The sequence below is a fragment of the Capricornis sumatraensis genome, chromosome 16 (assembly GCF_032405125.1).
Source record: "Capricornis sumatraensis isolate serow.1 chromosome 16, serow.2, whole genome shotgun sequence".
Taxonomy (NCBI): domain Eukaryota; kingdom Metazoa; phylum Chordata; class Mammalia; order Artiodactyla; family Bovidae; genus Capricornis; species Capricornis sumatraensis.
This window is the reverse complement of record NC_091084.1, coordinates 41534872-41679050: the sequence shown is the minus strand read 5'-3', so window position 1 is coordinate 41679050 and position 144179 is coordinate 41534872. Positions and strand designations below refer to the sequence as shown.

The 144179-nt window shown below is 43.8% G+C and overlaps 1 protein-coding gene across 1 annotated transcript; it reads left to right on the top strand.

Annotated features, from left to right (window-relative positions):
- Nucleotides 1-49481: 49481 nt before the first annotated feature.
- Nucleotides 49482-51014, top strand: RASSF10 (Ras association domain family member 10). The gene has a single exon (XM_068988145.1). It carries the CDS (start codon nt 49482-49484, stop codon nt 51012-51014), a length of 1533 nt encoding a protein of 510 aa, XP_068844246.1.
- The last annotated feature ends 93165 nt before the right edge of the window (nt 51015-144179 follow it).

Genomic DNA, 144179 nt, shown 5'->3' with positions numbered 1-144179 from the left:
TCTGCTGTACTGCAAAGTGACTCAGTTTACACATATGACATTCTTCTTTAAATATTCTTTTCTATTATAGTTTATCCTAGGAGACTGGATATAGTTCTCTGTGCTGTACAGTAGGACCTTTTTGTTTATCCATTCTAAATGAAAGAGTTTGCATCTACCAGTCTCAAATTTCCAGTCCACCCCTCTCCCTAACCTCCCCATTGCAAACACAAGTTTGATCTCAATGTCTGTGAGCTTATTTGTAGATAGGTCCATTTGTGCCATATTTTAGATTCCACATATGAGTGATATCATTTGGTATTTGTCTTTGTCTGACTTCGCTTAGTATGATAATCTCTAGTTATATCCATGTTGCTGCAAATGCCATTCTTTTGCTCTTTTTATGGCTGAGCAGTATTCCATTGTGTGTGTGTGGGCGGGGGACGGGGCGGGGGGCATGTGTGTGTATGTCCCACATCTGTATCCATTCATCTGTTGATGGACATTTACGTTGTTTCCATGTCTTGGCTGTTGTGAATAGTGCTGCTGTGAACATAGGGGGCATATATTTGTTTGCATTATAGTTTTGTCTGGGTATATGCCCAGGAGTGGGCTTGCTGGATTATACGGTAATTCTATTTTTAGTTTTCTGAGGAAACTCCATACTGTTTTCCATAGTAGCTGCACCAACTTAAATTTCCACCAACAGCGTAGGCGGGTTCCCTTTTCCTGGAACTCATCTCTTTACTGAAGTGTCTTATCAAATGCAGCCAATGGCAAGTTTTATTGGAGCATAACTATGCTTCATTCATTTACATATTGTCTATGGTGGTGGTTTTCGTGCCACAACGGTAGACTTGAGTAGTTGCAAAAGAAACTGTATGGTCCGTAAAATGGAAAAGAGTATTATCTAGCTCTTTACAGAAAAGTTTGTGGACTCCTGCCTTTGACTTACAAATTCACTCAGCTCACAGTCTGCTTTCCAAGTTATTGCCGGCCCAGCTTTACTCAACTTTTTGCCACTGCATATCATGAATTGCCATCCCTCTGGCTTGACTGCGAATGCCACACACCTTAAATGTCTTTATTATAGTGATATTCCATTCCAGGTGCTGGTCAGAATAATTGACAACAACTGATTGAAATCTCAGTGGTTTAACCTGGCAAAAGTTTGTCTCTTGCTCACATAAAGTGTGAAGTTGTTGGGCAGCCATCCTCTGCCTTGTAGGGTACCACCTGGAAGGCATGGCCTCCAAAGCCGCTCAGCAGTTTGAGAGGTGGAAGAAGAATTCCATTCTCAATTGTCTTTCCTTCCATTGATCTGACTAGTTACAAAACCCCAATCTCAACATAAGGGAGATTGGGATATTTAGAGGACCATTTGAATGTTTGATGATTCTAAACATCTTTGTAAGTTTGATCCTTCATGTCCAAGCAAGATTGGATCTATACTCATCCCTATGAAAGCCTCATGGAGAATCCCATGGAGTGGGAAGTCACAGCCTATTCCAGAGAACCTGAAGTCTTTCTTCATATCTAGCTAAAGCAAGGCAATTCTTTTATCTTGAGATTGCCTGATGCATAGGAAGATATGACTCAGTAGAAGGAAAGGAGTGTGTATGAAGGAAAGTGGAAGGTGGAGGAAAGACTTCTGAGAAAGAAAAGGATACTTGAAGTCAAAAAGACGGGGCAACCAAAATGACAGACAGTCTTCAGAAGCCTGTGAACTGCAGGGCTTTTCAAATGGTGCAATGTGAACAGGTACCATTTAAACCCAAGCTATCATTATGACTACAAAGCTGTTTACTTATTTTAATATTACTATTTAATATAGTGAATCAAACATTTTATGACTTGAAGTCACTTCAAAAATAAACTTTAGTTTCCTCAAGCTATTGAAGGAGGGTCTAGAGTTCATTTCTGCTTAATAGATCAAGGTAGCCAATTGCATTTTCTATCCAAAGGAAATGTTTAGAGAGTGCTGGGGGAGGGCTGGGTCCTTGCCTGAAGATAGGAAGGTGGGCAGTGTGCCCAACTCTTCCTGAATCTGTTCATGACCCCAAGAAGTCAAAGAACCTCCTTAAAACCTCAGTTTCTCCTCTGAAACAATCATCGCTTGCCTCCTTGGGCAAGTTGGATGATTAATAATGACACAGTGTTAGCAAAGTTACTTTGAGGTCTTTGGATGAAAGGCAGCCTATAAACTCTGCTAAAGATTTACTGTCTTATTAAAGAAATGGCAGCATATAGTACTGCACCAATAAATGTTGACAAAGGTAAACGTTCTCCATTCATCCTGACAAGGACAGGCTATTCAGCTATTGAAAGTATGAGGAGAGAGGGTGTGGTCCAAAGTTACAAAATTTTATATTAATATACCCAGAAAGATATTTTGGTTTTGTTAATTTTTTGGAGGGAACTCTGTATCTGCATTATCACCTAGAGTATTAACTAATAGAATCAGCCACCTAGACTCACAGGAGGAATCTTTACCACTGAGCCATCTGGGAAGCCTATTGTAGAACAACTGAGAATAAACAAAACAAGTATACAGCATAGCTTTGTTCCTTGGCTTGGGTATGAAAGGAATAACAAGGATTGGTACCCCAAAGCTTGAAATTCTGGTAGAATATGAAAATGCTATGAGAGAAATATGGAGCATTGTATGAGGATTGTCTTTGCTGAGCATCCCCGGAAATTAGACAAGAAGGCCAATGTTGGTCACGTCGGGAGGCTATAGGGAGATTTCAGAGCCGCTACTAATTCCTTATATCCAGGTTTCTCATCAACTCAGCCAATCTACAGTCAAGGCTTGAACACACCTATGACCACTTTACCTGAGATTTGTAGGTGATTTCTTTGGTTATGTGGAAAGAGCTAAGGAATATGAATCCAAGAGGCTGTTGGCTCTGCCACTAACTGTAAACTTGAGGAAACTATTGGGTTGGCCAAAGCGTTCGTTCAGGTTTTTCCGTAGCACCTTATGAGAAACCTGAACAAACGTTTTGGCCATTCCAACACTTTCTGGCTCTCAGATGCCTTATCTGTACAATGAAGGCATTGAACTAATAATGAAACTACTGCTCACGGAACGCATACTAAGTAAAGTAGGAGAGAGGAGAGTTCCCCTGACAATCCAGCACATCTCTCCTGAGTAGGAGAGATGTCTATCTATCCTTTCCGTTTCCTTTTCATTGCTCCCGCCTTAACCCAAGCTCACTAGTTTCTCCCCTTTGCTTCATTCTCTGCCTGCCAATCTCGTATGTAACTTTCATTTACATATTCTCAAATCACTGTCCTGGCTACATCTTTCCAGCTAAAAAAAAGCCTTCAAACGCTCTTTATTACCTACTCAAGATAGTCTTCATCCATTGGTGGTCAAGTTCCTCCATACTTGCCTCAGATTTCTCCCATTTTATCTCCCAGCCATACTTCTATATAACCATGTCCCGTCTACTCATGGAGGTCCCAGCAGGCATGTGCTTTCTCACTGTCGTGCCCCTTAAGCTCCCACCTTCGTCAGGAATGGGCTTCTCTCCTTCTCCACAGAGGCAGTATCATCAAGGCCCAAGTCAAGTCTCTCCTCCCAGTTCACTATGCCCCTAAAGTTCACTAAAGCCATAGCCCCTGGTTTATTCACCAGCAACACTCATGTCCTTGTTGCCTAGTAATATCTCTTGCACTGTAGGTTTTTATCATTTTATTTTTCTACTTTTGTACTGTATTGAGCCTTTTGCTGGTTATGTCTTCTCGCTGGCTCTGTGATAACCCTCAGCATGGCAGAGTGGGAGAGCACAGATTTTGGAGTCAGACAGACATGAGTGTTATGCCAGTCCTCTTATTGACTAGAGATGTGATTTTGAGCAAGCTACTTCATCTGGAGCCAGAGCTTCCTCATGTGTAAAATGGGGATCATAATGATCTCACAAGATTGTTATGAGACTTGAATAAGACAACATATGTGAGATTGCCTGAACGTCAATGGTTCACAGTATTTCTCCCTCTTTGCGTCCTACATGGAGACTTACAATAGCACATTTTGAAAAATCTATTGATTGGTTTTTGAAACATGTCTGTTGTGAATTATGAACCATTAGAGGACAGTCATAGGATCAATATAGACACCTATTTCTGCAGTACACTTTTGCAAAAAGAAGAGATAAAGGAAGGAAATGCTCAGGGTCCAGAAATGGGGTGGAAGCTGAAAAACAGTTTCAAATAATATCTGATGCCCTGGCTGTCCTTGGAGGCAGAGTTGTCCAGCTTGAGTTTTACTGCCCATTTGGGGACGAGAACAAGGCCTTAAACTGGGACCCTTGCATAAAGCAAATAACTTTTAAAGGCATCTTCTGGAAAAGTCTGCTCACCAGTAAAAGGCTCTGGGTGAGAAAAAAAAGTTCCCTTTGGAGAAGCCAACTATAAGTTTGGCTAAAACTAAAAGGTTTTACCCACAGGGGTTGTTCAAATTTCACAAGCTCAAATTTACACTACCTGAGGGGCAGAGGAGTCCCTCACACGAAAGACGTCCTGTGCTGGTAACAAGGCTGGCAGAAGCAAATGCAAAAACTGCCTTGTAGACAGAGTTACAACCCACACTACACAGAAATCCCACTGTTAGCACCCTCAAATATTAGCCTACAATTCAAGATTATAAAACGTACAAGGAAACAATCTCACGAGAAACCATAGAAATAAGCAAACAGCAAGTGAAGTTGTCAGTCGTGTCCGACTCTTTGCGACCCCATGGATTGTAGCCCACCAGCCTCCTCCCTCCATGGGATTCTCCAGGCAAGAGTACTGGAGTGGGTTGCCCTTTCCTTCTCCAGGGGATCTTCCTGATGCAGGGATCGAACCCGGGTCTCCTGCATTCCAGGCAGACACTTTAACCTCTGAGCCACCAGCCCAAAGCAACAGCCAAAGCAGCAGAATTAAGCCCAGGTGAGCGATATTTACTCTCATGGTTAGACAAAGGCCTGTCTTCAAGGAGCATACCATCGCCTGGGAAGAATTCATGAATGGTGTAAGGCAATGCAGAAATATCTCAGTTTTAAAATGGTTTGGGGACATCCCCCCGGGGCCAGGAAGTTTCCACATGCTGCAGAGTAACTAAACGTGTGCGTCACAACTACTGAGCCCCCGTGCTGCAACTGCTGAAGCCTGTGCCCCTAGAGCCCCTGCTTTGCAACAAGAGAAGCCGCCACAACCAGAAGCCCCCAAGGAAGAGTAGCTCACACTTGCCACAACTAGAGAAAGCCTGCACACAGCAACGAAGACCCAGTACAACCAAAATGTTAAAGAAAAATTTAAAAATAAATAATTTAAACGGCTTATATTCCATACGGTAATTTGAATATTATATTCACCTATCAGAACATCGTTTCCTTAGAAAACATTGTTTTACTCAATAGATCACAAAAGTTTCTGGAGTCTACAGGTCAGAAACTCCTGACAATGGCATGATTTCTAGCTCAAATTTGTGCTCAATAAACACTGGTTAAATGAATGTATAAGTGAATGGATAAAGCAGCTCGGTCTGACCCAAGTTCCAGGCTCTGCGGAGCCTGGGGTGGTTTCTTTGTTTATTTCTGCTCTTTCCTGTGAGATTGTTTCCTCGTGTGTTTCAGAATCTTTTGGAGAAGAAGGAGAAAAAAAATTTATTTTCTTTCAGAGGTACAAGCCCAGCTATCTGGAAACTTTGTAAGTACAGCAGTCCAGACACTCTTCCTCCTCCCTCTCTAACTTCTGGAGCTTTCCTCACCATCCTAAACACAGGGCTGCATGGATTCATCAAGGCCATGCTACTCCCAAATGCCCTCCTGCCCTTCAGCCCCATCTTTTCAGTGCCAGGGATCTTAGCTCCCTATCCTTGCGAAAGCACCCACACTGGGCACAGGGGAAGATAAGAACTGCCATTAACCACCCCTCCCCATCCTTCAAATAACAGGAGGAGGCTCTGAAGTGTGGGAACAGAGTTCTGCAGGTGATGGACAGGGGATCACTCTCCTTGGAGTCCCTGATGAGAGACCGCTCAGCCCGCCCATAGACCTCAGACACTGGAGCTGCTCAAAGAGCCCTGAAGGGAGCCTCCTGCTACCCCTCCTTTGGAGGATGGTTTTTGTAGAGAGGCTACCTCGCATTTAGCGCTTTCCTGAAATTCCTTATCCTCTTAGGAGCCTCAGTCCTGGGGGAGCAAAAGCCTCAATTAAACTAGGAGCTTTCTATACTGGGCCCACAGGTCTCAACACCCTGGAAGAAAAAGTCTTAAGCTTGAAAACTCAGTGAGGAGAGCTTAAACATTCCTCTGTGCAGAAAAGAGGGGGGGAAAATCCCATTTTTTTTTTCTTAAAGTTTTTTCTTTTAGATTTTTTGTATGTGTTGATTCCAGGTCTTGTTTGGTATCTTAATAAAAGAACCGAAAAATCAGTGTCCCTTGTCCCAGGACCACTTCTCCCTCTCTCCTTCCGTCTGTCTGTCTGTCTCTCTCTCTTTCATACACACACCCTCTGCTGAACCCACAGAGCTTTTTTTTTTTTTGCCAATTCTGCTTTATGTATTGTCCACAGCCACATTTCTGTCCATTTCTGCTCTCACGGTCTCCCACCAGGGCTAGCCCAGTAAGGCTCGTGTTCAGCTCTGTGGTCTCACATCAATATTTTTTTTAACTTGGAGGAGAAATGTGGGCTGAGCATCAGGTTTCAAGTGTTTCTACTTTTTCTTAAATGTAGCATCATGAAAGGGGTTTGTGGTATGTGATAAAGAAATTTTTCTATTTGAGAGTAGCCAAAATTCAAGAACTATGGAAGATGCATAAACTGTTGGATATGATTTGATTTTAAAAAATCCTTTGCATTCATGATTGTTGACCTACAGTGATAAATGGATGCTGTCAGAAACCATTCCAATTCAAACTTACATGGGCATATACAGAAAACCCCATATTGATTATATAGATGTATGCTGGAATGATAGGGGCTTCCCTGGTGGCTCAGATGGTAAAGAATCCACTTGCAATGCACTTCGATCCCTGGATCGAGAAGATCCCCTGGAGAAGGGAATGGCTACCCACTCCAGTACCCTTGCATGGAGAATCCCATGGACAGAGGAGCCTGGCAGGCTCCTCTTTTTAACCCCATGGAGGGTTACAAAGAGTCGGACATGAAACGAGCACATTTGCTTGCCATACCGTACCCATATTCTCTTTATTATGTCTTCAAATCTTTTGCTGTTTTAAAAATTGGGCCTTTTGTTTTCCTTCAGTTCAGTTCAGTTCAGTTGTGTGGGGCCCTAAATGGGAAAGCTTGAAAAAAGAAGGGCTAGCTTTGCGGTTTAGAGCTAAGATGGCACCTGGCGGAATAGATGAGGGCGAGGCATAAGTCGTTTGTTAAAACTTTTGATTGGCTCGCTTGATTTCCGTGCACGCGGACAGCGGGTGATCACCATAGACTCTTGTTACAATGAAGCGCACGACGACTTGACCTTTAACGTGATTGGTGCAACTATGGTATATTAAGATTTGACCTTTAACGTGATTGGTGCAACTATGGCATATTACAATTTGACCTTTAACGTGATTGGTCCAACCCTCGCAAAAACCCCCTTGCTTGCCTATATAAACCAAGAGTTTGTGGCAATAACGTGGAACTGCTTAGACGGAACCCCTGTCTCGTCTGATTGTCTTTCGCTCGCCGAGGGGGGATGGGTTGGTGGACAGCAGGCTCACCTCTCCTCAGGACCCCTCGGCTTTGCTGAGGGAAGTTCCGCTGCCTCTCTCTTTCTGTGGAGCACCCCCCACAAGTTGCTTAGATGTTCCTACTCTGCAGTCCCATGGACTGCAGCGTGCCAGGCTTCTCTGTCCATCACCAACTCCTGGAGCTTTATCAAACTCCTGTCCATCGAATCAATGATGCCATTGAACTATCTCATCCTCTGTCATCCCCTTCTCGTCCTGCCCTCAATCTTTCCCAGCATCAGGGTCTTTTCAAATGAGTCAGTTCTTAGCATCAGGTGGCCAAAGTATTGGAGCTTCAACCTCAGCATCAGTCCTGCCAATAAATATTCAGTATTTTCCTTACTTTATTTAAAAAAATCTCTCCTCCTCACTGCCTTGGTCCATTATTTTTACGGGAGTTCCTTATTACCTACAGGATAGAATGCAAGCATCTTACAATGTATATAAACAACAGCTTCATAATCTACCCCTGACAGGCTACCCACCACTTCTTTCTGTTCCTAAACATATTCTTTTCATAACTAAACCATAGTATTTAAAAGTTCTCAAGTGCTGCTTTGTACTGTCTGATTTTTGCATGTGCTATGTTTTTTGCCCTGCTTTCCAAGTGAGATTTTACTCATTTATCAAGGCTCAGATGAGAAATGTTGGAAATTTGAGAACGACACTAGGATTCCTTTCTTGCATTGCTACTGTACTATTATATGGCTTATATATTTCTGCAAAACAAATCACCTGAAAACATTGTGGCTTAAAACATTTATTAGCTCACAGTTTCTGTGGGTCAGAATTTGGGAGTGGTTTTGCTGGATAGTTTTGACTTACACTATCTCATGAGGTTACAAGCAGAATGTCAGTAGGGACTGCAGTCATCTGAAGGCTTGAATGGGCTGAAAAACCCAGCCCACTAGATTCAAGCCCACTCATGTGGCTTAGCAGGAGGCCTTAGATCCTTGCTGGCTATTGGCTGGAAGCCTCAGTTCCTCACCAACCGGGCCTTTTTCTCACCACATGGCAGCAACCTCCCCAGAGAAAATGATCCAAGAGACAGAATCGGAAACCACAATGTCTTTCATAACCTAGATTTGGAGGTGCCATAGCACCACTTCTGCTGTATCCTCCTGGTCACACCAACAGTGGGGAAGTGGCCCACACAGGGTATGAATACCAACACGCCAAGATCAATGCAGGGCCATCTTGGAAGTTGGCTGCCACAAGAAGTAACTAAGGGCATAAATTCAAATTCATAAGACTCAGGTTCAAATCTTGTCTCTACCATGTTAACTGTGTTACCATACATAAGTTACTTAACCTCTCTGAGTCCTGATTTCCAATTCTGCAAAATACGTACGATAGTATTAACTTTATGAGATTGATGTTGGACGCTCAAAAATGATTTACAAGTACCTGGCTTGCAATAAGCATTTAATAAATGTTAATTGTTTTTAAAGTGATCTCAGTTCACAGCCTCCTCAAGCCAATGGCCCCAAGGGTGCTCCCACACAGCCCTCTCATGCTCCTGCCTGGCTTCCTCACCTGATACTCACTCACAAAGACAGGTATAGATTTCTCTGTCCATCCCCTTCCTCCACTGTTTTGCTTTGAACAGTCTCAGTCTTCTCTAACAATATTAAGCTGTTATTCCCCCCATATCCCAAAGATGTGAGTGAGATAACGTGTGCATCCTTAGGTTAAAACTTCAAGTTTGGGGACCTCCCTGGTGGTGGTCCAGTGGTTAAGAATCTGGTTCCAACGCAGGGCATGTGGGTCTGATCCCTGGTTGGTGAATTAATATTCCACATGCTGCAGGGCAGCTAAGCACATGAGCCACAACTACTGAACCCATGAGCCTTAGATCCCACATTCCGTGGAGCCCGTGCAGCAAAATGAAGATCCTGCATACTGCAACTAAGATCTGACACAGCCAAAAATTAACTAATTAATTAAAAAACAAGCAAACTTCTAGTTTGGCTGGTTTGTTAACTCTATCCTTTGTGTGGCCACCTGCTCCAGACCTCTGAGACTCTTCTTCATTAGAATCGTTTCCATGTCACTTTTATTCATTTATCAGCCTTGAGTGATTGCTCATTGCCAGGCCCAGGCTTGGTGCCCAGATTCCAAAATAAAGAAGACAGGGAGAACCTGGCCTTTAGAACCTCAGCATTATTTCATGTCATCATTATTCTACTTTCTTTGGATAAACTTTCTCCCTCTTCCTTCCTTGTAGTTTTATTATTAATAACTGCCAATTTTTAAGCACTATCTTTGTGCCAGACTTTACATTCATGTCACCCTCTGCCAATCTGCTACGAAACAAAGAAGCAATGAGCGTGAGAATTGGGATCCTCAACCTTTCAGTTTCCCACCTAGGACTTCAAGGTTACAAGAGATTCCTTCCAGATTTCTTCTGCCTGAATTATTCTTTGTGTATTGATGACTGCCTCCCTACCCCACCCCTCCTCACTGCAAGCCCACTCTGGGCTGAGGGAGCCTAACCCCTATGAGAAGCATCACGGCAGCCCTTTTGCTTTCTGCTCCCCAACTTTTCCTCTTTTTGACCGCCCTGGATCTTCACTGCTGTGTGGACTTTCTAGGTGTGGTGAGTGGGGACTACTCTCTAGTTGCGGTGCGGAGCTACTCATTGTGGTGCCTTCGCTTGTGGTGGAACAAGGGTTCTAGTGCGAGCCAGCTCAGTAGTTGCAACGCATGGGCTGAGTTGCATGTGCTGTCTTCCCAGACCAAGGATCAAACCCATGCCCCCTGTATTGGCAGGCAGATTATTAACCCCTGGACCACCAGGGAAGTCTCTGGTTCCCTTTGGATTCAAAGGAAGACATGGGCAGTTCAGACAAAGGGAGACATTGGCTAGAGATCAAAGGGCAGCAGGAGGTGAGCCTGGAGCACTTCTTTGCAGATTCCTCTCTGCTTCAGTGCCACGCCTCTGGCGATAGCTGTGTCCCTCTGTGGCCGCAGCTTCTTCTGGCTGGATGAGAGGGACGTGCCTCCTCCAAATCTCTAGCTGTCACTGGGCTCAGAGGTACAAATTCTGCCCCATTCCCTTTCAGGTCCAGGGGTGGTAATGCCTTGAAGCTGTTGCACAGTTTGGCTGATACTAAATCATTTTGATTCCATGAACTGATGAAATACATTATGCACCATCATCGGTCCCCCACAACATTTCTTCTCATCAAGGAACACATTTTACCACAAAAGAAGTGAGGCAAGAGGTCCTTGTCTATGGGATCTGTCTATACCATTCCTACTTCGTAAGAAGCAGCAGGACAGGTAGATGGTAGAGTGGAATAGCCTACTGCAGACCTATCTGTGGCACCAAGAAGGAGATAACATCATGAAAGTTTTTGAGTTTTTTTTTAACAGGATGCAGGATATACTTTGAATCAATAACCAATACATATTTCTGTTTTCACACATAGGTAAACTATCAGGTCCAGGCATCAAGGGTTGGAAGCACTTACTCAAAGAACTTTGTTCGGATGTTTTGGGGGCTCTGAGTACCCAAGTGGGAAGAATGATTCCACAAGAGGACACAGCAGGTTCCATTGAAGTGAACCATCATGAGTTCATTGGGTCGCAAAACTAAAAGGCAAAAAGAGAGTTATTCTCGATGTTGAAATTAAAAGATGCTTGCTTCTTGGAAGAAAAGTTAAGACCAACCTAGATAGCATATTAAAAAGCAGAGACATTACTTTGCCAACAAAGGTCCATCTAGTCAAAGCTGTGGTTTTTCCAGTAGTCACGTATGGATGTGAGAGTTGGACTATAAAGAAAGCTGAATGCCGAAGAATTGATCCTTTTGAACTGTGGTGTTGGAGAACACTCTTGAGAGTCCCTTGGACAGCAAGGAGATCCAATCAATCCATCCTAAAGGAAATCAATCCTGAATGTTCACTGGAAGGACTGATGCTGAAGCTGAAACTCCAATACTTTGACCACCTGATGCAAAGAACTGACTCATTTAAAAAGACCCTGATGCTGTGAATGATTGAAGGCAGGAGGAGAAGGGGAAGACAGAGGATGAGAAGGTTGGATGGCATCACCAACTCAATGGACATGAGTTTGAGTAGGCTCCGGGAGTTGGTGATGGGCAGGGAAACCTGGTGTGCTGCAGTCCATGGGGTCACAAAGAGTCAGACACAACTGAGCAACTGAACTAACTGACTCTGTGTTGGGGAGGCAGGTTCTGATTACCAAGGAGAAGCTGGATGCCTGCCTCACAATGTGGACACAGAGGACCATGTCTGGAACCTAGGGGATGCTTGGGGCACCTCTTAGTACTTCCATGTCCAATAGTAATACTTAATGCAAAGATGGGCAGAACCACTGAAGATTCAGACCCTGTAGAAGTGAAAGCTGAAGTCATTATAGCAGGTAAAGAAAACACACATGCTGGTGTGCTGGCTGAGAGCGAAGGAAGGAAGCATAGAATGAGTAACAGGGGAAGGAAGTTGTAAATTTCAACCCTGCCCGGTGATCAGCTACAGAAACAAGTACTGTCACCACTCTGCATGTTTTTTTTTTTTCTTTACATGTTTGCAAAGGTTTACTTTTTAAAAATTGAAGTACACATTTACATTGTAGTGTTAATTTATGCCTTACAGCAAAGTGATTACAGTTATACACATGTATGTATTCTTTTTAATATGCTTTTCCATTATGGTTTATCACAGGATGTTGAATATAGTTCCCTGTGCTACGCATTAGGACCTTGCTGTTTATCCGTTCTATATAAATTGGTTTTGCATCTGCTAACCCCAACCTCCCAATACGTCCCCTTCAGCAACCACAAATATATTTTCTATGTCTCTGAGTCTGTTCCTTCTGCATAGATAGGTTCATTTGTGCCAAATTTTAGATTCCACATATAAGTGACTTTGTTTGAACACATTTATACTTAATTAATGGTCTTCCCAGGTGGCTCAGTGGGTAAGGAATCTGCCTGCAATGCAGGAAACTCAGGAGACATGGGTTCGATCCCCAAGTCAGGAAGATCCTCTAGAGAAGGGCATGGTAACCCAGTCTAGTATTCTTACATGGAGAGTCTCATGGACAGAGGAGCCTGGTGAGCTACAGTCTATAGGGTCACAAAGAATCAGACATGACTGAACATGCATATACTTAATAAACACTTATGTCTTCTCTTCCTTTCTTTCCCTTATGATTTATATAAGTACTAGTGATGGTGGCAAACTTTAAAATTAATCTTTGGTTACAAAACATTTAGTTAGGACTGCTACTCACATCAACCAGAGACAGGTACTGTGAGTGTTATACAGAAATAAAATGAAAAAGTGAAGTCGCTCAGTCGTGTCTGACTCTTTGCGACCCCATGGACTGTAACCCACCAGGCTCCTCAGTCCATGGAATTTCCCAGGCAAAAGTACTGCAGTAGGTTGCCATTTCCTTCTGCAGGGGATCTTCCTGATTCAGGGATCGAACCCGGGTCTCCTGCATTGCAAGCAGACGCTTTCTGCCTTCTGACCCACCAGTGAAGATCCTGAAATGGACACATTTAATTTTGAGATTTTGTGCCTCTCTTCTCTAGGAGAAGTAAGGGAGCTTCATTTGTACAAAGGATAGTTGCATTTTGTTAGGCAAAAACATTGAACTCTGTTGTTGCATAGCAGTTTAAGTATGTGTAGAAGAGTGTGCATGAATGATGAGCTGCCAATGGTAGGCTGTGCTCGTTGTTCAGCTCTGGTTTCTCTGCTCCAAACCCATCCTCCTAGGCTCAGCATTTCCATCCTGGGGCTAGGACCCTGTCATTTCCTTACTCCCTTGCCAGTGGCTCACTGTTAGGTTCAGTCAACAAGGGGCACTGAGTGGAGCTGGGAGGCAGTAAGGGGAAGAAAGGTCTCACATCTCCCAGTGTTGGCTTCCTGCTCCTGCGCTGAGCAACAGTTTGTCACCCAGCGGTGGCCCTTGTTTTCAGGTTTCAGGTTTTTGTTCACACTCCCACCATCAGCCTCATTGTGCCCTCTCACCTAACTAGCACCTGCTAAGACACCTCTTCTCTCAGGGAATTAGCTCTGTGGTGTCCATGCTCTCAGCTCTGGAGCTCTTAGGGCCAGAAGACCAGGGCTAGCAGGTAGGTAGCATCTACCTCACAGATCTGAGTCCAGTTCTATGGAGTTTTTCCTAATGAATAATCCCTATCTCCTCCTTGTGTTTACCTAGCTCTAAGAAACGCTGGACTGGAAGAAACACAAGCTGGAATCAAGATTGCCAGGAGAAATATCAATCACCTCAGATATGCAGATGACACCACCCTTATGGCAGAAAGTGAAGAGGAACTCAAAAGCCTCTTGATGAAAGTGAAAGAGGAGAGTGAAAAAGTTGGCTTAAAGCTCAACATTCAGAAAACAAAGATCATGGCATCCCGTCCCATCACTTCACGGGAAATAGATGGGGAAAGAGTGGAACCAGTGGAAACAGTGTCAGACTTTATTTTGCTGGGCTCCAAAATCACTGCAGATGGTGATTGTAGCCATGAAATTAAAAGACGCTTACTCCTTGGAAGAAAAGCTATGACCAACCTAGATAGCATATTCAAAAGCAGAGATATTACTTTGCCGACTAAGGTCCGTCTAGTCAAGGCTGTGGTTTTTCCAGTAGTCATGTATGGATGTGAGAGTTGGACTGTGAAGAAGGCTGAACGCCAAAGAATTGATGCTTTTGAACTGTGGTGTTGGAGAAGACTCTTGAGAGTCCCTTGGACTGCAAGGAGATCCAACCAGTCCATTCTGAAGGAGATCAGCCCTGGGATTTCTTTGGAAGGAATGATGCTAAAGCTGAAACTCCAGTACTTTGGCCACCTCATGTGAAGAGTTGACTCATTGGAAAAGACTCTGATGCTGGGAGAGATTGGGGGCAGGAGGAGAAGGGGACGACCGAGGATGAGATGGCTGGATGGCATCACTGACTCGATGGCCGTGAGTCTGAGTGAACTCCGGGAGTTGGTGATGGACAGGGAGGCCTGGCGTGCTGCGATTCATGGGGTCACAAAGAGTCGGACATGACTGAGCAACTGAACTGAACTGAAGCACAGCATTCTTACCGACCCTGTCTCAAGCTGGTCCCCAGCAAGGGATCTTCTGCCCTCTGTTGCTAGCACAAGTAGAACCAGACCAACTTCAGTTCAGAAACAAAGGAAGCTGTTTTTTGATCCAAAAAAATGGAGGAGGCTGGGGTCCCCAACCTCCGAGCCATGGACCTGTACCTCCTGCCAGATTTGTGGTGGCATTAGATTAGAAATAAAACGCACGATAAATATAATGAACCTGAATCTTCCTGAAACCACCCTCTCCCCTTCTCAATCTGTGGAAAATTTGTCTTCCACCCGTGTCTGTGCCAAAAAGGTTGGGGTCTATTGCTGTAGAGTACCCATTCATCCAGGCAGGCCATGAGTGGGGCTGCTTTATAGGGTTCAAGTCAGCGGGGAGGAGGAGGAAGAAAGTGGAGCTCAAGGAGGCAGCCGCAGCTGTGCTGCTCAGGCTCCAGATTGCCCACAGGCTCCGTGTCCGTGTCTCTGCGCACGCCCCCACCCCCCGCCCCCCACCGCCGTCTTGAACTGAGCGTGGAGTGCAGCGCTTCTGCACTCGGTCCCAAGCTGAGATGTCTGCACAGGCCACATCTGAAATTTGCCCAGTGCAAGGCCACTGCACGCAGCTCCCTACAAGCAGGTGAAGCCAGATGAAGCACAAAGGAGAAAAGGTTCGACTTTATTTTATTACCAATATTCTATTTTAATTTCCCAGGAATTGCTAATGGACTTTGCCCCAACAAATCCCTCCTCGGTTTTTTGACCCGCTCCTCACTCTTGAGGGGCACTCGGGGTGCAGGTCCGTCTTCTGTAACTGCTTAGCTGGTTTGGGGTGTTGACATAACCCTGAGGGGAGGAGCAGAGCTTCTCCCGCTGCCTTTGCATGTACTTGGTTGTCACAGGACTGTGTCCTGACTGTTCGAATCCCTGAGCGACCACCGTTTGGAGTTTTAGACACTCTAGCTTCTTGGAGATGGAGGATTCCGGACAGTTTAGGATGCATGGCCCAGATGTGAGCAGGAGAATAATGGTCATGCATTCCATTTTTCCTACAAGTGAAGGTATTTTGGTCTTTGTCTGTAGGAATAATTGTGCCCTGATGTCAAGGTTCACTGCCATAGCTAAATATCCCTGGCCACACTTTTCATGGTTTTTTGAAGAGACACTTTGGGTCAGAGGGAGGTTCACTCAAGGAGTCAGGGAGTCTATTGCCCAGATTGTCTCTCCAGAGGTTGGGGCTCAGGGGCCTCCTTGTGATGTTCCCGCAGAGTGATCCCGCAGTTTCAGGGAAGAATGGCTGGTTAGGATCACTGAGTGGAGACTGGTCCTCTTAGGAGTGAGCTGACCTTTCAGGCTGCCACTTTTCCAGGTGTTTAGGTTCATCTGAACTCCTAGCTAGAACTGGGGGAGGGCCAGGTCCATGGTCCAGGCAGCACCTGATCACCACCTACGTGAGGACTCATGGTTTCTCCTAGCTGGAGGGTATACTTGAGTTGTTCTGTTTCAAGGGGCTAAAGTATGTTATGCCCAGAGTCCGAGTCCCCAAAACGGAGAGAATAAGATGTCCACAGCAATGCAAAAGCATGAAGGGGTTTTATTTCTAGCTTGAGCTAGGGGTCCTGCCACATCCAACGCAGTGGAGTGGAGCAAGGAGCCCCGAGCCCAGATTTACAGCAGTATTTATAGGTTTTAGAACAGAGAGTTGGCAAGGGCTGATTGGCTGCAGGACTTTCCTAGTATTTACTAATTGGCTAATCTTTATTGGCTGCAGGGGGATGTCTTTTACGTCCTGATAAACTCAAACCAGGTTATGGGGAGTATGCTGATTAGACAAGTCCTGGCATCCACGGGGATGACCTCACTGGGCAATGACTCAGCCTTTCCCTTGAGTCCTGCCTTAGTCCCTGAAGCCTATCATGGTGTTTGTTAGGTCCCAACATTCCCCCCTGTCCTTTGATCATGGAGAGGAATCCTCCTCTTCATTCTGAGACATGGCCTGATATTGTTGTCTCAGCATCATCACTTGAACTGTACTGATATGTTCTTTTTACAAAGGTCCAAGGTCGAAGAATAAATCTGGCCACCAAGTATTGGGGGGATTCCAGTAGTCGAATTGAGTACCTCATGGGTTAGTCCATTACGATCTTAGCGGGTTGATGTGGGTTAGCACCAGCAGTTCCGGAGTGGAGAAGGAGGGCCACCAACAGGAGAGTCAGGGGGATTCGTCTGGGGCCAGCTGGCGGACGAGCTTCATTTTTAAGGGGTTGGTGGGATGCGGCATCACCTTCCATTCTTTTTGGGCCTTTTCTTGTTCCTCTGGGGTGGCACGATGCACGTGGTTGCAGTGCACCCAGGGTCCAATTCCGTCCACCTTTAGGGCAGTGGGGGTGGTAAGGAGAACAACATAGGGGCCCTTCCATCTTGGCTCTAAGGTTTTTGACTGGTGTCTCTTAACCCAGACCCAAACTCCCGGGCCCATATCATGGGACGGGATTGTTCCTTTACTCTGGCCCTCATGAACTTCTCGTATCAGTGACCAGATATGTTTATGCACTTTACTTAAAGCCAGCATCTCTTGTTGGAATGTGCGTGGCGAGAGAGATGGTTTAGTCTTTCCCTCAAACACTGAACAAATGGGGGGTGGACTTCCATCTACAATTTCAAAGGGAGTCAAACCTAGTTTATAGGGGGTATTGTGTGCCCGAAAAAGCGCAAAGGGAAGGAGGGTTACCCAGTCCCTGTCAGTCTCTATTGCCAGCTTTGTTAAAGTTTCTTTTAGGGTCCGATTCATTCTTTCTACTTGTCCTGAGCTCTGGGGACTGTACTTGCAATGTAGCTTCCATTTGGTCCCCAGGGCTGAGACCAGTCCTTTAACAATTTTGCTCACAAATGCAGGTCCATTATCAGAGCCAATAGATGCCGGCAGCCCATACCTAGGTATTATCTCTTCTAGGAGCTTCTTAGCCACTATTATTGCTGTCTCCTTTTTAGTAGGGTAAGCTTCTACCCACCCAGAAAATGTATCAACCAAAACTAACAGGTAATGATAGCCATACTTGCCTGGCCTTACTTCTGTAAAATCTATCTCCCAATGCGGTCCCGGCCTTTTCCCCCAGTATCTTACACCCATGTGCTGTCCTTTTCCCGGTCTCATCATCTGACAGGCCTTGCAGGTGCGGACTATGTCCTGTATGGTTTTCTTTTGTTGGGGAAACCGCAGCTGCGCTGCTTGTAGAAGCGTCAAAGTCTTTTTCTCTCCCAAATGGGTGGTTTGATGTTAATGGGTACAGAGATATCTGCCCAGGTCGGCAGGAAGCAACAGGTTGTCATCCTGGTCCCGATACCATCCGTCCTTGCCCACAGGGCGGTTGGTGTTATCCTGCATCCAGCTTAAATCGGATGGGGAGTATATGGGGCTTGGGGGGAGAGTCCCCATCCCCGGCGGTGGTAATCCTACAGCCAGCACATGAGCTTGGCAGTATCCAGTGGCCACCTTGTGGACTGCTGCATCGGCAGCACAGTTGCCTCGGGCCCTGGCATCTTCTTTCTGGTGTCCTGGGACATGTACTATGGATACCGCCCGGGGCAAGTGGACCGCTGCCAAGAGTCTGCATATTTCAGGTAGGTTCTTAATTTCTTTTCCCTCTGCCTTCAAGAACCCCCGTTCTTTGTATATAGGGCCTTGAATATGCACGGTGCTGAATGCATGCTGGCTGTCAGTGTAAATGGTGATCTTTTTTCCTTTCACCCTCTCTAGTGCTTGTGTCACAGCTATCAGTTCTGCTTTTTGGGTGGATGTTCCAGGGGGCAAAGCCTCGGCCCAGACGACCCTCCCAGTGTCATCTACTGTGGCTGCCCCCGCTTTTCTCTGCCCATCCTTTATATAACTGCTCCCATCTGTGAACCATATCAGCTCACTGTTCTTTAATGGTATGTCGCTGAGGTCTCTTCATATGGTGGTTACCTCAGCCAATGCTTCAACACAGTCATGGAGAGACCCATCCTTCTCTGGGATGGGCAAGAGAGTAGCAGGATTTAGAAAACAAGGTGTCTTAAAGTGTGTCCAGGGAGCATCTAACAGCAGGGCTTGGTCATGGGTTAAGCGAGCGTTAGAAATCCACTTACCTGGTGGCTGTTTGAGGATCCCCTCTATGGCATGGGGAGTGTAGACCAGGAGGCACTGTCCATAAGTCAACTTGTCAGCGTCACGGACAAGGAGAGCAGCGGCCGCAATGATACGGAGACAGGGCGGCCATCCAGCAGCTACCGGATCCAGCCGTTTAGAGAGGTATGCCACAGGCCGCCTCCAAGGTCCCCATTGCTGTGTCAGGACTCCCTTTCCCACTCCCTGCTTTTCATCCACAAACAGTTGAAATGGCTTAGCCGGGTCAGGGAGAGCTAGGGCCAGGGCTTCTAGCAATGCCTGCTGGAGTTCCTGAAACGCCCGCCTCATTGGCTCAGTCCAAGTCCAGTTCTTATTTTCTCTACTTCTTTCATATAGAGGCCGGGCCTTTTCAGCAAACCCCAGGATCCTTAGCCTGCAGTACCCAACAGTCCCTAAGAACTCCCTCACTTGCCGAGGAGTCGTTGGCTCGGGGATCTGTAAAATAGTCTCTTTCATAGCCTGAGTCAACCATCTTTGCCCCTGTTTTATTTTGTACCCCAAGTAAACGACTTGTTTAGCAATTTGGGCCTTCTTTGCACTCACCCGGTACCCCAATGTCCCCAAAGTCTGAAGGAGGTCCCCTGTGGCCTCTAGGCATACCTCCTTGGCAGTAGCGGCCAGCATGAGGTCATCCACATATCGCAATAGGACAACGTTGGGGTGGCTAGTCCGATACTCACAGAGGTCCTCGCCTAGAGCCTCGTTGAACAACATCGGCAAGTTTTTAAATCCCTGTGGAAGGCGAGTCCAGGTCAACTGTCCTACAGTTTGACTGTCTTCATCAGTCCATTCGAATGAGAAGATCTCTTGGTTCTGGGGGGCCAGAGGCAAACTGAAAAAGGCATCTTTTAAGTCCAAGATTGTATACCAGATGTAGTCTGGTGGCAAGCCGCTCAGGAGGGTGTATGGGTTAGGGATAGTGGGATGAATGTCACTCACCCGTTTGTTGACTTCACGAAGATCTTGGACGGGTCTAAAGTCCGTTTCCCCTGGGCTTTTTCACAGGCAGCAGGGGAGTATTCCATGGGGACCGGCACTTTTTAAGAATCCCTACCTTCAGGAGGCACTGTTTGTGTGGCGTGATTCCTTGCTGGGCCTCCTGACTCATGGGGTGCTGCTTTATCTTCACAGGGGTAGCATTTGCTTTTAATTCAACAATGATGGGAGGTCTTTGTTTTGCCAGTCCTACTCCTGCCGTCTCGGCCCATGCCAGAGGGTATTTTTGGATCCATTGTAGCATAGCCGGGTCCACAGCTGCAGGGGGTTTTGGTGAATATAGTCTGTATTCATCTCTCAGTGCCAGGGATAAAACATGAATTGGTTGTCCAAGCCCGTCTGTGACCGATATCCCTCCAGAGTCAAAGTGACTTTGCACATTGACTTTGGACAATAGGTCTCTTCCTAATAAAGGGGCCGGATATTCCGGGATCACCAGAAATGAGTGGGACACCCGTTGGGCTCCCAAGTCCACTTTTCGTTTAGTAGTCCAGTAATATCTTTTTGTCCCAGTGGCTCCCTGGACCAAGCTAGTCTTCTTGGACATCGGCCCAAATTTTTGATTGAGGACCGAGTATTGGGCTCCTGTATCCACCATGAAGCTGACCGGTTTCCCCTCCACATTAATAGTTACCCAGGACTCGGGGAGGGGTGCCGGGCCCTGACCCCCCTAATTACTATCTTCTCTTGCATATAAAATGTGGGTACCTGAGGGAGACTCTTCTTTTCTTAGTCTTTTTTTTCAGGTTTCTCTTGGGGCACTCATTTTTCCAGTGCCCTTGCTCTTTGCAATAGATGCATTGGTCTCTCTTTAGGGTCAGTCTGGCTGGTTTCTCCCTTCCTTTCGGCTGGGTGTCTCGAGTCTTCTGGGAATCAGGTCCCAGTCTCGTCCCCGCAAAGAAAATTTGAGCCAACTCTTTCTGATTTCTTCACTTTTCCTTAGCTCTAAATTCCCTTTCCTCCCGTCTAATTCGTTCCTCCCTCTCCTCAGGGGTCTCTCTGTTATTAAACACTTTCTCAGCTGCCCTCACCAGATCCTGTATTGACTGTTCTCCCAGCCTCTCTATCCTCTGTAACTTCCTCCTGATATCCGGAGCTGCCTGATTAACAAAGGTTAGCAAGACTGCTGCGCGTGACTCATCAGCCTGAGGGTCCATGGGCGTATACTGCCTGAAAGCCTCCATTAACCGCTCTAAAAAGGCTGCCGGGCTCTCATTTGGCTCCTGCCTTATCAAATTTACCTTAGACAAATTCGCTGGTTTCCTGGCGGCTGCCCGGAGGCCAGCCATCAGAGTCTGGGAGTACACTCGGAGATGCTCCCTACCGTCAGCGCGTTCAAAATCCGAGTTCAGTCGCATCAAAGGAAACCTCTCCTCGATTAGGAGGGGCTGCGTGGTGGGTCTTCCATCCACTCCTGGAACATGTTTTCGTGCTTCCGATAGAATTTGCTCCCGTTCCTCCGTGGTGAAGAGCACCTGCAACAGCTGCTGACAATCATCCCAAGTAGGATTGTGAGTAAACAAGACAGAATCTAAGAGATCAATAAGACCTTGGGGTTTTTCGGAAAAAGAAGGGGTTTGAGTTTTCCAGTTATATAAATCACTTGTAGAAAACGGCCACTACTGGTATGTTCGCTCCTCACTGGGATTTACTGGCCCCACCCGGACAGGGAATGCCCAAACGGTGGATGAAGGAGCCTCCCGGCTTCCGTCCTCAGACAAGTCTCTGCCCCTTTGAGTCCTTCCATGAGTTCCTTGGGCTGGCCCCCCTTCCCATGGTGGAGCCGAGGGTTCTGGGTCCCTCCTTTGTTCTATGGACGACACCTGTGGTACCTGCGGTACCTGCGGGGGCAAGGGTGGCTGCATATATGGGGGAGGTGAGATTTCAGTGTAAGTCAATCAGGCTAGGATATAAAGAGGATTCCTGGAGTATCAGCTTCTTTTCTGACTCTCCCGATCTTCATGGTCAGTCATTACAGACAAAGCCAGCTCCTAATGATGGAGCTCACAATGAACACACACAAAAAAACAAAAATGGCACTGGCACACAAAGAAAGGCGATGGACAGAAGACAAACAAATATCGGCTGAAAACACAGAACTAGGTCTATCCTGGGTTACTGTTGTCTTGCTTCCCAATGTTATCTCACTGAAAGGAGTCCACTGCCCACCAGATTCAGAGTCGGGAGAGATGTTCCTTCCCAATCCCTCCCAGAACCAGCTGCCTTCCAGTGCAAATGCTAGGCCCCGGTCTTATGCTGGCTGCCAGTTGCCTTCCAGCGTGCTCACTGGGCCTCAGTCTTACACTGGCTAGGACGACTAATTCTTTCCTCCTAGTGAGGAAACCCCTTCTACCGGGAGAGTGTTATTCTTCCCAGTTAAAGGGATCCCGGACAAGCCCCCAAATGTTGTGCCCAGAGTCTGAGTCCCCAAAACTGAGAAAATAAGATGTCCACAGCAATGCAAAAGCAGGAAGGGGTTTTATTTCTAGCTCAAGCTAGGGGTCCTGCCACATCCAACGCAGTGGGGTGGAGCAAGGAGCCCCGAGCCCAGATTTACAGCAGTATTTATAGGTTTTAGAACAGAGAGTTGGCAAGGGCTGATTGGCTGCAGGACTTTCCTAGTATTTACTAATTGGCTAATCTTTATTGGCTGCAGGGGGATGTCTTTTACGTCCTGATAAACTCAAACCAGGTTATGGGGAGTATGCTGATTAGATAAGTCCTGGCATCCACGGGGATGACCTCACTGGGCAATGACTCAGCCTTTCCCTTGAGTCCTACCTTAGTCCCTGAAGCCTATCATGGCATTTGTTAGGTCCCAAAAGGTATCCCTACTTTCGGGCTGGGGAATGAGTCTTCCATGTGTGCATGCTAAATTGCTTTACTTTTGTTTGACTCTTGATGACCCCATGGACTGTAGCCCACCAGACTCCTCTGTCCATGGGATTCTCCAGGCAAGAATACTGGAGTGGGTTGCCATGCCTTCCTCCAGGGGACCTTCACGACCCAAGGATTGAACCTGTGTCTCTTACCTCTACTGCAATGGCAGGTGGATTCTTTACTACCAGAGCCAGCTGGGAAGCCCGAGCCTACCATACACGGGTTCAAATGCACTTTGAGTTATCCCTTGAGGCTAACTACATGTGGAGCAGGGCAATTGGGAGTAACTTAATCCAGTGTTTTTTGAGTCTCTAGTGTAGAAGTTTGCTAATGTTGTTTTAAGTTCTAAATAGATCTCTCTCCTTTTCCCAAACAGTTAGGGTGTCCAGGCTGAGTGCAAGTTTCATTTTATGCAGAGGGTATTTGTTATCCCTTTTGTCACTTGAGACACAAATGTTGGGCCATTATCACTTTATAGGGGCCCTGGGAGCCCAAACCTGGGGATTATCTCTCTTAGTAATATTTTAGCCACTGTGGCTGCTGTTTCAGTTCTAGTGGGGAATGCTCTACCCACCCTGAAAATGTATCCTCTAATAACAAGAGACACCTGAAGTTGTTTAATGCTCTTAGCGTGTGACAGTGAAATCAATCAGCTAATCTTCAGGATATGTCCTGGATGGGGCTTATCTGGGGGCCTCTCAGGAGCCTGACGTTGAGGTTGTTCATTGTGCAGATAGGGCAGGTCTCAACTATCCAACTGATTATATTTTCATGCTAGAAGTTACCATGACCTCAACCAACCAACTACACAGAGCTTCCCTTCTGTAGTGAGTTCCCTGATGAGCCTCCCTGATGGCTTGACAAGCTGCACTTTGGAGAAAGTATTGCCCATGTTCATTAACTAGAAACACATGGCCTCCTAGATCTTTGTTGAAGCCCATTTCAGGCTTTGTCTAATTCTTCCTTTGTGTAGAGCGGGAAATAATTGGGTGGATTTGGCTTCTTAGGGCCACCCATTCGGCAGTTGTGTCTATGTGTTGTTCCCCTCTGTTACCTCTGCATCCCTCTTTGGTGACCCCAACAATGAATCATTGACACTTTTTGGGGGGCAGCTGCACTGCTTCTAGGAGTCTCAGTAGATTTAAATCATACTTCACCTGTTTATTCTCTGCTGTTAGTATACATCTTTCCTTCCAAATAGTCCCGTGTGTGTGTAGGGTGGCATAAACTTTTAAGCTCTTCCTAGTCCTGAGCTCTACAGAGAAGGCAATGGCAACCCACTCCAGTACTCTTGGCTGGCAAATCCCATGGATGGAGGAGCCTGGTGTGCTGCAGTCCATGGGGTCGCACAGAGTCGGACATGACTGAAGCGACTTAGCAGCAGCAGCAGTCCTGAGCTCTAAGTCTCAGGTGAATCTATCAGCTTGGCCTGTTGGACTCAAGTCCCTGGGGATAGTTTTGTGCATCTGTGACTTGGGTCTGGGAGGTCCCTGCATACTCTGTTGGCCTTTTCCCCCTCTCTCATAAAACTGCTCCTGTCTATGAACCATTCCTCTCTGGCATTTGAAAGAGACTCACTTCCTAGGTCAGGGAAACTGGGATAGATCCTGACTGGTTTCTATAAGATCGTGCTCCAGTAGCCCTGTTTCTGTGGGTACCAAAGTGGCAGGATTTAGTGGATGACAGGTTTAGTGTTTGTTTGTTTATATTGAGGTATATTTGATATAAAATATTATATAAGTTTCAGGTTTACACCATAGTAATTCATAATTTTAAAGGCTGTATTCCATTTATAGTTGTTATAAAATATTTGCCATATTCCCCATGTTGTACAGTATATCCTTATAGCTTATTTTATACATAATAGTTTGCACCTCTTAATCCCCACCCCTACCTTCCCCTCCTCCTTCCCTCTCCCTACTGGTAGCTAGAAGTTTTTTTCTCTCTGAGTCTGTTTCTTTTATATTTTCACTAGTTTGTTGTATTTTTAAGATTCCACATATAAGTAATATCGTACAGGATTTGTCTTTCTCTGCCTGACTTATTTCACTTAACATAATGCCTTCCAAGTCTATCCATATTGTCGCAGATGGCAAAATTTTATTCTTTTTAATGGCTGAGTAGTATTCCATTGTATGTATATACTACCTCCTCCTTATCCATTCATCTGTTGATGGGTACTTAGGTTGCTCCCATACCTTGACAATTGTAAATAATGCTGCTACGAACATTGGGGTGCATGGGTCCTTTCAAACTAGTGGTTTTGTTTTTTCAGATAAATGCCCAGGAATGGAATTGCTGGGACAAATGGCAGTATAACATATGCTGAGTTTCTGTCGTACCCACTGGGTTGTCTAAAAGCATAGCCTGAACTTCAATTGACCTTCCCTGACTGCTTACTAAAGCCTGAACCTGGAGTGGAGTCCATATAGTGACTCACTGACCAACTGTTAACTTTCCAGCCTCTTATTGCAGGATTGAGGTAGCTGCTACTGCCCAGAGGCAAAGAGGCCTTCCCTTAGTGGTTTGATCTAATTGTTCAGAAATGTTCTCTTTTGCCCTTTTAGTCTTCCACTGACTGGTTAATCGATCCATTATACTGAATTCTTCCTGTTCACACTCTCATGGTTTTCATTCCTGTTTTTCTACTGGACTTGATACAGTCATCTTTTAGTGCTTAACCATCCCTCTTTTGATCCCTTAACCCTGCATTGTAAATAGTCCCTTGATCAAGGACTCTAAAATCTGAGCAAATTGGAATGAACTATTTTAGCTGTTGGACCCAGCCTTATGAATGAATGGATAACCTGAAGGGAGTTTGGTGGATCTTGGTGTTGTGATCAGAAGACTAAACCTGAAGTTTAGATTTGTTAATTACTAGTTCTATGACCTTGGCAACTCACTTAACCAGTCTCAACCCTAGGGTCTTCAACTGCAAAGTGGGAAAATAAAGCCTCCTTTTTAGGGCTACAGTGGAGATTAAGTGCAAATTTATGTGTCTGGCAGAGTATCTACCACATAGCGCTAAGAAATCGTTCCTATTATGATCAGAAAATATATCCTGATGTTTGAACAACCAAATTTAAAAATGTCTACTTCACAGGATTGCAAGGATTCAATTTATATGATGGAGGCAAAGTGCCTAGCCCTGTGCATGACAGTTAACAAATGTCCAATAACCATTAGCTCTAAATTTCTTTAAAAAAACTTTTCAATAAAATTTGTCTGTTGGTTATTTTAAAGATAATTCTATTAAAAAGGATTTAACTTTTACCAAAATTAGGCAAAAACATATTTCATTTATGAACTAGATTTTAATACTTAAAAAAATAGAGAATCAAATAATCAATTCTTGCTCTCTCTCACTGTGTATCATAACCAACAAAGATTTAGTCCATGAATGCTCACTTAAAAAATTAATGAAAAAAAAATAGAACAGAATTTGATGTATTAAACTTTCCTTTTCTCAGAAAAATGTAGTTATGTAGATACCGTAAGGTTACAGGCTCTAAGTGTATGGCTGAAATTGGTGGTAGATTAATTTATGGACATGCTAATAAAAAAAATTGAGAATCTATTTCCTCTTCCAAGAACTTATAAAATTTGTTATTGCTGTTAAATATTAGTCCCTGGCTACAATTAACCACAAATTTCCTCATTAACATGTCAGGACTCTTGGGTTAAAATAAACACATTTTTGGGGTATCAATAAAAATTTAAGAGGATAAGATGGTTGAAAAGAGAAGTGGTTTTTTCAAGGGAGGGACTAAGAGGGGAGTCAAGGTATCAACCTTGGCTGCCATTCCAAGAATATATTTAATATTGGGCTTTGTAACATATGAGCCTCCTTTATTGGGACTGCTGATTTATCTTCCTAATTATGATTATAGACTGACAGCAAAAATATTTAGTATTCCCTAAGGAAATACCTTCGAGAAGGCAATGGCAACGCACTCCAGTACTCTTGCCTGGAAAATCCCATGGGCGGAGGAGCCTGGTAGGCTGCAGTCCATGGTGTCGCTAAGAGTCAGACACGACTGAGTGACTTCACTTTCACTTTTCACTTTCCTGCATTGGAGAAGGAAATGGCAACCCACTCCAGTGTTCTTGCCTGGAGAATCCCAGGGACGGGGGAGCCTGGTGGGCTGCCGTCCCTGGGGTTGTACAGAGTCGGACATGACTGAAGCAACTTAGCAGCAGCAGCAGCGAGGAAATAGCTAACTCAGGTAAGACTCAGGGCATGTGTGGGCGGGAGATGGAAGTTTGGAGCAGTGAAGCCTGTAAGAGCTCTTTAAGGACCAGGGATGCTATCTGGGGATGCTCAGGAGGCTGGCGCAGCCCTGGGGCCAATCCCAGAAGCAACGGGCCCTGCCAAGGACTGTGTGAAGGGAGGAGGGCCGTAGGGTGTCAGGAGGCCAGCATAGCACTGGCATGTTCTGGAGGCAATGGGAACAAATCCCTGGTCCTGCTAAGCCCCCAAATAACAATAGTTCACATTCTTTCAGGTCTGTCTGGATTGTGCTTTTCAAAGTTTCAAAACCTTGTGACATATCTTACTTTATCTGAGCCTTCTCCAGGCAAGAATACTGGAGTGGGTTGCCATGCCCTCCTCCAGGGGATCTTCCTGACCCAGGGCTCGAACCTGCATCTGTTGCATCTCCTGCATTGGCAGGCACCACCCGGGAAGCCTGATGTACCTGAAAGTGAAAGTGTTAGTCGCTCAGTCATGGCGGACTCTCTGTGACCCCATGGACTGTAGCCCGCCAGGCTCCTCTGTCCATGGGATTTTTCCAGGCAAGAGTACTGGAGTGAGTTGCCATTTCCTTCTCCAAGGGATCTTCCTGACCCAGGGATTGAACCCAGGTCTCCTGCATTGCAGGCAGACTCTACCATCTGAGCCACTGGGGAAGCCCAACGTAGATCTAGTGGGGTAGAAAAGAGCTGCTTCAACTCTGCTCTAGAGGAAGAAAGTGAGGATCAGATGAAACAAAATAATTAAATGGCAGAGTTGGGACCAGGACCTAGAATTTCTGTCTCCCAGGCTAGGATTCTCTCTGGAGGGAAAAGACAAAATGACTGCTTGTTACTGGAATGTCAATGGAAGGAGAAGTGAAACAAAAGTAAGGATTCAGTGATGACGGAGGAAGACATACTTCCCAGGAAAGTAGGCAGGGCCGCACCGCTTCAGTTTTCCTCATGATCTCAACTAGGAGACCACCAGGTTGAACACAGGGGTGTTGATGCAGGTGTGCCGGTCACCTTTTGAGCTGTTCACTGTCCGGATGCTGGTGCTGAACCTCCATCCCTCTTGCTTCCACTAACAACCATGTAAATAACAAGCCTATCTACATTTCCAGTCAATACCAAATCATACAGGTGGGAGAGCACCAAAAAGCATTTTTTTTACTGTAAACTAAGGCATACTTGTAATTATGAACATGTGAAAGCACTTTATAAACTGTCAAGTGCTACAGAATGTCCAATTATTACTATTATCATCATCATCATCACGTTAGGTTTTTTTCCAACCAAAGAAGTACACATTGAGTCTCACCTCTCTTTTCTCCTTCAGTTTAAATGAATTCTGTATCTCAGTTCAGTTCAGTTCAGTCACTCAGTCGTGTCCAACTCTTTGTGACACCATGGATGGTAGTACACCAGGCTTCCCTGTTCATCACAAACTCTCGGAGCTTACTCAAACTCATGTCCATTGAGTCAGTGATACCATCCAACCATCTCATCCTCTGTCATCCCCTTCTCCTCCTGTCTTCAATCATTCCCAGCATCAGGGTCTTTTTAAATGAGTCAGTTCTTCTCATCAGGTGGCCAAAGTATTGGAGTTTCAGCTTCAGCATCAGTCCTTCCAATGAATATTCAGGACTGATTTCCTTTAGGATTGACTAGTTTGATCTCCTTGCAGTCCACGGGACTCTCAAGAGTCTTCTCCACCACCGCAGTTCAAAAGCATCAACTCTTAGGTGCTCAGCTTTCTTTATAGTCCAACGCACACATCCATACGTGACTACTAGAAAAAAACCATAGCTTTGACTAGATAGACCTTTGTTGGCAAAGTAATGTCTCTGCTTTTTAATGTGCTATCTAGATTGGTCATAACTTTTCTTCTAAGGAGCAAGCTTCTTTTAATTTCATGGCTGCAGTCACCATCTGCAGTGATTTTGGAGCCCCCCAAAATAAAGTCTCACTGTTTCTATTGTTTCTCCATCTATTTCCCATGAAGTGATGGGACCGGATGCCATGATCTTAGTTTTCTGAATGTTGAGTTTAAGCCAACTTTTTCACTCTCCTCTTTCACTTTCATCAGGAGGCTCTTTAGTTCCTCTTCACTTTCTGCCATAAGTGTGGTGTCATCTGCATATCTGAGGTTACTGTTGTTTCTCCTGGCAATCTTGATTCCAGCTTGTGCTTCATCCAGTCCAGCATTTCTCATGATGTACTCTGCATATAAGTTAAATAAGCAGGGTGACAATATACAGCCTTGATGTACTCCTTTCCCAATTTTGAACCAGTCTGTTGTTCCATGTTTAGTTCTAACTGTTGCTTCTTTATCTGCATACAGATTTCTTGGGAGTCAGGTCAGGTGGTCTGGTATTCCCATCTCTTGAAGAATTTTCCAGTTTGTTATTATCCACACAGTCAAAGACTGTGGCATAATTAATAAAGCAGAAATAGATGTTTTTCTGGAACTCTCTCACTTTTTCAGTGATCCAATGGATGTTGGCAATTAGATCTCTGATTCCTCTGCCTTTTTAAATCCAGCTTGAGTATCTGGAAGTTCACAGTTCATGTGCTGTTGAAGCCTGGCTTGGAGAATTTTGAGCTAGCATGTGAGATGAGTGCAATTGCGTGGTGGTTTGAGCATTCTTTGGGATTGCCCTTCTTTGGGATTGGAGTGAAAACTGACCATTTCCAGTCCTGTGGCCACTGCTGAGTTTTCCAAATTTGCTGGCATATTGAGTGTAGCACTTTCACAGCATCATCTTTTAGGATTTGAAATAGCTCAACTGGAATTCCATCACCTCCACTAGCTTTGTTCGTAGTGATGCTTCCTGAGACACACTTGACCTCAAATTCCAGGATGTCTGGCTCTAGGTGACACATCGTGATTATCCAGGTCGTGAAGATCTTTTTTGTACAGTTCTTCTGTGTATTCTTGCCACTTCTTCTTAATATCTTCTGCTTCTGTTAGGTTCATACCATTTCTGTCCTTTACTGTGCCCATTTTCCATGAAATGTTCCCTTGGTATCTCTAATTTTCTTGAAGAGATCTCTAGTATTTTCCATTCTATTGTTTCCTCTGTTTCTTTGCATTGATCACTGAGGAAGGCTTTCTTATCTCTCCTTGCTATTCTTTGGAACTCTGCATTCAAATGGGTATATCTTTCCTTTTCTCCTTTGCCTTTCACCTCTCTTCTTTTCACAGCTATTTGTAAGGCCTCCTCAGACAACCTTTTTTTTTTTTTTTTTTGGCTTTTTGCATTTCTTTTTCTTGGGGATGGTCTTGATCACTGCTTCCTGTACAATGTCACCTCCGAGCATAGTTCTTCAGGCAGTCTGTCTATCAGATCTAATCCCTTGAATTTGTCACTTCCACTGTATAATCGTAAGGGATTTTATTTAGGTCATACCTGAATGGTCTAGTGGTTTTCCCTACTTTCTTCAATTTAAGTCTGAGTTTGGCAATAAGGAGTTCATGATCTGAGCCACAGTCAGCTCCTGGTCTTGTTTTTGCTGACTGTATGGAGCTTCTCCATCTTTGGCTGCAAAGAATATAATCAATCTGATTTTGGTATTGACCATCTGGTAATGTCCATGTGTAGAGTCTTCTCTTGTGTTGTTGGAAGAGGGTGTTTGCTATGACCAGTGCATTCTCTTGGCAAAACTCCATTAGCCTTTGCCCTGCTTCATTCTGCATCCAAGGCCAAATTTGCCTGTTACTCCAGGTATTTCTTGACTTCCTACTTTTGCATTCCAGTCCCCTGTAATGTAAAGGACATGTCTTTTGGGTGTTAGCTTTAGAAGGTCTTGTTAGATCTTCATAGAACCATTCAACTTCAGCTGTTTCAGCATTACTGGTCGGGGCATTGACTTGGATTAGTGTGATATTGAATAGTTTGCCTTGGAAATGAACAGAGATCATTCTGTCATTTTTGAGATTGCATCCAAGTACTGCATTTTGGACTCTTTTGTTGACTATGATGGCTACTCATTTTCTTCTAAGGGATTCTTGTCCACAGTATTAGATATAATCGTCATCTGAGTTAATTTCACCCATTCCAGTCCATTTTAGTTCACTAAGATGTCGATGTTCACTCTTGCCATCTCCTGTTTGACCACTTCCAATTTGCTTTGATTCATGGACCTAACATTCCAGGTTCCTATGCAATATTGCTCTTTACAGCACTGGACTTTACACCAGAACCGGTTTCCCCCTCAGTCAATCTTTCCCATCAGGAAGCTTCCATAAGCCTCTTATCCTTCTCCATCAGAGGGCAGACAGAATGAAAACCAAATTCACAGAAAACTAACCAATCTGATCACATGGACCATAGCCTTGTCTAACTCAATGAAACTATGAGCCATGCCATGTAGGGCCACCCAAGGCAGATGGGTCATGGTGGAGAGTTCTGACAAAATGTGGTGCACTGGAGAAGGGAATGGCAAACCACTTCAGTATTCTTGCCTTGAAAATCTCCATGAACAGTATGGAGAGGCAAAGAGATGATAGGACACTGAAAGATGAACTCTCCAGGTCAGTAGGTGCCCAATATGCTACTGGAAATCAGAGGAGAAATAACTCCAGAAAGAATGAAGAGAGAGATGGAGCCAAAGCAAAAACAACACCCAGTTGTGGATGTGACTGGTGATGAATTCTGTATCTAGAACCAAGTAAAATTTAGAATGTCTTTTGGTATAGAACTATGTCAGTGTCTCTTAAAAGCTCAAGTAACCTCTGTCTGCCTTTTCTACTTTTTTCCTTATTACACTTTCTCCTCCCATTACCCTTTTCTCCCCAGAAACTCAAGTGGCCTAGAGACCTCAAATTGGCCTGGCCTCAGAAACAGAGTTAGCGTCAGAGAGCCATAGACAGGGAAGGAAACTTTAAGACTGAAGTTGACAGGTAACAGAGCTCAGACAAAGAGAGGTGAAGTGACACCCAGGATTACCGGATCGCGGAGCTCCAGAGTCAAGAGTGAAAGACAAGAAGTCTGATTCCTGGCCTACTGCTTGTTCCACTGCGCTGCACCCTCCAGTGTGGTTTCTTCCTGCTACAGTGTCAGGCCACTCAAGCTCTGAGATTTTACTTGACCACACCATACCTTTACTTACCATACCTTACAGGATGGTTCCATGAGGGTATCTCCCGTTGGCCCCTCTAGGGACTCTCTCATGGGTGGAGGTCACCCTGGCATCTGCCAGATTTTGAGACTAGGGACTGGCAAGAAACCCAGGATATAAACTGTGTGGATCAATAATCCCAAAATGCCTCTTTAGAGTTCATTCAAAATTTCATAGTTCAGTTATGGACTCCTGAAAACTTGCCTACTTTGAGTTCTATCTAGAGTGCAGATTCTTAACCTTAGTGGCACCTAAGAGCCACCTGGCAATCTTTTTAAAAATATTGATGCCTGGGAATTCCCTGGTGGTCCAGAGGCTAGGACTTCTCACTTTCATTACTGAGGCTGTGGCTTTGATCCTTTGTCAGGGAATTAAGATCCCACAAACTGTGCTGTACAGCCAAAAAAATATATCTATATCTATATATTCCTCAAAACAGAGAGCCCAGAAATAAACCCACACATCTATGGACAGTTAATCTTTAATGAAAGAGGCAAGAACATACAATGGAGAAAAGACAGTCTTTTCAGCAAGTGGTGCTGGGAAAGTTGGACAGCCACATGTAAATCAATGAAGTTAGAACACACCCTCATATCATACACAAAAAATAAACTCAAAATGGCTTGAAAATTTAAGTATAAGATGTGACATCATAAAACTCCCCGAAGTGAAGATAGGCAAAATAGTCTCTGACAAAAATTGTATACATTTCTTAGGTCAGTCACCCAAGGCAAAAACAAACAAACGGGACCTAATAAAACTTAAAAGCTTTTGTACAGCAAAGGAAACCATAAATAGAATGAAAAGATAACCTAGTGACTAGGAGAAAATATTTGCAATGATGCAACCAACAAGGGCTTAATTTCCAAAATATACAGACAGGCTCACACAACTCAATAACAACAACAACAACAACAACAACAACAACAACAACAAAACAAAAAACAAAAAAAAAAAAAACCCAGTTGAAAAATGGGCAGAAAATCTAAATAGACAATTCTCCAAAGAAGATATACAGATAGCCAATAGGAACATGAAAAGATGCTTATTATAGCTAATTATTAGAGAAATGCAAATCAAAACTAAAATGAGGCACCACCTCACATTAGTCAGAATGGGTATCATTAAAAAGTCTACAGATAATAAATGCTGGAGAGGGTGTGGAGAAAAGGGAACCCTCCTACATTGTTAGTGGGAGTATAAGCTGATGCAGCCACTATGGAAGACAGTAAGGAGATTCCTCAAGAAACTAAAAACAGAATAACCATATGATCCAGCAATTCCACTTCTGGTCATATACTAAGGCAAAACTCTAATTTGAAAAGGAAGATACATGCACCCCTATGTTCATAGTAGCACTATTTACAATAGTCAAAATATGGAAAGAACCTAAATGTCCATCGACAGATAAATGTATGAAGAAGATGTGGCACCTCTATACAATGGAATATTCCTGAGCCATTAAAAAGAAGGAAATAATTTGCAGCAACATGGATAGACCTAGAGATTATCATACTAAGTCAGTTAGAAAGAAAAAGACAAATACCGTATGATATCACTTTATGAAGAATGTAAATTATCAATATGACATAAGTGAACGTATCTATGAAGCAGAAACAGACTCACAGACTAGAAACAACAAGGTCCTATTATATAGCACAGGGAACTGTATTCAACATCCTGAAATAAACCAGAATGGGAAAAAAAAATGTATGTATAACTGAGTCACTTTGCTATACAGCAGAAATTAACACAACACTGTAAATCAACTATACATCAATAAAATTTTTGAAAATAATTGATTCATGGCCTCATTTCAGACCAGTTGAATCTGAATCTCTAGGAGAAGGGTCCATGCACTGATAAGTTTGAAAAGCTCCCAGGTAATTCTGGGTTTAGCCAGAATTGAGAAGCAGAGCCCTGGAATCTAGACATCATACTAAAACTCACCGCAAAGATCTGGTGTCTTTAATTTGTCTACTTCAAAGTCTGTCTTTAAATCCACTGTTATTCATTCTGGAGAATGGCCTCCTTTGCAGTTAACCCACAGCTAACCTCCTGCTCAGATAAACCCACAGTCTATCCCAGTGGAAGAATTTAACCTGCTCAGCCTCCCAGGTCACTTTCAGTGTCCATCCCTTGGACAGAATCCACTTTGTCTCCTGGCCCATCATTCTGACATGGGCTTCTTTCAGCCCCAAATACCCCCACTTCTTACTGAACTCAAAATTTCTCTCCTTGCCTTCTGCAATCAAAGATCCCTCCCCAGACAACTGAAAATTATAGATATTCTTCAGACGAGGAAATAAGATGAATATGGCTCAGGTCTTCTGAATCCATGATTTGCATTAGTTTCCATTCCATTGCCCAGTCATTCATTTACTCTTTATGGAATGTCTCCTGGGACCAGATCCAGCCTCTTTCCTTTTGTGTATCTTGAATAACCCCACAGGAAGACCATCATCTATGCAACCACTGGGCATGTCACTTGCAGTGTCATCCACCACCCAGCTAAGGGATAGGCATGATGAACGTGTCTTCAAAGCAACAGCTAGGACGTGGCTTCCCTGACTGCTAGCTTACTCTCCTCCTTCCTGGTGTCCCTATTTCTTCAGGGAAAGAAAACTGGCCATTTCTCACTCGCAGTTCACGTGCCACACTGTATGTTTGATTGAAAGACCCTGTGAGTCAGTCTGTGTGGTGGCAGGTGAACTGGTTCCTCTTAAGTGAGTCACTCCAGAGGGTAACATTCATGTACTTGTGCATCAATTTGAGTCTGAAAAAGGAGGCTGCTGTGCTGCCCCAGTGCATCCCATGCAAAAGTGCACTGGTCTTTCCAGGGCCTGAACTTCTCACCTGCCTTTTGGTTCATGACTCACCTCCAGGAGACAGCAATTAGCCCTCTGACTTCTAGTTTTCTCACAAGCAGACTATAAATGCATCCTCATCGTTACACAAAACCATCCCTGCTAACGCATTGGAATTTACAAGCCTTATATCTAGACTCTTCGATGCACCTGACCTTCTTCCTGGGAAACCTGTGGAACTGGCTGGGTCATCAGGATGCAGAGAAGTGAAATATGTGGCATGTGGGCAGCTACTCTCCCCTTTGGCAAGCTTGACAGACATCTCCACTATCTTTCCTTCTAGGCCTGGATGAGGCCTCAGCCTTCCCATCCCTGGATCCAGATGGTCTCTATTATTTGGAGCTGGCCAAAAAGTCTACTGCCCAGCATGGCAGTGGAAGGAAATGTCTTTGGAACTGTACCCACCCAGATCTGAGTGTCAACCCTATAACTCACCCAACCTGGTTTCTTTATTTTTTTAGACTAGGACACTACCGTCTACTTCCTGTCAGGTGACTGTGAGAATATCTGTAAGACATCAAGTACCCCTCCTGGCCCATAAAATGCGGATTCCTTCTCTTTTCTCCCCACTTTAGGACATTTCTTTGAAGACTCAATGACTATTAAGTAATTTTAGGGTTGGGGTAGATTACAAAGTCCTTCCCCCAAAATAAAACCAGCGTCTGGGTGAGGGAGATGGTACGTGTAGATAAAAATGATAGGATTTTTTAGAGTTTATAGGAAGAGCCTATGAAAGTGAAAGTCACTCAGTCATGTCTGATTCTTTGCGACCCCATGAACTCTAAAGTCCATGGAATTCTCCAGGCCAGAATACTGGAGTGGGTAGCCATTCCCTTCTCCAGGGTACCTTCCCAATCCAAGGATCGAACTCAGGTCTCTCACATAGCAGGCAGATTCTTTACCAGCTGAGCCACCAGGGAAGCCCACACAAAAGAGTCTATAGAATCTGGAAATTCTAGCTATAGAAGAAGTCTTAAAAGGTAAGAAGACAGGACAGTGGGGCTGTGCTTTTGAAAGAGAAGAACTGGTAATAAGGGATGATTATCAAGAAATGAAAGTGAATGAAAATTTAGAAGAAAATGACAAAGTAACATCCTAAGTTGCTGGTAAACTAGCTACAAATTAAATTCTTCTGTGAGGTCCCCACACCTTCTTCCAATTATTTAATCCTTCTTTTTAATGAGTCATCAGGGTGCATAATACCCAGAGTGGCCGTAAAGCAATGTGATTGATTGCCAGCAGTCAAACGTGAGGAAAATCAGTCTTAGTATTTTAGAGCACCTCCAATGAATGCTTAGTCATAAAGAGAATTAACACATTATTCATTGTTGTCGAACACACCACAGACATGCTCTAAATGATTAGGACACTGAAAAGAAAATGGCCTGGAACTGGGAGGCTATGCCTCTTAACTATCCAAGTAGTATCCATGGGTCCTAGTTCCCTTATCTGTAAAATTAAGCGATTGTTTGACATGGATCAATGGTGCAAGAGTTCAGATATTTTTGTTTCTAAGTAACAGAAAAACTGGCTCATATTGACTTAACTTATAAAGGGAATTTACTGGTTCATGGAATTGAAAAGCCCAAAAAGATTTGAAAAGCTTGAAGGTTAGCTCAAATACCTTAACCAGGAACCAATTTTCCCCTCACCATTTCTTGTTACTGCTTCCTTGGTGTGGCTTCATCTTAGGCAGATCTCAGCAGTCCATTTGGTTGCAAAAGGGCTTCTAGCTGGTTCCTGTTTCCATATGCCCTCATTCATCAAGCGCACAAAGAAAACATCTTTGTGCCAGTGTTATCAGCAAAAGTTCTAAGATTTACTCTAACCACACCCTCTGAGGTCATGTGCGTGTCCCTGAACCAATCACTGACAGGGGATGAAATGTGATGATTGGTGGGGCTGAGGTCATGTGGCGCTAGGTCCATTCCCACTGCTGAGATTAGAGTCAGCCTCCCTATAGCTGCGTTGATTCCCATATGGAATTTGGGCAATTGGAAAGTGAAAAGGAGAGAAGGAAAGATGCAGAGTCAGGCAACACATTTTCATGGCCAGTGGATTTCAAACTTTTGGGGGGAATGGATCCCCAGTGTATAAAATATACCCAAATGGAGCTTCACCAGCTGATATAGGAATGGGGTGCTTAGAGGCCTGTCTTCTGTTGCTCCTAGGAGACCTGGTTAGAAACTTGTAGCTCCAGGAAACAGGCACAAAAACAATGTCTTTGGGTCCCTCTAGCTCTATTCTTTGCCATTGCTTAATAAGCAAATATCTCCTAGGACAGCATGTGTTCATATCAACTGTCTCCGGGCAGAAATTGTGCTGTTTATTCTGTGCATGGCTCAGTGAACTACAGAGAACATTAATTTTATTAAGAATATACTTTGTAGTCATAGTTTTCTCAACATAAAAGACTTGTACCCAGCTATCATTTTTCAAGCTTACCAAAGCTTGCGACTATTTACCTAAGTTTCTCATAAAGACTGGAGCAATAAATCTACAAATCAGCATAGATCCTTGTCAAAGCTGACAAATACATGGAGCCAGGGAGAAAGGATATAAAAGCAGAAGGAAGACAGAAGTTTTTTCTTCAAATGGACAGTGATCAGAAATGAATTAGTTTCCTGAAAGGTGCAGAGCATTAACAAGACATTGTATTTACTTTGAAAGTCATGTGAAAAGTATTTTCCATTTTGAAAAAGTTGAAGCTTCCTTTGACAAGAGTTTTGGCATAAAAATTCTAAAATATATATTTTTAAGTATTATGATTTTAAATGGTGGTGAAATGTACATAACATAAAATTTACAACTATTTTTAAGTACACAGTTTAGTGACATTAAGTTCGTTCACACTGCTGTTCTATTATTCAGTTCAGTTCAGTTCAGTCGCTCAGTCGTGTCCGACTCTTTGCGACCCCATGAATCGCAGCACGCCAGGCCTCCCTGTCCACCACCATCTCCCGGAGTTCACTCAGACTCACGTCCATCGAGTCCGTGATGCCATCCAGCCATCTCTTCCTCGGTCATCCCCTTCTCCTCCTGCCCCCAATCCCTCCCAGCATCAGAGTCTTTTCCAATGAGTCACCTCTTTGCATGAGGTGGCCAAAGTACTGGAGTTTCAGCTTTAGCATCATTCCTTCTAAAGAAATCCCAGGGCTGATCTCTTTCAGAATGGACTGGTTGGATCTCCTTGCAGTCCAAGGGACTCTCAAGAGTCTTCTCCAACACCACACTTCAAAAGCATCAATTCTTCGGTGCTCAGCCTTCTTCACAGTCCAACTCGCACATCCATACATGACCACTGGAAAAACCATAGCCTTGACTAGATGGACCTTAGTCGGCAAAGTAATGTCTCTGCTTTTGAATATGCTATCTAGGTTGGTCATAACTTTTCTTCCAAGGAGTAAGCATCTTTTAATTTCATGGCTGCAGTCACCATCTGCAGTGATTTTGGAGCCCCCCAAAATGAAGTCTGATGCTGTTTCCACTGTTTCCCCATCTATTTGCCATGAAGTGATGGGACCAGATGCCATGATCTTCGTTTTCTGAATGTTGAGCTTTAAGCCAACTTTTTCACTCTCCTCTTTCACTTTCATCAAGAGGCTTTTGAGTTCCTCTTCACTTTCTGCCATAAGGGTGGTGTCATCTGCATATCTGAGGTTATTGATATTTCTCCCGGCAATCTTGATTCCAGCTTGTGTTTCTTCCAGTCCAGCATTTCTCATGATGTACTTTGCATATAAGTCAAATAAGCAGGGTGACAATATACAGCCTTGATGTACTCCTTTTCCGATTTGGAACCAGTCTGTTGTTCCATGTCCAGTTCTAACTGTTGCTTCCTGGCCTGCATAGAGATTTCTCAAGAGGCAGGTCAGGTGGTCTGGTATTCCCATCTCTTGAAGAATTTTCCACAGTTTATTGTGATCCACACAGTCAAAGGCTTTGGCATAGTCAATAAAGCAGAAATAGATGTTTTTCTGCAACTCTCTTGCTTTTTCCATGATCCAGCGGATGTTGGCAATTTGATCTCTGGTTACCACTTCCGTATCCAGAACTCTTCTTGAAAAACAGAAACTTCATATCCATAAAACAGTAACTCTCCATTCCCCGCTACCCCAGGCCCTGGTAAGCACCATTTTACTTTCTGTATTTATGAATTTGACTATTCTAGGTACCTTATAAATGGAATAACACAGTAGTTTTTTTTAATGACTGGCTTATTCCGCTTAGCATAGTGTGCTCAACACTCATCTGTGTTGTAGCATGTGTCAGGATTGTCTTCCTTTCTAAGTCTGAATTATATGTATTGATACCACATTTTATATATCCAACTATCCACCAATAGACATTTGGGTTACTTCCACCTTTGCTGGCTATTTAAAAAATGCTGCTATGAACATGGGTGTGCAAATATCTATTCGTGACTCCACTGTCAATTATTTTGGGTATATACATATGGAGAAATGGGATAGCTGAATCACATGAATGAAATACTTTTTATGACACAACTTTGTTTTGTAAAATTCTTCAATGTGTACTCTCAAGTAGTGAATACAGACTGATAACTTAGTGATTTCTTTTTTTAGTTTAACAGTGGATACAAAAGAGAAAGCAGCCAGACAATCTTTTGTAGGATCAAGTAGCTTCTTTCTTATTCGTGGAGATTTTAGCTCTTAAGAGTTCAATTATATTCTAGGTTTGCATTGTGTAGGTCTTCCAATCACATAATCAAGTGTAAGGGATCCATAGTTGAACCCAGGTTTAATTCAGAGCAGCAGTCCAAGAAAACAACACAGTGCTTCAAGAGTGGAACAAAGGGGAACTTCTTCAGCTAGCAGGGAGACACTGCTGGCTTCCAGATGTAACCTATTTTTGCTTATCTAGCCCACAGCCTTCCTTTATAATCAGATGGACAGGACACACTGACAATAGAAACATGTCTCCATTTCTTCCTCAGTGGGGGAAAAAGAACATCTCCTTGTGAAGACTTTTCATTGTCTCAAAGTTATTTGTATCAAAGGTTCCATTTAATCAAATTTAACATCTTCTAACTATTTCTTAAAGGGAGTTGCCAAGTTCCACGCAGTTCACAACCAGCTATTAAACAATCATGCTTTCAGACCAAGAAATGTGGTATTGAAACTTCTCTCAAATCAATCCACTTTCCTGAGAAAAGAAAGCTAGCATTTTGCTCACATAAAATCGCAGTAACTCAAGTACAGGCCTTATATTGTGTCCTGGGTGGTGAGCAGCTGACACACAATAATATGGTGTTGGGCAGTTGGAGAGAAAGGGTTTATCTCTCTCTATAATGAAGAAAGGCCACACTTTGGGTCAGGTCTATTCTACCCTGAAAAAGCTGGGAAATGTTTCAGATGTGGCAATGAAGACACTGTCTCGTTCACACACTCATTAATAGTATCACCTTTCATTAACTGGGTAACAACAGATAATGAAAATTAATCACACAAAACCCCCTTTGACATAGTCCCCAGTGGTGACATCATAGACCATTGACTAGATGATGCCTTTTTGCTGGAGAGATTTCTCTTTGACTGTCAGTGCTATGCATTTCCAGGATGGTTTGCGAATCAGGAACTAGGTTGGTTCCATTGGAACAAAGACTAGGAATGCTAAATACCTTCCAGGATGTCTTTCAGGTGACTAAACTCATTGCTACACTAGACTCCCTTACCTAAACATTTCTATGTTATCATCTTGTAACCTAGGCTCCCACCAAAAAGTAAAAATTCTAGAGGGTAAAAACTGAGCAGCTCCCCGCCGATTCTGTCCTCTCTCTTACCTTCTCCTTCTTCTCAGGGGCATCTCTTCCTCACCTGTCATTTGTTGTCAGCACCCTATTGTGTATATTAGTCATTTATATATGATTACCATCTACGGGGCCAAGATGGCTGAAGAGCATTCTTGCTAAGAGCATTCTTGTCTCTGGTTCTTTTCTTCTAGAAAAGTTGGGGTCAACCTTTAGTGTGAGTAAGAATCAGAAGAGACTGCTTTAAATGCAAATTTGAGGGCTTACTTCCAGAGACTTTGGTTCACTATGTCTAGAGTGAGGCCAGGAATCTGCATTTTAATAAACACCACAGGCAGTTCTGGGCAGGTGGACCACTGACCCAATTTAAGAAGCAACATCCCGGAGGATGTCCCCAGCCAAGTGTTTGGTTTGACCAGGAGTGGGTCCCTTGGATGAGCATGGCAGTTCCCAGATTCCCTCTAGGGCATTTGAGAGCAACCAAATGTTTTTGTAAACATAATTTGCCGGATTATTTTCTACAGTTAATCATTAAGTGGAACTGATTCAGGCAGTAAGTCCAGTCACACTTCTGCAAGCCTCTATGTAATTAAGGGCGGAAGTTCCTGTTTGGGGTGTTCCACAGCTGCCATGAACCGTGACTGACAGATTAAACAGGTAGAAACTCCAGACAAAACGCCAGTTCCCACAGAGTTCCTCCCATAGGGAAACTGGTCAATCCCTTCCCCATGGCCTCAGTTTCCTCAAGGGTGAGGAAGCTAGGTCTTCCCTCTCCTAGGTGTTAGAAAGGTAAGTGACTAAAAAACCACGGTGTCAAATGGCACACCATCCTTGAGATCCAGCATAAGGACATTTTAGCAAAGGGCTCTGCCAGCACTAGGAGAGAAAGCAAAGCTCCATTGTGAAGCACATTCTTTAAACCAGGTACACAAGTAGATTTCCCCTTAGCCAATAGCACCCTTAATCTTCACAACCCTTTACATTTTTTTTGTGTGGTCGTATTTATTGATCTTTTCTTTTATGAATTTTGATTTTTTATGTCCTGTTTATGAATGCCTTCCCTGTACCCAGGTCATAAATATAATTTTGTATATTTTCTCCTATTGTGAAACCTGTGTGTTTTCTGGCCTAGGACACTGCCTGAATCTCCATCAAGGGTCTGGGCTGGTAGATAAGCAAGATTGCTGAAGTTCTGTCTGGGAAGTAACCACTTTGACTTTCAGTTGAATCCGCTGTAGGACTGGACTCAGAGAATGTGCTTCTTAGAGAGCCTAATGGGGGTAGTGTAGGTTGTAATAAGAAACTTTTTAAAGGGAAATCATGAAACAAAAAGAAACATTCAAACTACAAATCCAGAAAAGGTATGCAATGGCTTTCTCTGGCTGTAACCCAGGCAAAAATGCAATTGTTTAGGATATTCAGGATAACTCCACACTTGGAGAGATTTGAAGAATTTGCTTCAATTTTCTGGGCCTTTCCCCAGGCAGCACAGTCTAATGGATATTATATACTATGATCTGTATGGACATTTTAAAATTGCTGGTAGCCACATTAAAAAAGAATTAAAAAGAAACAGGTAAATGTGGTAGAACTTAGTCCCATTCATGTAAGAGTAAACCACAGTTACAGAAAATAATAATTAATGAAATTCGGTTATTTTTGTTTGAATTTGGAAGCAGGTCTATTTTAATCTATCTAAATTTTGTTTTCCTATACTTTTTTTTGATAACCAAACATCACTTACATATCATTCTCAAGTTGCCTGAAAAAAAAAATTCATCAAAATAAATGTGTTGTTTCATCCATGAAAAAGAAAGAAGTAGGTATTCAACTCAGGTATTTCCAAAATAGTATCATCTCAACATGTAATCAATATAATCAATCAATATATAATCAATATAATCATATTACTGTTATTAAATTTTTTGTATGCTGAGTCTTTGACATCTAGTGCACATTTTATACTCATACCACACTTCAGTTTAGCTAACCATATTTCCAGTGCTCAGTAGGCGCATATGTCTAGGCTTTTGTATTAGACTGAGCAGCCCTGAGGATTAAGACTGAAAATGGCCATGATGTACTGGTAGGCATTTTCTTGGTTTATGTTTAAGTGACAGCAGTCTGAATTTTTAAGTACCTCCCCTTCATACTTCTTAACAAAAGTGTATTATAACTTCAATTGATCCTACATACTGAAAAAGATTAATCTTGCTAAAGCACAGTCCTGTTTAGATTTTTTTTCCTGGAGCAGATGTTGTTGTGAGTGAAGACTTTTAGGAAGAGGTGACAGTTAAGTTGAAACTCGGAGGGTAGGTAGGAAATTAGCCAGGGGGTCAGAAGGAAGAGTGTGAAGAAGAGGGTGGCTGGAGTGTACAGGCTGAGAGTGAAGGAGACATCAGCTCCTGAGGGTATAGAGGTTCTGCTCTTGGGGCTGGATTGGATCCTGAAGGTAATGAGGAGCCATCAAACATTTGTCAGCAGGGAGTATGGGAGAAAGGCAAGACCAGAGACGAGGAAACTAGCGTGGGGCAAAGTGCAGGATCCAGGTAAGAAATAATGAGGCTTAAAGCAATCCATTCATTTGTTCATGCATTCATTCTGCAACACTGAGCGCCTGCTGTGTGTTCAGAACTGGAGAGACAGCAGAAAGCAAAACAGTTCTGCTCTCAGTAGCTCATTATACTGTGTGAAACAAGGTGGGTGGTGATGATGCAGGGTGGTCCTCAGGGTTCATCTCATCTGGTCAATGGTGGGGTGTGTGTGTGCTCAGTAGCTCTGTCGTGTCCAACTCTTTGCGACCTCGTGGACTGTAGGTGCTGATGCTCCTCTTGGCCATGGAATTTTTCAGGCAAGAATACTGGAGTGGGTTGCCACTTTCATATTCCAGGGGATTTTCCTGAGACAGGGACCGAACTGCATCTCTTGTGTCTCCTGCTTTGGCAGGCAGATTCTTTACCACTAGCGCCACCTGGGAAGCCCCTAAATGGTGGGGCCATTCTCTGAAATAGAGGTTCAGGGGGCAGAAGGGGTTTGGGAAGAAAGATGCTAAGTGCAATTTATCTTTTTGACAAATGTCTAGGGTGTTTGGGGGACATCTAAGTGGAGCTATCCAGAAAGCAGTTACCTGTGCATATTTGGAGACAAGGAGGTCTGAAAGAGATGCCTAGATTTGGGAGCCATGGTATAGTGCTAGTACTAACTCCCTGGCAGTTGGTGAGACAATCCTAGGAGGAGGTGCAGAAGCAAGAGTCACAGACTCAAATGGCTACGGTGGGCAGGCAAGTTGTGGAGGTAGGTGAATTGGGTCCTATAAGAGACACAGAGGATGTTGGGGTCATGGCCACTTGGAAACGGTTTGCTCCATCTAAGATGGCCAGAATTGGCCTGTGGACTTCCTGTTTCAACAGACAGACTTTCAAACTTATCCCTCTGCACCATCTCCAATTTCTTATAAAGAATCTTCTGGTAGGTAGTTAGCTATTCATAAAAACCCACTTCCTCTTCTTTTGAGACACTCACTACATTCCCAGTCTCCCTTCCATTGCAAGTGGCCATGTGGCTGGGTTTTGGTCAGTGGGATGTGAGGGGAAGCAGTGTGCTTCGTTTCTTGGCCAAGGCCTTGAAGGAAAGGCTATGCCCCTTCCTCTTCTGCTTTTCCTCTGCTGGATTTAGATGATGAAGCCCAGAGGACTTTGGAGTCAAGAGATGGAAGGAACCAGGATCCCTGTATCATTGTTTGGATTAAAGCAACCTACCAACCAGGATATCTGCTTTTGATTATTGTGTCAGAGAAAAATAAACCTTTGTTACATTTGAGCCATTATACATGCTTGACTCTGTTATTACTACAGCCTCACCTAATCTAACAAATCTATTTCTAATCAAACAAATACTAAACTAGTCTTGACTGTGATCTCTGTAAGGGCAGGGACCATGCCTGTCTAGTTCATGGCTGTAGCCTTAGCACGCAGCCCAGGACACAGGTTGGATTGGTACTCAAAATGTGTGGATAAAGCTAGCTATGTTTTATTGAGCATTTATTGTATGCCAGATACCATACTAAATTTTTTATGTGTTGTACATAATTTCATGTTCATGACAATTCTATAAGGAGGTTCTATTATTCCTTTTGTCCCAGATGAGGAAATTAGAGCTTATAAAGCTTATAGCTACTATTCATATCTAGGCATGGCAACCCCAGAACCTGTACTCTAAAACACTGATACAGAGCCATGGGTACAGCCACCTTAACATTTTAATTCATGTAACTTCTCCCATCAACTCCTTCTCTTCACTTATTAAAGCCTTGCTTCTTCAACCTTCCCAGGACCCCTTGATCACTCTACCCTTTAACTGCTCCAGCAGGAGTGTCATATATAACATTCCTATGACAGGGATTTCATATAATTATCTGTTACTAAAAAGAAATTATAATAACCTTGAGGACAGCACATTCAAAAAACTAAGATCATGGCATCCAGTCCCATCACTTCATGGTGAATAGATGGGGAAACAATGGAAATAGTGAGATACTAATAGATGGGGGGAGGGGCGGGGTGGGGCTCCAAAATCACTTCGGATGGTGACTTCAGCCATGAAGTTAAAAGATGCTTGCTCCTTGGAAGAAAAGCTATGTCCAACCTGGATAGCATATTAAAGACTTTGCCAACACAGGTCCATCTGTCAAAGCTATGGTTTTTCTAGTAATCAAATATGGATGTGAGAGTTGGACTATAAAGAAAGCTGAGCACCAAAGAATTGATGCTTTTGAATTGTGGTGTTGGAGAATGCTCTTGAGAGTCCCTTATACTGCAAGGAGATCCAACCAGTTCATCCTAAAGAAAATCAGTCCTGAGTGTTCATTGGAAGGACTGATGCTGAAGCTGAAGCTCCAATACTTTGGCCACCTGATGAGAAGAATTGACTCATTGGAAAAGACCTGATGCTGGGAAAGATTGAAGGCAGGAGAAGGGGATGACAGAATGAGATGGCTGGATGGCATCACCAACTCAATGGACATGAGTTTGAGTAGGCTCTGGGAGTTGGTGATAGACAGGGAGGCCTGGCGTGCTGCGATTCATGGGGTCTCAGAGTCAGACACGACTGAGCAACTGAACTGAACTGACTGAGGACAGCACAGTATGGTAGATATTATTTATCTTAGTGTTCCTTACAGTATTAAGTAAGATTAAGGGCCTACCATGTACCAAGCAACAAACACTAAGGACCAAAATATAGATAAGATAGTCAATTCACCCTTTCAAAGAGCTCTTAAGTCTTGAGGGACAAACAGACATGAGAAAAAAAAACACAAAACATCACATTGCAAAGTAACCTGTGCACCAAGAGAGGCAAAAGAGAAACAAGGAGCCCATTCAACTTGGAGGAGGAAAGAAAGAATTCCTACACCTCATGATGTTTGAGCTGAACTTCTGAAGGACAAGTAGGACTTTTTCAGTTGTTTAAGAGTGGTCCTAATTAGCAGGAAAAGCATGTACAAAAGCATGAATGCATCAGGATGCAGATACTGCTCTGAATGAATGAGGTGTTGACTTTCAAGAATGTAGGATTCATTCGTTCATCCATTTTTTAAATTCAATAGATAACCTAGTAAACCTAGAATGTGCTAAATGCCGAGGATTCAAAAGTGAGCAACGAAGATATGATCCCTCCCTTTGTGGAGCTTAAAATCTAGGAGGGACTGCAGCTGATAACAAAGGGACTGCAGCTGATAACAAAGCTCTAGCAATCATGAGGGACAGGGGAAGGAGGCAGGGATAGCCAAGCATGTGAGGGAGGAGCTAGCGAGTGGGCTGGGCTAGATTATAAGAGACCCCCAACACCATGCTAGGGAGATGAAATACCCCTTGAATCCATTACCAAGTCCTGCATCTCCAGCCTCCCTCAAAATTGACAGCTCAGTTTTGTCCAGCCCTCTCACTATTCTCAGTGCAGGCCACCATCTCCTCCTTGAATGAACATGACAGTCTTCTAAAGGACCACCTGGTGCCTCACCCCGACCCCCACCCATCGTCCTCAGTGCAAACAGAGTGATTTTCCAAAATGGAGAATGATCACATTACGGTCTCTCGTAGGCAGAAATCTAAGATGGCCCCATGATCTCCATCCCTTCGTGTTACGCTGGGGATTATCTTACACAGCAAAAGGGATTTTGCAGTTAGTTAAGGCTACTAATCAGCCTTTAAGACAAAGAAATTATCCACGTGACTCTGCCTAATGAAATGAGCCCTTTAAAAGCAGAGTTTTCTCCAGCATATAGCAGAAGGGGAAGTCACAGAGACTTCAAGCCAAGGAGGAATTAAAGGATTTGACATGCTGTTGATGGCTTGTAGATGAAGAGGGGTATGATATGGAAAAGACCTGAGGGAGGCTTCCCGGGGTTGAGAGTAACCCCAGCCAATAGCAAGCAAGGAACCAAAGACCTCATTTCTACAACTGCAAGGATCCGAATTCTTCCAACAACCTGAGTGAGCTTGGAAATGGATTCTTTCCCAGAACCTCCATATGAGTGCTCAACCCAGCAAAAACCTTGCCTTTAAGCCTTGGGAGACCATGAGCCAGAAGACCCAGACATGCCATGTTGGTCTTCTGATGTGCAGGACTAATAAAAAGGGTGTTATTTTAAGCCACTAAATTTGTGGTGATTTGTTAACAACAATAGAAGACTAATACACCATGTGAGTTCTAATCCTCCAATACAATTTCTATTGTAGACTTAACAGAGCCAAGCACCTAATCCTCATAGCAGTCCTTTTAGAGTTATTAGGTAGGTTTTTTAAACATTTAATTGAAGTATAGTTGATTTACAATGTTGTGTTAACTTCTGCTGTAAAGCAAAGTGATTCAGTTATATATATATATATATATATATATACAGTTATATATATACTCAGTTATATATATATATACACACACATTCTTTTTCATTATGTATTATGATAAGATAGTAAATATAGTCCCTTGTGCTATACAGTAGGACCTTGTTGTTTATCCATCCTATATAAAATAGTTTGCATAAGGCAGGTATTTGTCTTATCACTATTTCACAGGTGAAGCTCAGAGAGATGAAATACTTTTTCTAAGGTCGCAGAGGTAGTAAGTGACAGGCTGAGATTTTTCCTTAGGCAGTCTGACCTCAGAATCCACACTCCATGACTTCTCATTGCCCTCAGGATCAGTCCAAATACTGACACATGGAATTGTCCCATCTATTTATTTTTCCTTTGGATGACTCAAATGGTGCGTCCAGTCTTGCCAAGATGACACTTCCCCAGAAATCCTTCCTCAACTCTTGCAGATTGATTAGGGTACTATTCTAGTATTCCTCTGGCACCTCATGCTCCCTGTTATCAGAGCACAGAAGGTCCTGTGTTGGACACGTTTAGCACCTGTGTTGAATACTGGAGCACAGCGGGTACTCAAATATTTATCGAGTGCATGAATGAATGAATAAATAAAATATTTTATTCAAGAGGCAGTGAGGAGCCATTCAAGGTCTTGAAGCAAAGGAGTGATCTTATCAAGCCTGTACTCCAAGCTGGGGGCAAGACTTGCACACAATGAACCATCCTCATCAGCGTTTGAGGATGAGAAAAATCTTATTTGCATTTTGGTCTTGGATTTCTTGAGCTGTGCAAGTTGGCTCTTATCTCCACTTGACCACATCTGGGTACTGGGTAATGCCAGAAACTGTCGCGGTAACGACTAGGTTTCTCTTTATGAAGGTGGGATCTGGAAAAAGAGCTGTGATTTGCAGAAGAGCTTGGGCCAGGAACTCCCTCTAGAATCAGGGGTCCCCATACCAAGAAGGCTATGCGACGCCGAGGCTACGTGAGGAGTCAAAGACACGACGGTGCCAGGAAGTACCCCGCAAGTCTAGACTTTACTAATCTAATCTACACTTGCTCCTGGAGCACACTGCCCCGCCTGTTCTTCCATATGCAAACACTGCCTCCAGACTAAGAAGACTGAAGGCCTTCCGCGTTGTAGGCTGCAGTTACAGATCCCAGTTAGAGGTCAGGTTAATCTTCGTTAGAGATGCCCAGAGTCTCGGTTTCTCTGCGCCGGGGCACTTGTCAGACGGCGCTGCTCTGCAAGTCCAGGAAACGCCCCAGGGGCGCAGAGAAAAATGCGAAAGTCAGTCCAGCTAGCTCTAGACCCAAGAAGAGGAGCCAGTGGGCCCAGAGAGACTTAGAGCTAATCCGCGCCTAGGCACAGGTTCCAGGCCCTGCGGAGGAGGGGTCCCGGAGTCCCCTTCTCACACCGACGCGCTGCAGAGTCCCCAAGCCCGCAGCGCGGGAGAGGGGCGGGCCTGGGTTCCGCGCCTCCCGCGTTCGGGCAGCAGCTCCCGGCGCTGGGAGCGGGAGGGGGAGGAGCCACGTGGGGAGGAGCAAAACCCAGAGGCCCGGGGAACCTTGGGCAGAGCCGAGCCGCGGGAGCCCGAGCCGGGCGCGCGGTTCTTGGAGCGCACCGTCCCGGCGGAGCACCGCCTCAGCTTGCCTTCCGCGCGCAGCGGGGAGAAGGGCCGGTGCTGAAGAGAGCTAGGGTCCCGAGCTCCAATCCTTCTTCCAGAGCTGCTGGGCTGCCTGCTGCCCCGGCCGCCCCAGTGGGACTCGGGCCCCCCACCCCGGCGCCACCTGCGTCCCGGTTGCGCTATGGATCCTTCGGAGAAGAAGATATCAGTGTGGATCTGCCAGGAGGAGAAACTGGTGTCCGGCCTTTCCCGCCGCACCACTTGTTCGGACGTAGTGCGGGTGCTCTTGGAGGATGGCTGCCGGCGGCGACGGCGGCAGCGGCGGAGCCGGCGGCGGGGGGCGGCTGGCGACCCGCCAGGCCCGGGAGAGCTGCCGGAACCCCTGGACGAGGACGACGAGGACGACGACGACGAGGCGCTGCCCCAGGGCATGCTGTGCGGGCCCCCGCAGTGCTATTGCATTGTGGAGAAGTGGCGGGGCTTTGAGCGCATCTTGCCCAACAAGACGCGCATCTTGCGCCTCTGGGCCGCCTGGGGTGAAGAGCAGGAGAATGTACGCTTCGTGCTGGTGCGCAGCGAGGCGTCGCTGCCCAACGCGGGGCCCCGCAGTGCCGAGGCGCGCGTCGTGCTCAGTCGCGAGCGCCCCTGCTCCGCGCGAGGGGTCCCAGCGCGGCCCAGCCTAGCCATGACCCAGGAGAAGCAGCGGCGGGTGGTGCGCAAGGCCTTCCGCAAGCTGGCCAAGCTCAACCGGCGGCGCCAGCAGCAGCCGCCGTCGCCCTGTTCGTCCACGTCGTCGTCCGCAGCCTCATCCTGTTCGTCGTCGTCGTCGCCGCGGGCCACCGAGAGCGCCTCGGTGGAGCGTATGGAGACGCTGGTGCACTTGGTGCTGTCCCAGGACCACACCATCCGCCAGCAGGTGCAGCGGCTTCGGGAGCTGGACCGCGAGATCGACCGCTACGAAGCCAAGGTGCATCTGGACCGCGTGCGGCGACACGGAGTGAACTACGTGCAGGACACCTACTTGGTGGGTGCCGGGATCGAACTCGAAGGTACCGGCCCAGGAGAGGAGCCGGAGCCCGAGCCCGAGCCGGCGGCAGCGGCGACAACGCCGCCGCCCCTGGACGGCGAGGCGAAGGCGGTTGCGTTGGAGGAGCTGGCCCGGCGCTGCGACGACCTACTGCAGTTGCAGGAGCAGCGGGCCCAGCAGGAGGAGTTGCTCGAGCGCCTCTCGGCCGAAATCCAGGAGGAGCTGAACCAGAGGTGGATGAGGAGGCGCCAGGAGGAGCTCGCAGCCCGGGAGGAGCCCCCGGACGCCGAGGCCGGCCTCGACGGTGAGCTGCTGCTGGAACGCGAGCGAGTCCGGACGCAGCTCAGCACCAGCCTCTACATCGGGCTCCGGCTCAACACGGACCTGGAGGCAGTCAAGTCGGACTTGGATTACAGCCAGCAGCAGTGGGACAGCAAGGAGCGCGAGCTCCAGGGCCTTCTCCAGACTTTACACACGTTGGAGCTGACGGTAGCGCCCGATGGGACTCCGGTGTCCAGGGGGCCCTCGCGGGACCCCGGGCCGCAGGCCTGCGCCGAGGTGTGGGTGGACCAGGCCCGCGGACTGGCCAAGAGCTGCCCTGGTAACGACGAGGACTCGGACACCGGGCTGAGCTCCATGCACAGCCAGGACTCGGACTCGGTGCCCGTGTGCGAATCCCTTGTGTAGGAGGAGCAGGATGGGAGGGGGAGACCGCCGCCTCTCCCGTCCTTGAAGAACTCCGACGTGGCCGGCTCAGGGACTTGAAACCCGGAGGGGAGTGGGCCCCGAGCTTTTGCCCGCCAGCAGCCCTCTGACTGGGCAGGGGGAGGGTGGGGTACGCCGGGCCTGCAGCGGCGCTGCTCAGGCCGCGGAGTGAAAGTGGAGGGTGTTGCTGGACGAGGAAGCTGGGTCTGCATTACAGGCTCTGTCAGGGGAAGGAAGGAGGGAGGAGGTGAAAACCCCCTTATATTGAATAACAAACGCCCCAGGAAATTGACGTGGTCCGAGCCCATTTTCAAAAAAAGAAAAAAAAAGCATTATGGCGATTTCATCAATTTTTTGTATGGGAAGGACTGATGGCAGCTAGAACTTTAGTTTGTGGTATAAAATACTTTTTAAAGAAACACTTGGGTGAAAAGGAAATTCCTTGAATGTTAATTGTGACTGTGAACGTGTTAAAACTAGCCAAAGAGGACGCACTGGTGTTGGCCTCAGCCTTACATCTTTGATAAAAACCCATAGGCACCCAAATCCTGGCTGTTTACATTTCTGCATATTTGGGAATTACCCATCTGCTAAACTCCTTGCCTTTTATTTTCTTTCAAAGACTAACTCTGTCTCCTCCTAGCAAATACAGTATATGTTAAAATAGGGTCCTTTTTTTCAAACTCACCTTTTATTATTCTCAAAGCCAAACCTAACCCTTTGAGATATAGAATCGGGGTGGACATAACCTCTGGTTAAAATTTAATCTAGGTCTTTTACGATTTGCTCCTGCAAACGTGATGTGTGTTGCCCTTTTATTCTTATTGCCACTTAATCCTTCAGACACTGTTATTCCAGAAAAAAAGGGAAGTTGCAGAATTCAAGTACAACTACATTTGCTGTTTAATGAGCACTCTGATTGAAAGGTAAGCCTTGAAAGCAAAGATCTTTGTTAGTGTTCAACTTTTTAACTAAGCTACATGATTAAAACCAGCCATGACCTCAACAGATTTTACCAAACAAACCCAAGTCTATCTTTGGTCAGAGATTAATTAGTTACTTGTCCAAACCTAAATTGGGATAGTGTAAATATCGAGTTTACTAGATAAGACCTGAAAAGGAAACATAACATTAAACAATCTAATAGTACATCTTAGGTGAAGAATTTGGTTCACAACGGCACGTAGCCATAGATAAAAGCATATAAAATGGAGCCAAAGACTTGAATTGCTCCTGTGTCTGGCTCACACCTTTGCAGACACCACAGCATGCAAGCGCAATGTTTCTCTCTTAATAGCTAGTGACAGAGCCCTGTGGGGACTCAGTGTAATTGTTCCAGTTATTTCAATGAAAACTTATCAGTTGTAGCTAGTTGTTGCCGGGGTGGAAGGAGCCTGCTGGTGGTGTTCCCTCCGGAGCTCAGAACTTCTGAGGAATGCGGGATCTAATCTCTCCTGAGGCGGTATTAACAATGGGGTGTGTGTGCGGTGCCAGCCTGGTATCAGCCTCACTGTGTAGGGGCTGGCTCCAGTTTCAATACTACATGGGAAGATAACTTAAGAGGTCTTACTTTGTAGAGGACTTTCTTTCCTTGGAGAGATTCTTTACTTGTTGCCAAGAACGACCTGCTCACTTGACCTCCTCAAACCATTTGAGCTGTCTCCTTTTTAAGAGACAGGCTTCCCCCCACCCTCCACCACCACCATGCTATTACAACGTGTGTAGATATTTTCAGATTTTCAAGCAAAATGGGAATTAAAAGGCCGTTTTCTTAATTGATGTTTTCCAAAGACATTAGCTGGCATAATTATGGCTTTTTCATTTCGTCTGATGCAGAAAACACCTATGGATTTGGTCTTGAGCATGGTTAAAATGAGGAAGGGGCCAAAAGAAACCCACTGTCCCTAGACAATCATCTGATCCCATAAACACAAAGCCTAATAATAGCTTTCTTTTGGAGGCAGAGGTAAAATCCTCATTAGAGTGTGACAAACGCTACTTGTCTGAATGGTTTATGCTGGCAATAGCCTGACCTGGTGGTTTTAAATTTATTGTGCTTTTTTCCCCACCCCCAGGGTGGCAGGGGAGGTGGTTCTTGGACGTTTATTAACTCAAAAGAGAACACAGAAGTTGGCAGAACAGGACTGCCTGGCAGAAAGGGGCTGTTTTCCTTTTCACTATTATTATTTTAAACTTTGACGGGCTGCTGATGTCAGCAAATATGCCTGAAGCCCATAAAGCAAATAAGCCACATCACAGGGAGGAGGCCTGCAAGGCTTTCTGGTGCCCTCTTTCTAGAACCTTCCCATGCTGGCCACCCAAAGGTGCTTCTCCAGCTACCTCTTCAGGCAGTGAAGGAAGTTTTGTTCATAACAAAGCGTGACCCAGTCTGTCCATTTTTTCTTTCATCCAAATCAATTATTATATCCCCCAAAGGCACTTTCTGTGTGGGTAGGAGAAAGGAGAACAGGGTGAAAAAAGAAACAATGGTTCCTTTTACTGAGAACTCTTGCAAGCCTGAGGAAGGTGAAATATGGGGATAAAAAGTACCAAAACAGTGCCTGTGCTTAGAAAGTGCCTAGCAAATGCTAGATAGTCTTAACATTTCATTCACTTTTAAAACAATCAGCATGCCACTAAGAAATGAGGATGAATGTGTAACAGTGGATGCACCAGCACCAGGATTTAAGTGTGCTGGGGAAACCACCTCCTCTCCCGTGCTCCAAGTCTAGCAGAATTCCTGGGGAGGAATCAGCAAGCTTATGGAGGAGAGGATGAAACGGAGCCAACTCCTTACCAACCAACTCCATATTTTTTTGGAATTGATAGGATTTATTGTATCTTTGATCTTCGTGATCCCATTCTCGGCCATCTCCCAAACCAAAAAATTTTATCTGGCATCTCTGTTTACTTTCTCATAAAACACGATAATGGTGATGATGATTTGCTAATTAGAAAATTTATATTCTATAGTCTTTATGGTGGTCCTAAAAATAACAAATAAGAAGGAAGTCACTCAAAATCATATCACCTAAAGTTATCATTATCAAAATTTGGTATATTTCCTCCCAGACCTTTTGAATTGTGAAGATTTCATATTTTGCTTCTTCTTTTTAAAAATATAACTTTAATGAGATTTTCTGAATGCTTTTAGGCTCAGGTCGACAGACTCCTTGTATATGGCTCCACCCATGCATTGGACACACCCCATTGCATATAATTGTTCTCATGTTATTAGGTTGTTCCCAATTTTTTCTCTATTATAAAACAACACGTGATAAGCTTCTTTGTGTACATATCTGTTTTCCTAATTAGATACTGCTCTCCACCAATAAGATAGGTTCCCCAAAAGAGAATTCTCAGGTCAAAGAGTACAAACACTTAAAGGCTTGATACTTAATTGCCAAATTGCCTTTCAAAAGATTTGGTCTAATTACAATCTGCCTTGCATAACAGTACATATTTCACCACACCTTGACTCTCACTAGGTATTATATTTTGTTAAGAAAGTATTTTAACCAAAATTAATTAGTTAATTCATTGTGGCCTCTGGAATCCAGGATTGGCAACCACTGACTTAAAATATCCATACAGCCTGAAGGGCAGGTCATCCGACCAGAAGTGTTAAGAGGACAGAGTGCTTTCTATTCTTCCTACCTCCTTAATTTCTCTGAACTCTTGCTTATTAGTAGCAATCTTGTCTAGGGGACCCGTCTGAGCAGGAGGGCCAAAAACTCTACAAGAGCAGCTTAAGGGGATTAATGAATAGAATCAGATTTATAGAAAGAAAATATTCGCTGTCTTTTTCCATCTTGAGTCTAGTAGAAAAGATTATCCTCAGAAGGTGATATCACAGAACATACTTGCTTTCATGCCTCTCCATATCCATCCTATCACAAATTAAACCAAAACAAATACAGAAGCCCACTTGTTTATTGACAGCCTATAATTAACAGTTTAGATTTTTCTAGGCATTTCTTTCTTCATTTGATACAATACTTGATTTCACCCTTAAATTCTTGAAAAGGGAAAATTTGATCATGACAATTTGTGAGGCTTTCAGTGTGAAAGTGTTTGTGAAATGTGTTCTCCTAAAAAGAAATGAAGGGGAATGAGGAGGGACTTTATACTTGAGTGCTTTCCAAATGCCAGCTCCTCATGCTGAGCTCCTGGGCATTTTTTTCCTGCATTCGTCATTTGTGATAGAGCTTTTTAACCTCCAGTTTTTATAAGTAAAGAAGCTAAGGCCACCCATGTGGTGAGTACTATATGCAAGAGTCTAACCTAAGCCTGACTAAAATCTGTACCCGTTTTGCTGCATCACTCCAGGTACATTTACCCTAGGAAAGCTCTGCACACTCAGAAAAAGATTGCTCACAGCCCTCAGAGTGTTGGCACTGGAGAAAGTGGTACTCAGAGACTATCAAGTCTTGTCCGGGTGTTTCCACCAGGGAGATGGAATGATTTTCTTTTAAAAAAACCATAAGGCCAGTAAGTGTGAGGATTTAGGACAAGATGAAGCAGGAGAAATTCCTCTGTAAATATCTGGGCATCTCTCTGAGAGCTGAAGACTTTGCCAGTGTTCTCACATAAAATCAGTACCCTCTGTGTCACCATGGAGGCTTTGACCGAGTGTCCCAAGGACAAGGTGCATAGTCAGCAACCTGCAGTCCTTGGCCATCAGAGCAGACAGCTGTGCCCTGTTCACAGTCACACCTGGAAGGCAGTACCAACCATAACGGTGCTGGAGCTGTCCCCAGCTTTTTCCCAGGCCTTGTTCCTGAGTGAGCCTCTGGTACCTGAGGATCGGAGAAGGGGGAAGGGAGGCAGAGTCGGGTCTTCCAAAGATCCCTGTGCCCAGGGTGTTGGGCAGGCACACCTGATTTAGCACATTTCTGTGTCCATGCTGACTCCACTGCACATGTGGACACATAGAGTGGATTGCTGTGAAGGACTACTGCCCCAATCTCTGCCCCTCTCATCCAGTCCCATGCAAATTTTTCCTGTTTCAAACATCTCCAGGATTCCTTCTTGCTTTCAGGATAAAATCCACATTTCTTAGCACAATTTATAAGGTTGTTGGTTAGTCAGCGCAAGACCTGTCTTTAAAGTCATTCTTTCCCACCATAAGACCACAGAGTTGAATGGATCATATTTCTTCATTAAAGTCACACTGCCATCCCCAATTTGTACAAGGTCCCTCTTCTAATTTTTGCTTCATGTTTCCTCCCCCTACTTCCATTTCCTTTCTCCTCACCATAGACACCTATTTTAGTGTATTTAGTCTATAATCTTCCAAAGCCATCTTAACACATTCAGGGCTGTCATGCTGCACACCTCCAGGGGGCACCATTCACGCTGTATTCTAGAATCGTGCAGCAGAGGGCACCATTCACATAGGAAACTGGGTGAATAGTAACCCTGAAGTTGTGCAATGTACTGGCACAATCCCTTTGCTTCTGTGCGTCTACGTATCCTTGGAAAGTAGAAAGAATGTCTGTGGGCTTATGTTTAATATATATGACCTTTGTTGAGCTACAAAGGTCATTACATTTCTCTCTTTTTTACATGATACCGTGTTTGTGTGAGCACTCCACACTACAGTTTGTAAATCTCGTTCATTATTTCTGACATGTATAGTATACTGTTACTTTAATTTATACATTTCCTTAGTGGGCTTCCCTGGTGTCTCAGAAGTTAAACAATCTGCCTGCAACACAGGAGGCCTGGGTTCGATCCCTGGGTGGGGAAGATCCCCTGGAGAAGGAAATGGCAACCCACTCCAGTATTCTGGCCTGGAGGATTCCATGGACAGAGGAGCCTGGTGGGCTACAGTCCACCTGGTAGCCAAGAGTCAGACAGAACTGAGCAACAACTAACATTAGTGAGAGATATCTAGATTGTAACCAAGTCCTCAAACAATGTTGCAGTAATGTCTGCAATGTTGCAGACAGAGATCAATGGCCACCTGTGAGAATTTGAGGTTTTAAACCCAGCTGTTTTAGTGCTAAATGACTTGATTGCTCTTCCAAAAGGCTCTACTAGGTCAGGCTTTCATGAACAGTGAAGATTCCCATTTTCCACATAGCTTTACCAGCACTTGATATTATCCAACTTTCTACTATATATAAGTTTGCTTTACTTTTAAATTCTAGGTGAAATTGACCTTCCTATGCCCATTATCCTTTGGGTTCTGTTCATTGCCTGTTGTTATTAACCATTTTTCCTTTGGGTCTCCTCTTTCTGGCAGATTTGCAAGAGTTCCTTACTTCTTCTGAATGTTACTTTCTTATTAACCTTAGAACAAGTGTAAATATCTTACTCTAATTTGTCCTTCATCTTTAGCTGTATTTCTGGTATTTGTTGTTGAAAAAAATGATTTGATTTTAATATAGTCAAATCTAGCACCCCCATCTTTTCCTTATGGTTTGTGGTTTAGAGTTCTTGGTTAAGAAATTGCATAAAAGTATGACAGTATATTTTCTTCTATTAATATTAGCCTCACATTCTCCACCCACTTCCCTTCATTCTCTCTGTCTTTTCCTTTACCTCACTTTTTTGTCGTCTCCCTCCCTGGTTCCTTTCTCACTCATTAACTAGAATACTTCTAAAGAAAGATTCTCCCTTTGTCAAATGTCACCCTGAAGAACAGTTTAAATGTTGATTATCCTGAAATATAGGGTAAAAGCAACATTTCTACATTTTATTTTTGGTATTCAAAATAATGTGATTTTCCCCTAGCATTCTCCAAAAATGGCTAATGAGTTTTTTATTCTTTGTTCATCCTTTTGGGAATCATTATTAAATTTTGAACTTAAAATATTTAATGTGTTTCAGTCTACTGTATTTTTGGCACTATTATTGGCTGAGTGGGAGCTTCTTTGGTTAGTTCTCAATCCTTTTCACACATTTTTCATCATCTTTGATAGCTTCCTTTGCTCTTTGTTGTTTCAAGATGTTCCAAGCTCAGACTACATTTTCTGACTCAGACCTGAAATCAACCATCGTTATAAGAAGCTCTGATTCCTTTTAATGGGAAATGCTCTATCTTTTTAATTAAAAAAATTTAAACTTTATATTGGAGCATAGTTGATTAATAATATGTTAATGTGTTAACAATGTGTTAATTTCAAAGTGATTCAGTTATTGTGGTTGTTCAGTCACTAAGTTGTGTCCAACTTTGTGACCCCATTGACTGCAGCACACCAGGCTTCCTTGTCCTTCACTGTCCCTCACAGTTTGCTCACACTCATGTCCACTGACTCAGTGATGCTATCCAGCCATCTCATCCTCTGTCATCCCCTTCTCCTCCTGCCCTCAGTCTTTCCCAATATCAGGGTCTTTTCCAATGAGTCGGCTCTTCCCAATCAGATGGCCAAAGTATTGGAACTTCAGCTTCAGCATCAGCCCTTCCAGTGAATATTCAGGGTTGATTTCTTTTAGGATTGATTGACCTCCTTGCCGTCCAGTCCAGTTTAGTCTTGCTCAGTCGTGTCTGACTCTTTGCGACCCCATGGACTACAGCACACCAGGCTTCCCTGTCCATCACCAACTCTCAGAGTCTACTATTGAGTCAGTGAGGCTATCTAACCATCTCATCTTCTGTCATCCCCTTCTCCTTCTGTCTTCAATCTTTTCCAGCATAAGGGTTTTTTCAAATGAGTTAGCTCTTCGCATCAGGTGGCCAAAGTACTGGAGTTTCAGCTTCAACATCAGTCCTTCCAATGAACACCCAGGACTGATCTCCTTTAGGATGGACTGGTTGGATCTCCTTGCAGTCCAAGGGACTCTCAAGAGTCTTCTCCAACACCACAGTTCAAAAGCATCAATTCTTCGGCGCTCAGCCTTCTTCACAGTCCAACTCTCACATCCATACATGACTACTGGAAAAACCATAGCCTTGACTAGATGGACCTTTGCTGGCAAAGTAATGTCTCTGCTTTTGAATATGCTGTCCAAGGGACTCTCAAGAGTCCTCTCCTGCATCACAGTTTGAAAGCATTAATTCTTTGGTGCTCAGCCTTCTTTATGGTCCAACTCTCATATCCATACATGACTACTGGAAAAACCATAACTTCAACTATACAAATCTTTGTCAGCAAAGTGATGTCTGCTTTTTAATGTGCTAAGTTTGTCATAGCTTTCCTTCCAAGGCAAGCATCTTTTAATTTCATGGCTGTAGTCACAGTTCACAGTGATTCGGGAGCCCAAGAAAATAAAATTTGTCACTGTTTCCATTGTTTCCCCATCTATTTGCCATGAAGTGATGGGACAAGATGCCATGATCTTAGTCTTTCGAATGTTATTTTAAGCCAGCTTTTAAACTCTATTCTTCACCCTCATCAAGAGGCTCTTTAGTTCCTCTTTGCTTTCTGCCATTAGGGTGGTGTCATCTGCCTATCTGAGCTTGTTGATATTTCTCCTGACAATCTTGATTTCAGCTTATGATTCATCCAGCCAGCACTTCTCATGATATGCATATAAGTTAAATAAGCAGGGTGACAATATACAGCCTTGAATGTATCCCTTTCACAATTTTGAATGAGGCCATTGTTCCGTGTCCATTTCTAACTATTGCTTGTTGACCTGCATGCAGGTTTCTCAGGAGGCAGGTAAGGTGGTCTGGTGTTCCCATCTCTTTAAGAATTTTCCACAGTTTGTTGTGATCCACACAGTCAAAGGCTTTAGTGTAGTCAATGAAGCAGAAGTAGATACTTCCTCTGAATTTCTTTGCTTTTTCTATGATCCAATGAATGTTGGCAATTCAATGTCTGGTTCCTCTGCCTTGTACATTTGGAAGTTTTCAGTTATACACATACATGTATCTATTCTTTTTCAAATTCTTTTTATCATTTAGGTTATTAAGCAGAGTTCTATGTTCTATACAGTAGGTCCTTGCTGGTTATCTATTTTAAATATAGCTGTTTGTACATGTCAATCTCAAACCCTCAATCTATTCCTCCTCTTTCCCCCTGATAATGATAAGTTTGCTCTCTAAGTTTGTGAGTCTATCTCTGTTTTGCAAATAAATTCATTTGTAACATTTCTAAAGAGTCCACATATTAGCAATATCTTGTGATATTTGTCTTTGGCTTCTTCTCTTAGTATGATCATCTCTATGTCGAACCATGTTGCTGCAAATGGCATTATTTCATCCTTTTTGATGGCTGAGTAATATTCTATTGTATATATGTACCACACCCTCTTTCCTCTCCTCAGCCCTTGATAACCTCTATTATCTTCTTTGGAAAAATGTCTATTTAAGTCCTTTGTCTACTTTGAATTAGATTGTTGTTGTTACTCTTATTGTTGAGTTGCAGGAGTTCTTCATATATTCTGAATAGTAATCCCTTCTCAGATCTATGATTTATAAATATTTTCTCCCATTCCATTTATTGCCTTTGTTGATGTGTTTGATGCATAAGTTAAAAAAAATATTTTTTTTATGGAATCCAACTTACTTATTTTTCCCTTTGTTGTGTTCTTTTGGTGTTATATCCAAGAAATCCTTACAAATCCTATGTCTGGAAGCTTTTCCTCTATTTTCTTCTAAGAGTTTTATAGTTTTAGCTCTTAGACTTAGGTTTTTGATGATTTTTTTTTTTACAGTATTCTTATTACTTTTATTGACAAGAGGCTTTTTGGAGGTTCTTTCTGTGCCTTTCCCACTTAAGTCACTTATAAGATTTTCTCTCTCTTTTTTTCTTTCATTGGATGGATAGATTTTTCTTTGACTGATTTCAAAGTTATACATTTAATTTTGCTCTTCTATTTTCCAAGCATACTTCTGCTTATTTTTTCTGACCTCTATATAAATTTGTAAGTGCTTTGTTTGTCCCCAAGCAAGATAAGAATCTTAACATACTAGTCTCACTTCTCTGGTCTCTCACCCTCTTCGTTTTGATATCATCTATAATTTCAGTTATAGAAAATCTTATGTAGTAATCTTTCTCAGTATATTTTATTGGGATCACAGTAAATATATATATATTCTTGAGCAGAACTGATTTCTTTATTAAGTCTTTCTGTCCAAGAATATGATAATAATAAAGTATAACAAATTACTCCCAAATTCAATGTGGCTTAAAATAATATTCATTTGTTCTCACTTATACACCTGTGAGTCATTTAGGGGTTGGTTGATCCTGGCAAGGCTCTGCTGAACATGGCTTTAATCTATGGGTTGGGCTTAGGTGTGGGATGGGCTGAATCTGTGAGATGGGTCTGCCGTCCCCTTTGGACCAGTGGTACAGAGCTTTCCCCAAGGTCCTTTGGAGTTGTTACCGAGGCCTTAACCTGGACTTTTTCTTTTTCAAACCTTCTGTGAACCTTGGCTTGCTCAATCCGAGTCAACACACAAATGTTGAGTTCATGCTGTATACCAGGCCTAGGGGTTAAGCCTGCAAAAGCAAGAATCAGTAAAATAGGTAGCATTAAATAATTAAAAATGCCCTTTAAGACACTGGTATTGGGATTTTAAATTTATTAAGCCTTTTGAACTAATATTTTTCCTAAAGAGAAAACTGGTTATATAAACCATGTTATAGCCATATTATTATATTGATATTACACAGCTACTAAAATAATTAGATCTGCATTGCTGACATGAAAACAATCATGTATATTATATTGTCAAATAAAAAAGCAAGGAAATGGCAATAGTATAAACTTATTTCATAACTCTAAAAATTAGACATTTCTTAGCTTTGTCTACAGAAAAGGTCTGGAATCAATTTCTGCCTAGGAGTATCACTAACACCTATATTTGATATCTAACTACCATTTTTTTCCTATTAAAAAGACTCCTTGAAGTAATGGTTGATTCCAAATTCATGATGAGAAATAGATAAGATAGGCTTGCTATATCCTGTGTTCCAGAAAGCAAAGAAACTGTAGAGGATTTTATGCTATATATAGACTCAGGGGCAACCTGGAGGGGCTTCAAAGTTAAAGACAGGAAAAAAAATTTTTTTCAATAACAACAGCTATAGTAAATTGAAACATACTGTGAATTGAAACAAAAATATGAAAGACTAGGAGTTCACGATGATATTACAAAAAAGTTAACCTATTAATCAACTTTGATTAATATGAGGTGGCTAGGATACCAAGTTGTTACTCTGGAAGTTAGTGATAAAGAGAGCATTTTTTTCTGTCTTTCTTGTACATGCTGTGTTTCTAAGTCATCAGTTGATGAGGGAAGGTTTTTCTTTACAAAAGAATTTCATCTAGCAAATGCAGAAGAAATGATAGAATTAGAAAATTACCCATATGCAACCCATAACAAATTAATGCATCTATAGTGATCATTGATGATATTAAAATGACCAGGTGTCAAGTTAATGGGAAACTTTATAGTGGATGGATCAGTTGACAACACTGACATCCATGGGATGTCCAGTCATCATGGACCTCTTACTATGATAAAATAGAAAGCACTTAGCCCCATGTATTAAATATTCCACCCCAAATAATATTCCACCCAAATAATTGAGTCTGAATCTAATCAAGTCTAGTTCTATTGTGGAGCTTATAGTAAACAGGGAGAAGATAAGAATATGTGGAATAATATTCTGAGTATGTAATAGTCAAATCTAGACTGGGCAGTTCTACAGGGCAAAAAATCCATGTATGCTGCTGCTGCTAAGTCACTTCAGTCGTGTCCGACTCTGTGTGATCCCATAGACAGCAGCACACCAGGCTCCGCCATCCCTGGGATTCTCCAGGCAAGAACACTGGAGTGGGTTGCCATTTCCTTCTCCAGTGAATGAAGGTGAAAAGTGAAAATGAAGTCGCTCAGTTGTGTCTGACTCTTAGCTGCCCCATGGACTGCAGCCCAGCAGGCTCCTCTGTCCATGGGATTTTCCAGGCAAGAGCACTGGAGTGGAGTGCCATTGCCTTCTCCAAAATCCATGTTTAAGTAACCTAAAAGAGGGAATGGAAATAAACCATTATAACTGAAAGAGACTAAGAGACATTCCAACAAGTTATGGACTTTATTTGGGATAGTAACTTGAACAAACCAAGAGTTAAAAAAATTTTAGGGACAATCAGGAAAAATAGAAACAGACTATTTATTAAAGGATGATTGCTATTTTTAGATATAATAATGCCAAAATGATTGTTTTAAAAGGTTTTACCTGTTAGCAAAACAAAATAAAATACTATGGTGAAATAAGATAATGTCTGAGATTTGCTGAAATATTTCATGGAAAAATTGGATGATCAGGAGAGGTGAATAAAATTGGCAAGTTGTTGATATTTTTGAAGATAGGTGATAGGCATACAGGGATACATTATACTGTTCTCTGGGTTTGTGTATTGGTTTGAGGATTGTAATAGTAGAAAGTGAAAAAAATTGCAGAAGAGAAGGATAGAAAACACATATGAATTTTTTTCTTTTTAATAAAACAGAATAATACACTTTGTTATGCTATTTTCTCTGGCTATCTTTGGGAAATAGGATCAGGGAGTGCTATGAGAAACTGCTATTTTTTATTTTATAAATTTGTGTATCATTTGACTTTTTAATTGGGAACACATGTAAGAATTAAAGATTTTAAAATTTAAAAAAAAATTTAAAAAAAAAAGAATAAAGTGTCATAATTAAGGTATGAGCAAAGTACTGTGGGAGACTCTTTTCTGATATCTGACCCTGAACCAACCAATCTGCAGACCTTCGGGGATAACAAAGTGACCTCTGTCTCTGGGACAGATGATCTTCTCATCATGTCACTGGCAGCAAAGCAGGCTTTTGAGTCGAGTAAGTCTTTGATCAATTGCTTAAAGGAAAGTATTTAATCTGATCATTTGTGTTCAAGTTTTGAACTAATCTCTTAATGCCTGAATTAATTACTTAGTTATGAAGGTGTTAACCAGTTACTCATTTTCCAGCCATGACTGTCTTCTACATGAATGCATTTTCTGAGTCAGTCCAGATCCAGGAGGAAAGGGTAGCTGAGAGGCGTAAAGGGCTACTGTAGCATAAGTGAGTCTAAACCCCTGGCTGCTTGGGGCCCTGTGGAGTTTTTACAGGGTATCCACACAACCCATACTCACAGCAGGCAGGCAGAGGGCATAACAGACCATTTTTCACATTCATGTGCTGCTAATTTGTGAATCTTTGTAGATGGCATTATGATGAATACATAAAATCCTTCCTGAAGTTAGAGGAATCTTAAGATTTTCTGTGTCAACTACTATTACTCAGATATATCTAAACTTTTTGATATTAGAACGTGTCCTCATATGGAAATAGGAACCACTGGCCTAGAGTAATTAATTTTATTAATGCTTCTTAAGTTGCTTTTCAGGATTGTAAGTTGGGGGGCTCTTTCTATTTGCTGTTTCTCCAGTTAAATCCCAGGCGTATTTCTGCCGTACTGCTCACTGGGACATCTTAAGCTGCCAGGGCTCCCTTCTTGCTCCCAGGGTGCCTTACACACAGCTCCATTAACACTGATTTACACTGGCCATTCCACTGGTGTCTCCCCCACTATAGCGGCAAGGGAAGGGGAGCTGGGAGAGGTGAGGATAAGGATTCATTAACTTAAACTCATGAGCATCCACGGGCTCAGAAACTAGAGACAAAGAGATGAACAGGATACACTCCTGGCTCTCTCGGAGCTCACTGAGTAAGAGGTGTGGGGGTAAGGGATAGACAAACAAGTAGACAACCACAATATGCTATATGGCTCCCATGGGAAAATTAAGGAGGCATCTAACCCAGATTGTGGAAGTCAGAGACCCTCAGAGCAGATGACGCCCAGGCTGAGATTTGAAGGACTGGTTGGAGTTGACCAAGTTGAAGTGGGAGAGGGAGGGACCAGTGAATGCAAAGTGCAGAAGAAGACAGCACAAAGCCAGAGTTGAGAGGTGGAAAGTGGGGCGAGAGGAGGCTGGTGAGGTGGGTAGGGGCTTGACCGTGATAGGTCCTGTGTGCCATGATGAAGACTGTAGACTTAATCTTGAGATGAGAGAGAAGACATTAGAGGTTCAAAGGCAGAGATCTGCCATGAGCAGATGTGTCTGCTGGAATCATAACCTTGGCTACCGTGTGGATGACAGTTCATGTGTGCAAAACCAGAAAATGGAGAGATGTGACAGGAGGCTGATTCCTAACGCAGCAAAGATTCAGGTGGAGGCCTGAATGAAGGCAGTAGTCATTAGAATGAAGAGAGAGCAGACCCCGGGGACACTGAGGAGGTGGAACAGGTTGTCTGGGTGCTGGGTGCCGGATTGGATGTGCAGAAGGAAGACTCGGGGATGATAACCAGGTTTCTGGTCTGGGAAATGGGTGGCTAGTCACAGAGGTAGGGAATATGGGAGGAGGAGATGGTTTGAGAGAAGACGGTGCAGGAAATCAAACTCTGTTTGGGTGAGGTTCTTTCTCTGTCAGCTTTTCTTGGAGATGATTGGCTGACAAAATCACCAAGGAAGTGAAAGTTTCAAGCCACAAAGTAGCATACAGTTCTTCCTATTTTTGGTATCCAGGGCCATTTTTTGAACATCAGGACTGAAAGGCTGACCTGCAGGTGCACGTGATCACACATTGTTTGGAGCAGCAACAATGAAGACAAACCTCTGTGCTTTAAGGAAATGGGTACATTTCATCTTCTGAGGGCAAAACTGTATTGTTTAGAAAGAGTGCTGCAAAGTAAAATAATCTGGTTAATCCCAGATGGTTGGTGGGACCTAAAAATAATGCAACTGCTAAGAATTCCCTAGTGGCCCAGTGGTTAGGACTCTGTGCCCTCACAGCCAAGGCCCCAGGTTCAATCCCTGGTAGGGGAACTAAATCCCACAAGCCACACAGTACGGCCATAAATAAATAAATAATAATGCAACTGCTGAGAAAAACTCTAAGACATGGTGAAGAGTTTAAGATTTGGAGCCATAGGTTAAAATCCAGGCTTTTCCACTTGCTGATTCTCTGACTTGCTAACTCTATGCTTTAGATTAAATTATTAACCTAGAAAAGTTAAGAATAATAATAAGTACCTCACAAAGTCATTGTGCAAGTGACATGAATTTTAATTTTGTAGACTTGTTGTTTTGAACTAGGCAATGCCAAGTGCCTTGCCCCGTTTATTCCTTCTTTTAGTCATGTTTTCATGTGTTCATTTGTACAGTCACCAATGCCAGTTCACACTGCATGCCAGCCACTGTGGCAGCCCCAGAGGATACAAAATTGTATAAGACATGATCCAGTGAGGACAAGGGGCTTCTCTGATAGCTCAGCTGGTAAAGAATCCACCTGCAACTCAGGAGACCCTGGTTCGATTCCTGGGTGGGGAAGATCCCCTGGAGAAGGGAAAGGCTACCCACTCCAGTATTCTGGCCTGGAGAATTCCATAGCCTATAGTCCATGGGGTCGCAAAGAGTCAGACACGACTGAACGACTTTCACTTCACTTTACTTCACAATGAGGACAAGAGATAGAGAAACAAAGACAGGGAACACAGTAATTAGGTGGTCCAAAAGTTTGGAACAGAGATGAGGAGGGCCTGAACTAGGGGATGGGCTTGAGCAGGGATGGAGACTTTTAGAAACTTGCCTCACTCACTGTGCTGTGCTTAGTCGCTCAGTGATGTCTGACTCTTTGACCCCATGGACTGCAGCCCACCAGCCTCCCCTGTTCATGGGATTCTTCTGACAAGAATACTGGAGTGGGTTGTCATGCCCTCCTCCAGGTGATCTTCCTGACCCAGGGATCGAACCCAGGTCTCCCTTATTGCAGGCAGATTCTTTACCATCTGAGCCACCAGGGAAGCCCTGCCCAACTCTCATGTGGAGGTTAATCACTGGTGGAGGATGAGGGAGAATGAGCAACCTGGAATGATTCCCAGATTTTCAGGTTGGGCAAATGGGAAGATATGGGTGAGTGCTTTTCTTGAATGGTGTGGACTGGCTCTTGGCATGAAGTGGGAGTGGGCGATAGTGAGCTCAGCTTGGAATCTGCTGTGTTGAGGTGCCTGTGGGTGCATCTGATGGGGGGAGGGAAACCATGCACAGGCAATCAGATGCTCAAAGAGTGTAGAGTGGGAATAGGAGGCACTGAAGTTAGAGCTCTAGATACCATGGAGGTTTAAGCAGTAAATAGAGAAAGAAGAATTCACAAAGACTAAAAAAAACAGAAGCAGGCAAAGGAAAAAGCAACATTGTAGAAATCATGTTTAGGGAAAGTGAGTTTCAAAACAAGGGTGGCTACCAGTAATCATTCTATTTGGCAGTTTACAACCATAATCTTGGAGAAGGGAATGTCAGAAGACTGGGGGTGCTGAAACCACATTTAGTGGCTTGAGAAGTGAGTGTGAAGTGGAAAGATGGGGAGAGCAAGTAATGAGAATTCGTTTGAGAAGTCTGGTGTGAGGAGAGTGGGGATGTGACTGTAGCGGTTAAAGGATGAAGAAAGGATTCAAAGGCAGAATGGAAGGTGAGGGGGAGAGTGACCCACGATGAGACTGGAGAAGCTGGCAAGGGCCAGAACATACAGGGTCCAGAAGGCCACAGGCAGGAGTTTGGGGTTTTATTTGTAATGCCCTGAGAATCACTGAAAAGCTTCAAGCAGGGGAATGATGTGATTGATTTTTCTGCCTGCTCAGTGGATGACAGAGGAAGAGAACAACTGGGCTTTGAGATCCTCAAGGTGGAGAAGGTCTGTGATGCAACTCTGGGCGTGGATGGCTAAAGACAATGGCTGAAGTTGAAGGTCATCAGAGCCGAGAAGCCATGGGTATTGGGAGACACATCCACGTGGATGTTGAAGGTGTCTATGATGATATCAAGAGTTGGGATGGAGAGAGGAAGGGTGAGGAGAGAAGGAACCTCAGAGGTTCCTTCTGAGGGTGAAGGAACAGAGAGAGGCAAATCAGTGGAAGCAGCTCTGACTGTGGGGGAAGCTTATGTTGGAACAGTGACTAGGAAAGAGAGGGGTGAAGGAGCCCATGACTCTGATTATGTCTCTCATGTGCTCTGCATTCGTCAAAAGCTTCCTGTTACATGTAAGAATTAAAGATTTTAAAATTAAAAAAAATAAAAAATAAAAAAAATTTAAAAAAAAATTAAAAAATAAAGTGATGGGAAAAAAAAAAAAAGAAAGTCTAAACGTCTTAGCACAATACATCTTAATAGCTTCATCTCCCACTTCCACTCTCCTCTAGCCTCACTGAACAACTGGAGGTTACCTGTTCATACCTCTCTCCTTTTGCACACACTGTCCTTCCTATATCAAATGTCTGTCCTTCCTCCCACTCTTGCAAGAACCCCTATAACTTAATTCAAATGTCATACTTCTGTAAATGCTTTCTCGAATGCCTCAGCCATTTGGGGAGCCAATATATACTGAACATCTACTGTGCAGGAGGCTCTAAGCAAGTCACACTGGCTTTTGGGCCCTCCTCTGAGCCACCCCATCCAAGCTTTCCAGGTCTGCCAGCAAAGTAGAGCCTGGCTCAGTGTCAGATCTCCCAGACTTGGCTCAACAATCACCAAACCTGAGAACCAGACTCCACTGGAATTTCATCAACAGGAAAGGCTGGGCAGGTTTCTTCCCCTTACTCCCAACCTCAGCAGCTTCTATAGCTATAAACAACAAAGGATACTTAATATGTGAGATGCATTGGCCTGCCTGTGAAGCAGTGCTCCTGATTCATCTGGAAGTTGTGGTCAGATTTTATTGCAATACATGTTTTATATCTTGATTTCTTGACATCTGTGAGCACAGCCCTGTCTGCATCTAGGGACAACACGGTTTTTCACCAAGAGCCATTTGCAGTAAGCAGGATGGAAATAACTGAGAGTTTCTTTGAGGGGTGATATTCTCTCAGTAGTGACCACAGGATTGAGAAAGGTGACTTCTCATTGCAATCCCAAAGAAGGGCAATGCCAAAGAATGTTTAAACTGCCCTACAATTGCCCTCATTTCACATGCTAGCAAAGGAATGTTCAAAATACTTCAAGCTAGGCTTCAGCAGTATGTGAACCGAGAACTTCCAGATGTATAAGCTGGATTTAGAAAAGGCAGAGGAACCAGAGATCAAATTGCCAGCATCCACTGGATCATAGCAAAGGCAAGGGAATTCCAAAAAATCATCTACTTCTGCTTCATTGACTATGCTAAAGCGTTTGACTCTGTAGATCACAACAAACTGGAAAACTCTTAAAGAAATAGGAATATCAAACCACGTTACCTGTCTTCTGAGAAACCTGTATGCAAGTCAAGAAGCAACAGTTAGCACTAGACATGAAACAATAGACTGGTTCCAAATTGGGAAAGGAGTACAACAAGGCTGTATATTGTCACCCTGCTTGTTTAACTTACGTGCAGAGTGTATCATGTGAAATGCTGAGCTGGATGAATCACAAGATGGAATCAAGATTGCTGAGAGAAATATCAACAACCTCAGATATGCAGATGATGCCACTCTAACAGCAGAAATTGAAGAGGAACTAAATAGCCTCTTGATGAGGGTGAAAGAGGAGAGAGAAAAGGCTGGTTTAGAACTCAACATTCAAAAACTTTCATGACATCCAGTCCTATAACTTCATGGCAAATAGATGGGGCAATAGTGGAAGCGGTGACAAATTTATTTTCTTGGGCTCCAAAATCACTGGGGACTGTGACTACAGCCATTAAATTAAAAGACACTCACTCCTTTGAAGGAAAGCTATGACAAATCTAGGCAGCATACTAAAAAGCAGACATCACTTGGCCAACAAACTCTGTAGAGTCAAAACTATGGTTTTTCTAGTAGTCACGTATGCATGTCAGAGTTGGACTATAAAGAAAGCTGAGCACCGAAGAATTGATGCTTTTGAACTGTGGTCTTGGAGAACACTCTTGAGAGTCCCTTGGACTGCAAGGAGATCCAACCAGTCCATCCTAAAGGAAATCAGTCCTGAACATGCATTGGAAGGACTGATACTGATACTTTGACCACCTGATGCAAAGAACTGACTCATTTGAAAATACCTTGATACTGGAAAAGATTGAAGGTGGGAGGAGAAGGGGACAACAGAGGTTGAGATGGTTGGATGGCATCACTGACTCAATGGAAAATGAGTCTGAGTAAACTCCGGGAGTTGGCGATGGACATGGAGGCCTGGGGTGCTGCAGTCCATAGGGTTGCAAAGAGTCAGACATGACTGAACAACTGAACTGAACTGAACTGATATGTGGAAACTGAAAACCAAATTAAAAACAAACAAACAAACAAAACAGAAATAGACTTGTAGATCCAGAGAACTAGTGAATCAACAAAGTCAAGAGGAAGTGGGAGGGTGGCATAACAGTTGAAAGTGAAACCAGTAAACTTACAGTCTCGACAGATACACAAATCTCACAGTGAGAAGCAAAACGGGTAGTGTTCAAGTGCACAGACTGTGGTGCAGACTCTCTCCAGCTGAATCGGCAAATCCATTTCCTAGCTGGGTGACCTCGGACAAGTGAGTTAACTTTGGTCTTAGTCTCATGAGAATAAAATGAAGATAAGGATAATAACTGGGCTTCCCCAGTAGCTCAGCAGTAAAGAATCCACCTGCAAAGCAGGAGCTGCAAAAGATGTGGGTTCGATCCCTGGGTCAGGAAGATTCCCCTGGAGAAGGGCATGGCAACCCACTCCAGTAGTCCTTCCTGGAGAATACCAGGGACAGAGGAGCCTGGCGGGCTATGGTCCATAGGGTTTCAAAGAGTTGGACACAACTAAAGTGACTTAGCACACACGTAAAGATTACAACTACTCTTTGGGTTATTGCAGGTATTAAATGAATGTCAGAAAAGTGCCCATCATGAAATATGTGTTATAGGGTGCTATTAGTAAAAATTGTCTCTGAGAAATGTAATGTTTAATTTTTTTTTTTGTCAACTTGATTGGATCACAGGTGCCCATATATTTGGCTAAAGATTATTTCTGCATGTGTCCGTGAAAGTGTTTCTGGATGAAATTAACCTTTGAACTGGTGGACTCAGTAAAGCAGTTTGCCTTCGCCGATGTGCATCATCCAACTTGTTGAAGGCCAGAACAGAACAAAAAGTTGGAGGAAAGAAGAATCCATGTCTTCTTGCTGAGCTGGGACATCAGTCTTGTCCCACCCTCAGTGCTCCCGGCTCTCGGCCTGGAGGTTCAGACTGAATCAACCGTTGGCTTTTCTGAGTCTCCAAGGTACAGACAGCAGATTGGGAGACTTCTTAGCATCCATAATAACATGAGCCAATTCCTTCTAATAAATCACTTCCTACATATACATCCTACTGGTTCTATTTTTCTGGAGAACCCTGGCTAATAAAAGAGGGCATTTACAAATGGCTATAGAACCCCAGAGAAGGATGTTATTCCACCTGCAGGGGATTTGGAAAAGCAGAGAAGATGGGATCCAAAAGATATATGTAACTGTGGTGGGTGACTAAGAAAAGGAAAGCTATTCCAGACTAAGGGAACAGAGTGTGTGAAGGCATGAAGAAATGAAGACCATTGCATGTAGGGGAAGGTGACGAGTTTAAAGACAGGGTAGACCTGGAAGACGGTGGTGAAGACAAGGTGTTAGCACAGGACGGGGCATATGATGTTAGCATGATGGACTGGGGCCAGTTCTGAAGACCCTAGAGTTGGAGGATGTAACATCATCAGATTTGTCATGTCAAAAGATATCTGTGGTAGCCACATGTAAAAGGAAGAAAAAAAGGAAGAAACTGTCCAGAAAGACCAGTGAGGAAGTTGCTTGAGGTCAGAACTGGGCAGACACCAAGAGTAGTAAACAGCTGTATGGCATTTCTGATTTGGAACAGGAAAAGCTTAATGCCTGGATGTGGGTGGTGAAGAAATGAGGACTGAGGAGTAAAAAATGACATATGTCATTCATTTAGAGAAAGAATTGGGAGGGGTGTTTAAGATTTGGGGATAAGATAAGAAACTGGGTTTTGCACATGTTGGATATGAGATGTTTTTGCACATCCAGGTGGAGGTACACAGAAGGCAGTTCTGCACAAATGAGTTTGGGGACTTCCCTGGTGGTTCAGTGGTTGAAACTCTGCCTTCCAATGCAGGAGGTGCTGTCGGATGGATCCTTCCAGGTTGGGGAACTAAGAGTCTACCATGTGGTGTGTCAAAAAAAAGGAGAGTTTGGAATTTGGAAAGCAAAGTGGGAGGGTGATGCTGATTGGGAAATCAACCAGTAAACAGCAGCTGAAGCTATGGAATCGGAAGATCAAGTGTTAAAGAATCCGCCTGTAATGCAGGAGACACAGGAGATGCAGGTTTGATCCCTGGGTTGGGAAGATCCCCTGGAAGAGGAAATGGCAACCCACTCCAGTATTCTCGCCTGCAAACTGTGTTGCATGGAAAGAGGAGCCTGGTGGGCTACAGGCCATGGGCCACAGAGTCAGACATGACTGACCATATGTACACACCAAGGAAGTATATGTGATGAGGAGAGGGTACCGAACCTCACAACAGGTCATGATTTCTCAGTTTGACTTACTCACCAATATCCACATCCAGGATGGGAATACAGAACTCAGCCAACATTTTCACAACTCACAGTATGAAAAGGAAAGGAGCTGGGGATTAAACAGGTTTGAGTTTTGACTAAAGAGGTTCAGGAATCAAGGTATCTAGTTCCAAATATCAAAGGGTATGAATAGCAGTAAGTGATCTTAATGATAACACCTGGCATTTAGAGAACACCTTTCTCCAAAGACCTGAAGTCTCTGCCACCATGAATCTTCACAGAAAGTTAGGGAGGTCTTTAAGAGGTAGGAGTGATTATATTAACTTCTGACATGCAGGAAAAATAGAATTTGAGAAGACCAGAAAGTTCTCTTTGAGCGCAGAGCCAGAGGGTGTTATGGTCAGGCGACCTGGCTCTCAGCTACCCACTGGTGGCCAGCAGTCTGACCTGTCTCCTTTTCTAGCCCTGGCAACACAATCACGTGTACCCTACCACTGCCATCCTCCAGTTCAAATCCCATCTGAAGTCAGTCCGGGTACAGGGGATGCATGTGTTCCAGAAGAGAACTTGATAGAAACATGGCATTCCCTTGTGGAGAAAGTAGAGAATTTAGAGTCTGATCAGTCTGAGTCCAAGGGCCTCTGCTGCTGCTTACTAGCTCTGTGATGCCAGGCTTTTTATTTTAAATCTCTGGGCCTCAGTTTCCCAACCTCAAAATAATGGTAAAACTAGCTCCCTCAGGGTTCTGTGAAGATACATTCATTCAACAAATATTTATAGAGCATCTACTATGTGCCAGGCATTGTTCTAATCTTTTGGTATATATCAGGAAACAAAACGAGGATCCCTGACTTTGGGCTCTTACTTTCCTAGAAGTGAAAGGTGGGATGGAAGGAAAAAGATGATTAACAATAAAATAAAGAGAAGCAACTTATCTGGTATGTCAGATGGTGATAAGCTCTGGGAAAAGGAGATATATGATATATCTGACGGCACACTGACTGGCTAGCACATAGTAGGCACTCTGGGGATTCCTGCTACTATGATCATAATTAAGAAAAGATGAAGAGCCTGAGGCAAAATAACAGGCTATAAAATTTTATGAAAATGTGTCTATCTCTTAAACTTTAATCAGGAGTAAGCAGAAAAATTGCCAGGGAAGGATAAAGGTAGAAGATTACAAAGTGAAAAAAAAATTGACCTGAAATGCTTTTAAGTTGTGTGTAATCAGCTGCATCTCTGCTAACGACCACTAATTAAGCTGTCTCTTGTGGGCTCCCAGAGAAAATCGCTTGCCCGAACAGGCAGACTGAAATGTACATTATAAGACCTTCAGCATTTAAATTGAGTTTGATTTTTACCTAACTCAAGAAGTAGTTTAAAACAATTAGGCTATTTTTTCCTAACAGGTATTCTTCACAAGTGACCTTTTAAAACACCCATATATTTTTATGAGAAAAGTGAGCACTATATTAGTGACATTTCTTCCTATACTTCACTCACAGTACCTTTTTCAGCTGACATGAAGGGGTTATCATCAGAGGTTTAGATCCATGTATTTATTAATTTGACAAACATTTGTGCAGTTAGTAATAAAAGTGAGAGTTTAAAAAAAAATCCTTTGGTACAGACCAGTTACCAGGTCAAATATTTAATTAATTTTCTCAGCAATACCTAATTTAATACTCAATTTAATTTTCTAATTTAATTTTTTCAACAACTCTTAAAGGAAAATATCTTTTAGATAAGGAAACAGGTTTATGAAAATGAACTAACTTCTCATGGTTAAATAACTGTAAGAGGTAAAGTCAGGATTTGAACCCAGTTCTGACTGATTATTTAATGCTCATATTTGGTCACTATGATATGCGACAGACCCCATACTAAACAGAATAAGGTGTGCTTCTGGCCTGGTAGGACCTAGTTATTCAGTTGTGTTATTGTTTAGCCATTATGTCTTGGCTGACTCTTTTGCAACCCCACGGACTGCCAGGCTCCTCTGTCTGTGGGATTTCCCAGGCAAGAATACTGGAGTGGGTTGCTATTTCCTCCTCCATGGCTGTGGCCTGCCAGGCTCCACTGTCCATGAGATTTTCCAAACAAGAATACTGGAGTGGGTAGCCATTCCCTTCTCCAGGGGATCTTCCTGACCCGGGGATTGAACCCAGGTATCATGCATTGCAGGCAGATTCTCTACCAAAGTTGGTTTTTAGCCACCAACATTGGGAACAGAGGACAGGCTGGAAGCAGAAATCTCAGAACAAGTGGTCAATGGTAACACAGTGAAAATTACTTGTTTTCTGGACTTGTAATTGTCTATAAGTAAGAGAAAAGTGATTGCAGTGATGGCTGTTTAGCCTTGTCTCCTGAAGGTGATGGTTTATTATAGGAAAAAGTTTTTCAGTCTTATGAGAAATGAAAATGTGTTTGCATTTCCACTGAGTCTCAGCCATTACATAGAAGAACTGGGCTTAGCCTTGGATGTTCCTGTACAAAGGACTGAAATCAAAATGAAACCTCTAATGTAAACCTTAAAGCAACTGGACTTGAGATGTGGAAGCCAAACAAGGGAACCATAATATCTAGAACTCATCTGGGCACACAGTGGCATTCAATAGATATTTGCTGTATTAAATAAATAAGCTACTCAAGAAACTGTTGTTCAATCATGTCTGACTCTTTGTGTCCCTGTGGAACACAGCATACCAGGCTTTCCTATCCTTCACTCTCTCCCAGATTTTGCTGAAATTCAAGTCCATTAAGTTGGTGATGCCATCCAACCATCTCATCCTCTGTTGCCTCCCTCGTCATTTTGCTTCAGTCTTTTCCAATTAGTCAGCTCTTCACATCAAGTAGCCAGAGTATTGGAGCTTCAGCTTCAGCAACAGCCCTTCCAGTGAATATTCAGGATTGATTTCCTTTAGGAAAATTGGCTAGTTTGATCTCTTTGCAGTCCAAGGAATTCTGAGGAGTCTTCTCCAGTTTCAGAGTTTTCTTGTTTTAGACGAGAAGACTCTTTTCTAAATTGACTCTTCTTGTCAATTGTTTTAGACAATTCAAAAGCATCAATTCTTTGGTGCTCAGCCTTCCTTATGGTCCAACTCTCACATCCATACATTACTGGAAAAACCATAGCTTTGACTGTGTGGACTTTTGTTTGCAAAGTAATGTCTCTGCTTTTAAATATGCTGTCTAGGTTTGCCATAGCTTTCTTTCCAAGGAGCAAGCGTCTTTTAATTTCATGGCTGCAGTTCCTGTCTGAAGTGATTTTAGAGCCCAAGAACATAAGATCTGTCACTAATTCCACATTTCTCCCTTCTATTTGCAATGAAGTGATGGGACTGGATGCCATGAGCTTAGTTTTTTGAATGTTGAGTTTTAAGCCAACTTTTTCACTCTCCTCTTTCACCTTCATCAAGAACCCTTTAGTTCCTCTTTACTTTCTGCTGTCAGAGTGATATTTGCCTATCTGAGGTTGTCAGTATTTCTTCCATCAGTCTTGACTCCAGCTTGTGATTCATCCACCCCAGCATTTCTCATGATGTACTCTGCATGGAAGTTAAATAAGCAGAGTGACAATATACAGCTTTGTTGTACTCAGTCAGTTTTCTGCATCTGGTTCTAACTGTTGCTCTTGACCTGCATACAGGTTTCTTAGGAGATAGGTCAGGTGGCCTGGTACTCCCATCTCTTTAAGAATTTTCCACAGTTTGTTGTGATCCACACAGTCAAAGTCTTTAGCATAGTCAGTGAAGCAGAAGTAGATGATTTTTTGGAATTCCCTTGCCTTTGCTATGATCCAGTGGATGTTGGCAATTTGATCTCTGGTTCCTCTGCCTCTTTGAAGGTTCCTCTTCCCTTCTCGTATACCTGGAGGTTCTTGGCTCAGGTACTGCTGAAGCCTAGCTTAAAGAATTTTGAGCATAACCTTGCTATCAAGTAAAATGAGTGCAACTGTACGGCAGTTTGAACATTCTTTGGCATTGCCCTTCTTTGGGATTGAAATGAAAACTGACCTTGCACAGTCTAGTGGCCACTGTTGAATTAACAAATAAATACATTTATTTGATTTTCCCTCAGTGTGGGCATTTTAACTAAATTTATGGGTTACATCTGATTACAAAGGGAAAGAGGATTGAGCATATGAAGCAAGAGGAGCAGCCTGTGCACTGACCCTCGAGGGAGAATGATGATCCCCGGGAAATGAAAGTCCTCCAGGGTGCCTGGAGTGCAAGTGAGGGAGGGGGACATGGTGCCTAAAGAGGCAGGGAAAAGTGGCAGATCCAGACCCATGATCAAGGAGTTGAGAACAGCAGGAGTATTAATGGGTTTTAGTTAAGGGATGACTTAGGTCTTTACAGGGCCTTCCTAATAGCTCAGTTGGTAAAGAGTCTGCCTGCAATGCAAGAGACCCCAGTTCAATTCCTGGGTTGGGAAGGTCCACTGGAGAAGGGATAGGCTACCCACTTTGGTATTCTTGGGCTTCCCTTGTGGCTCAGCTGGTAAAGAATCTGCCTGCATTGTGGGAGACCTGGGTTCAATCCCTGGGTTGGGAAGGTCCCCTGAAGAAGGGAAAGGCTACCTACTCCAGTATTCTGTCCTGGAGAATTCCATGGACTGTGTAGTCCATGGGGTTGCAAAGATCAGACACAACTGAGCGACTTTTACTTTCACTAGGTCTTTACTGGACCACTCTGGCTATGTGGAGAATGGGTTGTAGGGATCAACAGTTGCTGTCAGGAGAGCTGGTTGGGAACCCTTTGCAGGCCTCCAGTGATTGATAATGGACTTGCGGCGGGAGGTGGGAGGATGACAGGGAAAGTAAGAAGATGGGATGGATTAGAGAGCAGACAGGTGAGACCAGCAGGCCTTGAGGGAAAAGGACTTGTCATTGGCTCCTGGGATTTTCACCAGAGTGGATGATGGTTTCACGTGCTGAGATGGGGAATAATAGAAGATGAGAATGTCTGGAGGGAAAGATGAAGATCCAGTAAGTTTTGGACCCAGTAGGCTTTTGTGGTTGCTTGAGTGACATCCAATGGAGATTTTAGGCATTGATTATGAGCATAGAGCCCAGCAGAAAACTTTAGATGTGTGTGTGTTTGTGTATACGTATGTATATTTTATTATGCAAAAATAATTATAGTTTCATACTACACAGCAGCCTACTTTGTCTTGGTTTTGTATTTGTTTTTGCTTTTGTGATGATGCCTCCTCTTTCTGGCTGGAAATTACTTCCTTGGTAACATGTGGGGAGGTTTGGCACATTGGTGAATAGGCTTCAAGACTATGGGGTTAGGAGCTGAAATTCAGGAGACTGAGTTTGGGGTGGGAGAGTCCTAGTCAGGGCTGCCCAAGGGGAAATATGGGAAATCAAATAGGGATGACGGGGGCCTCCACAGGGCACCCTGACAGCCCTTGCACCCATGCCCCAGCTACACACCCCCAGTCACAAACAGCTTGACCCCTGCATAGAACTTGGCCCAGGAGTTCAGGGGCATGGTGGCAGCCCCCACCTCAGTTGGCTGGCATATGTGACCCAGAGGATAGGGAGAGATGAGGGGAAAGATGTGGCCCAGAGGCCCTCCCCCATCTGTCTGTACCACCCCCATTCCACCTGGATCTAGCTTCTACTCCAGCCTGGGCAATGTAAGCGGCCTGCTTTTTTGATCTAAAATATTTCTTGCACATATTTGTCTGATAACCTATATGCCTGCCTTATTCTTTTTAATGCTGCCTGGAATTCCATCATATATAGGCACTCAGTTGTGTCTGACTCTTTGTGATCCCATGGACTGTAGCCCACCAGGCTCCTCTGTCCATGGGATTTTCCAGGCAATAGTACTGGAGTGGGTTCCCATTTCCTTCTCCGGGGGATCTTCCCCACCCAGGGATCAAACATGAGTCTCTATTTCATGATATAGATATACTATTACTTTCTAATAAAATTTTAAATTTTGAAATATTTGAAACCATAAAAGTAGAGAACATGACAGGTATCCACACACCTGGCACCTAGGTTTACTAAATGCTAACATTTTGACTTATTAGTCTCAGATCTCTTCATTTTGGATTTAAAGAGGAAAAAAAAAAAAACCCTTCAAATGCAGGTAGGGCTTGTTCCTCTTTCTCTCCTACCTTCCTTCATCTCTTTATCCTTCTGCAGAGCTGACCAACCATCCTGAAGTTGGTATTTGGGGTTTCTGGCCATGCTTTTGTACTTTGTGAATGCTTCTGTAAATAATATAGTAGTCCCTAGGTACCCACAGAAAACTGATGCTAAGACCATCTTGGGTACCGAAAGCTATGAATGCTCAAGTCATGTATATAAAATGGTGTGGTTTGTGCATATAATTTACTCACATCCTCCCATATACTTTAAGTCATCTCTAGATTGCTTATAATACCTAATACAAAATAAATGCTATGTAAATAGTCATAAATACAATGTAAACACTGTAAATGCAATGTAAATGTTGTGTAAATAGTTGCCAGAGAGTGGGCAAATTCGAGTTTTGCTTTCAGGGATTTTCTGGAAGCATTTTTCTGAATGTTTTCTACTCACAGTTGCTTGAACCCAACGATGCAGAACCTGTGGATATAGAGGGCTGTTTAGCCTTATCTTGAAAGTCCCATAAATTGCTTCATACAGCTACATACCTTTTGGCAACCATTCTTTTCACTTATCACTATATGTATGATATTTATCCACATTTTAAGAAGTTCTCCTTTGGTGGGCACTTTCAATGTATTTTTAAGCTGCATTATTCCAACATGAATACGGGGTGGTTTACACGGATACAGCCTTGGGAACATAGGCCTGAAAAGCTCTTTGACCAGATGCCATCTGTGAATACTGGCAAGAAAACCACCACACATTTATTTCCTGAGCCTAACACTGGAATGCTAGTCTTGGATATTAACCCATGGCACCTGCAGCAGGCCATGCAGAACAGCAGTTATGTAATGTTACATCCTGGTAAGAATGCCCCCAAAGCTGCTTTGTCATCACCTCGGTTCAGAACAGGAACCAGCTGCTGAATGCGAGGGGCGGAGCAGGGCTGTTTCTTCTGGGCGGGGCGATGATGGAGCTGCTTGCTCGCCTTGCCTGACTCTTCATCTTGGCCCTCTTAAACCTTTCTTAATTGCTCCACTCTGGAGCCGACCAGCCAGTTCTTACAGCAAACACTCATCCTACACCCACAGAATTTCTCTTCTCCTCCTCCTCCTTTTTTTTTTTTTTTTCTTTTAAATATACACCCAGCACCTCCCAGCTTTTTTTTTTTTTCAAAGAAGTTCTGAATGCTTTCAGTCTCAAACAAAGCTTTATAGATTTGTTGGCAGGAAATCCAGAATGGAATTTGCCGTTAAGTTGTAGTAAAGCAACTCTTCAAACAAGAGGTGCTGAACAATCAAACACTTCTAATGTCAAACCCCAACAAAAGCGTGCATTGTTGCTAGAGAACCCCTAGTGGCACTAAGCTTCTTAGAGTGGGAAGAGTTTACAAAACCGTAACCCATTTCATTTCACAAGTTGTGTGCTATACAGAACTTTCCACAATCCATCAAAAGTAAGGTCTCTTGATAATACATTTCAACTCAAGTAGCTCCTTAATGGGCAAGTTTTGCTTTTAGAGAAAAGTGACAGCATTTTTTTTTTTCAACTGAGAAAGTTCTGTATAATGACAAAGTTAAGTAGAAAGTGTAATTTTGCTCCAACTTTCACACTTCTCAGCTCCTGGAATGCAGCTAATATTTATTGAGCACCTTTACGTGTGCCAGGAAGTCTGACAACAACCCGGTGAGATGGGTATTGCCACTATTCCCACTTCCCAGATAAGGGGACTGCGGCACAGCAAAGTTAGTGAAAATGATCAAGGTCATAGGGCTTTTAAGACAGGGAAGCAGGATTTAAGCTCAGGGAGTTGGACTTCAAAGCTCATGTTCCAAAGTGGTTGTATGAATTTGATGAATTCTGAAAAATCTTCCATATTTTCAACATGATAAGAAAGAGGACTAACCAGTAATGAGTACCACTAGGAGCCAATATTGTACACACGCTTGAGAAAAAAAAAAAGGGTCTTTCAACACCTTGATGAGTGCTGTTTCTTTCCTAATTTATGTCTGAAGAGATGGTCTCCAAGGGTTCACCTGCAGAGGACAGACACATGGTCAGCTTAAGACCCGAATTCAGGCGCACGAGGAAGAGTTAGACCATCTCGCTTTTCTAGCAAAGGACTAAGCATATAGAAGGTCTTCCATAATGCTTTCGATTTTATAGGCCTCCACCTTCTTTTATTCCCTCTAATGGAAAGGACACTCATATGATTCAGTAGGAGAAGAATGTCTGACTCTTAGAGCTTGTAAATTTGTTTAAATAAAGTTTTAACTTATAACCCAGATGTAAGGATCTGCAAATAAATCAAAATGTCTTCCTATAAAAGATACTAAACACAAGGCCAGCTGGTAGGGAAGGCCTTCTATGACTCTGCAACTGTCTGCTGCTTCAAGATCACTGCAAGTATATATGGCATATCTGTGTGGCAGACTTCACATAGACAAGTATATGCCCAACCACTCCTCTCTCCCCTTAACCCTGTGCTGTGTGCTCACTCGTGTCCAACTCTTTACGACCTTGTGGACTGTAGCCCTTCAGGCACCTTAACCCTGCCCCCTGGCAATTGTAGTCTTCAAAATTTTCTCATAAGTCCCCAAACATACACTCAGTGGTCTCCTAAGGAATTATCTGGTATGTGAGTCCAAGTTATGTAAAATTAGCAGCAAGGAAAGAGGAAAGAAAGAAGACTGTGTGAAATGAGGTGACTGGGGACGATGCAACTGGTATCGGAGCGACCGGTCCTTGGAGGCTGATTGGGCTGCAGCGTGGGTGAGGAGGGCGGCAATTCCCACCCTTGTTTTCTTCAGACTGAGGGCTGTTGCCGAGGCAACTGGGTCAAGGGAACTGTGATCAGTCCAACCTGGATGGAAGGTCTGACCCCTGGTGAGGACAGGGTGAACTCTCTGTGGAGGAGGTTCCTGAGGCATTGGGTGGAGGCCGCAGCCTCCTCTGTCAACAGGCAGCATGGATGTGTCACTTGCATTTCAGTCTCCAGGCTTGGCCCAGCACTCAGGAAGGAGGGAGGGGAAAGGAGGGGCAGGTGGAGGGAAGAATTTGTTCCACCTCCAGAGCCGGCTAGGAAATATTGCTAGAAATGCAAACAGAGGGAATTTTTTGCAATAAACTGCTTTCATTGTTTTTTAAAGGTGTAGTGAAAGTGTTACCTGCTTAGTCCGTGTCCAACTCTTTGGACCCCATGGACTGTAGTCTGCCAGGCTCCTCTGTCCATGGAATTCTCCAGGCAAGAATACTGGAGTGGGTAGCCATTCCCTTCTCCAAGAGATCTCCCTAACCCAGGGATTGAACCCTGGTCTCCTGTATTGCAGGCAGATTCTTTACCATCTGAGCCACAAGGAAAGCCCTTTAAAGGTGTTCGGTTCAGTTCAGTTGCTCAGTCGCGTCCAACTCTTTGTGACCCCATGAATTGCAGCACGCAAGTCCCAGAGTTCACTCAAACTCATGTGCATCAAGTCGGTGATGCCATCCAGCCATCTCATCCTCTGTCGTTCCCCTTCTCCTCCTGCCCCCAATCCCTCCCAGCATCAGGGTCTTTTCCAATGAGTCAACTCTTCTCATGAGGTGGCCAAAGTATTGGAGTTTCAGCTTTAGCATCAGTCCTTCCACAGAACACCAAGGACTGATCTTTAGAATGGACTGGTTGGATCTCCTTGCAGTCCAAGGGACTCTCAAGAGTCTTCTCCAACACCACAGTTCAAAAGCATCAATTCTTTGGCACTCAGCCTTCTTCACAGTCCAACTCTCACATCCATACATGACCACAGGAAAAACCATAGCCTAGACTAGTCAGACCTTTGTTGGCAAAGTAATGTCTCTGCTTTTGAATATGCTGTCTAGGTTGATCATAACTTTTCTTCCAAGGAGTAAGCCTCTTTTAATTTCATGGCTGCAATCACCATCTGCAGTGATTTTGGAGCCCCAAAAATAAAGTCTGACACTGTTTCCACTGTTTCACCATCTATTTCCCATGAAGTGATGGGACCAGATGCCATGATCTTTGTTTTCTGAATGTTGAGCTTTAAGCCAACTTTTTCACTCTCCTCTTTCACTTTCATCAAGAGGCTTTTGAGTTCCTCTTCACTTTCTGCCATAAGGGTGGTGTCATCTGCATGTCTGAGATTATTGATATTTCTCCCGGCAATCTTGATTCCAGCTTGTGCTTCTTCCAGCCCAGTGTTTCTCATGATGTACTCTGCATATAAGTTAAATAAGCAAGGTGACAATATACAGCCTTGACATACTCCTTTTCCTATTTGGAACCAGTCTGTTGTTCCATGTCCAGTTCTAACTGTTGCTTCTTGACCTGCATATAGGTTTCTCAAGAGGCAGGTCAGGTGGTCTGGTATTCCAATCTCTTTCAGAATTTTCCACAGCACGCTGAGGTGTATGATCCATAATAAAAATAATAAAGGTGTATGATCCATAATAAAAATAATAAAGGTGTATGATCCATAATTAAAAATAATAAAGGTGTATGATCCATAATAAAAATAATAAAGGTGTATGATCCATAATAAAAACACTCAGAGGAAGAAGTGGCCCAGAGCAGAGTGTCCTCAGCTGCTTCCACTCTCATCACCTCCAAGAGGGGTACTTGGCACCAGGTGGCTTGGCAGAGCCTCTTTTAAAGAATACAGGACCTCAGAACACACTTGACATCCTCTGAGATATACTGAGCAATATTCCTCGTTTGTCCCCCACCACAAAAGAGTGGAATACAAAATAGAATTCCAGCAGAGAAGTCTCGTGGAGGGTTTTGAAGGGCGATGCATTTGGATAGCACATAAAGGCTGATTTGACACAATTGTAAAATTCTAATTTTGCCAAGTACAGACTTCAGTCTCCCCATTCACAAGCAGCCAAATGGTACTTAAGACATAAATGTTTCAAAGCAACTCTCAAGACCTCTTCATTTCTCTGGAGGTAAGAGTTTCTACTTTTTACAATTTGGCACAAAGAGCAAAAAGACCAATTGCTCACTGAATTATGAAGCCAAACTTTTCAGATATCAAGGACGACTTAGCCTAGGCACCTTGTGGTTATTAGAGAAAATATCCTTATTCCGTTAGTTTCCCACAGGAAGGCTCATGACAGCCGGGAGTGCGGGAAGGCTGCAGGTGATGTCCTAGGAGAAAATGGCACTCCTTGGCCCGGGGCCTGCGTCTTGTGTGTATAGACCTCTGTGAACCTAGAGAGGGGGCAGCCGGTCACGACAGGGGGCCAGGGCAGTTCACAGTGTCTCCTTTATCGCAGTGCATTCTCTCAAGCCAGGAAAAGTATTCTTTTATTTATTTCTTCATCTCCTTGAGGGAGTGGCTGGCACATGATAGGAACTTAGGTAACGACTCCTGAATGAATTAATGGTCACTCTCAGTTTGACTTTTGATAGCTCATTTCATTGCTATACCACAGAAAAGGGCAGGACAACCACCTGAACCCACTGACCAACCTCAGCTTCTCCAGGAGCAGGGCAAACAGTGCTGTTGTCTCCTGATGCGGTCCGACGTGAAGCACGCAGCATCACCTTGGTGCATCAGTGCCAAAACGTCTAAGCCGACCCAATGTTTAAAGCCAGATTCCAGTGTACAGGAATTATGAGGGAGAGAGCAAGTTAAATTTCACCAGAAGGAAATAAACTAATATAGAATTTATTTTCTCAAATTTGTTCTGAGAAATTGTTCTCAGAACAATGAATCTAGTTCCTCCCAATGCGTTAGCATCAAAAGCAAGGAAAGGACTTAGGAAAGAGAAACTATCTCTCTTAAAAAGTTTTAAGAGACAGAGCAGCCAAATGCAGTGAGTGGGTCTATTGTGATTCAAATGCACCAAATGAAGAAAAGAAAGAAGGAAGGAGAGAGGAAGGAAAGAAGGAGAGAAAGAAAAAAGTTAAATAATCAGAGAAATTTGAATGCAGACTTGGTATCAGGTGATACTAGATTGTTGTCAGCTTGGTAGGTATACAAATACTCCTGTGATTTTTTTTCTTTTTTTTTTAAGCCCATTTAAAAAATGCATCCTGAAGTAGGGAGTGAAATGTGAAATGACAGGAAGTCAGAAATTAAGTTTAAAAAAGAGAGAGAGATGAAGCCAGTGCAGCAAAATCTTGCTAATTGCTGGGTACATGGGTTCATTATACTAATTTCTCTACTAGGTGATTATACAATTATAGGACTATAATTGTATGTTCAACATTTTTCATTAAAATGTTAAGAAATTTTTAGAAAGACAGAACATATCATGGAAAAGATTCCATTTTCCCCTCTTTCCTTTTCACACCTGCAATAAGTTCAGGCATTTCAACATTCCAAAGCCTTTCTATTATGTCAAAGCTACAAGGTGAGGCTTTCACTTGCTCAGTGATGATTTACTAGTCATTAAGATTACCCTTTATTCTCTTCTTTATATATTGGGTCTGGAAATAACTAAAATGAAGCCTTTAAACCTTCTAATTGTGGTTCCAGTCATCTTCATCAGGTCAGGGAAGGGCAGGAGAAAGAAGGGAGGGCAATTTTGGTGAGGTGGGGGCAGTTAGGATGGGTGAGCAGAATGCCTAACTTCTGGCCCTTGTGAGGCTTGCACAGGTTCTTCTAGGCAGCATCTTGGAGACACGCCTATCAGCCAGCTTGAGAGAGGAGAAACAACAAAGCAAAGCAAAGCAAAAGACGAAAACAAAGTCAGGTGCCCTGGAGACAGGGGAAAGATTCTGATGTTGGAATAAAGAGCTGGCTGGGAGTTCCACTTTGTCTGGTTGACTTAACCTCTCCTAGGCTTGGGTCCTCGGCTGCTAAAGGGAAGATGACAGCACCCCATTTCCAGTGTAGTTGGGAGGAGTTGATGAGATGATATGGGTGAAAATTCCTAGCATAGCGCTGGACACTTGACATCTACTCAGAGAAGAGGAACTGAATTTGAATTTAGGAAGCAAACATTTATCAAACATCTATTATGTAAGAATTGATGCTTTTGAACTGTGGTAATGGAGAAGACTCTTGAGAATCCCTTGGACTGCAAGGAGATCCAACCAGTCCATCCTAGGGGAGATCAGTCCTGGGTGTTCATTGGAAGGACTGATGCTGAAGCTGAAACTCCAATACTTTGGCCACCTCATGAGAAGAGTTGACTCATTGGAAAAGACCCTGATGCTGGGAACGATTGAGGGCAGGAGGAGAAGGGGACGACAGAGGATAAGAAGGTTGGATGGCATCACCAACTCAATGGACATGGGTTTGGGTGGACTCCGGGAGTTGCTGATGGACAGGGAGACCTGGTGGGCTGCTGTTCATGGGGTTACAAAGAGTCAGATGTGACTGAGCAACTGAACTGATTATGTGCCAAGTATTGTTACAGGTTATAGGAGTATGATTAATCAAATAAGGTTATTATTAACTCTCTCAGTTGTGTCTGACTCTTTGTGACCCCGTGGACTATACAGTCCATGGAATTCTCCAGGCCAGAATAGTGGAGTGGATAGCCTTTCCCTTCTCCAGGGGATCTCCCCAACTCAGGGATCGAACCCAGGCCTCCTGCACTGCAGGCAGATTCTTTACCAGCTGAGCCACGAGGAAAGCCCTTTTATTTGGCTGCACACGTGCTTTCTCGAGTTGCAGCAAGCAAGGGCTGCTCTCTAGCTGCAGTGCATGGGCTTCCCTTGTGGAGCTCAGGCTCTAGGGAGCATGGGCTCCAGTGGTTGTGGAGCGTGGGCTCCCAGTTGGGGCTCCCAGGCTCTGGAGCACAGGCTCAGCAGCTGTGGTGCATGGGCTTAGTTGCCCCGCAGCATGTGGGATCTTCCCAGACCAGGGCTAGAACCTTCGTCACTTGCATTGACAGGCAGATTCTTAACCACTGGACCTCCAGGGAAGTCCCAGGTTATTGCCTTTAAGAAGCCCTTATTTTTGCATGTACTTGGGGGTGATAACAGATTGAGCAAGTTTATAGAAATGAACTAAAACTTTGTTAGAGAGCCTAACATTTGTTGTATGATAGTCATTCTGCTTTGCGTTTTACCTGTGTTATCTCATTTTATCCTCACAAGCACATTGCAAGGTATAATCCACTTGGAAAGTAAGTGAAAGTGTTAGTCACTCAGGCATGTCCGACTTTTTGTGACCCCATGGATTGTAGCCTGCCAGGCTCCTTGTCCATAGAATTCTCCAGGCAAGAATACTGGAGTGGGTTGTCATTCCCTTCTCCAGGGGGGATCTTCCCAGCCCAGGGACTGAACCTGGGACTGGAAGAAACCAGCTCACAGAAGCTCACAGTTGCCAAGATCTCACAGCTAGTAGGTAATCAACTTGGGATGTGAAATTTCAAACCTCCAATCTTTTTTCCTTTTTCACAGGTAGAAGTCAACTGTCAGGAACTTTTTCATCTTACTGAAGCTAAATTCTAGCCCTGTCTATACCAGCCCCTCACCTGTTCTTATCTCTCCTGTTTGATGGAGAAAGTGTGCTTCTGGGTATCATGTGGATTCTGGATCCCACGACTTCTCTTGGACTTTGCTGTGTGGATTATTTTCTTTCAACTCCTTCATCTCCTTTCCCACTGGAAAGCATTCAACACTGCAGCTCTCCGATATGAGTAAAGCCTCCTCCAGCCCTCACATGCCTGTCTATCTCTCCCTCCATCTTTCTACTGCCCTTTACATGGAGGCTCCTTGAAAGAGCTGTCTGCAATATAAACCCACTCTGTCTGCTTCCTCACCTCCCATTCCTCTGACCCAGTCCAGTCGGCTTCCCATCTTTACCTCTTCACTAAAGTTGCTCTTGCCCAGTGCCTGGGTCACCACTGTCCTCCAGGCTTCCCAAACCATCCTTGTGTGTGCATGTTTCATTTCTTAAAATTGCTCTCTATAGAGATAGATCATATGTTAAATATTGTTGCTACCCAGGTATTTGAAAGAACGTTAGACTTTTAAAACCACCTTTATTGAAATAGAATTCACATACCATAAAATTCACCCATTTTAAAGCTTGCAGTTCAGTGGTTTTCAGTCTATTCACAGAATTGTGGAGCCATCACCATAAGCAAAGTTTAGACCTTCTTGTTACCCCCAACAAAGCCTTCACGCATTAGCATTCCCTGCCATCCTTCCCTAGATCTAGGCAATCACTAACCTGCTTTCTGCCCACAGAGATCTTCCTGTTCTGGACATGTCATGTAAATGGAATGAAACAACATGTGGTCCTTTGTGTCTGGCTTCTTTCACTCAGCATGTTCTCAAGATTCATCCACGTTGCAGCATTTATCAGCACTTTATTCTTTTCCACTGCTGAATAATAAATAACCCATTGTATGAATACATCACATTTACTTTATCTATTCATTGGTTCATGCTCATTTGCCTTTTTTTTTTTTTTGGCTATCATGAGTAACGCTGCTATGAATATTCATGTACAAGTCTTTTTCTGTGGATATATGTTCTCATTTCTTTTGGGTATCTATGTAGGAATGGAATTGCTGAGCAAATCGCATGGTAACTCAGGGTTTCAAATTTGAGGAACTTCCAGAGTGTTTTCCAAAGCGGCCACACCGGTTTATACCCCACTAGCCGTGTACGAGGGCTCCAGTTTCTGCACACCCTCCCTAACACTTGCTTCTGTCTGTCTTTAGTCTCTGGTCTTCTTCCTTCACAGCAGTTCTGTGTCTTTCGTGGCACTGACATTTTTGAAGAATTCAACCTCTCTCCCCTTTGGTTTATAGGATGGTCTTCATTTTAGGTTTATCTAATGCTTCTTCATGATTAAATTCAGGCCATGCATTCTTGGCCAGAACTCTGCAGTCTCATGATATCATGTCCTCAGGGTGTCACATCTGGAGGCTCACGATGTCCATCTGTCCCTCTTGGTGATGTTAATTTTGATCACCCAACCAAGGTATTTGATTTCTCCACTCTTTAGTTACTTTTTTCCCCTTCCTAATAAACAGTCTGTGGGAGAGATACCTGAAAGATGGTTCAAATATTTTACTCTTTAGTCAAAATTTCCTCCTAGGTTTTATTTTTGTTTATGGTTCTTATTTCGTCCTATCTTGATCATGACGGTTGCAAAACGAGCGTTTTCCAGCCACAGGGCTACCTCCACATTCACCAGGTGGCTTTCTGCATTTTACTGTAAGCAAGAGTTCTCCATTCACTCATTCATTCATTCATCTGTCTATCTTATACATTATTGGTAAGGACAAACATATTCTTGATTTTTCCACACGCTTTATGATGCATTAGTGGACTTAATTGATTTGGCCAGTGGTAGTTCCTGTGCCCTTGTGGCATGCCCCAATTTCTCTTTCTCTTTCTCCCTCATTAGCATTCTTGGCATAATAGGATATTCTAGCCTGATTTTCTCCCTGCTGCTGCTGCTGCTAAGTCGCTTCAGTAGTGTCCGATTCTGTGACCCCATAGACGGGGGCTGACTGTCTCTGGGATTCTCCAGGCCAGAACACTGGAGTGGGTTGCCATTTCCTTCTCCAGTGCATGAAAGTGAAAAGTGAAAGTGAAGTCGCTCAGTCATGCCCGACTCTTAGCGACCCCATGGGCTGCAGCCCAGCAGGCTCCTCTGTCCATGGGATTTTCCAGGCAAGAGCACTGGAGTGCGGTGCCATTGCCTTCTCCTATTTTCTCCCTACCGCACCTCAACTCTGAAATTGGTCATTTCTCTAAGAAGCCTGTTTCCTCCTAGTGAGGGATGGTATTAGAGAACAAGATTGGGGCAAATAGGTATGCTCCTTGCTATAGGGGGAAAGGAGGGTTTCCTTCTTGACCCTTTTGGCAGGCAAGCTTATATATACATGTATGTATATATACATGTATGTAAATATATATACATACATATGTGCACACAAAATGTGTATTCACACACATATACTTGTTTTAGAAATCATGATTTTACACTTATACCTCCATTTCCATCTGCATGGAATACTTTCTTGCCTTCTCCCAATCCATATTTTTTCTTTCATTTTTATTGGGGTATAATTGACAAATAAAATTGTAAGATGTTTAGCACGCACATTGTGGTAATTTGAAAGGATTCCCACCGTCTAGTTAGTTAGCATGCACATGTTTATCAGTTCATATTTGTATGTCCCTTCTTCCATAGTGGACCCCCTGGGTCTCAACATTAGTATATTCACTCACTTCTCAATCCTATAAAATATACACAACAGCTTCAGAATTGCTTCACCTGAGTGCCCTTGCAGTAAACAAACCTACTGCAATGAGTTTAGGATGTGTTCATAATTCTTAAGATTCATAAAAGTTTTAGTAATAATAATAAGGTAATAATAGGATAATAATAAGAAATCTGAAACATATCTTGGGCACTCAGAAACCCTTGATAAAAGTCTGTTACAAGCCTGAAATGCAAGTTCAGTTCTCAGTTTGGAGTTGGACTTTTGGAAGTTTTCTTTCCAGGGTAGAAATGCAGCTGCAGTTTCCTGAGAACAGACTTTAATTGAAAATATGTTTGCAAATCCGCTGCGTGTGATCCCAGACTTCACTCAGATAGACATTTATGCTCAGGGTGTCTAGAGGTATGCCTTGTCGAAGCACGCCGACAGACAGAGAACCACCAGCTACATTTTCCTAAGACAGACTGTGCCAAACTGATAACGGCAGCAGACCTGCCTGACAGCCCAAGGAAACCACTTCCTGCTCTTCCTGGGGAGACTGAAATCTGCCTGCCCTCTTCTCTCTTCAAAAAAGCTGTGGAAGCATCAGAAATGTTCCTAAATTATGCCCAAGCCAGTCCAGAGATAAACTCAACCCTGTCCACCCTCCAGCCTCCCCAGTCTTGATTTACTTCTTTTATTATAAGCCCTCGTACATTTGTTGACGTCTAGCCTCAATGGTGGAGAAGGCAATGGCACCACTGCAGTACTCTTGCCTGGAGAATCCCATGGATGGAGGAGCCTGGTGGGCTGTCGCTAAGAGTCGGACACGACTGGGTGACTTCACTTTCACTTTTCACTTTCATGCATTGGAGAAGAAAATGGCACCTCACTCCAGTGTTCTTGCCTGGAGCATCCCAGGGATGGGGGAGCCTGGTGGGCTGCCGTCTATGGGGTCACACAGAGTCGGACACTACTGAAGCGACTTACTAGCAGCAGCAGCAGCAGCAGCCTCAATGGAGGGGGCTTCTCAGGAGGCTTAGTGGTAAAAGAATTCACTTGCCAATGCAGGAGTTGCAGGAAACACTGGTTTGATACCTGGGTTGGGAAGATCCCCTGGAGGAGGTAATGGCAACCCACTCCAGTATTCTTGCCTGGAGAATCCCATGGGCAGTGGAACCTGGCAGGCTACACAAAGAGTAGGGGTCACAAAGAGTCAAACATGATTGAGCAACTGAGCACACACGCACACAGCCTTGAGGGCAGGGATGCTTAGTGATGAGGGAAGGACTCCAAGCTGTGGAAAAGAAGAGAATAGCACTGATCTTTAAATAAAATACTTAGTTACTTATTTGGCTGTGCCGTGTCTTAGCATGTGGGGTCTTCAATCTTCTGTGTGACATGTGGGGTCTTTAGTGGCATCCTGTGAACTCTTAGTTGCAGCATGTGGGAATCTGGTTCCCTGACCAGGAATCGAACCTGAGTCCGCTGCATTGGGAGCATGGAGTCTTAGCCATTGGACCACCAGGGAAGTCCTGAGGATAACACAGATTTTAATGCAGTTGGGAATTCAAGGGCCTGGTAAAATCCTTTTTTTTTTTTTTCTATTCATGTAATATACCAGTTGAGAGATAGAAGTCAAGCTGATGGAAATCAACATCTCTTTTAACCCATAACATCTAGGCTGGAGTATATTGTAGATGCTACATTGCACTGCTCAAATCCACTTTCAGGAATGAAGGACCCATTCCCCAGCTGCAGGGAGGGCTTCCACACCCCCGTGTGCTCACAGCCCTTTCTGGGGATTGTCTGAAGTGAAGAAAACGGCCTCACCCAAGGCCACATCTTCGATAGGCAGCCTGCATCCAGTGACTGAGGCAACTTGGGAGTGCAAAGGCCTGGCTCACTCACTGCTACCTGACAGGTCTGTGGGGCGGCAGAGGTCGCCTGTTGGAATTGCACTGCTGCTTATCATCTCCCTCCATCTAGTCTTCTTTCTTTCCCTCCATTCAGCAGGATTTCCTAATGCTAATCTCAGAATTTGCTTCCCAAGGAATCCAGCATGCGAGGCATCCATTCAGGGAAAATGTCCCCAAAGGAGGTTCTATTTGGCTGAGTTTGGGAGACTAAAAGGGAGACAGGCAAACAGAAAGTGTATGTGATTCATTTCAGGGATCCACCTAAGTGAAGGCTTCCTTGGTGGCTCAGATGGTAAAGAATCTGCTTGCAATGCAGGAGACCCAGGTTCAACCCTTGGGTCAGGAAAATCCCCTGGAGAAGGAAATGGCAACCCACTCCAGTAATCTTGCCTGGGAAATCCCACGGACAGGAGCTTGGCAGGCTACAGTCCATGGGGTTACAGAGTCAGGCATGACTGAATGACAGCACACAGAGAACTTAAAGCACTTAAAGACCTTCCCTGTCCTGTGCAGGGCCTGGCATGGAGCCTGATACAGTCTTGGTTGAATGAATTAATAATGATAAGTGAACTTTTCTACTTATTTCAGGTTGTGAACTATGTTCATTTGTTTGTCGTCACAACAATAGCACAGGAACAAACCATACCTAACAGGAAAAATAATGCTTATCATTTATTGAGCTCTAATTATGTGCCAAACACTTCGTGTATTTTCTTCTATTTAGTTTGCATCATGATTTTATATGGCAGAAACTATTGTTATTCTTACTTTATAGATGAGAAAACTGAGGCTTAGCAAAGTTAAGAACGTTTCCTCTAGTCAAATACCCTGTTAGACTCTTGGTCACACATATTGCAGACTTCCTCAGACAAAGAACCAGGAGGCTGCCTGGATGAGAGTTTCCGGAGTGCACAGGAGGTTGTGACCTCTCTCAGATGACCACTGGGGCCTGGCCTTACGGTGGGGCCTGCCTCGGGCAGCTGGAGGATGGGAGACCCACGCTTGGACTGTGGCATGGCTTCTGCCTCTCCTCTGCCCCAGGGGAGAGGTGTTAAGCTGAAAGGGCTCAGGTGCTCCTGAGAGAACCACGGTTCTGAAGCTGGCGACAGTCGTTTCTGCTCAGTCTAAGGGAAACTTGATAGACGAGTTTTTCTTGCCTTTGGAAAAAGAGGGTGACGGCATAAGGGCAATGCTTAGAGATCATTCAGAGATGTTTTTCCAGGAAACAGTGTGTGCTGAAGAAGGGAGTGGGGCTGGCAGGGTCTAAGGGGAGGCCTGTGTCTGCATTTCCCTTGCAGACGGGATTCTGTGCACACGAGACACAGCATGCCTCTTGGTACCTTTGCTCACCCATCCAGTCATTCGCTCAACAGTATCTACTGGGTGCCTGCTATATGCCAGGCACAGTTCAGGACACCAAGGACAGCAGGAAATCAGACATTTGAAATCCCAGCTCTCATGGAGCTCTTACACCAATGGGGAGAGGATGGTCGTACCTGGGTCCCAGCTGTTTCTAGCTCTGGCAATTCCTGCTAAGCCTGGATGGATAACATAGATGGCCCCATTGCTTGCTCAAGGGCAGGTAACTGGGGCTCTGCAAGACCGTGGTCAAGGACAGGCAGGGTGTGGAAGTGTTGCTTGTCACCCCCACCACAACCTCCTTGTGTTGGAAGAACTGGGTTCCCATATTGCCCTCCTCTTTGTTAAGTTTTTTAAGGAAGTATTTATTTTTGGCTGTGCTGGGTCTTTGTGGCTGTGCAGGCTTTTCTCAAGCTGTGGTGAGTAAGGACTGCTCTCTGGCTCTGGCGCGAGGGCTTCTCACTGTAGTGGGGTCCCTTGTCGTGGAGCATAGGCTGTAGGGAGCACCGGCTTTAGTGGTTGTGGCTCCTGGGCTCTAGAGCACAGCATCATGGGCTTAGTTGCTCCATGGCGTGTGGAATCTTCCTGGCCTAGGGACTGAACCCATGTCTCCTACGTTGACAAGTAGATTCTTTATCATTAAGTCACCAGGGAAGCCCCCACATTGCCCTCTCAATGGAAAGAGCTAATGCTGAAGCCACTGGCCTGGGCCTTGTGAGTAAGAGGACCCAGCCAAGACAGCCTTCTCCCCTGTATCCCACTCCTGGCAGAAGTAGTGAGACGGGCCCACACTGCCCTCCTACATGCATCAGAAGCTATTTTGTGGCCAGTTTGCTAACACAGTCAGAGACCTGGGAACCTGCTAGACTGGTGCCTGTCGCAGGAGGGGACTCCAGGCCCTGCTCTGTGAAGCCGGGTGCCGCCTCTCCACACCAAGGACTTTGTCCTGAGGGGGCAAATCTGCTGACCTTAGACAGGCTTTCTTCTTCAGGGTGAGGACTGGCACCAGAGAAGCAGCTGCAGTGTAGAAAATAGCGCCCCACTGCACTGTGAGGCAGGAGGAGTACGTATTCTAATTCCAGGATCACCACCTTCTAGCTGAGTGACTGGGCAGGTCAACTGACTTTTCTGAGTTGGTGTTTCCTCTTCCGTAAAGTTGAGACCATCCTATAGTCCATAATTGTTGTGAAGACTAAATAAGAGAATGTGTAAGATGGACTCAGGTCTATTGTAAACACTTAGTAAACACTGGTTAGATATCAAATATTAATTGGGTGTGAAGTGATCTGAAATCAAAATGGTAACTTATTTTGCCTGTCCTTGAGGGAAATGAAGGAAGTACAGTTGGTCTTCCTTCTCCATGTGTATGGAATCTTCATATACGGAGGGCCACTGTACTAAGCCATTTTATATAACCAACTTGAGCATCCTTGGATTTTAGCATCTTCAGGGGGTCCTGAAACCAATCCACCACAGTTACAGGTGGACAACTGTATAAGCCAACATCCCTGTGCTTAAGGAATTTTCCATAGAATTGGATTTTACTCTTGTAGAGTTTTCTAATGACAGTGTCAAGTGCTCAGAATTGCTAATAATAAGCACAGGGATAAGTGTGCAGGTGTAAGAATGGATTCCATCTACCTTTGCAGAGACACAGAACTAAGCAGAAAAAAAGTACATGGATGATTTTGAGTCTCCATGCTGCAGCCAGCAGGACACTCAGTAGTGCGGCATAGACAGTTTTCAGAGTAAAAACTTATGAATAACAGGATGTGGAAGCAGAGGCACCTAGCCTGGGAGTTGTCCTTTCCCATCAGGAGCTAAAAAGAGAGCTGTGCTCAGCAGTGTTGACAAGCAGACCTTCACTGACCTTTGGCGATAGGTACTTTACTAAGTGGGCCTTCACTGGGGGAGAACCACAGTTTACACATGAGTTTGTTATGCAAATAGAAACAAAACCAGGAATAGCTAGAGTTATGTGCAGATGTGAGAGTTGGGCCATATAAAAAGGCTGCGCACTAAAGAACTGATGCTTTTGAACTGTGGTGCTGGAGAAGACTTTTGAGAGTTCCTTGGACTGCAAGGAGATCAAATCAATCAATCCTTAAGGAAATCAACCCAGAATATTCATTGGAAGGACTGATGCTGAAACTGAACCTCCGATACTCTGGTTACCTGATGCGAAGAGCTGACTCACTGGAAAAGACCCTGATGCTGAGAAAGATTGAAGGCGGGAGGAGAAGGGAGAAACAGAGGCGGAGATGGTTGGATGGCATCACCAACTCAATGGACATGAGTCTGAGCAAACCCCAGGAGATAGTGAAGCACAGGGAAGCGTGGCATGCTGCAGTCCATGGGGTCACAAAGAGTCAGATATGACCTAGCGACTGAACAACAAAAATGGAAGATGAATACTTTGCAGGCAGCATGCCCCAGAGCTCACCAATTATTATTATTTTAGCCCTGAAAGGACAGGCTGGGATTCAGGTGGAATGAGGCCCAGCACAACATACACAAGGAGACCTGTGAAAGAACCACAAGGATAACTAAAGAAAGAAAGCTAGAAGAAAATAAGAAAGAGATGGCCACAGTCCCTGTGGCTTGTCCTGGTGGGGAAGACCAGGTAGCGAACTCATATTTTAATCATGTTTTCCTACTGTCAATGAAAAATTGATCAGTTGATCTAAGAAAGAAATGGAAAATTTTATTCGAGCCAAGCTGAGTATTATAATTTCAGGAGCAGTGTCTCAGAAAGCTCCAAGGAGCATTTTACCCATTAGAGGTCAAAACACAAGTTCTGTGTTTGAGACAGAGGGCTATATATTAAATGATATATTATTGACAGTTTACACAATCCAGATCTACACTTACGTAGTGGATCATGGGTCACCACGGCCCCTTACAAGATTAAGAGGGAATGTTCTCTTTTAAGTTGTCTTGTTGATGGTAGGAGAACGTTGCTTCTTACGGCTGAGAGGGTATTTCAGCCAATAGTTTGGTCGAGGCACAGTGCAGATATACAATGCATGCCAGAGGGGTGAGAGGAGGCCAAAGGGCAGAGAAAAAAAATTTATGTTTACTTTTCCTTGACTTGCCTTAGAGGAGGAATTTTCATTTCATCACTACATGACTATATTTTGGAGAAGGAAATGGCAACCCACTCCAGTATTCTTGCCTGGAGAATCCCATGGACAGAGGAGCCTGGTGAGCTACAGTCCACAGCGTCGCCAAGAGTCGGACATGACTGAGTGACCTCACTTTCACTTTAACTATATTTATGTGTAAGTCAGCAGTTTTGTATGGTATGTGTTGTTCATCCCATATTGTGGGCTTGGCCATTTTAAATTGCTTTGCTGACATAACCCCTACAGGTATTGCCAAGGAGGGGAAGTGAAAGGGCAGGTTTCAAGTTCTCAGAAGTCACCTGCCTCCCACCACGGGCAGACTAACCCTTCCTTGGAGCACTGGTTCGACTGGGGGTTGAGCGTGGGTGTGTGTGCCTGCTCAGTCCCTTCAGTCGTGTCTGACTCTTTGCGACCCTGTGGACTGTAGCCCGCCAGGCTCCTCTGTCCTTGGGATTCTCCAGGCAACAATACTGGAGTGAGTCGCCATGCTTTCCTCCAGGGGATCTTCCTGACCCAGGGATCGAACCCACGGCTCTTATGTCTCCTGCATTGGCAGGCAGGTTCTTTACCACTAGTGCCACCTGGGAAGCCCTGAGTGTTGGCACCTCTCGATAAAGTGGAGAACAGAATACCTGCGGGAGGAGGCCACCATCCTGGTTCACCCCTTGAACTTTCTCTTGTCTTCGCTACAGTTGTCAAAGTTGCAGTCAGCCTTGTTTATGGGGGCTTCAGGAATGCGGCCCATTCAACCCTTCAGCAACTGAATGCTTGGTTTTGTAAACATAGCGGAGATTTTTGACAAGTGATTGCATGGTTCCTTTTTTCCTGTGTGTCAGAAGCAGAATATGAACTTCCCACTGTAGCTTGGATGCACAGAGAAAAACATACTTTGTTTTTCCAGTATCTATGCAGACTTCCTTCAAGCTCACAGCCAACTGGTTAGCAAGGAAAATGTAAGTGTTCAAATTAAAGCCTAACTTGATATTAAACCCAATAATAAAGTTTTAAATTAGCCTCTCTTGGATGAAGAAAAAAAATTGCTCAGTCTCACAGATAAAATTCTTCCTTGGTCTCTTTTGAGTTCCCAAGAATGTGTCCAGACCTGTGTGTGAGGGGTGGTGGTGGCTTATGCAACCCCTCGACTGTGGCTATGGGGAGGACTCAGTGTCTTTTTGCCAATGCTCCTGGCTTCCTCTCGTCTCTGCAGAAGGATGCCTTGTGATCTGCCCTTGCCCAGCTCGCTCAGGGCCTTCTAGCTCCCTCTGGCTGACTCACTCTGACCTTGGTGGTCTTGGGCTCAGAATTGCCTGGCTTTGACTTACATCCCCCTTGGTAGTCCTGGGTACTTAGATCCCTCAGTCTAGCCTTGGGGATGCTTCTGGCAAATTCCTCTGGGCTCTTGGGTATTTCTGAAGCCTGTCTCCACCACTGGAACCAAAGATGACCCAGGAAACTTACACCATGGGCCTGCCTCTGCCTGACTGTGCTGAGCACCAGGGTGAGAAGTTGGTTCCCGGTTCAGGGTGGGCGGCCTGAGGACCAGCCTCCTCCCAGTCTTCACTGGGCTGCAGAACAGAACCTCCAGGCTTCTCGGCTCCCCCAGACTTAACTAACACACCCTCTCCTGGGTCTGCTGGGAGGTGGCCAGCAAGACCCACAGCTTTGTTCTCTGGCCTCCAGGTGCTCCTTCTGTCTCTTGCTACTTCCTGGGCTAGAAAGTGGAGAGCTCGTCTTTTGTTCCATTTCTGCTCACTGGGAATGCACATGGCTCCTATGAGGGCTAGGGTGTCTCCCACACCACAGAAGCACTGTCTAAGCCAGGTCTTCCAGGCTTAGACCCCGATACGGAAAGAGGAGACTAAAGAATTTAGAAAACCACCTCTCAAGTTAGTAGCCTTGGGGGCAAACTACTACCCTGCTGCCTGAAGTGTGATTGCCATAGCTAATTAATACCTTGCTAATTCCTATTACACTCTTTCTGTCACAGAATCTAATTTTCCTGAGTCCTTCTATGATAAACTTTATGTACTTGGGAAGGTTAAAAAAAAGAACAGAATCCAAAAGATTAACTACTCCTTTTTGACTTGCTTCCCTGGAAAGGTCCTTCCACTCTGGCTCACCACAGCACTGTGCAATGACAATACTTCCAACTGAGACACACTTTGTCCCCATCAGCCTGATAAATCTAGTCCCAGCTGAGGATGGGATGACAATGGCTGTAGCTGATGACAGAGGGACCTAAGAACCCCTGAGTGAAAAAAACAGGAGGGAAATGTGCTTCACCCAAAAGGCATCTTGAAGGGAGAAAAGGAAGTTGCAGGAAGAGCAGCACTTCAAGAGCTGAAATGAAATCTCATCAAATAAGAACTACTCACTTCTCTCAACTCAAGAAATAACCAGCTAACCAGCAGCCACCCTTCATTTAGTAGATGTATTTCAATAATATCTTTTTTTAGAGGGAGGGGGTCTTTGTTGCAGTGCGGAGGGCTTCTCTTGTTGCTGCAAGTGGGCTTAGTTGCCCTGAGGCATGTGGGATCTTAGTTCCCAGCAGGGATCAAACCCACGTCCCCTGCCCTAGAAGCAGATTCTTAACCACTGGACCACCAGGAAGTCCTCTTCAGTCATATCTTAACTGGAACTTTCCTCTCCACCTCCCACAACCGCAACCTTCTCCAAATAGTTATTTTTATGTATTTGGACTGTATCCACTGCTCTGCTTTCTAGAATATCACCTGAATGAATGAGGCATCCTCTTTTTCTGTTTTTTTTTTAGGTAGAATATTTAAGAAATTGCATCTTGCCTCTTGTTATTTATCAAGACTTCTGGCATAATCCCATAAACCTGATGAGGAGCCTACGTTTCTAGAAGGTCCTGATTTCAGGAAAGCTCGCAAGTCAGGAGAATAATAGAGGTCTCTTATTGGGTAGTGATTTTCTACTGGCCCCTGAAAGAAGGCTCTGTCTGCTCTCTTTCATGGGAGTAGCTGGGGGTCAACTTCAAGCACCTTTATCTGGAACTGACTCTCTTCCTCTTCTCCACCTCTTCAGCAAGCTGTAGTCTTGACTGGGCTAGTGTAATACATATCTCCTGGAAACAGGGGCACCTAAGACTTCAAAACTGTAAGGGAAGTTAAACCTAAGAGCTCCATAAAAGTTTTCTGAGATCACTGATTTAATGTATATGTATTGTGTACCTGTTGGGGGCTTCCCCAGTGACTTAACAGTAAAGAATCTGCTTGCAATGCAGGAGACAGAGGGTTTGATCCCTGGGTTGGGAAAATACCTTGGAGGAGGGCAAGACAACCCACTCCAGTATCCTTACTGGAGAATCCCACGGATGGAGGAGCCTGGTGGGCCATAGTTCATGAGGTCACAAAGAGTCGGACATGACTAAAGCAACTTGGCAGGCAGGCAGGTACCTATTAATTTGCCAGACACCATGCTCAGCACTGGAGATATACACAGTATGCAAGACACACAATCTGCTCTCACAGAGCTTCTGGGCTAGTGGAGGAGACAGTCATTGTTAAAATATTTGCTCAAACAAATATACAATTACAAGTGGCGGTACGTGCTCTGAAAGAAAACACAAGGTCTGTGAGTGAAAAAGAGCTGACCTGTTTATAGCTCAGGGGAGGGGTGAGATAAAAATGTCTGCCTCAGGAGAATGAATTTTTAACTGAGATTGAGAGGATGAATGGCTTGGATAGGGAAGTGGGAAGCTGTGGAACGTATGAAGCTATGGAAAGTATACACAAAAGACCTGAAGCACAATACATGTGGCTTTTTTCAGGGATTGAACACATGCCAATGTATGGGTTGACTTGTGTCCTGCTGAACAAAAGATATGTTTGGAGAAAAAAGAAAAAGATATATTGTAGTTCCAGTCCCTAGTACCCTAGAATATTACTTTATTTAGAAATAGGTTTGTTGAAGTTTCAGTTAGTATGAGGTCAGACTGGGATACAATAGGCCTGTGATCCAGCATGACTTGTGTCCTTATAAGAAGACAGTCATGTGAAGACAGAGAACACAGTGAGAATACCACATGATGATGGAGGGTTGGAGGGATGCATCTACAGATTGAAGTATGCCAAAGACTGCCAGCAAACCACCAAAAGCTAGGAAGAAAGAAGGAACGCTCCCTCACAACTTTTGGAGGAAGCACGGCTGTATGACATCTTGTCTGTGGACTTCTAACCTCCAGAGCTGTGTGTGAGACAATGCGTTTCTATTGTTTAAGCCACCCAGTCTGCAGTACTTGGTTAGAGCAGCCCCGGGCGACTATTAATAATAGAGCCAGTGTGGCAAAGGGAGGGCAAGGGAGGAGTGTGAGATGAGCAGGGAAGGGTGGAAGGATCAGACATTAGCGTTCAGGATTTGGAGCTTTGGCCTTCAGTCAGTGGGGCAGTATGGAGGAGTCTAAGTGCGTGAGTGACACTCAGCCTACACTGTAAGGAGTTCACCATGACTGCAGTGAGCAGAAAGAGTGGAGCGGGGACTGTGCGAGTGGGGTCCTCTAGAGGGACTCACAGAGAGAGTGGCAAAGGTTCAGGAGGCCTGCTAGGAGCTCCAGAGCACTGCTCATCAAAGCTGTTCCGCATAAAACTGAAATGGCCAAGTGTTTGTACTTCCCTGTCCCCTGTCTGGGGTGCCCTGGGAAGGGCATGACCCCGGGTGAGGTGGCTGCAGCAGACTCTCCAAGATTTAAGCCAGGCCATCTGCTGTCTACATGCCCCAAAGCTGGGCAGTAAGTCTTCCTTTGAAGGGGATCTGCGCTGCATATTCCCTTTTCTACCACAAGAGGTTAACTAGTTGCCAGGGGGAAGATGATGATGCTTCAAACAGTGTGGTGGGCAGTAGAGACCACGTGGCCTGGCTCAGGGATGGTGTAGTAGTTGAAATGCTACAGGACTGGAAGGATTGTATGTGGACGGGGTGGACGTGTTGAGGAAAAAGGAAGAATTGAGAACATAGTTCCTGGGTTTCTGATGTTGCCCAACTGGATGAATGGCTGGTACCATTCACCAGGTCAAAGAACTTTGGAAAAGACCAACTATGAGAAAGTAGATCCTGAGTTAGTTTTGTAATTTATTTATTTTATTTGTTTTTGGTTGTTGTGGGTCTTCATTGCTGTGCACAGGCTCGGGGTAGTTCTTTGTTGTGGTCCACAGGCTTCCCGTTGCGGTGACTTCTGTTGCGGAGGACAGGCTTTTGTAGTTGCTGCACGCAGGCTTGGTAGTTGTGGCTTAAGTGCTCCAGTGCACAGGCTCAGTAGTTCTGGTGCATGGACTTAGCCGCTCTGTTGCAGGTGGGATTTTCCTGTACCAGGGATGGAACACATGTCCTCTGCATCCTAGGTGGATTCTTATCCACTGTACCACCAGGGAAGTCCATGAGTCTGCTTTTGGACATGAAATGTTGAACGATCTGGATACACTGGGGAGTAAAAACCCTGAGAAAGAAAGATACATACGTGTATGCACGTGTGTGTGTGTGTGCACACACATACAATTTGGTTCTAGGAAGAGTCCTGAGTGTTCATATTTCATTCTTAGAAATGCCATCTCTTGTAGTACTGTGGATTTTACCTTCTTTTGCTTTAAGTTGAATCAGTATTTATAACTCACATGATAAATACATTGAAAACTTCAGGGCAGAAAGATATAAAAAGGAGCTCAGGGCATCTGAGGAGTGAGGATGGATCCACACACTACACAGGAAATGATTATCTAACACCCCAGCCAGCTGTACCAACCTGAGATTGTATCATTCACTAATAAGGGAACTGAAGTACCTCCAGAGGTGATTCTGATAGGTTTGGGAGATGAGAGAGAATGGTGGGTTGGAAGACTGAAGATGAATTTAAAACAAGCAAAGAGTTTTCACCAGAAAACAACTTAGCTAAACAGAATCAGCCCACAAGCCCAAGCAGATTCTTTAATCCAATCTAAGTTCATCAGCTGAATTTGGGATCTTATAATTATTCTCCCATCTTGGGACTTCCTTGGTGGTCCAGGAGCTAAGACTTCATGCTCCTAATGCAGGGAACCTGGGTTTTCTCCCTGGTCAGGGAACTAGATTGCACATGCTGTAATTAAAGATCCCACATGCTGCAACCAAGATCCAGCACAGCCAAATAAGTAAATATTAACAAAAATAATAATTATGCTCCATTTTGCACTAGCTGGGACTGCATCCTGGAACTAGCACCCCTAGAAGATGATGACTTTTCCATGGATATATTCTCTGACTCGGTGAATCCTAACTTTGAAAACATCCAACAAAAGGAAGAATCTCTAGGCATAATGATGTTCATCAGCACATTTTCTATGATATTGATATATTAGAAAACTCCTTTCATGCCAAGAATATACCTCCACTTTGTGGAGAGTATTAACTCTGATCATTGTGAAAGCTATTTTGCAACAGAAAAGTGTTCTGCTCTTTGTTGAGTGCCACCATGAAGCTTTATAACACAGCTGAACACAAAACTATACTATGACATAGAAAATAAACCACAGACATGATAAGTAACTTTTATAAGGTCAGATAGTAAGAGAGAGAGCTGAGACTTGAATCCAGGTCTGTTTTTCTATAAAGCCCAATCATCCATCTTTTCGGTCATTTGACTAATAAATCTGGGTTGGTCTCTATCATGTGCCAAGAATTATGGAAGTCTATGTTATTTTGCTGATATCACCCTTGCTGGAAATAAAAGTGAAAATGCAGCTTTCTATATTTAGATACAACTTCTTATCAGAGAATTGCAATGAGACAAGCAAGACATAGATGATTCAGAGGTGTCATAGTTTCTAGAAATTCATGGTCTTCTCTGTCCTCTAGCTATTCATACCTTATCTGCCTTCAAGACTTCTCTCAAACTCCCCCATTCCCTCTAGCTACAACTGGTCTGTCCCTTCACTAGCTCACTTTGCCACACAATTCATATCTTATTCAGTTCAGTTCAGTTCAGTTGCTCAGTCATGTCCGACTCTTTGCGACCCCATGAATCGCAGCATGCCAGGCCTCCCTGTCCATCACCAACTCCCGGAGTTCATATCTTATTAGATCTTGCTAAATACTGGTTGCCAAATATTCACTCTTTGCTGTATACTGTATTGCTATTTAACTGACACATGATGTGATATGGTGTGTGTTTCTTTCTAACAAGGCTGGAAACACCTTCTTTCATCAACAGTTGTTGAGGGTGGTAGTTCTCTTATTGATAGACTTTGCAGTGATATAGCCTCACCAAAAAGATTCTCATGTTCAAATTAAATATTGAGTTGGCCAAAAAGTTCATTTGGGTTTTTCCATAAGATTTTATGGAAAAACGTGAACAAACTTTTTGACCAACCCAATAATTTGACACTTTTTACATTTTTTACTAACTCAGCAACATCAGGCCCACAAAGACTTAAAAACTGACACAGACATTAAAAAACTCTCTCAATTATTTCAACAACCTATCAGTTTGACACAACCTATCCACTTGTATCAGTAACAGTGACCTTATTTATACTGTAGTAACAAACAAGATCCAGTCTTAGTTGCTTTAAACAACAAAAGTTTATTTCTTTAGGTCTGTGGGGACTCTGTTGCACTTCATACCTACTTGGAGACCAGGTGGTAAAGATTTCCCCTCTGGAACATTCCCTGTGTTTAAGGTAAGAGGAAGAAACAGTGGCAAATCTTACACTAGCTTAAACACTTCCATGTGACTGGTTAAAGTCAATTATATGACCATGCCCAGAATCAAGAGAGAAGTGAAGTACAATCCTTATCAAACATCTAAAGAAGAAACACCAGAAACATTCAATGAAGGACAGTAATGATTACTACATTGTAATTTTTCTCCCTTTTTACTTTTTAAATATAACTAAAGCTCAGCCATGAAATTAAAAGATGCTTACTCCTTGGAAGAAAAGTTATGACCAACCTAGATAGCATATTCAAAAGCAGAGACATTACTTTGCCGACTAATGTCCATCTAGTCAAGGCTATGGTTTTTCCAGTGGTCATGTATGGATGTGAGAGTTGGACTGTGAAGAAGGCTGAGTGCCGAAGAATTGATGCTTTTGAAGTGTGGTGTTGGAGAAGACTCTTGAGAGTCCCTTGGACTGCAAGGAGATCCAACCAATCCTTTCTGAAGGAGATCAGCCCTGGGATTTCTTTGGAAGGAATGATGCTAAAGCTGAAACTCCAGTACTTTGGGCACCTCATGCGAAGAGTTGACTCATTGGAAAAGACTCTGATGCTGGGAGGAATTGGGGGAAGGAGGAGAAGGGGATGACCCAGGATGAGATGGCTGGATGGCATCATGGACTCAATGGACATGAGTCTGAGTGAACTCTAGGAGTTGGTGATGGACAGGGAGGCCTGGCGTCCTGTGATTCACGGGGTCACAAAAAGTTGGACACGACTGAGTGACTGAACTGAACTGAAAGCTCAGATGGATTTAATAATTTACCCTAGGTCACATATTTTAACCATAGAAGAGCTGGTATTTGAAATTAAGCCCATTTGATAGTGGAGTCTACACTTCTTTTTATCAAACTGCTTTTTTTCAGAGTGGTTTCCAGAAAAAATGTCCCACATAATATTTGGGTTCTGACTGGCTTCACTTAAATTATTATTCCCAATAAGACACTTAACTTGCTAGTCTTCAGCCTTGGGTCCATTTCAGATGTATCTTTCCCAGATATCACATACATTTTGTCTTTGGTTGGTCCATTTATTGATTATTCTAGAAAGGTCCTGCTATGTTTGTCTTTGATATTGCAGGTGTTGATAATACCAAGGTGAATAATACTTAAGATCTTAGCCTTTAAGGGTTTCATCTTCTTGTGGGGCAGTCAGTAGAAATAGCAAATAATTCCAAAAGTAATGTAATAAGCTGTATAGTAAAGATCTGTCCAGTTAGTCTTTGGAAAGAGGATATCACGCAAAATGAAATTAGGAAGATTTGTGCAAATGAGAGTAACCATCACTAGAACTAACCCAATTGAAATCTGTAAATATAAGGTTTCGATGATTTGGGAATACACAAATTCAGATAAGACGCCTGAGCTTTTGCCTTCTCTTGCAAATAAGAAAGCTGGAAGCTAGTGTCAGAGAGGATTACTAACAGAAGGTAGAGGATTTGAATGGGATTTCATAAAAGGGACATTTGAGAGAACTGATGTTACTCTATTACATGTGATATAGCGATTGCCATAGTCACAGAAAAATATAGCCTGGGGGAACAAAGCTCAAAGAGAACTAGTGATTTGCCCCAGCTCACGGAATAGAGTAAATGACAATGCTAGGATTCCACCCCAAGGCTGTCTTCCCTAAAAGCCTAACACCCACACATGCTCCATGTCACCACCTGCAGCTCAGAGAACCACCTGAACCACACTAGCCCTGCAGCCGCCTGCAGGCAGGAACACTGATGGCTCTGTCAGGGGCCCCAGGAAGACTTTAATCTCAGATTCACAAATGCAGCTGCTACCTTGAACTGTTTGAAACTAAGATTACATCTGTATTAGCATCTTTTAAGCCACTGCTCTAAATCTCTGAAGATAAACATCATAAATTTATGACTCTCCATTTATCAGTCTGTCTTTTGAAATCTCCAATTTACAGATGAATTCACTGGGTTGTGTGCCCCTTTCAGGCCCCACCCTACCCTGCTCTCAGCCCGCAGGCTGTAGAGAGGTGCTGCATCAATTTTTTCAACAGTTAGGATGACAGAGTTATTAGTCTTGCTAGAGTAATTTATTAATATAACCATGGCTCCATTACACTCAATTTCTGAATGTCAGTGGCCAAGTGGTGAACATTTTAAAAATGCCTTAAGCTTCCAGAAGAGTCAAAAGGTGTTTCCTATGTAATTATTTATTTTTTAAAAATTGTCAAAATAAAAAAAAATTAAAAAAAATAAAAATTGTCATGCTTGTTAAGGTGGTCTGGGTCTATGGAGAGTAACCTGAAACCTTTGACAACTTGTGGATAATTTCTAAGGAATCTTCCTACACAAATCTCATCGTAGAGGAAGGAAGAAAAATCGAAGTTGACTCCACTTTTGATCAAAATGGAATAATAGGGATTGGACATACCCTCCTTCTTGAAACAACTAAGAACAGGCAAAATATATAAAAGTTTCAGGATACTGATAGCAGGTAATGAAAGACAGTGATCCCTATGATATGAGAAACAAACTTGGTGAGCCCTATAACTGCCCAAGCTTACTACCTTGAGACAGTTTAGATCAGGGAGCGGTGTGTATATGTGTGTGCTAAGTCCCGTCTGATTCTTTGCAACCCATGGGCTGTAGCCCACCAGGCTCCTTTGTCCATTGACTTCTCCAGGCAAAAATATTGGAGCAGGTTGGCATGCCCTCCTCCAGAGGATCTTCCGGACTCTGAGGAAGATCCCCATCTCTTGTGTTTCCTGCACTGCAGAAGGGTTCTTTACCACCAGTGCCACCTGGGAAGCCCAGCACTTGAATTGAGAAGATGAAGCTAAGGGATCAGGGAGACTAAAGCAGCTACAATATTCAGTACAGGGAAAAGTTCCAAAGAGGAGAGAGCCGCACGGAGAGAGATCTGCATAGAGTCTCTCTCAAGTTTTTATCAGGATATGATCAGCACATATGTATGAGAAAACTGGCAAAGTTTGGAGAAAGAATCATCAAAAAAGATTAAAGGGATATGCACACATAGGGCCAGAAATAGTCATGTTTCCATTAGCCACACAGGAAAAGCACATAATCCGTGAGGCAGTGAGGGGAACATGCTAGAAGTTCTTTCCTCAGTAGTGGAGAATAATTATTCCTAGACTGAGTCTTGGGCTTCCCTTGTAGCGCAGCTGGTAAAGAATTCACCTACAATGCAGGAGACCACGGTTCAATTCCTGGGTTGGGAAGATCCGCTGGAGAAGGAATAGGCTACCCACTCCAGTGTTCTCGGGCTTCTTGGTGGCTCAGTTGGTAGAGAATCTTCCTGTAATGCCTGAGACCTGGGTTTGATTCCTGGGTTGGGAAGAACCCCTGGAGAAGGGAAAGGCTGTGCACTCCAGTATTATGGCCTGGAGAATTTCATGGACTGTATAGTCTATGGGGTTGCAAAGAGTCAGACATGACTCAGTGACCTTCGCTTTCACTTTCAGACTGAGTTTTGCTCTGAGCCCATCTAATGAATCATAAAAGCAAGGTTTAGAATGATAACTGTTTTCAAGTAAGTCAACTGTTTCTTAAAACAAAGCTCAAAAATATGTTTATAGGAATATAAAAAATTTTATGCTCAACAAGATAAATTTACAGTGTCTGGATCCAATACAAGTTTCTAGGAATATAAAGAACCAGGAGAACTTGACCCAAATATGAGGAAAAAGCAATCAGTCAAAGCCAACAAGTGACACAAATATTGGCAACAGCAGAAAAAAAAATTGAGTTATTATAACTGCATTCCATATATTTGAAAAAATAAGTAGAAAAAGACATAAAAAACACTCAAATCAAATTTTTAAAGATGAAAACTACAGAGTGAGATGAAAAATGCACTACCTGAGATTAATAGCAGATTAGAAATCTCAGGAGAAAAGTTTAGTTAACTGTGAAGACACAGTAGTTGAAACTATCCAAAGTAAAACACAGGGAGAAAAAAGAAAGTAAGAAAGAGCATCAGTGACTTGTAGAACAACCTCAAGAGGCCTTTGATACATAAGATTCTTATCCTTGAAGCAAAAGACAAAAAGGAAGGGAATTGGAATTTATCCAATTTTGATGAAAACTCTAAATACACAGATATAACAAGTGTTCAGTTCAGTTCAGTTCAGTCGCTCAGTTGTGTCCTACTCTTTGTGATCCCATGAATCGCAGCACACCAGGCCTCCCTGTCCATCACCAACTCTCAGAGTTTACCCAAACTCATGTGCATTGAGTCGGTGATGCCATCCAACCATCTCATCCTGTGTTGTCCCTTTCTCCTCCTGCCCTCAATCCCTCCCAGCATCAAGGTCTTTTCCAATGAGTCAACTCTTCACATGAGGTGGCCAAAGTATTGGAATTTCAGCTTCAGCATCACTCCTTCCAAAGAACACCCAGGACTGATCTCCTTTAGAATGGACTGGTTGGATCTCCTTGCAGTCCAAGGGACTCTCAAGAGTCTTCTCCAACACCACACTTCAAAAGCATCAATTTTTCAGTGCTCAGCCTTCTTTACAGTCCAACTCTCACATCCATACATGACCACTGGAAAAACCATAACCCTGACTAGACGGACCTTTGTTGGCACAGTAAGGTCTCTGCTTTTGAATATGCTATCTAGGTTGGTCATAACTTTTCTTCCAAGGAGTAAGCCTCTTTTAATTTCATGGCTGCAGTAACCATCTGCAGTGATTTTGGAGCCCAAAAAAATAAAGTCTGACACTGTTTCCACTGTTTCCCCATCTATTTGCCATGAAGTGATGGGACGGGATGCCATGATCTTCGTTTTCTGAATGTTGAGCTTTAAGCCAACTTTTTCACTCTCCTCTTTCACTTTCATCAAGAGGCTTTTTAGTTCCTCTTCACTTTCTGCCATAAGGGTTGTGTCATCTGCATATCTGAGGTTATTGATATTTCTCCCGGCAATCTTGATTCCAGCTTGTGCTTCTTACAGCCCAGCGTTTCTCATGATGTGCTCTGCATATAAGTTGAATAAGCAGGGTGACAATATACAGCCTTGACGTACTCCTTTTCCTATTTGGAACCAGTCTGTTGTTCCATGTCCAGTTCTAACTGTTTCTTCCTGACCTGCATATAGGTTTCTCAAGAGGCAGGTCAGGTAGTCTGGTATTCCCATCTGTTTCAGAATTTTCCACAGTTTATTGTGATCCACACAGTCAAAGGCTTTGGCATAGTCAATAAAGCAGAAATAGAGGTTTTTCTGGAACTCTCTGCCTTTTCCATGATCCAGTGGATGTTGGCAATTTGATCTCTAGTCCTCTGCCTTTTCTAAAACCAGCTTGAACATCTAGAAGTTCACGGTTCACGTATTGCTGAAGCCTGGCTTGGAGAATTTTAAGCATTACTTTACTAGTGTGTGAGGTGAGTGAAATTGTGTGGTAGTTTGAGGATTCTTTGGGATTGGAATGAAAACTGACCTTTTCCAGTCCTGTGGCCACTGCTGAGTTTTCCAAATTTGCTGGCATAGAGTGCAGCACTTTCACAACATCATCTTCCAGGATTTGAAATAGCTCAACTGGAATTCCATCACCTCCACTAGCTTTGTTCATAGTGATGCTTCCTAAGGCCCACTTGACTTCACATTCCAGGATGTCTGGCTTTGGGTGAGTGATCATACCATCGTGATTATCTTGGTCGTGAAGATCTTTTTTGTACAGTTCTTCTGTGTATTCTTGCCACCTCTTCTGAACTCCAAATACAAGAAACTCAAGGAAACTATACCAAGACTCTTCATAATCAAATTGCTCAAAAATAATGATAAAGAGAAAAATTTTAAAGCAAATAGGGGGAGCAGGAAAAGATACATTACATACAAGAAAAGCAAGAGAAGAATGATAGCAGAATGTATCATCATAAACAATGTAAAATGAGAGCCAGTGACATAACATCTTTAAAGTATCGAAAGGATTTTGTCAATATAGAATTCCATATTCAGTGAAAATACCTCTCAAAAAACTGGAAGAAATAGATATTTTCAGACATAAAAAGTTGAGAGAATTTATTGCCAACAGACCCACACTCCAAGAAATATTAAAGAAAGTCCTTCAGATGGAAGAAAAATTATACTTTGTAAAGTATGGGTCTACAAAGAAGTGTAGAGTACAGGAAATGGCAACATGGGTAAATACATCATTTTTGAATTTTTAACATCTCTTTAAAAGATAACTGACTATGTATAGAAAAATATTAACAATATATTATGGGTAAGAGTCAGACATGACTGAGCGACTTCACTTTCACATTTCACTTTCATGCATTGGAGAAGAAAATGGCAACCCACTCCAGTGTTCTTGCCTGGAGAATCCCAGGGATGGGGGAGCCTGGTGGGCTGCCGTCTATGGGGTCACACAGAGTCGGACACGACTGAAGCAACTTAGCAGCAGCATGGGGTTTATAACATAGTGAATTGTATGAAACAATATCATAACAGCCCAGAGGGACGATTACTCCTGTAAAGTTCTTATACTATGTGTTAAGTTGTGTAATATCACTTGAAGGTGCATGTGTGTGCTCAGTCGCTTCACTTTGCAGCCTGTAAACTGTAGCCCACCAGGCTCCTCCATCCATGGGATTCTCCAGGCACGATAACTGGAATGGCATGCCATGCCCTTTCCAGTGGATCTTCCCAAATCAGATATCGAACCACATCTCCTTTCATCTCCTGCATTGCAGGCCGATTCTTTACTGCTGATCCACCAGAAGCCTGTCACTTGAAGGTAGACTGTCACAAATTGAAAGCGAGAAGTGAAAGTGAAAGTTGCTCAGTCATGTCCAACTTTTTGCAATCCCATGGACTATACAGTCTATGGAATTCTCCAGGCCAGAATACTGAAGTGCATACCCTTTCCCTTCTCCAGGGGATCTTCCCAACCCAGGGATTGAACCCAGGTCTCCCGCATTGCAGGTGGATTCTTTACCAACTGACCCACATTAATGCTATATTATTAACCTTACAGAAGCTACTAAAACAACAAAACAAAGTTATAGTTAGTAAGATAACAAAGGAAACATAGTGGAATTATAAAACAAAGTATTTAATACAAAAGAAGCCAGAAAGAGAGAAAAATGTACAAAAAATAGATGGGACCTCAAAAGCAAGTAGCTGGATGATAGACTTAAATCTAACTATCTCAATAATCACATTAGATGTAAACAGTCTAGACAACACCAATTTTAACAGGGAAATTGTTCAACTGTAGAAAAAAGAAAAGCTTAGATACATTTTAGGTATAAGAAATACATTTCAAATATAAAGACACAAACATGTTAAAAGTAAAAGAACAGAAAAATATATACCATGCTAACCCTAACCAAAAGAAAGTTGGAACGGCTAACAGACAAAGTAGATTTCAAAGCAAAGAATGTTACTAGGGATTTTTAAAAATCATTTCATAATTATAAAGGATCAACAGATAAAAAGGAAATATTGACACTGAAAATGTTGATTTACCTAATAACAGCTTTAAGATATGTGAGGCAAAACTGACAGAAATTTGCAAAGAGAAATATATATACCCATGATAGAGCTGGAAATTTCATTACCTCTGTCTCAAAAATTGATAGAAAAACTAGAGAGAAAATCAGAGTGACCGATAAAAGATCAATGTTCAAAAATAAGTTGTATTTTACCTACTGCAACAAACAGTATGAAATTGAAATGTAAAATGAAGACAACTTGAACGATGGTGATTTGACTCAATTGACATTTGTAGAACACTCCACCCAACTACAGTGGCATATATATTCTTTTAAATTGCAAATATAACATTCATCAAGATAGCATATTTTGGGCAATAGAATAAGTCTCAATATACTTAAAAGTATTGAATCACAAAAAACATGTCTCTCTTCACAACAAAATTAACAAAAAAGATAACTGAAAACATATCAAAATATTTGAAAGCTTAGTAACACACTTCTAAATAACCCATGGGATAAGAAATCAGAAGTGAAATTGAAACTATTTTGAGTTAAACAAAAATAAAATCACAACATATCAAAATTCATAGGATTCCATCAAAGCAGTACATAAGGAGAAACGTTGCCAAAAAGGTCCATCTAGTCAAAGCTATGGTTTTTCCAGTAGTCATGTACGCATCTAAGAGTTTGACTATAAAGAAAGCTGAGTGCCAAAGAATTGGTGCTTCTGAACTGTGGTGTTGGAGAAGACTCTTGAGGGTCCCTTGGACTGCAAGGAGATCCAACCAGTCCATCCTAAAGGAAATCAGTCCTGAGCGTTTATTGGAAGGACTGATGCTGAAGCTGAAACTCCAATACTTTGACCACCTGATGTGAAGAACTGACTCATTGGAAAAGAACCTGATGCTGATTGAAGGCAGGAGGAGAAGGGGACAACAGAAGATGAGATGGTTGGATGGCATCACTGACTCAAAGGACATGAGTCTGAGTGAACTCCAGGAGCTGGTGATGGACAGGGAGGCCTGGCGTGCTGCAGTCCATGGGGTCGCAAAGAGTTGGACATGACTGAGCGACTGAACTGAACCAAAGGGGAAACTGATTGCACAAAATACTTATGCTGAAAAAGATAAAAGGTCTCAGTTCAGTGACTTAAGTTTCCACCTAAAGAAATCAAGAAAAGAAGAGCAAATTAAATTCAAATATAAGTCAAAGAAAAGAAATAATAAAGACTAAAGTGAAAAACAATAAAAGAAAAAATCTTGAGAAAACAATAGAATAAAAAGTTGGTTAAGGAGAACAATAAAATTGATAAAACTCTAGCTAGAATGATCAGGAAAAAGAATATCCATATAAATTCCACAAATATTAATAGGTTAGTAAAGGAATATTATGAAGACCTTTTGTTCATAGGTTTGAAATTTTAGATGAAATGGACAAACTTCTTAAAATACACAGGCTAAAAACAGCTCATCCAGCAAGAAATAGGTAACATAACAGCCTGGTTCAAAATTGGGAAAGGAGTACATCAAGGCTGTATATCATCACCCTGCTTATTTAACTTATATGCAGAGTACATCATGTGAAATGCCAGGCTGGATGAATCACAAGCTGGAGTCGAGATTGCCAGGAGAAATATCAACAACCTCAGATGTGCAAATGACACTACCCTAATGGCAGAAAGTAAAGAACTAAAGAACTTCTTGATGAAGGTGAAAAAGGAGTGAAAAAGCTGGCTTAAAACTCAACATTCAAAAAACTAAAATCATGGCATCCAATCCTATCACTTCACGACAAAGAGATGGGGAAACAATGGAAACAGTGACGGACTTTATTTTCTTGGGCTCCAAAATCACTGCAGATGGTGACTGCAGCCATGAAATTAAAGGACACTTGCTCCTTGGATGAAAAGCTATGACAAACCTAGACAGCATATTAAAAGGCTGAGACCTACTTTGCTGACAAAGGTCCATATGATCAAAGCTATGGTTTTTTCCATTAGTCATGTACAGATGTGAGAATTGGACCATAAAGAAGGCTGAGCACCAAATAATTTATGCTTTCAAACTTGTGCTGGAGAAGACTCTTGAGAGTCCCTTGAACTGCAAGGAGATCAAACTAGTCAGTCCTAAATCCACCATGAATATTCATTGGAAGGACTGATGCTGAAGCTCAAGTTCCAATACGTTGGCCATCTGATGCAAAGAGCTGACTCATTGGAAAAGACCCTAATGCTGGGAAAGATTGAGGGCAGGAGGAGAAGATGGTGACAGGGAATGAGATGGTTGGATGGTATCATCCACTAAATGGACATGTATTTGAGCAAACTCTGGGAGATGGCGAAGGACAGGGAAGCTGGCGTGCTGCAGTCCATGGGGTTGCAAAGAGTTTCATATGACCTAACAACTGAACAACAACAGCTATTAGAGAAAACTGAATTTCTGGTTTAGAATTTTTCCTATAAAACACAAGTTCCAGATGGTTTCACTAGTGAATTCTACCAACTATTCAAGGAAGAAACAGTATCAATTCTACGCAAACTCTACTAGAAAGCTAAAGAAGAGAAAATACTTTCAAACATGTTTATGTGGACAGCATTACCTTATACGAGGAAGGACATTACAGGAAAAGAAAACTACAGACCAATACAATTGAGTAGCATATAAAAAGAATATACATCAAGATCATGTGAGGCTTATTGCAGGAATGCAAAGTTGATTTAACATTTAAATATTAATTAGTGTAAATCACTCTATTAACAAACTAAAAAAGAAAAATTATATGATCCTCTTAATAGATTTTAAGAAAAGCATTTCTAATAAATACAACATCCATTCATGATTTTAAAAACTCAGCAAAGTAGGAAAAGAAGGGAACTTCTTCAAGCTGTTTAGAGACAGCATATAGCTAACCATATGCTTGGGCTTCCCAAGTGGCACTAGTAGTAAAGAACCCACCTACCAATGCAGGAGACACGAAAGATGTGGGTTCAATCCCTGCATTGGGAAGATCCCCTGGAGGAGGGCATGGCAACCCACTCCAGCATTCTTGTCTGGAGAATCCCATGGACAGAGGAGCCTGATGGGCTACAGTGCATAGGAACACCAAGAGTTGACACAACTGAAGGACTTAGCATGCACAGAACAAGATGCTTAGTGTTTAAATGCCATTGTACAACAATATTGTACTAGAGGTCCTAGCCAGTGCATTGAGGCAAGAAAAAGAAATAAAAGGCATCCAGTTGGAAAGAAGAAGTAAAATTTTCTCTATTCACAGAAGATACATTTGTTTATAGAACCTGTCTGTAGTTGTTACCAGAACTAATAAGTGAGTCTATCAAGATTACCTATTAGAATGGCTATTCAAAAACTCATTCTGTATACTTGCAACAAACAGTTCAAAGTTGAAATTAAAAAATAGTACCATTTACATTTGCATCAAAAATATGAAGTACTTAAAGGTACATCTGAGGAAAGATGAATTGCAGACCTAAATATATGATGTAAAATTGCAAAACTTTTTAAAATATAAATTTATTTATTTTAATTGTAGGCTAATTACTTTACAATATTGTATTGGTTTTGCCATACATCAGCATGAGTCCACCACGGGTGTACACATGTTCCCCATCCTGAACCCCCCTCCCACATCCCTCCCCTACAAAACTTTTAGAATAAAACATAAGAGAAAACTACAGAGTATGAATATTCCAATGAATATTCAGGGTTTATTTCCTTTAGGATTGGCTGGTTTAATCTGTTTGCAGTCCAAAGGACTCCTATGTTTCTTCTTCTAAAAGTTTTACAACTTTACAGAAAAAAGTGAGAGAAAATATTTGCAAACATATTATATGTATATACACACATATACATTATGATCATGATTCACAAGTATATATTTGTGTCAAAAGTTGCTCACTTTAAATATGTGCAGTTTGTGAAGTGTGAAAGTCACTCAATCATGTCCGACTCTTTGTGACCCCTTGGACTATACAGTCCATGGAATTCTCCAGGCCAAAATACTGGAGTGGGTAGTCATTCCCTCCTCCAGGGGATCTTTCAAACCTGTGGATCAAACCCAGGTCTCCAGCATTGCAGGCGGATTCTTCACCAGCTTAGCCACCAGGGAAGCCCAGGAATACTGGAGCGGGTAGCCTATCCCTTCTCCCAGGGGTTCTCCCTGACCCAGGAATTGAACTAGTGACGCCTGCATTGCAGGCGGATTCTTCACCAGCTTAGCCACCAGGGAAGCCCACTTTAAACATGTGCAGTTTATTGTATGTCAGTTATACCTCATAGAGCTGTTACAAAACAATGGAAGAGAAATAAATCCTAGTAATGGTTTCAGTTGCTCTTCCCCAAAGAATTTGCAGCCTAATTGTCCAGGCCACTATTCGGTGGTTGGTGGAAACAAATAAAGCATACATCTATTCCATCCAAATGCTTACAATCAGTTGGCCAGAGGTACACTGGATAGGTGAGGATGTACATACAAAAAACAATGTAATTATCTAAGTAATGTACTGATGACATAGAAAGCGTCATGACAATAATTTATTTTTATATTTTAGATTTAAATTTGTTTTCTTATGGAATTGAGAAATGGCTGCTGTTGTATGACAGCCAACAATTGTTTGCCCTAGCTTGTCTTTGAAAAGTGGCATCATTCTTAGCTAAGTGGCTGAATTCATTCATTTAGCTTATTTCTTGAGCATCTGTCATGTGCCAGACAGAGTGCTTGACATCAGGAACATGATGGTGAGTAGAACGAGTCAGTGTTCTTCTTTTTAGATTTTGCAGAGTCGAAACTCTAAGTTTGTTGTCAGATCAGTAAATCACAACTTAGCTGGGGTCCTATCCTATCCCATGGATGGAGGAGGCTGGTAGGCTACAGTCCATGGGGTCACAAAGGGTAGGACATGACTGAGAGACTTTGCTTTCACTTTTCCTTTCACTTTATAATATGCCTGGGTTGAAGGTGTGGTACAAGGAAGTCTTTAGGCAACCTGTCAGTGAGTTGTGCAGTCATTTTAGTGTACTGAGGGCAGCTCTCAAAGAAGTAAATAAATGGAATAGAGTATATTGGAGTACATAACATACAGCAAGGATAAATGAGACTTGTTTCTATTAGGGGTGTGTGTGTGTACGTGTGTACCGAAAACTGTGATGTGAAATACAGGTCATATGGTAGGTCATGGTCAAAAAGTGTAAGAAATTCTGGCTAAATGAATTCTTAGGTCCCTCACCTCTATCTTTTTAAAGCTTTATAATAATGACTGACTCATTCCAAGTATCTGAGAACTGTATTTGGGAACATTATTTCATTCACTGATCTGGTCCCAAATTTCCCTAACTTGGTTGGATTCAATTTTGTTCTTCTAATGTATATTTTTGGCTCTAATTTATGAATATAAACTTCTTAAGGATAATTCTTGTTCTTTGCCTTTTTAAAATCTCTACTACACTAACTTGGAACTTTGGATACCATAGATTTTGAATAAGTTGTAGATTTTATTTTTTTGGAAAATAACTTTTTGGTTTAATTTCCAAGGTATACCAAGTGCCAGCTACATGAAGGATATTATGCTCCTTCTATTATGCTCCGAGAGTACTATGAATATAAATAACTTGGCTAAATTTTATTTATATCTCTTCAATTATAGTTTGCAAATGGTTAGAAGTTTCATTCAGACTGAGAGTCCAGGCAGCCTCTTGGGCCACAGCACAGATGACATAGCAATGCCACCTACTTATGGTATAGTGTACAATAGCCTATCCTACGAAACTGCACAACTGGCCAATGTTTATAGTCTGGGCAGAGGGCTTCTGCCTGCCCCCAAGCTCCCCATCATCTTTGGCCTGCTGAAGAAGTAACACTGCCTGTTTCCCTGAGGGCCTTGACCTTCTTGCCCCTGACCTTACGCTCCTTTCCTGGATTCCCAGCCTGAGTTCTCTCCACAGTCCTCTGCAAAGTAAGAATGCCTTCCCCTGGCCTCACAGGCCACCATCAGCAGAAATCAGAGTGGCCTATAGCAATCCTTGTTCCCTGTGAGATGCCCTCCTCCAGCCTCCCTACCTCCATCATCGGGAGTCCAGACAGAAATCACAAGCCCTGGGTGCTCCTAACCCACCCTCCTTCCTATTCCTGTGTGATAGCTAATTTTATATGTCAAGTGGACTGGATCATGAGATGCCCAGATAGCTGGTTAAACATTGTTTCTGGCTGTGGTTGTGAGGGTGTTTCTGGAAGTGTTGCAATCTGTATACTGAGTAAATAGATGGCCCTCCCCAATGTGAGTGGGCATCATTCCGTATGCTGAGGGTCTGAAAAGAACAAAAAAGGTAGAGGAAAGTTGACTTTGCTCTTTGCTTGAATGTATGAGGTGGAATGGAGATCTTTCTACTTTTCAGGCTTTCACATTTGGATTGGAATCCACTCCACTGGGTCTCTGTCCTTCAGGCCTTCAAAGTACAGTACTGGCTTTCCTGGATTTCCTGCTTGCAGACAGCAGATCCTGGGATCTCTTAGCCTTCATAATCGCATGAGCCAATATCTTATAGTAAATCTCTTTGTGGGTGTAAATGTACATAATATATATTTCCTATTGGTTCTGTTTCCCTTGAGAACTCTAGTTAATAGACCTTGTTTACCCTTGACATTCCAGCTTTACCACCATTCTCTGCCTTTAGACCACCAGAACTTATCTCATCGTGGTGGTGGTTTAGTCGCTAAGTTGTGTCCAACTCTTTGCAACCCCATGGACTATAGCCTGCCAGGCTCCTCTGTCCGTGGGATTCTCCAGGCAAGAATACTGGAGTGGGTTGCCATTTTCTTCTCCAGGGGATCTTCCCAACCCAGGAATTGAACCCAGGTCTCCTGCATCGCAGGGAGATTCTTTACCAACTGAGCTATGAGGGATCAGTCACCACAAGAGGCCCAAGGCTCCCTGGTTCCCCATTTCCCAGACTCATCCCCATGAGCTCAGATGTCACCTAACCAGAGAGGCCTTTCTCACCAAGATAATTAAAATTGCAAAGCCACCTCTCTACAACCCTCAACCTTTTCCTCTATTTTTCTCCACAGTACCTGCAGCTATTGAACATACTGTATACTCTTTATGATCTTGCGCACTAAAATATAAGCTCCATAAGGGCCCCAGGATGGATGCTGCATGCCCAGTATTTAGAACAGTGTTGGGCACATAGAAAGCAGTCAGAAATTAACTGTGGAATGAGGAATGCACACTGTGTCAGCATTTAACTGCTGAAAGTTGTGTCTACAATTTCCTCCTTCAAAAAAGATGGGAGGGGCTTCCCTGGTGGTCCAGTGGTTAAGAATCCACCTGCCAATGCAGTTGGATCCCTAGTCCAGGATGATTCCACATGCCTCAGAGCAGCTACGCCCATGCGCCACAGCTACTGAGTCAGTGCTCTGGAGCCTGTGAGCTGAAACTAATGAGCCCACAAGCCACAACTACGGAAGCCTGTGAGACCAGAGCCCCCGTTGGGCAATTAGAGACAGCACCGAGATGAGAGGCCTGCTTACCGCAACTGGAGAAAAGACCACACACAGCAATGAAGACCCAGCACAGCCAAAAATAAATAGATGAATCTATTTTAAAGAGGTGAGAGGCCTAGTGCTGGAACAAAATCTGGCCCTCGAGTCTGTGGGGTTGCCTCTGAATTAATTGCTCATGAGGTGCTGCTGGGAAAACGTCCTACAACATCTCAGGGATCATGAGTCAGCTGTCTTTGTCAGCTCTGCCCCACCATCTCTCATCCCCCGATGAAAGTCTTCTATAAGACCAAGAAGCTAGAATGTCCCTGTGGCCAAGGACGTGCTCCCAGATCTGCCTCTCCTTCAGTTCTTGCATCTCAGTAAACGGCAACCCTCTTCAGCCAGTTGCTCAGTGTGCACACTAGGCATTATCTGTGATCTCTCTCTCTCTGATCACTCACATTGAATGTATCTCCAAGCCCTGCCTCCTCTTCCTTCCCAGTACATTCTGAAGCTGGATGCTTTCCACCACTCCCACCCACCCTGGCCCAGCTGCCGTGAAGCAGTCTCAGACCTACTCCTATCGCTTCCCCTCCTCACCCTACAGTCCATCTCTACAGAGCAGATTTGTCTACTTGTTTACTAGTCATGTTTTCAAGAGTATTCTAGTCACTTAGGAAACTGATATGGAAATATGTACACAGAAAAAAACCTAGAAGGAAACACATGGGCATTTTAAGCATAATTTTCTCTGAGTGATAGGATTATGATTTCTATTTCCTACTTTATACTATTTATTTAGTATTTTACAAATACTCTACAAGGAGTATGTGTAGCCATTAAAAAAAGTAGTAAGACAGCTGCTGAGTGGTCAGTGAAGCAGCACTGGTGATGGTCAAATTTATTCGATAGATTTAGAATTTTGATTTAAGAATTTAATTAATCAGACTTAAGTCATTGTTACAGGTCTCTTCTTACATCCCAGTCACTGTCCTTGGTGCTTTTTTCCATACTTTATTTCTGGGAAAGGATTTATTCTGGTTTTACAAATGAGAGGATGAATTCAGAGAGGTTCCATGGTTTGTCCAAAGTCACTCAGCTGATAAGAGACATGGCAGGTGTTAAAGCCAGGTCTCTAGACCAGGCTCTTTTCACTAACCCCTCTTCCCCATTCTGTTTTCTCACTTAAAGACTGGGGTCCAGGCAGGCCTCTCTGGAGGATTGTTGGGGAGCTGAACAAAGATGACAGGAGTGAAGTTATTAGAGTAATTAAGGGAGGATATGGTTTGGTGAAAACGTTGATGGTCAATATAAATCAAGTAACTAGAACAACATTTCACAGACATATTTGAACCTGAAACTTACTGGCAACATGGATTTAACTGTCACCTGTAAAAGCAGCATAAAGTTAAACCTTTACTGGTTCTGCCTCCTTGCCCTGTAAAAACAAAGCCCACATTCTCAGAGTTGATGAGTCTGGGAAGATGGAAAGAGGGGCAAGGGCCTCTGGCTTGTCCACATAGATCCTGACCATGTGAGGACAGAGGGGAGGCCAGGTGAGAAATGAGAGAGGCAGCTGTTTCCTGTGGTGCTCCCGAAAGACTAATCTTTTAAAAACAAAACCCACCTCCCATTACACTTGGAATAATACCCGCATGCCATGAGCCTTGTGCCCAAGATCTCTGCTCGGGGTACACCCTGCCTATTCAGCCCACCTCCTCCTTCCCTTTCTCCCTCTCAGTCACAGGGCTCCACTCATTCCAATCTCTGCTGCTTCTGGAGGTCCCGAGTCATTCTCAGCAGGGCCTTCGCCCTCCCTGTCCTGCCTTGGGGATCACTCCTTGCTCAGACTTTGCACTGCGTGCTCTCTCTCATCCTTCTGTTGTTTTTCAGTAGCTCAGTTGTGCCTGACTCTTTGCGACCCCACAGACTGCAGCACGCCAGACTTCCCTGTCCTTCACTGTCTCCCTGAGTTTGCTCAAACTCATGTCCACTGAGTCGGTGATGCCATCCAACCATCTCACTCTCTGTTGCCCCTTCTCCTCCTGCCCTCAGTATTTCCTAGCATCAGGGTCTTTTCTGAAGAGCCAGCTGTTTGCATCAGGTGGCCAAAGTATTGGAGCTTCAGCTTCAGCATCAGTCCTTCCGGTGAATATTCAGGGTTGATTTCCTTTAGGATTGAGTGGTTTGATCTCCTTTCAGTCCAAGGGACTCTCAAGAATCTTCTCGAGCATCACAATTCCAAAGTATCAATTCTTCAGCCTTTTTTATGGTTCAACTCTCACATCTGTACATGATTGCTGGGAAAACCACGGCTTTGACTTTGTCGGCAAAGTGATGTCTTTGCTTTTTAATACACTGTGCAGATTTGTCAGAGCTTCATCTGCGGAGAAATATTGTCTGATGACTTTGCCTGAGACACCCCTCACTCCCCATCCCAATCTCTCTCCATCCCCTTACCCTAATCCTTTCATAAGCACAACATTTTTATTCATAATACTGAATTTGAAGAATATAGAAAGAAAATGTGAAAAGAATAAATAAACTACAAAGCATGATAATGTAATAAATACTTATGAACCCATCAACCAATTTAAGATCTACAATATCAATTACATTTGACTTTTTTGCATAACATTTATTAACTATCTGAAATTCTATAACATATTGATGTACTTTTTGTCATACCTACTGGAAGGTAAAGTCTGATGCCTGTCTTTTTTATTGCTCTGTCCCAGAGCTTAGAGCAGTACCTAGAAGATAGGTATTCATAAGTAAATGAATGGCTAACTGAGAGTGAGACAGAAAGGTCAGTGGAGTCTGAGGGGTGGGGTGGAAATGGTTGTTAACTGGTGGTGGTCGCGGGTGGCCCGCATTGTCTCCAAGCAGAGATCCACAAGCCCACAAGACATAACTGCTGGCTCCCATATTTCTCTAAAATCTAGTTAATGAGTAGTTATGAGGAATGAGACATAACATATCTAGCTAGCTGTGTAGACAAAGGCACACGGGGCAAGTTATTTGTCACTTTGAGACTCAGTTTCTGTCTCAGTAAAATAGTAATAGCTACTTGCACAATGACTGGGTCAGAGACACAGCCTTGTCACCTCCTCTGCCCTGATCACACCTGAGGGGGTGGGGCCACTGGGGAAAGGGCGGTCCCTGGTGGCACGCAGCCTTAGACCTGGGGAGAGACAGATGAGTCTGGGTGGGCAAAACTGCTGCACCCAGGCCACCCTGGCAGCAGTGGAGAGCAGCTCCCGTCCCTGCAGGGCTCATTGCATGTGCTTGAAGCCTCACAGTCATATCCAAGACCAGGAGCAGACCCCTGGAGCAGCGGGATGGCTGGGCCTGGGCACTGCCTGTTGGCCGAGGCGGGAGTCCTTGAGAACATGCAGGGTCTTGACACATGAGTGCAGGATGCACACTCATGAAAAGAAAAATGAAACGTATTTGCTCTTTAGTGATTCAGGGAAAAACTTAAGTAGAGCCTGGTTTTTTTTCTTTTTTTTTTCTCTCCAGTGCAAGTATCCTAAGTCAGTTTATTCTAAAATTATATCCACACATGTATACCCGTGGCAGATTCATGTCAATGTGTGGCAAAACCACTACAAAATTGTAAAGTATTTAGCCTCCAATTAAAATAAATTTCTATTTAAAATCAATCAATAAAATTATATCCAGAGGAACCAGGCTTGGGAACTTTCTTCAAAGCCTCCCTTTGCCTGGCAGGTTAATTCATTACTCAGTTTAACCAACATTCACTAAGCAACAGGGTGAGGATGAGGAGGGGCAGGTGAACAGGTGCAGAGCAGAGCTCTCAGTGCCACACTGGAGGAAGGAGACACCAGCGCGTGGAGGGCAGCGGGGAGCTTTGGTGGAAAGCAGGAAGCGTGAGGGTGTGGGGGGCAGTGGCAAGGACTCCCTGCCGAGAGTGGGGCTGGGGCTGCATCTTGAAGGCCTTGCTCACCATATCCTGAAGGCACTGGAGCAGTGTGATCAGCAGTGTGATCAGCAGTGTGTTTCAGACAATCACTGCAGTGAACAACTATTCCTTTCCCCCCTTCCACCCTCACTCGCCCTTCAGCTGGTCATAATATCTGTTTTGCTTGGAGGAAACACCTCCCACCACTGCCAGTTCATATGGTTCCTTCCGGTTCCCGAGTGGACCTATGATTCAGGCCTGGCAGATAAGTGTAAATTGTCCCTCAGCACCAAGGGGCATTGGTCCCCCTGCCCTGCAGATACCAAAATCCACAGATGTTCAAGTCCCTTATTTAAAACGGCAAAGTGTTTGCATATAACCTGCATCCTCTGGTATAGTTAAAATCATCTCTAGGTTATTTGTCGCACCTAATACAATATAAATGCTACGTAAATAGTTGTAAACACAATATAAAGTGAAAGCATTAGTCGCTCAGTCGTGCCCGACTGTCTGTGACTGCATGAACTGTAGCCTGCCAGGCTCTTCTGTCCACAGGATTCTTCAGGCCAGTATACTGGAGTGGGTAGCCATTCCCTTCTCCAGAGGATCTTCCTAACCCAGGGACTGAACCCAGGTCCCCCGTATTGCAGGCAGATTCTTTACCATCTGAGCCACCAGGGAAGCCCCAAATACAACGTAAATGCTATTTTAAATAGTTGCTGGTGTGTGGCAAATTAAAAATTTCCTTTCTGGAACTTTCTGTAATTTTTTTTTTTCAAATATTTCTGATCCATGGTTGAATCTGTGAATGTTGAGCCTGAAGATATGGAGGGCTGGCTGTATATCATTATTTGATTCTAAGAGATTGACTCAGAAATGAACATACACTGTTAGACTGTTACTGACACTGTTGGGAGGAAATCCTCTCTTTTGAAACAGGAAGCCTACTGACCTATGGCTGTGGGGCCTACAGAGGAAGATGGCTAGGTTGAGAGTGAAACTAACACAAAGGGAAACAGAGTCAAGACAGAGAGAGGTCAAGTCCAGTGCTAGCATCTCTGAATCCACTTCTGCCTGATGTGAGATGTGCTGGATGGAGGATGTGTTAGAGGCTTCAGGCAGGGAAACCAGTCAGGAGACTGGGCGGTAGACCTGGGGAAGTTTGTGAGGAGCTGGCTTGGAGCAAAGCCAATAGGGCAGGAGAGAAGAATTCAAGACATGCTCAGCAGATGGAATCAGCAAGTCCTGGAGACCCCTGTCAGATGTGGGTTGTGAACAAATGGTGAATTCATTCTCACAAGCATTTTTATCTACAGTTTAGGATGTTTCCAGCTTGAATATTGCTCCAACCATTTCAAGACAACTCGGATCCTCTACCTGAAGCATCTCCGTTTCTTGATCTCATTGTGTCCCCTTGATTATTCTGATTCCTACTTTAAGACTCATCTCAAGAATCACCTCTTCCAGGAGGCCTCCCCAGCCCACACCTCTGACAAAAGGAATCACTTTCTTTTCAGTTCTGTCTTTAAGACTCCATCAAGGTGCTCACGTCTGCATCATAATTATTTGTTGACCATTTGTCTCACCCTTAGATTGTGAGCTACTTGAAAAGAGGGGTCACAGCATGTTTACCCAGGTGTTCTCCTATCCAATACCACATCTGACTCATAGTGCCTGCTCAGAAGTTGTTTGTGGAGGTAAATGGAATGTTTGAGCTAAAAAAAACCACTCACATTTTCTAAAATAAGATGTAACTAAATAGACCGGTAAAGGCAAGTGTTGCAGTCTTAGGAGGCGTGTTTGTCAGGATTGGATTTGGGCTGCTTTGGCTGAGGATTTCCAGAAAGCCAAGTTCCTTTCTCAGACAAGTGTACTTGCAGCTGAACTGCTCTCCCGTGATGTGTGAAGCATTGTGGGTGCTGACAGCTCGTAGCCAGGACCTCCTCCACCTGCAAGTTCAACTTCCCCAGAGCAAGCACTTAGCTGCCAGCCTCTCTCTGCCCACTCCTCCTGAAATGCGGATTTCAGGAGCTGCTACACTTCTCAAGCTGCTTCCACGTGCTCCCTGCCCAGCCTGAGGACCCTGTCAGTTCCCACCGCAGAGGAAGTCCTGTGGTACTGAAGCCATCTTATAGACAGAAAGGGTGATTTTCCCTGCTCTGTCTACTGGGGAGTGATCTTTTTATATTATGCTGGTTCCATGAGGACCCCCAAAAGAAACCCCTCTGAAAACAAATGGGTCATTCTAGAGGGATTTCCAGTTCTTGAGATCATTCATTTATTCCACAAATATGTATTGAAACACCTACTTTACGTCAAGCTTTGTGACAGGCCTGCAATTGTGAGCAAAACAAACACAAACTCTGTGCTCATGGAGTTTGCAGCCTGTTGAAAATGATTATGAAATAGTTAAATATATAATCAGAAATTGTGAAAAACATCATGAAGGGAAAGGACAGTACCTAGGAAAAATTATTCAGAGGTAACTGATCTTCTTGGAAATGTTGGTGTGTGGAGGTCAGGGAAGATTTTTCCTAGGAACTAACAAATGAAATATGAATTAAAATAGGTTTGGGAGTTGACTGGGGGATGGACTAAGGGTGGAGGACATTCCAGACAGAGGAAATGGCATGCTCAAAGACCTTGGTGTCCTATCCAACCTCCTGAAGAGCTCTGTCATCTGCACAGGCTCCCAGTTGGTAAGTGGGGAGGGAAGGGTGATAAAGGTGGCCTTGAAATCCAGTCTTGGCCTTGCTTGGACCTCTAATGCAGATGCAGGACATGTAATAGGCTGCTTCCTTCCTTAACATCTCAGTCCCGGTACATTTTTTTCATACTTTTCTCTCTTATAGCAAGCCACACCCAACCCTACCCCCACAAGTGTTTTGCACTGATGATGGTAAGCACACCTCAGATGCCATCCTGCCAGTTTGAAAACTCCATTCTTTCCCAATTTCTTCTATAGTAAGAAGATCTCAGTCAGGTTTATTCAATTACTGCAAGTTGCTCAAGATCATAGTGAGAATCTATTGCTTTTTCCTAATTTAGAATTAGTGCTGGATATTTAATATCAAAGTTTTATTTAAATAATAGACACATGTTTTAAAAGGCAGAATCCACTTAAAAAGTAGACCTTCTATGACGCCAAAAGCATAAGAGACAAAAGAAAAATAAATTGACTTCATCAAAATGTAAAACTTTTATGCTGCAAACAATATCATCAAGAGAGTGAAAAGGCAACTCAAGAATGGGGAAAATTATTGGTAAATTGTATATTTGATAAGTGGCCTATATGCAAAGTATATAAAGAACTCTCCCAATTCATACAAAAAATATAGATGGTACAAATTTAAAATGAGCAAAGAATTTGAACAGACATTTCTCCAAATAAGACATGCAAATGGGGCTTCCCTGGTGGCTCCGTGGCGAAGAATCCACCTGCCAGTGCAGGAAACACGCATTCAGTTCCCGGTCCAGGGAGATCATACACGCCGTGGAGCAACAAACCCCCGAGCACCACAACTGCTGCCTGTGCTCTAGAGCCTGGGAGTTGCGACTACTGAGCCCACGTGCCACAACCGCTGAGGCCCACACGCACTGGCGCCCACGCTCTGCCCAAGAGAAGCCATTGCGGCAATAAGCCTGGGCGCTGCAACTGAATAAAAACGTGCAGCAACAAAGACCCAGCACAGCCAAAAGAAGTAAATAAAATTAGTTTTGAAAAGACATACAGAGGGCCAATAAGCACACGAAAAGCTTTACAATGTCCTTGTTCGTTGTTGTGTGGTTGCTAAGTCCTATCTGAGTCTCTGCGATCCCATGGACTGTCACCCTCCAGGCTCCTCTGTCCATGGGACTTTTCAGGCAAGAATACTGAAGTGGGCTGGTATTTCCTTCTCCAGGGGATCTTGCCAACCCAGGGACTAAACCCACATCTCCTGCATTACAGGCAGATTTTTTTTACTGTCTGAGCCATCAGGGAAGCCAGTAGTCATTAGAAAAATGCAAATCAAAACCACAAAGAGATATCATTCCACATCTACTAGGATGACTGTGATCAAAAAGACCTAATAATAAGTGTTGATGAGAGTGTGGAGAAATCGGAACATTAGCATACTATTGGAGGGGATGTAAAATGGTGTAGATTCTTTGAAAAACAGTCTGGCCATTCCTCAAAATGTTAAACTTAGAGCTACCATACAACCAGCAATTCAACTCTTACATATATACACAAGAGAAATTAAAACATATGTCTATATGGAAACTTATACATGAATATTCATAGCATTTTTCATAATAGCCCAAAAGGGGAAATAACCCACTGTCTCTTACTAATGATAGGATAAATAAGATGTGTTTTACCTATAAAATAGAATGTTATTCATCAATAAAAAAAGTGAAATACTGATACATATTATAACATGGATGAACCTTGAAAGCATTATGCTAGGTGAAAGAAGGACCATATATTGTACAATTCCATTTATGTGTAATATCTAGAATAGGGCAATCTACATTGGAAAAGACTCTGATGCTGGGACGGACTGGGGGCAGGAGGAAAAGGGGACGACAGAGGATGAGATGCCTGGATGGCATCACTGACTTGATGGATGTGTTTGAGTGAACTCCAGGGGATGATGATGGACAAAGAGGCCTGGTATGCTGCGATTCATGGAGTCGCAAAGAGTCGGACACGACTGAGTGACTGAACTGAACTGATAAAGACAAAAAGACTACTGGTTCCCTCCTTAGGAGGGAATGAGAGTGACTGCTAAGGGGCATAAAGTTTCTTTTAGGGGCAAGGAAAATGTTGATTTAATGATGGTCCTACAACCCTGTTAAAATAATAAAAAGAGAAAACAAACAAAAACATTGAATTGTGTACTTTAAATGGGTGGATTGTGTAGAATGTGAATTTATCTCTCAAAAATAGTAGGCTCATGATACAGAGTCAATCAATATTGTCCAAGCCTGCTGTGCAAAGAAAATTTTACTCAGAGTCTGGCACTGTGCACAGGTCAGGCAGAGAAAACTTCCTGAATGGAAAAGTATAGCAATAATAATAATAATAGTTACTATTAACAGTAATAGCTAAAGTCGACATGATCTTTATAGCTAACAAAGCACTCACATTTGAGTAAGTCCTTCCACTCATTGAATCGTATGAGGGTGGCATCATTGCACACACCTGACACCTGAGGGAACTGAGTTCAGAGAGTTTAGGAATGGGTGAGATCAGCCAGACGGTAAACGCTAGGGCTGGGAGCAGAGACCCGGTCGACCTACCCCAAATCTCATGTCATTCCACTAAGCCTGAGAGGGCAGGAGCCTTGCTCTGTCTTGTTACAGTGGGACCCCTAGTGCCTAGCACGGTGAATGAATGAATGAATAAGTAGCAAACTGCTTCTCTTCAGACTCTGCCAACAGGTAATGCAGAATATGGCTCTAGCTTCTCCTGGAGATCAAGGAGAGCAAGTCAGAAAGGTCCACCTGAAATATAATGATGCAGAGTGCTGCCCAGCAGCCTGGTCGCCAGAAGTCACACTGACTTGATCCCTTTATAGGAAACAAGCAGGAATATCTCAGAACTGCAGGTTTTCACATTTCTGTGGGCTTTGTGCGTGGTCCTCAGCCAGCCAGCGCCCTGCTGGAACCTTAGCACATGGGTCAGTTCAGCCCCACCCTCCAGACTCCCAGCCTCTGGAGTTCCTGGTCAGCATCTGCACCCCTGAGAGAGGCCGTATTCCTGAGGGCTGAAGTCTTCCTGTAGTCAGTCTGTGCTGTCCAGAAGATGGGATGGAATCCCACAAAAGAGGTACAGTCCCCCTTCTCCTGTGTGTCTTTCCCTCATGGAACTTGAGTGGGTTGGAAAGCTTGCCCTTCTGCCCATGGCTGATGGTAGAGTTTGTTTGGTTGGTATTTCAGATGGCAGTAGGAGAAGTAGCTAAGATACTCTGCTGAGGTTTTCCTTTCTCCATGGACCAGATGTCTTTTTGGAGAGAGCCTTGGATTTGGAATCATACAGACCTGACTACAAAACCTTTTCCTGCCGTTAACCCCGGTGTCTTCTCTGAGCCCGAGTTTCTCGTCTACCCACTGAAAGTCTCACAAGGCTGTAGTGAGAGAGGTAACTTACCCAAAACCCAAAGTCAGTAAATGGAAGAGCTTGAACTTGATCCCAGGACTCGACGCCACCTTCACATGTGATAGAATGAGATCACGGATAGGAAAGAGATATATAAAGTGCACGCTCAAGGGCTGGCTTTAATTACTGCTGACACTTCCTCCCGGGGCTGGGCCTAGAAGGGATGGAAGTGAACGGATGAGATTTGTGTTTCCCATTCATCAGGGTGGAGCAGGCGCCCTGTGCACTTACGAGGTTTCATGACTTGGAATTCTCCTCCTTGGCAGCCTGGTCGTGGTAAACGCTGGGCTAGGGCTCCGGGTGTAGTGAAGATGCTGCCTGGGTAAGTGTCTGCCTGCACACGTCCTCAGCCTGGCTCTTTTCATAACCCTTCCATTTCACAACCGTCTCTGTGTCCAGGCCAGGAAGGGATGGGATGCACACGAAGTGACCCTGTTTCCCACACACAGCAAGTCTGGGCTATTTAGGTCGAAAACACTCTTTATTCCTTTGGTAGTTCCATCTGTAAGTTCACACAAAGGTGAATGGCTTACTTTCCTTCTGAGGGTGATTCACCAGGAGGATGGCTGCTCCTCCCCACCCAGGGATGGGAAGTTTTATGTGATTATGGAGTTAGAAGGGCCCAGATTTTGGAATTGGACAGCCCCCTATTTAATCCTGGCCTCCCTGGTTATTTCTATGTGATCATCAATCATGCCACTTGACCCATCTCTATTTCATTTTATACTTTTTGTAAAGTGAGGGCAGTGATACATCCTTTTAGGGCCACAAGGACTCTGCCAAGCAGTGTATTGGAGTTTCAGCTTCAGCATCACTCCTTCCAATGAATATTCAGGGTTGATCTCCTTTAGGAATGATTAGTTTGATCTCCTTGCAGTCCAGGTGACTCTCAAGAGTCTTGTTCAACACCACACTTCAAAAGCATCAGTTCTTCGGCATTCAACTTTCTTTATGGTCCGACTCTCACATCCATACATGACCACTGGAAAAACTGCAGTTTAAGACTTCACGCCACCCCAGAGCTCTGGGCAAGCATGTGAGTGGTAGAGAGGGTGGTGTCATGGGCTGGCCTGGCCTAGAAGTTGTCCCTCCACTCCACCTGCTCAGGAGGGAAGCGCAGCTTTTCCCTGGTTATTGAGCAAACATGGTTGAGGCCAGAAAGTACAAGGCCTCCTTTGCCAGAAGACTTGCCTCCCCAGCTCAGATGTGGGCATTTTCTCCCAGCAGGCAGCCACTCTTTGTAAAGGAGGTGGCAGGCACTACAATACTGCTCTTTTCCTTGTGGAGTCTCCCCAGAGTGAAACATCCTTGAAAAGTATAGAACTTAGCACCATCAACAAAGTGCCCTCACATCTATTGTTCTGGAGACCTCATGCCACCTGAGAAGCCCCACATTCCTCCCCACAGCTGGCACTTATTGGTCACCAAGTCCAACCAATTCCTCCTTTAAGGCTGAGCTTGTGTGTCCCCTCTGCTCCTTCCCCACTGCCACCACTGAGATTGGGGGTCTGTACCTGCTCACCTCACTTCAGCTCAGCCCTGTTTCCCACCCGGAGCCACAGAGAACTTTCTGAAATAAAACGCTGCTCATGTGTCTCCTCACTGCCCTTAGGACCAGGTCAGCCCCTCTACAGGGCGTGAGCCGCCCACAGTCCCATCCTTGTCTCCTCAAACCTACTTCCCTTTTTCTTGCCAGGCCCTGGCTCCACCTGGCTGGCCACAGGGCCAGGAGTGACCCATGATGCCACACACCTGAGTCACCAGGGTAGGCGAAATGGCCCTGGAGGCATTTTTCCTCCCTCCTGCCGTCATCCCCTTGCCCGTAGAAACATGTCCGCCTCGCCGGATGGCATCATAGGTCTGGGTACACGTGCAGTAGTGTGTACCAGGGCCCCACAGCAGAGGATGAGGTGGGAAATGAGAATGCCCACCTGGTTTCACTTCAGAGATAGAGGATTGTGGTCTGCAGAAAGATGAAGCAAGGCTCAGTGGGAGGCATAGGGGGCTTATCTTCAGGCCCCTTGGTTTCTAGCTGCCGTGGGACCCCCAAAGCCTCCCAAGTAAGAAACAAACATGTAGCCATCGATAAAAATGCCACTGATGGCTAACATAACAGCTGTTAAATAAAACACTTATGCTTTCTTCTCGCCAGGCACATTATAAGGAGCCCACATGAATTTATATGTTTTATTTGATGATTTAACCTCATGACAACCCATTTACAGAAAGCTGAGGCACAGAGAAGTTAAGTAACTTTCCCAAAGCAACACAGCTAGTAAGTAGGAAAGCCAAGATTTGGTTCTTAACTCTGTGCTCTTAATCTCTACCTTATTTTGCCAACTTGCTGGAAGCAAACCTGCCACCTGCCCAGGGGAACGTTGTCCTCCTGTGGCCCCTCACTCACCTGTGCCTGAGAAGTGTCTGTAGAATATCCAGCCCTCGACCTGCCCTCCCGTGCTGTCACTCAGTATTTCATCACTGTGAGGCCTCATCCTACTTCTCAGCTGGGTTTTATCACTCCCGTGTTGTAGGTGAGCAAATTGAACCCTGAAGATGACTGCAAGGCAACACATCCACAGCATTGCCAGGACTTGAAACTGAGCCTGTCTGTCCACAGTCTATCTCCCCCCACTCCCCTAGAAGAAAGTGGCAGCCTGGGGCAAGCAGGCGTTCTACCCATGCCACATGGGGTATGCTGATCTAAAGTGCCGCTGAGACATACAGGCTGCAAAACCTGGCTTGTGGCTCCAGAGAGAGCAGGGGGCTGGAGATGTCCTTTCTGTAGTCTACAGAAAAGGAAGTAAAGGAGAGGTTAGGAACTGAAAGAAACAACAGACAAGCTTTGGGGAATGTCTGCTTAAAGGGGATGAAGAGGATGAGACACAGAAAAGCAAGCGGGGAGGAAGATGAAAGTGACAGCAGGAGAGAAAAACCAAAGCACGCTTACTTGCGTTACAGATCACAGTGAGTCTTTTGTTCCTTATCTCTTATCGTATATAAACACACATGTGCACAACCTACATATATATCCAAAATACACTGCAGAATCCGGTGGTGGAAGTGAGCCAAGTACTGTTATTACTGCCAGTTCGCAGATGTGAAAACTCAAAGTGGGTCAAGGATGTGCCCCATGTGTAACAGCTAATAAACAACAGAACTGGGGTTGGGGCGGGGAGGGGAGACTTCCTTGGCGATCCAGTGGTAAGATTCTGTGCTCCCAATTCAGGAGGCCCGGGTTCGATCCCTGGTCAGGGAGCTAGATTCCACACGCTGCAACTGAGAGTTCGTGTGCTGCAACTAAAACCTCCTGCGTGCCACGACTAAGACCTGGTGAGGCCAAAAACATAAATCAATATTTAAAACCTAAAATAAACAACAGAACTGGTATGGGAATCTTAGTATGCCATAGACCCAGCCTCCTTAGTCTTGGAAGCCATAGAAGTACAGCAGTCAGGGAGGGGTCTGCAGTGTCAACCTGGCATTGACTGAAGGAGAGCAGTGTTAATCTGGCCTGTGGAAGCCTTGGGAGCAGGTCATGCCCTCTGCCCGATTCTGCCTTTCTGCCCTCTCTTTGCTGTCTTTCTCTCCTGTCTCCCAACATGCCATCTGTCCCTGCTCTTTCCCTGCCCGCTGCCTCTCCCTCTTTTTTCCCCTCAGTCCATCTCTCTGTCTCCATCTCTCTCCCCAATTCCCCATGGGTCCTTTTCTGCTGCCACGGCCCATCCCATGTCCTCCTGGCTCCGTTCCTTTCTCCTCTTTTTCCTCTACCCTTTCCTCAACTAGCTACAACTGGAAATCTAAGACACTTTCATTACTAGGTTTACTTATTGAATCAGGTTTATGCTGCTTGCTGTTCCTTTAAAAAAGCAGGAGAGCTGCAATGTTTTTTCCTTTCTTTCTAAACAAGAAAAACTCTCCAAAATGGAGGTACTCTAAAAATATCATCCTTGATGAAACTTTTATGGGCAAACCAGTGCTCTCAAGACGAGAAAGACAGGCTCCTCATCTCTGTGGGAAGTTGCCAGGGTCAGAAGAGGACTTCTGGATGGCACAGGAGAGGGAGGGTATTTTCCCACTTTTGCTCCAAGTGAGACAGGCACTCGTGGGCTCGTCTCTGTGATTGAGATCACCCAGCATGCCTAGCAAGGTGCTAAAAAATAATTGCCGTCAATGAAGACATGCAAATAAATCACTCTGCCTGACAGAGAAAATTTGAGTGTGTCTGCAAAGGCAATGACACCCCACTCCAGTACTCTCGCCTGGAAAATCCCACGGACAGAGGAGCCTGGTGGACTGCAGTCCATGGGGTTGCTGAGGGTCAGACACGACTGAGCGACTTCACTTTCACTTTTCACTTTCTTGCATTGGAGAAGGAAATGGCAACCCACTCCAGTATTCTTGCCTGGAGAATCCCAGGGAAGGGGGAGCCTCATGGGCTGCTGTCTATGGGGTCACACAGAGTCGGACACAACTGAAGTGACTTAGCAGCAGCAGCAAAACATGAAGGTAAAGCATCCCTCCAGCTCCTGTGCTACGAGTACAATGATGCTTGACCCACCCCGTGTGTAACAGATGGGGCCAGAATCCTTCTGCACACACACTGGGGGTGGGTACCAGACACCACGTGCTCCATGGGGACTTGTTCAGGGCCTTGCTGTTGTGGGGATACTGTCAGTAACAGTGGCTTTCAATAGCCCCTTCAGGCTACTTACACCCCTGTCAGAGGGCATCTTGGAACTCTTGTGTGCTTTCACATGGACTCAAGCATCCAGTCAAAGAGCAGCTCCAAGGGATTCCAAACCCTTGGAGGAAGAAATGAGCGCCACCCTCTCCCGGCCAATCACTGCTATAGAGTGACTATTTTAAATTTTTATTTATTTTTATTTTTTTAAATGATAAATTTATTTATTTTAATTGGAGATAGTTGCTTTACAATATCATGTTGGTTTCTGCATATATTGATGTGAATCAGCCATAGATGCCTATGGAGAGGACTGAAGTCCTCTCCCTCTGAACCTCCCTCCCACCTCCCACATGTAGTGCGTCTTTTTACTGCCTTCTGTCTGAAGTCCTGAAATCATCTTTGCTGGTACTAAATAAAGTTAGTCATTTCCATGACACAGCTGACAGAGCGATAAGATGTTTCCCATCATCTAATAGGAAAAAAAAAAAGCCTCGGTTTGACTTTCAATTTATTTCCTAAGTCCAGATTCTTTCATCAGTGAATCATTTTGCTGACTTCCTTCCAAAAGACCTGAGACAATGGTTGGCACTTTGGGGCATGCTCATGGAAGGTAGCAGGCTGGCTGCTCCCCAAGCCACTCACAGGAAAGAGAAGGGAGACTGGGACCCATATGCAGGTCAGCTTGAGGCTGGGTGCTCTGAAAGGAGGAAGGAATGGCTGAATTACAGAGCCTGGGGTCATACTCTAAAGGTGGGAGGCTGTGGAGAAAGAAGAGGAGGAGGTGAAAGAAGCAGGAAGAAGAGAAGGAATAAAATCCTCATCCTTTCCTGGATGTCTGCTTCTAGGTGTGCTCTCTTAAGGATGTCCTGTCTCTCTACAGACTTACCTTGAATGATGCAACACAGATGAGGCATGTACCTGGGAAGATCTGCTTAGTCCTGGGTCTGAGGCCATTGGTCCTGCCAGTCTGTTCAACTGAAGTTTTTATTCTGTCTCAGGATCATTCTAAGTTGGGATTTCCTTAGAAGCATACCCTAAGACAGCATACTGAAGCTAGGAAAGTTGAACAGGGAACGGAAGACATGCAATAAAAGTGTGGCAACTGGAGCTCCCTCCCTCCAGGGGAAGTGACCCTGACAGCCAGTGTAGAATATGCACTTTGCAGTTATCCTGCCAAAGGAGCAAGGGAAATGAGTTCTTTAGTCACCGGCCCCTTTCAGCCATTGGCTGGGTGCTGCTCCTGGGGGAAAGAGAGGGTAGCAGCTGGAGAAAGCCTCCAGGCACAGGGCAAAGTGTCGCAGTTGGAAGTCAGCTGGCTGCACAGAGAAAGAAGGGTAGAGGCATATAGGTGGGACATCAACAGCCTTTGTCAACATGACTGCAACATATAAATGGCCCAAAGCTGACCACAGTGTCCCCAGCCCAGTTAGAAGGGCCGAGACCACAGAGCATTTTGCTCTGCATCCACGGAAGCAACCGTTTTGAACTTTTAGTCAGGGCTCAGAAACGTCTTTGAACTTGGGTGTCTCCAGCATAACCAAGGTACAAGCAGGAAAAACAGAGACTAGAAGAAGAGAATAGGGAGGACAGAGAAAAGTAAAAAGTATGTAACCCACAAAAAAGTAAACATGAACTACAGATCAGCAGAACTCCCAAGAGACCTGGAGTGGGTCACACAGGAGACGCAGCTGATAAACATTTGGGAAGGTGACCCAAGAAACCAACATGGAGAGATTTCTGAGTAGATCGTGAAAGGATTCTAGGCAGCATTCAGCTCAGGACATTTATCTTTCTTTTTCTGGCTAAATCCAAGAAGATCTATAAAGATCTATTTTAAAGAGAGAGACACCTCCAATATGGGGCTTCCCTGGTGGCTCAGTGGTAAAGAATCCGCCTGTAGTGCAGGAAATGCAAGTTCAATTCCTGGCTTGGGAAAATGCCATGGAGATGGAAATGGTCACCCACTCCAGCATTCTTGCCTGGGAAATCCCATGGGCAGAGAGGCCTGGTGGGCTACAATCTATGGGGTCACAAAGAGTCAGACACAATTTAGTGACTTAGTACACACATGTACCTCCAATATATCCATGGTGAGACAATAAGCGATTAATAGAAATTGTTACTGTAATGAAAGCACGACACCCCTTGGGGTTGAGCAGTCTGGGCAACAGCATTTCAAATCAGAGTGCCCAGTATGACTCAGACTAGCAGTGGCTTCCAGGCACTCAGATCACTGGGCGTCCTTGATGTATCAATAGCATATCATCACAAAGAGGGGTCTTGGTGGGTCAGCATTGTTGCTACCACCAGTTTTTCCTTATCTGAAGATTCTGGGAATTGGATTTGTTAACATAAAATGATATGAAATGGAACTCTTACTATCAAGTCAAAATTTTGGCACAGTGAGAAGTACCCAATACTCTAGGGAGGTGCTGAACATATCCATTCAGAACTTCTCAAGGGTTAACAAAAGTAGGTCCAGCCACCATTAACCCAACTGGGATTATATGGAAAACAAAAGATTGGCAAGGGGCTCTCTAGGAGAGTCACTAAGGTAAGGAAGGAGTCATCAGTTAAGCTGGGAGAGCTGTGATGTTTCTCTTCCCTTTCCCATCACTCCCAAACTAAGTGAAGAGAAGCTGACGAAATTGAGATTGCAAAAAAGAGGGCTGGTATCTCACAGTGCTGATGAGCTGCAGAAACTATGGGTCTATCTTGAGAGTCATTGGGAGAAAGTGACATTTGTTCCTTTGGAATTCGGAAGTGTGTTTGGACATAGACAATGGCACCCTTCCCCACTTTACCTGCCTCCAAATTTGGAAGGCAAAAGGGTGGCTGAAGTCACCCACTAAGGCAGGATAACAAGAGTGAGCAGGAAAAAAACTGCTTTAGTGTGAAAAGAAAGCATGATTTTCTTTTGGGCTAAACATGCACTAGGGAAGATAATTGAACTTGAGATCAACCGGAACTCTGACAGGGAGGATGATCTAACAGTTAAGAGGTGACTGAAGGCTGCAGAGTGGGTTGTTGGGGGAAGTTGCTAAGAGTATTGCAAAATGTTGACCAGAAAGGACATCTCTCTAGTTGGAGAACCTGTAGTGGAGCTAGTCTTTCAACACGTACGGTTGCCAGAAGGTGTCAGTCCTCTGGCATCTGAGGACAGGTAAGACTGTAGACACTTTTCCCCTGCCCAACCCCGGAGGAATCTGCATCAGGAAGTAGGGAGGAAGTGAAGAAAGAGGGAAGGAATACAGCATTCCTCTCCTTCCCACTGATGATCTGCAAGCCACAGGTCCAACCTGAGCTTACAGGAAGGAAAGCAGGCATGAGACACCTGCAGCTAGGTGTGTTTCAAGCTTTTTTTTTTTTTTAAACCAATTAATTATTTTGGGTTTTATTTATTTTGTTTTTTTCTCTTAAATTCTTTCTTTATCCATTGTATTTGTTTCCCAGTCTTCACTTCCTCTTTATTCAGAATGAGACTTCACCCCTCAATTCCTGCTATTTTCTAGAAGAATCGTATTCACCATAACTTATTTAATTATAAAAATTGAGGTATAGTTGACATACAATAGTATATATTTCAAATATACAACATAGTGATTCAGTTTTTAAAGGTTGTATTCCATTTATAGTTATTGTGAAAAATTGCGTATATTCCCTTACTGTATATCTTTGTAGCTTATTCATTTTTTACATAGCAGTTTGTACCTCTCAACCTCCTGCCTCTATCTTGCTCCTCCCCACACCCTCTCCCCGCTGGTAATCACTAGCTTGTTCTCTATTTCTGTGAGTCTGTTTCTTTTCTCTGATGTTTACTAGCGTATTTTTTATGTTCCACATGTAAGTGATACCCACTCCAGTACTCTTGCCTGGCAAATCCCATGACAGAGGAGTCTGGTAGGCTGCAGTCCATAGGGTTGCTAGGGGTCAGACACGACTGAGCGACTTCATTTTCACTTTTCACTTTCATGCATTGGAGAAAGAAATGGCAACCCACTCCAGCGTTCTTGCCTGGAGAATCCCAGGGATGGGGGAGCCTGATGGGCTGCTGTCTCTGGGGTCACAGAGAGTCAGACACGACTGAAGCGACTTAACAGCAGCAGCAGCAGCAGCAGCAGTGATAGCACACAGTATTTGTCTTTGTCTGACTTATTTCACTGAGCATAATACCCTCCAAGTCCATCCATTTTGTTGCAAATTTCAAATTGTCACTCTTTTTTATGACTGAGTAGTATTTCACACACATACATATATAACACCACATCTTCTGTATCCATTCATTTTGTTGATAGGCAGGCTGCTTCCATATCTTGGCAATTGTAAATAATGCTGCTATGGACACTGGATAAATCCTTTCAAATAATTGTTGTGTTTTCAAATACCCATGAGTGGAATTTCTGGGTCATATGATACTTCTAGGTTTCTTTGAGAAGCCACCACACTGCTTCCCTAGTGGCTACATCAATTTACATTCCCCACAACAATGCACAAGGGTTTCCTTTTCTCCACATCCTTGCCAGCATTTGTTATTTGTGGTCTTTTTGATAACAGACTCCCTGATAGCTCAATTGGTAAAGAATCCCTCTGCAATGCAGGAGACCCAGTACAATTCCTGGGTTGGGAAGATCACTGGATAAGGGATAGGCTACCCAATCCAGTATTCTTGGGCTTCCTTTGTGGCTAAGCTGGTAAAAAATCCACCTGCAATGCAGGAGACCTGGGTTCTATCCTTGGGTTGGGACGAACCCCTGGAGAAGGGAAAGGCTACCCACTCCCGTAGCCTGGCCTGGAGAATTCCATGGACTGTATAGTTGAGGGGTCGCAAAGAGCTGGACATGACTGAGTGACTTTCACTTTCACTTTTCATTCTGATGAAAAGTGGGAAGATAATTGAGGTGTGAGGTATGAGGTAATATCTCATCATGGTTTTAATTTGTATTTCTCTGATGATATGATTTTGAGCATCTTTTCATCTGCCTATTGATCATCTATATGTCTTCTTTGGAAAAATATATATTCAGGTTTTCTGCTCATTTTTTAAATGGAGTTGTTTGTGTTCTTGGTGTTGAGTTGTATGAGCTGCTTATATATTTTGGATATTAAGTCCTTGTCAGTTATAACCTTTGAATGCTTCGAGTTTTAAATTAGACTGAACTCTTTAAATAGGCAAAAGTGACCAGAAAACCATGAAAGGAAGGCAGTGTGTTTAAAGGATAAGAGAAAAACTAACCTGTTTTCTGTTTATACAAGCATTGAATTCATCCCATTCAATAAACTGGTTTACAGAAGTTATCACCAGATCTATACCAAAGATAAAGTTACACTTTATGATTACTGTGTGCACACACATATATGCATGGTGTGTGTGTGTGCGTGTGTGTGTTTATAAACACTGTGCATAGCTCATCCCATAGTGTGGGTTTATTTGTTAGCACCAAATAGTTTTGCTATCTTTAATTTCTAGTCCTCGGTAAAAAAAAATCCCTCTAGGTATCATTAAGGAGGAGGACCTCAGCCAGGTAAGCATGGTCAATGTCACAATCCCTGTTTGGGGGCCTCAGGTGGGCAGAGTAGGTTCAGAGCAGTCCTGAATGAGCTGCTGGGTAGATGTGGGGGCAAATTGTGTCTTTTTTGGTGTCTATGGGAGGAAAGGCAAAGGGAGCCTTTGGCAGCAGCTTTGGTTGACTTAGGTTCCTCCTGAGGAAGAAAAAGCCCATATCTTTATTCTGACTCCTTGATTAATCAGATTCGAAGAATCTGTCTCTGCAGGAATCCAGATGAACTTGATCCCCCTGAATCTGGACCTTGTCTGGTCTCCCTACCCTATTCCCCTTTTGTCCTTGGGGAACTATCCTTTCTTCTGTCTAGAACAATGATTCTCACATGAGAAATTATTAATTTTTCATTGATAATTTAAAAATATACCAATGCCAAGGTCTTATCCCCAATAGTCTAGAGGTGGGGTCTGGACACTAGTGTTATTCCAGAAGCTCCTCTGGTGATCTTGTGTTTAGTTAAGGTCTAAAAGATTGAGGAGGATATTCAGCAGAGGCCGAGTGTGCCCAGTTATTGTAGACAGTGGAGGCAAAATTCTGTGGAGAGCTTGGCTCCAGGCCAACACTGGTTGGCTTGGCCACATGAAGTTCATTCATACATTCATTATCGGATATTAATTCACTATCTACTATGTACACTGTGCTGTGCATAACAGACCAAATCTGCTTCCCTTGTGGAGTTTACATTCCACTAGAGAGGGCTTTCCTGATTGGGAAACCGGTGAGACCCAGGGAAGTCCCTATCTGCTTCTCGAGTGAGTGAGATTGGGAAGCAGCATCAGAGTACTAACAGACCGCCTGGTTTCATACAGCACCTTCACAGCCGACTGTACACTCATACAGCTGATCACATCATGCTGACAATCGTCTTGTGCCCAGGCTGACGTGGTTCCAAAGGCTCTGAGTGGCGAGTCCGTGACTTGGTATTCAGACTCTGTATGTTCTCTTCCAGCGTCAGTCCACTGACCCAGAGCAGCACAGGGAAGACATGTGTGGAGCAGGTACTAACAGCCACGTGCGATGGTGTAATCCTACACTTGTGGGATGTCATTGCTGATGGTAGTGTTGAGCATCTCCATTTTTAGTTTGATTTAGTATCATATGAGGAGTTTGAGGCTGAGCCAACCTTTGAACTTGAATCTGCCAAGCCCTGATCTAGGCAGGGTTCTCTCCTCTCTCTCACTAAGGCAACAGTCAAGTTGACCTTCTTGAGAACAGAGGAAAGAAATTCTAGGAACCTGCTGTGGGTCCTTCTTTGCCCCCGGCTTAATGACTTAACAAATCCCTTCTACTTTTCTTTCTCAGGATGAGGGGCCATGCTGTGCTTTGGGAGACTGGGATCAGAGGCAACTTTGACCCACAGGTCAAGCCTAATTGCTCTTATCACCACCTGATCTGTGAAATGTGTTTCTGGCAGGAAGCATAACTAGAGCCTGTGAGCCTTGGAGGGCTGAGTGCTGAGCAGATAGAACCAATGTGGAGCAGGGTCTTCACAGCCCAGTGTCGCCCATGAGTCTTGAAAGTGTGGAACAGATAAGAGGGAGGAGCAGCCTGTCTTTAGGGTGATGTCATGGCCAGGTGGTCGTGGCACAGAAGAGCCTTTAGGCTGGCTTCTGCCCTGCTTGCAGGGAGGCCCATTGCTGAGTGATCCCATTCCCATTTCCTGAGTCCTCCTTACCTAGCTATTCACCCCAACCCCGGCCCATTATCTTTCTCCTCTTCCCTGGGTTGTACTCATGCCCAGAGGAGTCCCAGCAGCATGTGCACCTTTGGTGACCAGGAGGTGGCTGAACCCCCAAACCACTCTGCCTAGCACCTGGGAGCACAGATTCTACCCACCTCGGACTCCTTCAGATGCTCCCTTGGGTCCTGAATACTAGTTGGGGGCAGGAAGTACTGTGTGAAGAAGGGAGCATCAATGAGAAATCAGTCAGTTCAGTCTCTCAGTCATGTCCGACTCTTTGCAACCCCATGGACTACAGCACGCCAGGCTTCCCTGTCCATCACCAACTCCCGGAGTTTACTCAAACTCATGTCCATTGAGTTGGTGATGCCATCCAACCATCTCATCCTCTGTTGTCCCCTTCTTCTCTTGCCTTCAATCTTTTTCCTAGGATCAGTTCAGTTCAGTTCAGTCGCTCAGTCATGTCCGACTCTTTGCAACCCCATGAATCGCAGCACACCAGGCCTCCCTGTCCATCACCAACTCCCGGAGTTCACTCAGACTCACGTCCATCGAGTCAGCGATGCCATCCAGCCATCTCATCCTCTGTCATCCCCTTCTCCTCCAGCCCCCAATCCCTCCCAGCATCAGAGTCTTTTCCAATGAGTCAACTCTTCGCATGAGGTGGCCAAAGTACTGGAGTTTCAGCTTTAGCATCAGTCCTTCCAAAGAAATCCCAGGGCTGATCTTCAGAATGGACTGATTGGATCTCCTTGCAGTCCAAGGGACTCTCAAGAGTCTTCTCCAACACCACACTTCAAAAGCATCAATTCTTCAGCACTCAACCTTCTTCACAGTCCAACTCTCACATCCATACATGACTACTGGAAAAATCATAGCCTTGACTAGACAGAACTTAGTCAGCAAAGTAATGTCTCTGCTTTTGAATATGCTATCTAGGTTGGTCATAACTTTTCTTCCAAGGAGTAAGCCTCTTTTAATTTCATGGCTGCAGTCACCATCTGCAGTGATTTTGGAGCCCCAAAAAATAAAGTCTGACACTGTTTCCACTGTTTCCCCATCTATTTGCCATGAAGTGATGGGACGGGATGCCATGATCTTCGTTTTCTGAATGTTGAGCTTTAAGCCAACTTTTTCACTCTCTTCTTTCACTTTCATCAAGAGGCTTTTGAGTTCCTCTTCACTTTCTCCCATAAGGGTGGTGTCATCTGCATCAGGGTCCTTTAAAATGAGTCAGCTCTTCGCGTCAGGTGGCCAAAGTATTGGGGTCTCAGCTTCAGTGAGAAATATGTGAACCTAAAACTTTACCCTGAGCCAAACAACTGTCTTTTTATCCTATTGCTTAAGCTTTCAGGGATGGTTGTCTTTTATTGATGCTTACTATGTGTCAGGCATTGTGCTAGGTGCTCCATATGTATTATCTCATTGAACCCTCATAATGGGCCTATGAGAGAGGTCTTATTTCCCCATTTTACACTTGAGGAAACTGGGGCATAGAAATTTCAACTTTCCCAAGATCATGGCACTGGATTCTCCAAAGCCCATGTGTCCGCACTGAGTGGTCTGAGTGTTGGATAAACTGTCCTGATGGAAAGACTCAGGAATTCAAGCCCAGGTGATGTCATCAGCCCCAAGGATAACAGAAGGAATATGGTGGCAAACAGATGGTTTCCAAACTGCTCACTGAGCAGTGAGCTGGGTTGCATCTAACCACATGAGCCAGACGGATGCAAATGGAGCAGTCGGCAGGGAGATGGGAGAAAGATTTCAGCCTGGAGGAGGAGCATTCAGAATCTAGGTCAGGAACTGGGGCCTTGGCCACAGGCTGAGATGCAGAGCAGGGCCCCTGGCCCAGGGAGGAGGTGTGGCCCTACATGGGAATTAAGGAGAGGAAATGCAGGCAGAGGCTCGGGCTTGGGAGTATGCCCACACAGAGGAAGAGGTGTGGAGGGTGTGCTGTATTAGGGTATGGAGGATACACAGATGCCCAGAATGCTCTGTAGTCTAGAATTTCCTGACACAAAAGGAGACCTGAAACAGGGGGCATGAGAGTTGCCACTACTTGGCAGACCCGGATCCAAAGCTGACTTAGCAACTGTCTCTGAAGCCCTGTAAATTGGAGGGCCTGATGCCACTGATGAATGTCCTGCTTCACTTTGGAGAAGCTCAGGACCTGGGGGTAGCACGTGGCTGCCCAGCTTGAGAAGCTGAGGAGGGTGGGCTTGAGACAACGAGCAGGCTTTTGCCCTCTAAGATCCCCAAAGAAGGTTCTCTGAAATTCTACCTCATTCCTACCTAAATGATAAAGCGCCTCTGCTTCCGGCAGATTAGAAAGTAAGATGGTAAACAACCGAAACAGAGCCCAGGCTATCTTAGTTGACACAGCAAAGACAGATTTTTAATTCATATTGTTTCATTGCCTGAGAATGACAGAAATTTCTTTATTTTATGGTGGGAAGTGGCTGGTAACCCAAGTAGGATTGCATAAAATAAAATAACTGACAGATATCAAGTAGTTGCCATATATCAAGCATAATAAAATTCCATGAATTAGATACTATAATTTTTCCTTTTTACTCATGAGGATACTGAGGTTCAGAAAGTTAGTAATTAGGCCAAAATGATACAACTCATGAATATAAATTCCAGAACTTGAACCAAGGCATAAGTCTACACTCATAACCACAGTGTAATGTTATTATTCTCCTGAAGCTATAAGCCCCAGGGTAGGGTCTTGTACATAGTTAAGTCACATATATATACTGAAAGAATGAATCAATGACTAGGATGAATATACTCTCAAAATATATTATTCAGACCCTGAGGCCCAGACAGGCCCAGAAGGAGATAGAGTTAAAATAAAACCTGGGGGTGAGACCCCCTCGCCTCATCACATCAGAATTCACTGGGAAGATGTCCCAAGATGAGGCCAGAGTTCACATGTCTATCAACTCCTAATGAAATGAGGTCTCTGGCTACTCTATGTCCTTTGTGTTTCTTGGGTATAATTCTCTAAGAGAACAGAGGCTTCATCATTCTCAGAAACTGCAATGTTATCTACGTGATGTTTCAAGTCTTGTTTTCAAAGGCCTATATTGTTAAATATGAGTGCTAAAACTGGGACCCCCATCTGAGTTTTAGAAGCACATTTCTGGTTCTAGAATGGGCAAAGCAGAGGAACAATGGCCTGGATAAACTTGAGCCTGAAGGATCCATTCTCTTCCTAGAGGTGAGATTCTGTGCTCAGACACAGCATTCCAGGAATGGTCAGCACCCAGGACATGGAAGATAAAGAACAGTGGGGATCCAGGTAGTGACTGAACCCTAGGGAGATAGGATGTCAGGACCCAGTCCTTAAAGGGGGTGAGTGAGTACATGCGGGGTCTGGGATTTAGAGTGGGGGTGAAGTATTAATACCAAGCAGACTTCCCAGGT

What these genes read in the sequence shown, in the direction of transcription:
- RASSF10 (XM_068988145.1), top strand. Translation starts at nt 49,482, where the DNA reads ATGGATCCTTCGGAGAAGAAGATATCAGTGTGGATCTGCCAGGAGGAG.